General features: G+C 35.8%; 1 protein-coding gene across 4 annotated transcripts; it reads left to right on the top strand.

The window, feature by feature from the left end:
• Positions 1-74,308: 74,308 nt before the first annotated feature.
• LOC117577986 (homeobox protein B-H1) lies at positions 74,309-133,781 on the top strand. Of its 4 annotated transcripts, none has more exons than XM_052008796.1 (3): positions 74,309-74,595; positions 131,378-131,606; positions 132,387-133,781. In XM_052008796.1, the coding sequence occupies exons 2-3, from the start codon at positions 131,428-131,430 to the stop codon at positions 133,042-133,044; spliced, it is 837 nt and encodes a 278-aa protein (XP_051864756.1). In that variant the 5' UTR covers positions 74,309-74,595; positions 131,378-131,427; the 3' UTR covers positions 133,045-133,781. The 4 variants fall into 4 exon arrangements, with proteins under 4 accessions (XP_051864756.1, XP_034118972.2, XP_051864755.1 ...); XM_034263081.2 differs by lacking the exon at positions 74,309-74,595 and adding an exon at positions 126,614-127,781 and having other exon boundaries at positions 132,387-133,780; XM_052008797.1 differs by lacking the exon at positions 74,309-74,595 and adding an exon at positions 127,714-127,786.
• The last annotated feature ends 4,784 nt before the right edge of the window (positions 133,782-138,565 follow it).

Here is a 138,565-nt window from a genome sequence, read left to right as displayed (position 1 = left end):
TTCATCAAAAAAAAAAAACTATTTTTGACAGAATTTAACATAATAGAATATCATTTGCTTTGAAATATTTATATTTTATACTAAATGTTCATTACATGATATATGTATTTAGTATATCGATATACCAAATCTATGTTTTAAATAATTGTAATATTTTTTCAGTATATTTTTTTTGTTCATGTGAGTATTTTTTGATTTTGGTTTTATTTATTTACTATACTAAGTATTCACTTTATATTATATGTATGTATTGATTTTCTATTCTATTATCATTGAAAGGTAATCATATAATTGCTAATCACTTCATTATACCTACAAATTATTGAATTTTCCATTTAATTATTTTCAAATCTATACTTTCCAATTATATTTTAAAGTATTTTCATCCATCACAACTTGCTTTGCTGCCCTCGCAGCATGTTGGCAATTTGAATAGAGGCAGCGTCCTTGGCTCGTGCTGTTGCTTTTGCTGTCCTTTGAGTATGTAAAATGTAATTCCTTTGGCCTTAATTCCTTTTGTGTGTTTGCCAGCTCGTTGGCTCGCCTGCTTAGTCCTGTTTTGGTCCTTTCGCTAATTTGACAGTTGTTGGCCGCAGCAGCAGAACAAAACGTCAGTTGGCCATCGCCCAAATGCATTTCCATTTCTATTTCGATTTTCATTTTCATTTCCATTACAATTTTCATTTCCATTCATCAAAATTGGCTTTGGGTGCGAGGAGAGAGTGAGGGAGCTGAGCTCATAATAATTTGTCATCAATTAGCTGAGGGTGTTGATGTGCGCGGTAAACCAAGTGGAAGAGGGGAGCGGACGGAGCTGAAGAGACGATGTCGACGTCGACAGCACCCCGTCGTCGTGTAGCATACGCTTTGTGACCAGATCAACCCGCCCAGGATATATATGTATTTGTGTTTGTATAGTAGATGGATGGACTCTAATGCCCATTTTAGAGCTTCAAGTGCCGTCTGTCATTGTTGTTGGCTATTGTTTGATTGCGAAATTACTTTTGATTATTTATTTTGATGTACATTTCATTTTGGCTGTAGCTGAACTGAATTCCCACTGCGAGCAACTGTTGGGTGCAAAGTGCTGCGGTGTGTTGCAAGTTACCTCCTCCATTTCTCTCTCTCTCTCTCTCACTCTCTGCGTCTCTTCTGCTCCCGCTGCGAGTGGCGAGTGGAACTTTGTAAGCGTCTCGAATTACCAAAGCTGAAATTGCGGCAATTGTTGCATGCACTTGAATCCTTATACAGATTTGATTACATGGCCTTGATAAAATTGATTTTTTTTTTAAGTGTTTTCTTTTCAGTTTTATTTTTTGAAGAGTGTGGGGGGCAATTGGATGACCTACAAGCGCTTAAATACTCAAGGCATTCCGCATTTTTTATTTTTTATTATTTATTTTTATTTTTTTTTGCTCTTCTTTCGCATAAACATGAACTCACTTCTCTGTGCTCAGTCAATTTGGAGCATAGTAAAAATATCAAACAAATCAATAATCATAATGCGTTTGGCTAACCGCCAAGTCAATAAAAAACTGAAAACAGAACAAAACAGACAATGAAAAAAGGCAACATTGAGATCACAATATAAATTAGATAAAAACCTGCACAAAAGATAATCGACAAGAAATATATTTTAGCGGGCGCATTAACAAATTCCATAAAAATGCATAAAAAATTTACTCAAGATAAAAAAAAATATTGAAAATGTTAAATAAATGTTTTAGAGCGATCATTAAATACACTACAGAGATGAAACTAGAGCTAGAAAAGAGGAAAAATAGAGGAATAGGACAATAAATTGGCATGCAAATGGATCTAGAAATATAATTCAATACAATCTGGTATATTTTTATCCTATGGTATATTTTAAATGTAGTTGTATATAAATATACCATATGTATCTTTTGGGACAGTTGCTTTATTTTGAAATCTGGTATATTTTCTATGGACATATGTAAAATATGCCATATAATGCCTTTGGTATATTAGTTTTATTTTGAGATCTGGTATATTTTCTATACTATTTATGCTAGTATTTCGATGGTAGTAAATCCTTTGATGTATTTGCTTTATTTTGACATCTGGTACATATTATATTCTGGTATATAATTATGTTATATAGCCTTTGGTATATTTGATTTATTTTAAGATCTGATGAATTGTCTATACTCATGTAATATAAAAAAATACCAAACATAGCTCTTGGTATGTTTGCTATATTTTTAATTGCCATAACTCTAAATACCTTGCCTTAAATTTCTTTGATATTAATTTCTAAAGTCTGGTATATTTTCTATTCTATGGTATATTTGAAATGTTGTAGTATATAAACATACCAAATATAGCCTTTGGTATGTTTGTTTTATTACGAAATATTCTAAGTAATGCTTAACCATTGCTATAACTTTAAAACCCTTTCCTTAAATATAATATCTTTGAATAAATTTCTTTGCCCAGCTTTTTGTAATTGAATTAGAGGCTTAAAAGTTCTATTTCCTATTTAGTATTTAAGCAATTGCAATGCCGTGAGTCGAGAGGGTATCGAAATAACAAAGTGTCATTAAAAAACGACAAAGGTGTCAACAAAGTGGAAGTGAAGAGGAAGAGAAGGAGACAAAGAGTATGAAATCTATTTATAAGATATGCGATGCTCTCGCTTACGTATGCAGTATAAAGTCGTATATTGAAATTGAAATTGGTAAATAAATAATTTAGCACTTATCTTTAAGCAAAATGTTAACTTAATTAGATAATTACTTAAATGTCATTTTAAACAAAACAACAAATGCGTTTCACTGACAAAGGCTGTCGTCAAATTTGTTGCCGACCGCACGAGTGTGTGAGTGTTTTATTTTTGGTGAATGAATGAAATGAATGTAAGGCACAAATATAATATATACGCCATATATCTGTGTCTGTAAACTGAAATCGAAACGAATTAAATCGAAGTCGAGTTCGGAATCGAAAACACACACAAAACAAAAAAAAAAACACAAACGTGGAGGGCAACCAAAATTTAATGAATGCACACTCACACTCACTCACACATTCGGAGAGACAATGTGAGTATGTTGTGAATTGACTTAAATTATTTATTAGCGAATAAAATTAAAAACTTAACGCTATAAAAGTGTTAAAACCACTTAGCAAGCCATTTGCCAGACTCATCCACATCCACATCCACAGATACAACAGCCACAGATACAGACACAGATACATTTTGCAGATACAGATACAGAGTGTGAATTGTTGTTGTTGTTGTTGCTGTGGAATCGGGCTAACATGGCTTCATATTAATCTATATCTATATACACATTTATACATTTTTTTGTTTATATATGTATGTATTTATCTTTTCATAAATTAAAATTATAATTAATTAAAATTCACCTGCTCTTTTGGCCACATTTGCCTTTTGGCCACATTTCAACAGCAAATTTCAAACGTTTGTCGTGCGCTTCGATTTTGTCATTTATTTTGCTGCCTGCTCTCGCCACTTTGATACGCTAACTTCAACTTAAAGGGTACATCGGCTTAGTCATGTTGGATATTCCTACAACATTCATTCAATATTTACCTGAATTCACATTAAACATTTTACGTTTCCTTAAAAGAAGTTTAACTTGATTTTCATAAATTTATGCGAATTGAAAATTAATAAATAGATTTGCAATTGTATTCAGAAAATAAATTGTATCGTTAATAAATTTATAATTGCATTTATAGCTTATTTGGTGATAAAACTTTTTTAGCAAATCTATTGCTCATTTTCATTTATGTTTAAAATTCAAATTTCCGACATTTATTAATTTTAAAATAAATATAAATAAAAAATTTGAAAATGCGTTTATAGTTTATTTTTTTTTTATCACATTTTGACACATTTATTTGTTGAATAAAACAAATTAATGAAAAATACATTTCCAGAAAATAATTTGCATAAGAGAAATAAGTAAATTTGCAAATGCAATTCAAAGATTGTTTTTTAATCAAATTTTCAATTTCTTATTTTCAGCATACAATTAAAATTTGTATTGAATAAAAGTGTATATTTAATTCGTGAGTTCCTTGTTAGTATATTTATTTTGTCTTTAGTCTTTTATCACTAGTTTTTTGTTGTTAGTTGGTCTATGTCTAAACATATGCGACGATTAACATAAAAAAGCAGTTAACAATTTGTACAACATTTATCTAGTTTTTCATTTTAGACTCCTCTCTCTCTCTCTCTCTCTCTCGCTATTTTTCTCTCACTCTGACACACACTTGCTCTCTCTCTCTCTCTGTTGTTGTTGTTGCCTCTAACCCCCGTCTGATTTAATAAGTGTGCCTACAATGTGGCGTTCGTATTGCCATCGATTTTAAGTGGTCTTTTGTATGGCAACCAAATCGAGACTGACATAAGTATAGATAAATAGATAAACAGATAAACGGACAGACGGACGGACAGACAGACAGACGGATTATAGAGTAGTGTTTGTATAGTTGTTGGATGAGTAAGTGTTGCGATATTCGCAACAGATTTACATATGACAAAAAATGATCTAATAAATATCCATTCAGTTGAAAATAAATGTTTATTTTCGCATCTGGGTTATTTCCTTGATGTCAGAGCTGCTTGCAGCCCCAAATGTTTGCTGCCAAAATGAAGAATGTGGCCTAAAAAACGGCACCAATCAGTTTCAGTTGTTGTTGCTGTTGTTGCTGTTATTATAACATACAACATTAATTTTTAGCAAGCTGCTTACAAGTTTGTCTCGCCAGAATGTTTGAGATTAAAAATGATCTCACTAAAATACCCATTAAAATAATTAATTTGCTCGGTGTATGATATTTTAATTTCGTACAAAAATAGAGGAGACGCTAAGTTTAAATAATTGCAAGAAATTAAATGGACTCGACTGATTGTTTGAAATTTTTATAGTATAGTGTGTAGCTTAGAATAGGAAATATATCACTGGGTGGCACAGAAATCACTTCCTCTCGAATTTCACTTCAGTTTCCTTTGTGCCACAGACATCTTGTTACAGTGGTTTCGAAAATACCGAAAATGTCATTTAGAACTTTTGCTAAAAACAGTAATGAAATTTTACATTTATGTAAATAATTTCATTGATTCTTTGAAAGAGTGTTCAATTTGTGATTAAACTGTGATTAAATAAATAATATGTTAGGTGGAGTAAATTTATAATTTCCCAAGTGTCTAGCGATTTCTGTGGCACCCCTGAAATATTATTTTTGTACCCGCTACCTATAGGGTAGAAGGGTATTATGACTTTGTGCCGTGTCTGTCCATCTGTCCGTCCGTCCATATGAACACCTACATCTCAGAGGCTATAAGAGATAGAGCTATAATTCTTTTTTCGACAGCATTTGTTATGTTTGCACGCAGATCAAGTTTGTTTCAAATTTTTGTCACGCCCTTTTCCGCCCCCGAAAATCAAAAAAATCGAATTACAAGCGAAATTTTAAAGCTAGAGCTGGTGTATACAATAATGACTATTGTATTTATGATTCCTGAAAATTTGATTTAAATTTTTAAGTATTATTTGTAGTATTTTCGGTATATTTTAAAAATAAGACCGGAATATTTTGCTTTTATTCAAAATGGGTAGCGGGTATCTCACAGTCGAGCATACTCGACTGTAGCTTTCTAACTTGTTCAAGTAACTACAGTTTGGTGTGCTCGACTGTGGTTGCTACTCATTTTGGGAAAATGCAAAACAGTGTGGTATATACCAAATTCTATGTTTGGTATTTTTATATAGTTCTACATTTTAAATGTACCATTTTAATTTTAAAAAGAACCATATTCTAAAATTATAATAAATTAATATACCGTAAAACTTCTAAAAATATACCAAATGCAATATTTGTTATATTGATATAGTTCTACCTCCTAAATGTATCAGATTGTCAGCCAAAACAACTAGTAAGTAGGCGTTTTTCTTATACAACAGCATTTCTTAAATACCTTCCACAATTTTATATGATAGCAACCAAATTTGCAGGTTATTATTGAATATACTCTAGCTTTAAAATTATTCTTCTTATTCGATTGGTGGGGGAGAGCGGGGTTGTGGCAAATTTGAAACATACAAGTGTTGTCGAAAATAATTATATTTCTATCTCTGAGATGTAGGTGTCCATACAGACGGACTGACAGACGGAGATGACTATATAGTCTCGGCTGTTTCCGCTGATCAAGAATGTATTATATATGCCTTCATTTGTCTTCTAATACATTTCCTGCTAATGAATGATATAATTGTTATCTAATAGAGATTGTATTGCAAAACAAATGAAAATGGCTAATCAAATTGCCATAAAAATTCAAAATTACTTCAACGATTTTCCACACAAGAAGTTTTTCATTTTAGTTAAATCAAATAGAATAAAAGTCAGACAACAAAAAAAAAAGCAAAATAAACTGCCGACGAAGACAGTTGAGAGTTCTTTGGACTAGAACATAAATCTCTTAAATGACTTTGAATGGTTTGAGTTCGATTTGAATACAGAGTTTTTTTTTTTTTTTTTTTTTTTTTTTTTGGTTTACACCCCGGCAGGAAAATCTTCAAAAGGATTCCATCTACCTCCTGTAGATGGATATGTGCGATTCTTACGCACTAAAAACCTCCGTATGGTCTCGTCTGTCCAGTACGTGCTCACCGGGACTGTCAATAAAGATACTACGTCGGTGAGCAGGAATGTAATGCTTCTATGCATTCCTTCGTCATATTGCGCGAATTCGCGCTCGCTGGGAACTCGTTTAGTCGCCTTGTACGACAAGCCGAGACGGCTGAGATGGTATTCTTAACCCGCCACCCCACGGGCGTCGAGGATCAGCTATCGCTGCCTGGTCTGTTGGTCGTCTCGTCAGCTCGCACTCGTGTCATTATATTGATGATGATATCGTGGCACGCCTGCCATGTCACAGCGTCTGCCATCATCGCAGCTAATAATCCCGATGGTGATAGTGGAGATCCTATCATTCTCGTCAATTGTTCTCTCTCGTCAGTAAAGCGTGAGCAGTGTAGAAGCACGTGCTCTGCTGACTCCACCTCATTCACGCAGTAAATGCACTGTGGGGTATCTACGTGATGAAACCTTGCTAGGTACCTCCGAAAGCAGCCATGGTCAGTAAGGAACTGAGTTAGGTGATAATCCAGCTCCTTGTGTTTGCAGTTGGTCCATGCTATTAGGTCAGGAATAAGTACATTTGTCCATCGACCTTTTGTTGATGATCGCCATCTGCCCTGCCACTCAACTAACAGATGCTCGTACACTATGGTCGGGTTGGCTCCCGCCCGCATGTCAGCAAGTGCCCTGATCTCCAGGTCAACTGGTGGCGTCCCTGCCAGCACTAGTGCCGCATCCTCCGAGATGGTACGGAAGCCCATTATCAGGCGTAGGGCTACTGTGCGATAGACCGCCCGCATCTCCTTCAGATAGGACAGTTTTCCCGTTACGCAGCTCCATATTGGAGCGGCGTAGAGCAGTGTCGCCCTCGTCACTGAGGCCATCAGCCTCCTAGCAGGCATTCTGGGGCCGCCGACATTCGGCATTAACCTAGCTAGCACAGTAGCTGTCATAGCCGCCTTCCTGCTGGCATATTTTGCATGTTCCTTGAAGCTCAGCCTATGGTCGACCAAGACCCCCAAGTACTTCAATGCCTCCGCTGACTCCAATTGTACACCATTTACACATATTTGCAACTTCTCAACCCCTTTCCTGCTGCTTAGTAGAACCACTTCGGTCTTATGTGCTGCAATTTCGAGCCCTACATTCTGTAACCAGCCAGTAGCTGCTACAATGGTATTATTGCAAAGAGATTGCAGTTCTACCAGTGTCTTGGCTACGGCAGTGATGGCCACGTCGTCCGCAAAGCAGTGTAGCTGCGTATCACGAGGTGTACTGATGGTCAGGATACCATTATACATAATGTTCCACAGAATTGGTCCAAGGACCGACCCCTGCGGAACTCCCGAGGTGACTTGATACTTTTTTGGGGAATCGGTCGTCTCGTACCAAAGTACTCGGTCCCTAAAATAGCTGCCAATTATACCCTTTAGGTAATCTGGGATTCCCATGGAGCTCATGGCACTAAGAATACTGGTCCATCTTGCTGTGTTAAAGGCGTTCTTCACGTCTAAAGTGACGATAGCACAGTATTTCTTTGCTCCTCCTAGCCATCTTTCTCCCGCTAGTGCATTTTGTGCAATATCCCGGACGTTGGCCAATGCGTCAAGAGTGCTCCTTCCCTTTCGGAAGCCATACTGTTGATGGGCCAGCCCATTAGGTCCCTCCGTAAAAGCTTCTATCCTACTGTAGATTATTCGCTCGAATAGCTTTCCCACAATATCCAACAGGCAGAGTGGGCGGTAACCACTGGCGTTGGATGTGTCGCCCTTCCCTTTCGGAATAAGAACAAGTTTTTGCTCTTTCCATGTGCTCGGGAATATCCCTTCCATGAGACATTGTTGGAAGGTGCTGCTAAATATGTCCGGTTTGGCTACTGCAACGGCTTTTACAACTATCCCTGGGATACCGTCAAGTCCAGGGGCCTTACCGGGCTTTATCCTGCTAGCGGCTTGTAGAATTTCCTCAGGAGTGATGCAAGGAAAAAGTGCTCCAGGAGATACCTGCGCCGGCTGCCATAGGGATGTTTGCTTGGGAAACAGCTCCTCTACGATGTTCGCCATGACATCGGGCTCCATATATATTTTCTTCCCTGCTGATTTAATCCTCTTGTAGACGATTTTATATGCCGGGCCCCATGGGTTCTCGTCAACACTTGCGAGCAGGTCCTTGAACGCCTCGGCTTTGGCTTTTGCAATGGCTTTTTTCAACATGGCACGAGCTATTCTATGGCGGTCAACCATGTGCGAGTGGTTTTCGCGCCCCCGTGCCCGCTGTGCCCGTCTCCTCGCTGTGAAGCACTCCGTCCTCAATTCCCTAAGGGAGTCACTCCACCAATATACTGGTGGTTTAGTCTTCTTTCGCGTTCTACGCGGCATTGTTGCATCGCATATCCTTCTGAGTGATTGCGTAAGGTTTGATACCATTGTCTCTGCAGGTCCAATTGGGTTTTCCAGATCGTCAATAACGTAATTTAGCATGTCATTGTCAATTTTGTTGACGTCCCACGCCCGTCCTAACTCACTTATTCGTTGTTTGCTTATCACGCACGTCAGTGTAACATTAAAAACAATCAATGCATGGTCACTCATTGTTACGTCGTCAAGTACCTCCCACTTCGCATTCCCTGCTACAGCCCTACTGGCGAAGGTGACGTCAATGTATGATGAGCCTCTGTCGTTGTCAAATGTTGGTTTGAGTCCGTCGTTCAGCAATATCAGGTCGAGCTGACTCATTGCATTAATGACTGCCCTACCTCGTTGATTTGATGTTCGGCTCCCCCATTCTACTGCCCAGGCGTTGAAGTCGCCCGCTATAACCGCTGGCCCTCTTACTCTCGCATGTTGTACCAGATGCTCCAGCATCTCTTCGAATTGGTCATAACTATCGCTCGGAGGGGCGTAGACGCTGTAGAAATGAACCCCCTTCAATTTTGCATACGCAAAGCCACGATGGGGAGCGGACTGAACTTCCTGTACGTGTATTCCGGTGCAGCATTTTACCGCCGCCTTTCCTCGCTCGTCTAGTATAATGTCTGCGTTCCCCCCACTAGAGATGTAGGGCTCACTCAACAAAAGGACATCTACCTTGCGTTCCACTGCGGTTTGTTGTAGTAGGCTCTGGGCAGCCGCGCAGTGGTTTACGTTCAGCTGGGCAATTCTAAGTTGGCTCTGCATGGTGCTGGCTCCTTACTCCTTCCTGTTTTTTGGCCTTCTTGTATTTTGGACACGCAAAACCACCAGTCGCATGGTTCCTATCCTCGCTGCAGATTAGGCATTTATACTGTTCTACACAGCATTTAGCTTTATGTCCCCTGCCTCCACATCGTAGGCAGCAATCTGAGCGATCTGTATCCCTGCAGTTGCTTGCGCGGTGCCCGAAGCCTAAGCATCTAAAGCATCGCATTGGCCTAGTGTCTTGGGTGATCCGACACCTAGACCATCCCACGGTTACGGTACCCTTCTTTAGTACCGTGATAGCGTCAGCTATATCCAGCATTAACGTGGCTACTTGGGTTCCATCACGCATTTTTCTCATGCCTCGCACATCCGGCTTTGAGATCTCACCAAACTGAGTCTTAAGGCATAGGGCAAGGTCTTCGGCAGTCGTTGCCTCGTCCATACCAGTACACAGTAAGGTGGTCTTCTGTGATCCCGAGCGAACTGAGGCTAGTTCGTTCAGGGAATTCTCTATGCCCTCTCTGATCTTATTAGCTAGTGGACCTGATTTTCGCTCCAATTCCAGGATTAGTTCTCCCTTCTGGGTCCGTCTAATTTTTTGGACTTGTTTTCCTATATCTATCAGACTCGGGTCCCCTTCAATTTCCGTAGTATTTCTACATACGTAGTCTCTCCCGTCTTGGTCACTATAAGCGCCTCTGGTTTCTTGCGCAGCTTTTTAGGCTGCACCTTCTTCCACTCAGAGCTTTTGCTATTGGGGCTCGGCTTCTTGATCACTTCAGCATATGATGTCTTCTTGGTTGTTTCCATCTTTTTGCTATGTTGCCCATTATTATTTTGGGGGATCGCCTTCTTTTCTTCCGGTTCCTTGGCTACTGGCGTCCGTTTTTTATTAAGGCCCTCTGTTTGGGTGCTAACATTCCTGGCGAGAACCTCCTTTGCGTTTCCTTCCTGTAGCTTCAGTGCTCTATTATTGAGAGTGGCGAGTTCAGCTATTGCATCCTTTGATACCTTAGTGACGTGTCGCTGAGTCTCGAATGCTGCCGTGAGTACGCTGATTCTGCTTTGCATTTTATTAAGAATACTAAGCAGATCATCATTTTGCCATGCCGTGGACAGATCCACAGGCCGTAAAGGCGAGACAGGTGGTGATCTGGTTCCAAACCTTTGAGTCGGGACGCTGATGAGATCGGTAATCCCATTGCTAGCACCGTGCACCCCAAGTTCTGAAGATTTCGCCGGGTCCGGTCGTAGTGTCGACGAGCTCTCCTTCATAGGGTTGTCCGATGGTGGGACTGGCTTTGACCTCTGCATCTGCGCAACTTTAAGGTTAAGTTGCGTTGGCGGGGGTCGTTGTTCACCCTGATGTGCTTCCTTACCTGCAACTAATTCGGACGCCCGTTCAGATGGCGCAGATACCGCTGCAATTACAGGCACTCTTATCGGCGAGTGTGAAACCCTTGGCTTCCTTGCGAACGGGTCAGCATTCGCCACTCCTTCCGATCGATCCGCAGACTCCTGTATATCTCTCCTCTCTCTATCCTCTTCTCCCTTCCTTCCTTTGCTTGTTGTCAACATCAGTGTGATTGGGTCCCTACTCTAAGTCGTTATCAATGTTCGTAATACAGTCGTGTCTAATGATCTCATGGTTGTCTATGTAGCAGGGAGGCCATGCGAGGGTTGACATACGCCTTCATGGGGTCGTATGTTCAGAGCCAGATCCACGTAAATCAGGAGCAGTCTCAACTGAGCCTGTACGCCCAACTGAATGGGGACGAAACATTAAGCGTGCTTAGAGGTCAGCCACGATTTTAACGGGACGGGGGCAGTCACAGCATTAGCCTAGTAGTCGTTTCGACAAGATATCACTCTGTCTACTCAGATACTAGAATACTGTGACTGTCAGCCCAACTCTTCAAATCAGAAGTGGTGTTTCCAGTATCCTAATCAAGGCTGTACTGGGCTCGGCCTTGATACCACATTAGTCGCCTTTTACGACAAGCAGTGGTTAGCTGAGGTGGTATTCTCATAACCGCCACCGCCACGGTGGATTTGAATACAGAGTGAATAAATGTGTGTGCGTGTGTGTGTGCGTATCGGTGTGTTTGTGTGTGAGTTATGCTCGTGTGTTTATGTGGCAAGTTTCCGGCTTTTTGGATGTGCTCTGCTTGTGCTGCATTCCGCAGTTTGATTTGGAGCGCTTTTAACAGCACATAAATCAAATAGTTGCCCCACAGATTGATGCATTAGCCACGGCAACACAAATGTGTTCCTGTTGAGTATGTGTGTGTGTGTGTGTGTGAGGCTGCAACACAAGGTTGACAACGTGCAACTTTATGACGCCCCAACTTTGGGGCGAGCGATAAGCCCACGCGCCGAGCGAGCCGCATGCAACGTTTGTCCTGCTGCAACGACGACGACGACGACGACGTGCAACGTGCGTCAAGCTCTGGCCATGAGATGGCACATCAATTAGCACACCTACCTAAAGGCGGAGACAGAGACAGAGAGAGAGAGAGAGAGAGAGGAGGGAGGCCAAAAGGGCTTTCGGGGAGGCAGAGACTGAGAGACTGAGAACTGGTCATTCATTAAAGCGCCTGGCTATCAGTTGCAATGCTGTGTGCTGTGTGCTGTGATGAATATATTTTAGCCGAGACAACAACCCGGCAGAGTAGAAGAAGAGCGTGAGAGGGCGAGAGGAGGGAGAGAGGAAGCCGGTCAACAAGAGCGCAGCTTATCGCACAAGATGTATTCAAAGTGCATAATGTAAAAGTTGTACGCGAGTGCTCCAGATACTCCACAAGATGCCAACAATCCAAGCGAGTGTTCTCGTTGTTGTTGTTGTTGTTGTTATCTCAAGTGCTGCGATGCTTATCGACGAGTTGTAAACGTGAGCTAAAAATACTTTCCTCTCTCTCTCTCTCTCTCTTTCTCGCTCTTTCTCTCTATCTGCCATAAAAGTTGCATCAATTAGCCAGGCTCTAAAAGCAAGGCTTGTTTTCCTTCTCCGTGTTGTTGCTGCCACTAAACTATAACGATAACGAGAAACAATGTTAAACTTAAACATCAACACCTTTTAAGAGCCAGAGTTGCGTCCCAGACTGAATGTCGACTATCCCCCCAAAAAAATACAACAACAAAAAAAAAAAAAAAATAAACTCAAATCAACGAAAAAAAAAAGAAACCTAAACTCAATTCCCAATCCCAAACCTTAGCACATTCCCCTTATTTCTTGTGTGATATATTAAAATGGATGCAGGTTCCAGGTTTGCCAACGAACTGTTTGCTCTGTTTGCTCTGTCTGCGATCCTCATCCTCATCGTCATCCTCGTTTGCGTTCGTCGTTTTTTATGGCACAGTTTAGGAGATAACAAATTTTTGTTACAAGCAAATTAAAAGGTTTTTCTTGACGTTTAATGCAATGGCTTTTAAACTGGCCAACGGAGTCGCATCTGCCTCTCTCTCTCTCTCTCACTCTCTCTGTTGCTTGTGACTAAAAGAATTCACTTTTATCGATTGTTTTTGCTTGCATCGTTTAGTCGATAATTTTGGTAATAAATTTTAAAATAAACAGCGCACGGTTTTTGGGCTCGTTTCGGTTCAGTTCGGTTCAGTTTGTTCTCGTTCTGAAAACCCTTTAAAGATTGAAAGAGAGAGAGAGAGATACTTCGCTCGCGTGGCATTTAATGTGGCAAATGCTGCGTTGCGTTGCGTTGTGGCCTTTTGAATCTGGTTTTGGATTCGATTTCGATTCGATCCGGAATCAGAATCGTTGGTGGAGACGCCGCCTCAGAAAATTCCACGGCCGCACATAAATTCAGAACATCAGATTAAGAAAGTGTTAATGTCGCAGCAATTTCCTTTTATCTCAACATAATTGAGCGATAGAATTTGAATTTAGCTAAAAGCCAAACATAAATTTAACACCCAAAACACAAAACACACTTCAACAAAGACCGATGCCGACCGACGCCAGACTGCTCGACTTAAACTTTAACTTTAGAGTTGGAGTTGAAGACGAAGTCGAAGTTGAGGTTGATGTTGAGGTTGTGGAGTTGCTGCTGCGTCTCCTCTTGAGGACTAGCCTCAACCTCCGATTTCGACTGCTTGCTGTTTTCCCCCCTGCTCCTTGTCCCGCTTGCTAAGTGATCATTCGTGCGGGCTTTTCAATAGCTGCTTCCCTTCCCCTTCTTCTTCTCCATCTCCTTCCCTTTGCCATCCACAAAAAAAAAAAAAAAAAAGATTTCATTGTCACAACACTGACCAAGTGATTTCTGGGATCGCCGTCTCATAAATTTGTCACATTGCCCGTGTGTGTGGAGTCTTCTTTTTTTTTTTTGGTTTTTGTTATTCTTATTTCTCTCACTCTTCGATTATTTCAGTGCTTTTTTTTTGTTGGTCGCGGTTCGCTTTGAGTTTTGAGCTGCGCCTGCGCACATTTTAAATCAAAATTATTGACTTCCCTCGATGCTGTGGCATTTGGCATGAAGCAGGCGACTTGCGACATTTTTAAATGCCTTTTAAGTGACTTTTGATTGCACCGAGTTCTAGGGAATTCTCTGTCGTATAAATTAACTGGCTTATTGAATACGCTTTTAAAATTAACTGTTTTCAGTCTTTGTCATTTTGTAAATTGTTCAATATATTTCAATATTAATATACTATTACCCATTTATATACCTAAATACTATCTTAGCGGAGTTTTGCGTTATGCATTTCACTATTTAATTAAATTCAATTTCAATTTCATTTTTTTTGGTGGTTATATATAGTACTTTTTTTCTTGTTCATATATATTTATATGCTCTAAATGTTTTATTATATATTGTCCGTCTGTCTGTCCGTCCGTCGGTATGAACACCAAGATCTCAGAGACTATAAGAGGTGGAAATATAATTTTTTTCTACAGTTATTTTGATGTTTGCACGAATATCAAGTTTATTTCAAGTTTTTGCCACGCCCCTCAAATCGACAAAAAAACAAATAAGAAGCGTGGTTTTGAAGCTAGCGAGTTCTCGAACATACAATAATAACTACAGTATTTTGGATTACAGAAAATTTTGTTGCCGAAGTTACTATTAAAGAAATACTTTTGTACGGAGAAAATTCGCTCGGGTGTTAGTTGTTTTGTCTGAAAATCTGATATATTTTGCACTCTATGATATATGTATTTTGACCGTATCAATATATCTATAATATCGGTTGGTATATTTTTAGTATTTTTGGTTTTTTTTTTTTGTATGTTTTAAGAATAATGCCACGCTTTTTTGATTTCATTCAAAATAAGAAACGGGTATTTCACAGTCGAGCACACTCGATGTAGCTTTCTTACTTGTTTATAAATTTTACCTGCACTTAATAATTAATTTTATTAAATTCTTTGCTAATCTATTATTCTTAGCCTTCTCCCATGTTTTTTTGTATATCATATTATTTGCAAAATGTTCTTATTAAGTGTTTATTTAAAAGTAAATATATAAAATATTACATATTTTGTTTTGTTTTTTTTCTTTTACCTTTTATTTTGTATTTCGGTTTTTTACATATTTAATGCCTTAAATGGTTTTGATACTTTAAAGCGTATTTAATGCTTCGGTGTGTTGCTCGAAGCAATTCATTATTCTTTGATGGCATAAATAATGTTCAGTGTTTAGGAAGATGATATATGGCAATGTTTAGTTTACGATCTGCCTGCGTGTAATTTGAGCATCTCAGCAGCTTGCCCCCTTTATATATGTGTGTGTGTGGCTGCGTGTGTGTGTGTGTCAAGTGAAAGTCAGCGGCAAAGTATGAATTTAGTATGCTTTATATCGTAGGTATTGATATCCATAAGCTGCGTCATCTCGAGTAACCCTTTTGCGACCTACAGCGGAAGTGTCTAACATGACATGACGCCTCTTCTGAGCCCAATTTACAAGTACTCAAACGGGAAAGAGAGAGAGAGAGGGAGAGCGACGCTTAATGATTAATGAATGAAATCAATTAAGTTTCATTAATGAACAATTTTCGGTAGCTTGCGCACGAAAATGAGTTGAAGACAGGCAGCTGAGTGCGCTCCCTCTCTCTCTCCCTCTCTTTTTCACTCTCTCTTGCTGTCTCTTTCTAGAGATTCCCTTTACTATTTTGCTGCCCTGCCCTTGGGCTCTCGTCTCACCTCAAGTGTCAATAATTTGGATTTGCTTCTCGATTTTATTATTTCATTCGTTGTTTCATTTTTCAGTTTTATAGTTTTTCTTTTTTGTTTTTTTGGCTACTGTGCTACTGCAGCTTTGAACCCTGTCCTGCCCCTGGGGGCAGACCATCCATCCATCCATCGTTCAGTAGTTGAACAGTTGAATGAACTTCTCGCTAGTTAACCCATTCTCCATACACTTTCCTCTCTCTTCTCTCTCTCGCCTCTGGCAATATGCAAAATCATCGCGTTTTATAGCGAAAGCCAGAACAACAAAAGGCCGCTAAATAATATTTATAACAAAATCAAAATATATTTTAAAATGCTCTCATGCCAACCAGTGTGTGGTCCACTTCAGCAGTCAGCCTTATCAGATACCCTGTAGCTAACGTCTAACAACGGGGAGTTTTCACGAATTCAGCGAGAAAAGTAAACATCAAATGTATTATGATATATTCTATAAAGCTAGAACACCGTTCAAAAATATTAGAAACATGAAAAAAAAAGAAATTTTCCACAAAAAATTCTAACAAAATTGAGACGTTGAGACGAAGTGATTGAAAAGTCTTTAAAACTAATAATAACTATAAATTGAATAGTTAATTTATAACTAATTTTAAACCTTTTTTGCTTATCTAGGGATAGGTTTGCTTTAACCAGCAGCCTCTAAAGAGACAAAGCATCGTACTATGTATTATGACTATTAAAGGAAATATTCGTTACATTCCCAAAAATATTTTTTGTATAAAGAAAACAGAAATATAAATACTAGATAAAACGACTGTAGAATTTGTTTTGCAATGTCATAATTTTGTTTAATAATTTAATTGAAAACGATATATGTAGTAATGAGATTAATAGGCATATTAAGTTTATAAGGTTTTTATTTGATTTTCCTCAATAATGTTTGTTTTTAAACTTCACTATTTTATTCAATTCATAACTATAATTTTTATTTTATTTATTTTTATTTACTAGATCAGATAAAAATCGCTTGAAAATGTTTAAAAATATCTTTGAAACATAATATTCTTACTTCTTTTGAATTACATGGTTTGATTATTATAAATGCCAATCAATTTACTTTAGCAATTTTATTCCTGTATTATTCATTATTCATTATCCAGTATTCATTTCCGTTGAAAGTAAACTAATATAAGAATAGATTTTGAGTCTTAAAAAAACTAGATGCATTTCCAGGGTAAATGCAAGTTGATCATTTCAGCGTATTCTTATGTTTCAATATTTCTTTTTTGTAGCAGCAGCAGCAGCAGCAGCAACTCATTCATTCATACGCACATTCACATTAACACTCGCACTCACTAGTTGATGGCGATGTGAACGCACTTGGCTCTGGGCTCTGGGCACTGAGTTGGTAATTTAATAACAATTAAAGGCATTCGGTGCATGGCTTTTGAAGCCAATCTCCGTGTTACGCATTAATGAGCACTTAACTTGGTCAAAAAGGCGCTCCACAAAAGTGAAGTAGGAGTAGAAGCAACAACAACAACAACAACAACAACAGTCCATGGGATTCAGTTACACACATCGAAGGCATCTCTCGCATTGATTACATTTTGAACGTTTGCCAATTTGCATTTAATACAACGTGAGTGTGAGTATCGAGTATGAATACTCACAAAGCACTCACAAAGACTTCGGCCATTCACTTGGCCAGTTGGCCACTTGGCTAGCTGTTGATAACTTGGCTTAAATTGCTTCAAACTATTCAATCGTTAAGCGTGCGAAAGTCATTGATACAGAAAGGCAGAGAGAGGGAGAGAGAGAGAGAGGCGCACTCTGCTGAGGAGGCGTGGCACGCTGCTGTAGGACACTCAAGTTTCCTCGACCTCGACCCCCACGCAATGTGATTGATGATCGTTTGTCACTGCGATGGCCATCAATTTGGTTAAAGGATGCGGCTGCGATTGCCACACTCGACGCCCCAGGACGCAACTTGAGGTGATTTTGCTTGAGTATATTTTGAGGTTATTCAAAAGGTGGACACACACACACACACACACAGAGAGACACTCAAAGGAACTTTATTAAACAGAGCAAAATGTATACGCACTGTGGACAAATTTGCGGGAATGGAGATTAGAATATATTCGTATAAATCATTATTTTTCCAATTAAATAATAAATAATATTTATATTTCAAAACAAACATCAAAAAAAAGTATGCAAACATGTTTAAAAAGAGTTGATAAACACTTTTCCGATATCTTTATTAAGCAATTAAGCAAATTAAAATCATTATTTATTGCGTTCATTATTTTTTGTAAATTCTCTTCTAGCTCTTTAAAATCCCCTTTAATTTATTGAGCAATTAATTCAATTGTCTTACAATATATGGTGAATAAGAATCCTGGTGGTAAATTTTCCAAAACCTAATTTTTTATGCACAATTTAGTATTTCGAAATGTAATAAAGGTTAAAGTGAAAGCTTAAATGCATTTTTTTCGAGTAATTGTATGAAAGTTTTACATTTTATTATGAAACATTTTAATTCAAAATAATGAATATTACAAATATAATCCATATTTCAATCTTGCTTTTCATATATAGTATTTATTGACTATTTTAATGATGAACTTGGCGCATAATAAATAGTTTTAAACGAGCAAAGAAAAAAAAATGAAAAAAAGTGATAAATTAAGAGGCCACTAAATGTTATTTTGAAGACAAAGGAATCATTTAATTATCAATTGCATTTTCAGATCACTTTCTTCTTTCTAGATTCGAGATTAAGGCTAGAAAATAAAGATATATATTTTGTGATGAAGCTGCAGATGAAGTGACATCATTAAGCGGCAATTGCAATTAGTTGTAACTCTTGATTTGACATTTATCGAGAATCGATTGACAATCCCCACTGTGAGGCTGTGAGTTGCCATTTGGCTGGCGGACAGACAGACGGACAGACAGACAGACGGACACGGTCCGGACCGGTCAAGTGTGCATGATTGATGAATTATTTTGTTTTGCGGTGAATCAAAACGACACCATTTTTTTTGTCGTGTGTGTGTGTGTGTGTGTGTGTTGCTCTCCTCTTCATCTCGTTCATTTTTTGATGACATATTTGTGCCCCGTTCCTTGGACATTAACTCGCCCCCGTCTTCAGCTTCAGCTCCCACATCACATCTCTATACATAGAGCGTAAATTGATACGCGGCAAATGCAATGCGACGCAATGCGACGCGACACATTGACGACGACGACGACGATGACGATGACGATGATGAAGATGATGATGATGAGCGAAGGGAGGAGGAGGAGGAGGAGGCAAACAGTTCGTCAACAGTTCGGGGCTCGGTGCGGGGGCTGAAGGCTTCTCTAATTGTTGAAACGCTTGAAAAAGGTTTGGTCAGCGCTCGGTATCATTAAAAAGGATATCAATGAGGCGATAACACGGCCACAACAACAACAACAACAACAACAACGTCAACAATTTGTGAGTGAGCCGCAGTTGATTGAATTGTTTTGTCGCCGTCTCTTGGCTTTGTTTTTGATACCCAGTAAATAGTGTAAACACACTGCGGGTCATGCTTAACGCTATAAGTGAGATAATCAAAATATAACTTATATAATAATAACAAATTTTTAATATTAACATAAATATAACATTTTAATATTAAAAACATAATTAAGTAAAATTGATTTAACACAAATATTAAATTATGTGCATTGAAAAAATATGATGATTATTTGAGTTCTTAAAACAATGATTGAAGGTGATGAAATCTTGTTTCATGATTTATTTTATGATCGACAAGAACTTCAACTCAAGATTTGTATTTTAGTTCTTGTAATATAATTTTTCTCTCAGTGATTATATGTAGAACTCGGTAAATTTTATTAATTTGAAAACAATATTATTCAAAAATATTATAAATAAATATAAGAAATACCTTAATTGAAAAACCAAAAAAAATCGTGCTGAAAAATATCTTGATTTTAGAAAACGATGATTGAAGATGATGAAATCTTGTATACATTTTTTTTTGTAATCGAAAATTCTTAAGCTCAACATTTTAATTCCCGTTTTTGGATGATAATTTGTCCATCGTGTATTTATTCTAGAAATTGTTACTACTTTGAATATTTTCTTAAATATAACATATTTCAAGAGATAAATATAAGAAATACCTTAATTGAAAAACCAAAAAATATCTTGATTTTAGAAAACGATGATTGAAGATGATGAAATCTTGTCTACATTTTTTTTTTGTAATCGAAAATTCTTAAGCTCAACATTTTAATTCCCGTTTTTGGATGATAATTTGTCCCTCGTGTATTTATTCTAGAAATTGTTACTACTTTGAATATTTTCTTAAATATAACATATTTTAAGAGGTACAATATTATTATTTTATTCATATTTTTAATTTAATCCTTTAAGTACTGCATATTTGCTGGCAACTTTTCTTATATTTCTTTTATTCTCAAATTGTTTATTTTCTTCAATTTATTACTCTAAATTTCAAACACCTTTATGTCACGATAGTTTTAAAACTTGTCAAAAAATCCTAAGAATTTCAAAAGATATCTACTAGTCGAGCCAGTTCGATGACGTTCATTAATCGTATGTTGTCGTTTGTCGATTTCCAGCTGTCCAACGAACCAAATTGAATTGTACAACAACGCAGCGAGTAGAAGAAGGGGTCAAGGAGTGGTTGGAGGAGAAGGAGAAGGAGGAGGCAAAGGACACAGTATAACAGCAACGGCAACAGCAACAGCAAAAGCAACAGCCACTCAATAGAGAAAAAGTAATTAAGATAAATAAGCGACGATAAAAGTAAATAAATATAATTGTTTCTTTTTTTTTTTTTCGCTGTCGCTCTCACTCTCAGTTGACAATCGATTGGTCTGGGCTTGGGCTAATGGTATGTGATTAATGAAGTGATGGAACAACTATCGTGGGAGCAACTCATACCCCTTTCCCCTCTCTCTTTCTCTCTGGCAGGGTCACAGGTGTCACATCACATCGTGTCTCTCAATGCCAATGTTTCCCATGTAATTCGCAACTAGTTAAGACGCAATTTGGTCTAATAAGCCACATCATTTGCCACCATTAACAGCTTCACAATTGCCTCCGAATCTCAAAAACATGGCCACAACAACACAATGGCCACCATATTTTATGGCCACTTATATGCTGGGGATTTGGTCAATGGCATTTACGTGCTCACTCGTAATTGCAGCTAGATGCATTTTTAATGCTCCAAACTCAGCTCGAGTTCAAAATAAATACTTCAGTTACTACTTTACAGAGTACTTGGCATTATTATCACTGATTACAACAACTTTGATGGAGACAACAACGTTGAGTGTGTGTGTTAATGATACACCAGTTGAACTCTTAACATTCAACATGCTTTAGCTGACTTTTGGCTACAGCAACATTTTGGTTAACAAGACACGAGGGGAGATTACTGTGGCATTGCCTTGGCAGATAATCTTCGGATCCCTTTTGCAACTAAAGAGCAAAAGTATTTTTTTGATATTTAAACCACTTGAAAAATATATAATCTGCTCGAGATATCCGCTATTCATTTTGAATAAAGCAAAACAGTATTACTCTTAAAATATACCCAACTTAATATACCGAAAAAATACTAAAATATTCCAAAAGGTTATATTTGGTGTAGACATATTTATGAAATAGCTTCGAAAAAGAAATAGCTTATTAGAAAAAAAGAAAAGTCGTAAAACTAAATAAATTTTTGACGTTGTAAGATATCAGTTGTTAAATTATTCTAGATGTATGCATATTTATTATTTTCTTTTAAGTAAATAAAAATTATTAAAGTTAATGATCATCATCATAAAATGTGGTCTATAAATCTATATAAAAATTCAATTATTAGCTATTCGATTGAAATATTTCTAAAATGTTGTAAAGCCTTGTTCAGCATTTTGCTGTTCTATTAATTTGGAAATTATTTTGTTCAAAGTTGTGTGTAGAATATGTGAAACCTTCACCAACATGTTAATACAATTTCATAGTTATGTTATATAAAAACAAAGTTGAATAAAATAAAATTTGCAGAGCTTCCTATTGAAAAATGTCTAGAAAAGCATGGGAAAATCATTTGACTATTCCAAGCAATTGAAAATACTTTTTTCAAAAATATTTTTACACTTTTAATGTAACATGAAAACTCGGAATTAGCATCGCATATCCTAGGCTAATACAATTTGAAATTAAGGGAAAGCTATTTAATTGAAATATACAAAAATTGTGAAAAATTAAACAAAAACTAATTACTTTAAAAATAAAAATATACATAATATAAATATTTCTTTTTTTTTATTCAATTCTTAAACTAAAACATTTCGATAGCAATCATAAAACGTGTCCGTTGATTTTCAAAGTACAATTAAACGTCATGATTAATGATTAAATTGTGTAACTAATGAAAAGCACTTTATTAAAAATGTAACATTGAAAAGCTTTGTTTTTTTTTAGGTGGATTGCACAACTTCCTTTAATAAGTTACGTATATTTGTATTGTTAATACATATTGTTTTTAGTTGATGTTTGAACTAGATATTAATTAGAACAAAAGAGCGATTTTCCCCCAAAGCGAAGTTTTCGTAACGCATTTCCGCTGTTGACGCCATTTTGGCAAATGAAAAGCGATTGTTTGACTCGGCCTGACTGCCAGATGAGTTTTAATAAAGCCAACTAAAATGTAATTAAAGCTAATTTATGCGTTAATGAAGAAATTTTCAAACAGTAAACAGCAAACGAGGCAAAAATTAACAAATAAACACATGAAACCGCAGAGCAAATGAAATGAATGAAAATGAATAATAACGAGCACTCGGATAGATTGTTGGCATAGGTGACATTATGCTGTAGGCTCTAGAAAGAGAGAGAAAGAGAGAGGGAGAGCAAGAGATAGAGAGAGAAAGAGAGAGGGGCGACCTGTTGTGAGCTGCGCATTCATTAGCATTCTTTTTTTTATATTTTTTTTTTCGGGTGACAAAAGTTTCCGGTTCGCCACGGCTATGAACTAATGGTCGACCCGACCACATAAAAATCACATAACAAAAGACATTTTAATTGAAATTTAAGTTAATTAGTGCGCGTTTCTCTCTGACTCTCTTTTTCTCTCTCTCTCTCTCTCTCTCTCTCTCTCTCTCGCGCTCTCTTTTTAGACGTTTGGGTGAAAATTTACGCATGAAAACTCTGAATTCCCTCGCTGTGGTTTCTGTAATTGACGCATAACAAATTATGACCATAGAGAGAGAGAGAGAGATATCACTCTGAAAAGAGATGGAGAGAAACTATCTCTTTGCTAACGGGTCATTGTAATGTCCTCGCCTTTGCTAATGAGACAACATTTTGATCGTGTTCATTATTATAGTGCTGAAAATGATGATTTAAAACCGCAAGAAGACAATTTATGTATCCAACTAACTATATAGCGTACATATAGTGTATATATTATATATATTGTATATATATCTCAATCTTTCCGGTGTCGAGTGCGTTTTGTGTTCTCTGTGCTTTTTGTTTTGTTTCTGTTTTGTGTATTTTTCATTTTCAATGGCATAAATTGTCATTAGATAAAGTTTATGACTCAATTATCGTTAGAGGTTGACAAGTTTTGTTGCCCCGACGCGTTGCTTTTAATGCTGACATTGAGCTCCGATTCCGATTCCCTTTCCCTCACTCCCTCACTGCCCCGCTCTCCCTTTTCAGCTGCTGTCTGTGGACTATCTCAGTGGCTCACTCACTTTATTATTATATATTTGTCGTGCCTTTTGTCTCTGTGTCTCTGGGGCGTGGCAATTTATTGCTCTTGCTATCGTCGTCCATCTATCCATCCATCCATCCATCCATCCAGTCATCCATCCATCTGCTCAATCTCTGGTGTAGGTGTTTTTGGAAAGTTGAATTTTGGACTGACCAACTCGAATCAAGTCGAGGAGAACACAAGAGAGAGGGAGAGGCAGAGGGAGGAGGAGACTTGGTTGTGATTTTAATTAAAATTAATATCGAAATAATGCGCTTAGGTAAGAGTTTGAGCTGCTCAGTTAATGGCCATATTACTTATTGCTTTATGACCTGTTCATTTTTAGTTGTTTTATCTTAGTTTTAATTAACTATTCATTAGCTAGTATATTGAGGGAAGATGATGCCTTGAGCTGAATACGATTTATTGGTTAAGTTGTGCCAAAAATAATTAGCTAACTAAACAAATAATTAATTAATCATTAAATTATGCATTAAAATATGCTTAATTGGGTGGAAGCATAAGTAAATGAATTCACACTGTAAGGGGAATATTTCAATAGGTTTTATTATGTACAACTTAGCGCATGAATATTCAATTAAATCAATTTTGGAAAGAATAATAAAACCAAATCCATCAGATACATACTAGAAACGTTTCCATTTTGCAGTTATTGACCCCCAATTCCTATCGAAATATACATGAAGCTATAATTCATATATCGATATACTACTAAACTGCGGTATTATTTTTAAAATGTACTATTCAATATACCGAATCGGTGTAATACTACATTAAACGATTTTAATAATGCAAAACAGTGAGGTATTTTTTAAATATATACTATATAATATACCGAAAATAATACTAAAATGACAATAAAGCTATAACTGATATATCGATAGTATTTATCGATTAACCCATTTTACGTGTGTTATTATTTCTAAAATATACCATTTAATATACCGAAAAAATAGTCAAATATCCGAAAGCTATAATTGATGTATCGATATAATACTACATTAACACATTAAAAACAAATTAAAACAGTAAGGTATTATTTTAAAAATATACTGTTTAATATACCGAAATATTACTAAAATATACCGAAAGCTATAATTAATATATCGATATACTACTTTATTTACAAGACATTTCGGTATTTTTTAACAATTTGATACATCGAAAAAATACTAAATCATACCTCTATAACTGGCACATCAATATTTAGAGATATTTAAAATATTTTATTTCGAAAAAATACTAAAATATATCGAAAGCTTTAATTGATAAACGTTAAATTAAGAATATACCATAAACCAAAGCAATTAAGGTCTGACTGTTTTTTGCCATATGGAATAAATTCTTTAATAACTTCTAAAATATATGTAGATACATTGATACAAACTTTATTTATGACTATATATGGTATAATTATGTTACTTGAGAATTTTTCAGCAACTCAATTAATCAGACCATTAAAGTTAAGGTTAATAAATTCAAATAGCAAATAATTCAAAAAATATAAATACTATTTTTATTGAATTCTTCTTCTCTGCCTTGAGGCAAATGCAACTGATAGCATGCGGCAGCCACCTTGCTACCTTGCCACACTTGCCACACACTTGCAGGTAACACATATGTACATACATGTGTTGTCAGTGAGTGGAATGACAGTGTGGCTCATTTGTTAAAATTTGTTAAAAGCATCAAAAGCAGACGCGCAATGTGAAATGCGCAAATGGGCAAAACGATGGCAAAAAAAGGCGAGACAAATGCGAAATGACAAATGACGAGAATTTGCGTTGAAATGTGCACGGCAAAAATATGAAACGGAGACAGAAAGACAGAGACAGAGACAGAGAGCGAGGAAGAGAGAACTCGACGACTGCTCGGCATTAACATATTTTAACAGGCAAACGGCATTTGCATAATTTTGTGATATGCTCAACACTCCCCCTTCCCCATTCCCCTCCCCTTCCTTTGGCTGGGCATTTTGGGTTTTCCTTTGCGTGTATTTTTTTGTTGTTGTTGGTCCTGTTGTTGACAGCTTTTTGTAGGTTCCATTAAAAAGTTCAGAAAACGCTGCAAAATGGCGCGCACTTATGGCAAATTAAACTTTTCCAACATGGCGCAGCATCTCAGCGCACAACGAGACCAAAAGAGAGAAAGAGAGAGAGAGGTGTAGAGAGAGAGAGAGAGGGAGAAGTGCGTTGCAAGAGCAAAGCTGGCTGGCTCTCCATTATGTAACAAATTACTTTGGCAAAGTGCTCGTGTATTCGCTTTTTAAATATGCAAAAAGAGCGCAATTTGCATAAATTTGCCCCGGCATTAAAACAATTTTAACTCGCAACACCAACGCGCAACAACAACCACTGCAGCCACTGTGGGTGGCAAGTGCAACACCAACTTCCCCCCAAAAAAAAAAAACTGTTTGTTGCCTGTTGCTGGTGCGTGTTTCTTTTTGTTGTTGTTGCTTGTGGGGTGGTTTGTTGTTGCGACTGTCATCGGTGCCAAATTAACAAATTTACGCCAACATCTCCAACAGCTCGCAGCCCGACAAAAAAAAAACCCGCCCTCAAACCTGTGCGGAGTGGAGTAGTGACGGAGTAGTGACAAAGGGAAGTGGAGCGCGGTATTCGCTTCACATTTGACATGTTTTGCGGTATGCTTTTCGCGTCGCCTGATTCATCCACCTGCTCTTGCTGTTTTTCGCTCTTAATGTGCTTTCGCTTCCCCCTTCCCCCTCTCGCTCTTCTTTTTGGGGGCGAGAACCCAACCCTGGTTCTGGTTCTGCCTCCCTTGCTCCGCCTGCGCTTTTGTGTCGTTGGCCAAATTAAATATTCCGGCACCATTAGTGTTAAAAGTGTTCACATTAAAAACATTTTGCATTTTTTTTTCGTTTTTTTTGTTGTTGCCCTTCTCTCAGTTTTTCGCAGCTTTTCTTTGGCGTCACTTTTTGCCGTCCGTGAAATGCGCAGCAACTTTGTTTTTAAGCACGGTCAAGTTTTGCTCCTGCTTTGTTCACAGGACACACACAACAACTTTGTCATTAGTCAACTGTGGATGGAAGGAGCGAAGAGCCAAAAAGTGGCGGGGGAATTGTGGTGGACCAAAGTGGAGCAGCTTTTTAAAAGTTAAGTCGAGTGGCACTCAGAAGAGGCTAACAACCAATTTAGTTAACCATTAGTCAAAGTGCAAACAATTGCAATGTTTGCTTAGAAAAAGCATTCACTAAATAAACTCAGTTATCGAAAACCGCGCAGTAAATTTAATTATCGATATGCCTAGTAAAGAATCAAAGACAACGTGATAAGTTTGCTAGTAAATTAAAGTCTGAATACAACTAAAATATCATTTCAAAATGGCTGAATTAGTTAAATCTATTTTTGTGTACTATCGATAACCGATTATTGTCTTCTTTTCTATTCAATTCATTACAAATTGCTAATAATTGGTTAAATGAAAATAGTTAACCTATATTATTAATCAATAATAGTTACTAGGACATGGAATGAAAACTATTGATTCATATATGTATTTATGTAATTAAAAGGTGCAGAAATAAAACTATCGATAACTTAACACTAGCAATTGTGCTCATATGTGCAGTAAAAGCCAAGACAATTACAAAATATTAATCAATGTTATACTTATAAAATCTAGCAAGAGCATTTCGTGCAAATTCTAACAAATTTATATGCTATCGATAGTCAAAAAAGAGTGCTCCTTACTATCGATAGATCGCTTAGATAATCCAGTTGTTCTTTAATCGATTTAAATGAGGTATGTTATGAAAATGCTGGCAACTTTATCATACTGCTACACTACTATTGATAGTCAAATGACAGTGCTTCTTACTATCGATAGATGGCTTAAATAATAATGTTGTTTTTTAATATATCTGACAAATTAATAATTTAAATATGTACAAAGAGCAGTTCGTGCAAATGCAGCCAAGTTTATTAAATTTATACTCTAATATCGATAGTCAAATGACAGTTTTCCATACTATCGATAGATCGCTCTTTCATCGTTTTAGATGAAGTATTGGTTTTGAAAATGCTGGCAAATTTATCAATTTGATGTACTACATTCGCTGGTGATAGATTTTTTAGATAGTTAGTTAGTTTTGTTTTGCTATCGATAACTGAAATCGATAGTCTAAGTTTGAGTGATTCATCTGATGGCAAATGTAAACGGCGTAAAATCAACTGTCTGCAGTCTGCAAATTGGTGCAACTGCAGCAAGTGAAGCAGTGGGGGGCGCAACACTTGCTAATGATCAACAGCCACGCCCCGTCGCCTTTCTCCCGTCGCAGCGCCTGTTGGCGCATCTCTCTCTTGCTGCTCTCATTTGCCACGTTGATCGAATGTTAATTTGAAAATAAATGAACGTTAATTATACGCTTTGACTTCCTTTTTGTCGGCGGTGTGAGAACCAGGCTGCACTTGACGACGATGCAGTTGCTGCTGCTGCTGTTGCTGCTGCTGCTGTTGCTGCTGCTGCCCTTTGACCTCTGACAAATCATGTCTAGCCTTTTGATGTTTATCGCTCAGGCACATTAATGATGAGCGAAGGCGTTGGCAGCGAACAGCAGTGGGGAGGGGGGCGTGGCCAGCGACGCCAGCTTAGCTGGCAATTGTTGACAGCTGGTAGCACTTGAGTTGAGCTGAGTTGAGTTGGCCTCTAACAAGGCCAAGACGAGTTGTTTGTCGTCGACGTCGTCGTTGTCGATGTTGTTTTCCTTTCGACTTCGGTTGACAGCTGCCTCGCTGCGTCCTGCCACGCACTTAGCCAGGCCAACACACACACACACACGCTGACACCTTTCACACCTTTCTGAGACGCAGACTGTAGGTGTCTCTCAGCTCTCGGCTCTCGTCTCTCGGCGTCTTATCTAAATTGCTTTTCGAGTATCAATATTTTAGCTCAAGTGTAAATTATAACGCCCCGTCTGCAGCATTGCAGCATGCAGCATGTTGCAAGCGAGTTTTCAGCTTTGCTCTGCTCTGTTTATTTAGTGCTAGGCCATAGATAAATCTAAAAGCCTTGGCCTCAACCGCACTGCCAACAATTAACTGAGCCATTTTTCAATGGCATAAATTACGCACGCCAACCTGCCCCAAGTTGTTGCAACACTCTTTTTTTTTAGTTTAGTTAGTTAGCTAGTTTATGCTGCTGTATTCATAATTCTATTTCCGGCACATTAAGTCAACCCCCGAAAAAAATAAAACCGACAAAACCAAATGAAATTCCCATGCCCATGACCAAGGGGTCAATCAGTTGTCCCCTCTTCTTCAACCCCTCTCCACCGCCCTCACTTCAACTGCTGCAAGATTTGTCGCTGACACGCGATCCAAGCGCTCAACGGGATGTGCTTCATTAATTGGCGTCCAACTCGTAAAATCAGACAAAACAACAAAAAACCCAAGAGAGATACAAAAATTATATTTCTTTTGGCAGCATCCGAAAAAAAGGCGAATCAGGTAAAAGTTGTTAATAAAACGAAAACTAAACTAAATGAAATACAAAATACACCGATAGTCTAAAACAGAGTCAAACTGAGCGCATTATAATCAGATTATGAGCACTAATGATCCTTTAATGATCGGCGTTTAGGCCCCACCAAAAAAAAGAGAGGAAAAAAAACAGAAAAACCAGAAAACCAAAAGATTCGTTTTAAATTGAAAGCCATTCATTGCCCCAACTTCAACTGGAAGCTGCGACTTGGCTTAGCTCAGTTGGTAAAATGAAACGAAATCAAATCCATTCAGATTCGGATTCGGCATCGAAATCGAAATCGATGCGCATCAATTCGATATCAATTTTCGAAAAAAAAGCGGAACGCACTTCCCGTGCTCGCTGCCTTTGGGGCATGCCAAAATACCTGACCCCACAAGTCTTGACTAATTGAAATTAACGCAGCTCTAGTTTAAGCCAAAGGAAATGAGCGCAAGTATATAGCTTGGACTATATTTTATGAGGCAAAAGTATTGCTGCTATAGAAAAAGTAATGAAGGAAAACAACAAGAAAAAAGTTGTCTAAACTAAGAAAGTTAAGCTCAAAATATACCGAAAATATTCTAAAATGTGCATAAAATATTCTGCAATATACCAAAAGCTATATTTGGTAACACTCTATAGTATATGTATATTAAATAATTAAAAGTATATTTTAAACATGCACTACATTCTTCTTTTTTTCTCTGTTGTTAGATAGATAATGTTTAATCTAAAAATATAGCGAATAATTATATAACAAAATCTATATTTGGTATATCGATATACCTCTATTCTCTATTAAATAATTAAAAGGATCTTTTTAAAAATATACTAGAATTGATCTTTGTATGTTGCATCTGGCTGTCTAGTTGCGAATATATGTAAATATTTAACTTAAGGCTTACTTATATTTTTTTTCAATAAGTGTAGTTTTATGTTTAAGAACTAAAGTATGATAATTAAAAATCAATAAAGATAACTCAAATTTTGCAATTTCCACAACACTCTCTGCTAATAATATTCTATAAAAAACCGTTTTGATTAGGGTCGAAATTAAATTGCGATTAAAAGTTGTTCTAAAATTGTATAAAATGATCAACAATTAACAAAATTTATTTCGTAATTTCCCCAACACTCTTTACTAGCTGTAATTTACGATCAATTAATATTTTCAGCTGCATTTACTCCGCTATAATTCAGCTTTAGCTATGCTTGCCACTTCCTTTATCTCAGGTAGCATAATAAACCGCTGATCACAACTCAACACAGAGTTGAGAGCGAGTTTGTGCATTTAAGCCATCACTTTACTCTTTTCTTTGACGTTGCATGCCACAATCTGTCGGACCTCACAGTTTTCATGTTTCATCAATGAAAGAAAATAGCGCAGCGGGGGCATGCAACGCGGTGTTCCAGCGTCATCATCTCGTGGCTACTGTGTAGCAAAACAGTTTGGACTAATTATGAACCACTACAAGTAGGCAAGCTGTAGTCGAGTCTGCTCGACTGTGAGATACCTGATACACGGTCTCAATAAAAGCAAATTCTAAAAATATACCAGAGTCTATATTTATACACTATTACGTTCAAAACATATCAAATCATTATATTTATTTCTCAAATAACATTCTGAAAATATATTAAAGTATAAATTTGGTATAGCAATATACTAGTATGTTCAAAATATACCATAAAGTACAAAATATGTATGAAAATATACCAAAGTCCATATTTGGACACTAATATACTAATGCATTAAAAATATACCATAAAGTACAAAATATACCAAGTATTAAAATATGCCGCAGTTTATATTTTGGAATATCAATATACTTATGTATGTGTTCAAAATATACCATAGAGTACAAAATATACCAAATATGTAAATATACCATAGAGTATATTTGGTATATCAATACACTAGTACGTTCAAAATATACCATAGAGTGCAAAATATGAAAAACATACCAAAGTCTATTTTTGGTATTTTAATATACTAATGCGTTACAAATACACCATAGAGTACAAAATATGCCAAGTATTAAAATATACCGTAGTTTATATTTTTACATCAATTATGATTTTATACTATACATTCAAAATATACCATTGAGTACACAATATACCAAATAGCCTTAAAAAAGTATTTTTCAAATAACATCTACAATTTTTACGCTTTCAATGCATTGTTTTTAAATTTCCTGCCTGCACCAAATTAGAATACCCTTCTATCCTATGAGTAGCGGGTATAACTAGACGAAGACTGAGACTGAGTTTGAGTTTGAGTTCATAGTCCAAAGCCATTTCCGGTAAGCGCTTTTCGAGAGCTGGCGCGCAGGCGCGTTAATGAACTTTTAAGCGTTGCTACTGTGTGGTCAACAAAAGCAGCAACAACAACAACAACAAGAGTAACAGCAGCAGCAGCAAGGACACAAAGCCAAAGCCAAAGAGCGGGGAAAACAGGGACAGGTGTAATTTAATTATGTGCAGCAGGCAGCAGGACGAAGCAAACGAAAACGCAAAAGCAAAAGCAAAAGGCGATTGTCCTGTGGCCGCGTCCAATTTTAATGACACATAAAATTGGTCACTTATGTTCGTCGCAAATGAAAACAAAACTGGCCAGGACATGACAGGACAACACACACACAAACACACACACACACACATGCTTGCATTATGTTTTTAGTATCAGTTGTTGTGCATGGCAGCGTTTTCTCGCTCTCTCGCAGTGTTTCGTTTATTTCTTTTTTCTGTGGCGTCATTGTCCTGAACTAGATAAACACCACAAACGTGTCCGTGTCCTGGTCCGAGGTCCTTAAAAGCCGCTTAGCGCTAGGGTAATGTGAACCTGTTACCGGTCAGCAGCGTCCCTTGCTCTATTCTATTTCATTCTTTCTTTCATTCTGTTTGCCTTTCAGGTGTTTCTCTTGCCGCGCTCGCCGTGTCCTGTGTCCTGTTTATCCTGTGGTGTTGTGCTACGAGCGGCGGCGACAGGCGTTAAAATCATGTATCGCTGACTCGTTTAATTACAGTTACACGTAACAGCGCGCCTGTCGGGTCACCTCAGCGCTTTGTTTGGTTTTGGGTTTCATTTCGTTCATTTCGGTTTTTCGTTTTTTCTCTCTTTTTGGGTTTTTTTTTCTAGGCCACTTCAGGCTGAGGGCCCAAAGTGAATTGTTGACCAACATATTTCCGTTTCCAATTATTAAGTGTAGTGTTTAACTAACTGTTATGGGCAGCTGATTGGCATGAAGCCTCAGCAGAAACCCATAATCCAACCAACCCTTGGCACTTGTTAGAAAAGTATTAGCTTTGATCACTTTGAAAGTTTTCGTGTCATTTCTCATCAGATGCGTCTAACCGCAAGCGATAGAGAACTCATATTTATAATCATCGTGTTGTGTTTGCAGCTTTATCGCTCTACTAGCCTCATTGTTGGAATTGTGCAACCGTTTAATCACGACCAATTGCTCTGAAACTTTGTGGAATTATGGAATATAGTATTTGAAAAGCGACGCCAATGTTTTACGTTGATAATATATCCAGCTTATTATTATATCTCATCTTTCTATACTACTAATATAATTATACTACTTTGTGCGATTGCTCTGAAATTTTCAGGAAATGTATTTGACTTCAATGAAAGAGTGATGGCAGTGTTTTATTTCGATAATGTAAAATGCAAACTTAATATCTTAACTTGTTCTATGAAATAATCTTATAGTAATGTATGATTCTTTGGAAATTTTAAGCAGATTAAGTAAGAAGAGTAAAGAAAATTTCAAATGAATTACAAAACAAATTGCTCTCAAACTTTGTGGAATTATGGAATACAGTATTTAAAGAGCGATGGCAATGTTTTACATTGATAATATGGCCAGTTTATTATTATATCTCATCATATAATACAATTCTTTACGATTACTCTGAAATATTAAGAAAATATATTTGGCTTTATTAAAAAAGTGATGGCTAAGTTTTTCCTTTCGATAGTGTGAAAAGTAGCCTGTTTTATCTTTACTTATTTTATAATATAATCTTACAGTAATGTACGATTGTTCTGAAATAAATAATTGCAGTAAATAAATGGTAAAGCATTGAGCTGTCCATTATATCATAACTAATTCAATGATATAATCTTATAGCAATATATGATTGTTCTGAAATATTTCGGAACTAAAGCAAAAAGCATGGAGAACAATTCCAGATGAGTTTTAAGTGAAAACATGGATTTTTTTTTGTTTAGTTATCACATTATTTGTTTAGTTATCTAACAGTTAACTTGTAATCAAAATATAACAAGAATCAAGTCCTTCTATATTAGCTTTTTATACCTTCTTATTTTATACCTTTCTAGTACTATATCAATATGCTATATAAAGTCATTGGTATATTTAAGTATTTTTTGCGGTATATTAGCTTGGTATATTTAAAGAATCTAGTAGATTATATAATCAATGGTATATTTTAAATGTGCCAAATATATCCAAAATAAAACATTCGGGATATTTTCAGTATTTTTGCGGTATATTAATTGCGTGCATAAACTATTATATCAATTTCATAGTTCGTTCAGCAAAACTTTTCAATACAATTATGTTATAAGCCCATTGCGTTGATAAAGCGGCATAAATAAATCTAAAACCAAACAAACATGAAATGCAATTAAAATAAATAATATTTTGCAGAGTCGTTAGCTGGACGCTATTTGTGGCGATTATAAAAAAATGGAGAATATGGGGAATGAAAATGAAATGAAATTATTAAAGCATTAAAGTATAAAAATTAATTAAAATATAATCAACATTACGTGTGCGGCATGGCGTGACAGCAAATTATATTTAATAATAGCGCCATAATATTTATTTGTCCACTCCCATTCCCATTCGCATTCCCAATCCCATTTACATTCTCATTCCGATTTCTACTCCCGCAATCCGCAATCCACATTGAACGCAGAGAGAACTGGGTGAAAAATCAACAAACAATTTGGCAACAAACAATGGCAACAAGCAAGCGCAGAGCCAAGGCTGCATGTTGCATGTGTTGCATGGCAGACTCGAAAGCAAAACAAATAAACACAACACAGCAACAACTGCAAATTAAATGCACAACAAATGCAACACAAGAATTAATTGCACTTAAATTGTCACTGCCGCCAACAACATTGTTGTTCATATTGTTGTTGTTTGTTTTTATTTTTTATCGACTCTCTGGCCATTTCATTAGTTGTCGTCGTTGTCGTTTTCGTTGTTGCTGTTGGCGTTTTTTTTTAAACGCAACTAATTAATGGTAATGGGTCACTTTGCATGGCCATCGCTTGTTTGTTGATTTTGTAAGCAATTTCATTTTGATTATTATTTTCCATCGTACTCGTCTCTTTCTCTCTCTCTCACTCTCGTTGAATGTTTTAGCTATCGATTTATTTTTTTGTACTCGCTTGCTTGTTGTGCTGTTCTAGCAGTATTATTATTATTGTTGTTGTTGTTGTTGTACTCTGTTATGATGATGATTATTCACACAACACATGACACATTTGTTAGCCAGCAACAATGTTGCAAAGTTCCAACAACGAACATGACAATCTTTATTAAGCACTGAGTACTCCACTGTCACTGACCATCTGCTAAATTCTACACTACAAACTTGTTATGAAACTTCAAATTTATGTTTTACAATTGTTTCAAGATTAATTCATGATTTCGCATCGCATTTATATAAGCAAACTTACATATATTCAGTGCACTATCATTATTATTATTATAGTAGTATTTGAATATACTGTATTGACTCGTAATAAAATACCAAGTATAAATAAAACTATAAATATTATATATGTTGCGAAATTGTTGCAAAATTTTCAAATTTCTTAACGTTTGTCAAATCAAACCAAAAGTATATACTGCTGTGAACTCTGAAATAGCAGTGCTTACAACTTATACGTTTACAATTGAAAAATACTTTTATAAACACAGCTTCGACACCAAATTTTGTTATACACATCTTAATGTATTTAATTATTAATAATTAAACATTTTTATACCCGCTACCCATAGGGTAGAAGGGTATTATAACCTTGTGCCGATAGGAAATGTATGTAACAGGTAACAGGTAGAACGAGGCATCTCCGACCCTATAAAGTATATATATTCTTGATCAGCGTCAACAGCCGAGACGATATAGCCATGTCCGTCTGTCTGTCTGTCCGTCTGTCCGTCTGTCCGTATGAACACCTAGATCTCAGAGACTATAAGAGATAGAGCTATATTTCGACAGCATTTGTTATGTTTGCACGCAGATCAAGTTTGTTTCAAATTATTACCACGCCCACTTCCGCCCCCCGCAAATCAAAACAATCGAATAACAAGCGTAACGTTAAAGCTAAAGCTGCGAATAGAATAGCTGGTGTATAGAATAAATACTACAGTAGTTATGATTCCTGACAATCTGGTATATTTTCAATGTGGTACTATACCGATATACCAATTAAGCCATTTGGCATATTTTTGGTATTTTTGCAGTATATTCGGTATATTAAAAAAAAACCGCAAAATATATTTCTTTTATTCAAAATAGGTAGCGGGTATCTCACAGTCGAGTACACTTGACTGTAGCTTTCTTCCTTGTTTTTCATTTTGGGTAATTAGAACAAATCTAACGGGGTTTTTGCTTGTTTCTTATCTCTATATTCACTACAACAATAAGCTACCATAACAAAAAGTTGTAGGAATACATTATACTCATATCATAAGGACTTTTTAATACTGAGATCTATTTAAATTAATCGCAATATAAAAAAAAAATGTTAAGAAACAATTATCTCCAGCTTTTTCATAATAAGAATAAATAACTTTATTTAACTTTATCGCAAGCTATTAAGCTAGCTTATCTTTTAAATTAACTTAAGGTAAATTTCCACTATACTTCAATAATAAAGTGAAGTACATACATTTTAATTAATCACAGCATAAAAAACTAAATTTCAAGGGACAGCTATATCAACGTTTATTGAACTTTATAGCAAGCTATTAAGCCAGCTTAGCTGTTAACTTAACTTAAGCGTGAGCCATTGAACTCTGCTCAGCTTTAAGCTCGTATTATTTGCAACGATTTAAAACTAACTTACCCACAACAACAAAGAAGAAGAAGAAAAGAGAGAAACAATTCTAGTGAGAGGCAAAAGCATTCCGCTGGCTTTGCGTCTCATGCTTAATCCTTGCCACGTACTCTCATCTAATTGTATAAAAGCGTTTCCGTTACGTACGCCATTTTCACACACACAGACACACACACACACACACAGACACTCACGCACACCTACACAGCATGTTGAAGCACATAAAGCAAGAAAAAGTCCTCAGGCAAAGCGTGCGAAAGAGGGAAACAGACGACGAGACTAAGTAAAGTTCTTCGCTTTATGAACGTGAGCAAGTGTGTGTGTGTGTGTGTGTGTGTGTGTATGTGTGTGTGTGTGTGTGCAAACTTCAAGTCAAAGTATCTAAACGCACAGTTTTTCTGTATCCAAAACTGCATTAAATGCCATAAAATAACTTTTAAAATGCTTTTTACTTAACATCCTGCCAACGTAGCAGCTGAGCAGCGACGTCAGCATCGCAGTCGCCGTCGCCGTCGACGTCGACGTCGCGACGACACGAGGTGTCAAAATTGTAATGGCAAAGTCAGCAGCCACCCACTGTGAAGCGAATTCCTCTGCACACCCACGCAGAGCGAAAGAGAGAGAGAGCAAGCGAGAGAGAGAGAGAGAGCGAGAGTGCGGGCGCCATAAAGATTAATTAACAATTTGTGCTGTAAAAAGCAAGTTGTTCCTGTTGTTGCTTCTACTTTACTTTGTTTTTGTATTCTTACAGTGTTTTTTGTTTTTGCTTGTTTGGTTTTTGGCAGTCGCCGCTGCTTATTGGTGCGAAAGTTCAGCTGGCGATTGATGCGTGTGTTAGAGCGAGACGGCTGGTCTGTCGCCAACAGGCGTCGTCGTCAACGGCGCAGCGTGTGCGTGTGTGCGAGTGCGAGTGCGAGAGCACGACATCAAATTGCCCGAGTGCGAGAGCGATGCTGATGCTGAGACTGAGAAACTGAGAGACTGAGAGACTGAGGCTGAGAGTTTGAGAGTTTCGGAGGCAGCGCTGCTTTGGCTGGACCGAGAATTATCGACAGCGGAAGTTAACACACTTTAAATCAATTAGAAAATAAAAGGCGGAGTTTAAACGCGCCAGCTTAGCGGACAAAGACGCAACCCAAAACCACCACCCAAGTGTCCTCCATCCCCCCTCCATTCCCCTTCTCCGCCTCCTTTTCAGTTAACCCACCACAGCAAAGCTGAGCGCTGCAGCTGCCAAATGTGCCGAGTTAAGTGACATGCGTGCGCAGAGTTTTGTTGTCTTTCGATTTGCCTGACAACTGGTTTAGCCCCCTCCCTCCCCCTGGTCACTCACACACACGCACACACTCTCTCTCTCTCCCCACACCACTCTTAGAGCGTGGTGAGTTTCTTGCGTTGTGATTTTTATGGCATGTCTTTTTCTCTCTCTCTCTCTCTCTCTCTCTCGTTTAATATTTTGTTTGTGACGATGCTTCGATCTTCACTAGCTGCTTGATGGGGAATTAGAGGGGGGAGAGTTAGGCTGTTCAACGGTAGCCAAGTGTCCCCCCCTTCCCCTTCCATTTCCCCTTTCCCATCCCCATTCCACCTCTTGTCTGCCTTTCCTAGGTCAGCTGCGTGACAAAACTGTGGGTCAACAAAAACAATGAGATTGCAGTTTGTGTCAATGAATGAACGCATGAATAGACCGAATGAATGAATGAGTGTGAATCAAGTGAGTACTCAATGTGGCTGGCGACCGACGCATGACTGAATGAAAAGCCAACTTACAAATTTTCTATAATGCTTCTCAATCAAAAGTGCTCGCGTTGAATGCCACCAAAATGTCACATATGGGAATCCCACGCAGTTATCACAACATCACAACAGCAACAGTTACACACACGCACACACACACACATATCTTGTGACATATAGAGACAATGGCAATTGGAACAAACTTCTCCCAACGTAACGCGTTGAAGTGTTGCCTTTTAAACATTATATTCATATTTTTTTGTACAGTAGAAAGTCGGAAATTGAAATTAATTTAATTCAAATTGTGAAACGTTTAAGTAATTGAAATTATTGAATATAATTAATTTGTATAAAATATATGAAAAATCAATTCATTTTTATATGTACAATTTAAATTTAAAGAAATTTCTTCTCAATTTATCATTTTAATGAATCTTCTTAGAGTATAGATTGTATAGAGTATAAATAAAGTTTTGACCCAGCAATTAAAAATTGTTATTTTTAGTTACGTAACAGCATTTAAAAGAAACTATTCTTAGGAAATTTTTTGAATATCTTATTACTATTGGATTGTGAAAAAAACTACGAAAATTTGATTTAAAACAAATCCTATCCTATATAGATTGATTTAAGATTTTATCGTCTTGATGTAATTTTGAGAATTTTCCATTATTAATACAAGATTAAAATCGTGAATTTCAAGATTGGTTAAAAAAATTTGAGAAAACATACATAAATGAGTAAAAAAAAAATATATACATACGTATAAAAAAAAATCGCAAAACAATTTAAATTCAAGATATTTTGATCTCGATTTAAGATTTTGTCTACTTGGTTCAATTTCAATATTGAAGTCTTGAATCTTAAGATTAAGCAATTTAGAATTTTGTAGAATTTTGATCTTGATTTAGAAATAAACCTTCTTGGTTCAATTTTAACATCATATAACCTTGTATTATTTATATAATATAATTATTGATGTAATCTTTATGTGTGAGTTTTGCTTTTTAAAGTACAAATAAACAGCAAAGAAATAAATAAATGGTCTCAATGGTTTTTAGATGGTATTTTTTATAATCTTGAGACCAACTTATAATTTGTGCAAAATTCTTATACCTAAATGAGTAAATTTATTTTGTGAGCTGCAAATACAAATAGCTTAACTTTTGTAAATAAGTAGTAACGAAATTAAAATAAAGTGTTCTTCAACTTTAAGATAAAGAAAAGAAAAAATTAAGAGAATAATTTGGAAATTTGTAGCAATTGTTCTAAGTGAAGGAAATACAACCCCGATTCAGCCCCGACTTCGACTTCGACTTCGATTTGGATTTCGTTTTCAATTTCAATTCCAACTCGATTTCGAGTTGTTTCACCCCGCTTCTGGTACTCAAGCGACTTCCCCCATCCCCCTTCCTGCATCTTGCAACTGCCTCGTCGCGTTGCAATCTGCACATTTTGACAAATTTCTTGTGACATTTGACTGGCGACACGGGCAATGTCAATTCGAATGGGCCGCCAGACAAAAGGGCGTGGCATTATTAACGCTTTGCTGATTTTGCTGATTAAGCGTCAAAACTTTTGCGGTCAGAAGAAGTCGAAGCCGCAGTCAAAGATGAACATGAAGAAGAAGATGATGACGAAGGCGAAGATGAAGTCGAAGAAGAAGAAGAAGAAGAAGAAGCAAAGTAAGGAGTGTGAAAAAGGAAGAAGGAGTTTGAAGAGGTAAAGAACAAAAGTCGCCGCAATGTCTCGTCTCGGCAAACTTCTGACGCAATTCTCGCAATATTTATTTATTTGGCTAACGCATTTCCAACTGCGCTGCCACGCCCATAAGTCGCCAAAAATGGGCAGCGATTTTAATTAGATTGCGTGTTTTTTTTTGTGTATTTTGCTGCTGAGTGAGAAGATCCTACGAAAGGATTTATTTTCCCTATAAATCGTTCTAGCAAGCAAATAAATAGAAATGTATATATGTATCTATGTTTAGTTACTCACTCTCACTTATATCCATTTGAAATTCCATCGCTGAAGTTGCAAAAATTCAATTGCATATGGACACAACGCTTGCCAACTTGTAAACACAAAAAAAAACACACTTATTCTCATATTTATGCACTTATAATCACCAAATATAAAAGCAAAAAAACACAAATGCTCTTTTATAAGACTTATGCTTATATTTCCACACATTGAACCACATAAAAAAAAAACACCCACACGAATATAAGACTGACTCTTATATTTACATTTCACTTCTAAGCACGGATGTGTGGAACACAAAAGGAATTAAAATGCGCGATTCACTAACACCAACACAATCACGAACTTGCAACAACAGCTGCGTGTGAAAAAGAAACGAAAAAAAGCAACGCGCACTTTTTGCACTTTCACAGAAAAAAAAGAAGACTCAAAATGCACTTTGACTTTAGCACATACATATGTAATCGAGGAATATAATCGCAAACTAAACACAATACACAACACTAAAAACAAAAAAAAAGAAAACAATTGACAGTTTTTAACGCGTATTTAAATTGAATTAATTGCAATACTGAAGAAGAGCTGCTTTGTCGGTCGCTTTGCATTCAATACTGAGCCGCGAAAATTGTCCCCTCAGAAAAGTCCCTCATAAGGACTTTTCTAAGGAATTTTTGTTCTCCGTTTTGCAGTGATCGAATGATTGCGTGTATGTGTGTGGGAGAAGAAGGAATTGTAAACGCGCGCCAAATATTCTATGCGACGCACTAACACTAACACAATTCCGACAGCAGACATGCGTATGTATGTGTGAATGCATGTTGCTTGCAAGTGGAGCTCCGCAAGACAAAACTAAATACGTTGCACTAATGTTTTGTTTTGTTGATATTGTAGATGGTTTTTTATTGCACTATATACGATTAATCGATATTTATGTTAATAGCTAAGCACTTTTAGCGAATTTAAATGCAGCTGCTGCGCATCTTATTTGCGCTGTGCGCTTGTTTTTTACTTACTGACTCTTCTTCTTAGTGACAAAGCTGCAAGATAATTTTCCCTAAAAATACACTTTTGGACAGAGTGGGTACAAATTGGGCAATTATGACAGCAATGTCCTAGGAGCAATGAATTTCATTTGAGTGTGGGAGTGCAAGCGAGTGCGCGATAGTCGATTGTGAAAGCGCAAGTTTCCGATGTTCTTGTCTATCACAATGTAGATGTTTGTCAGTATTTGTATATGATTTATTTCCTATTTAAAAACTGAAATTTCAATATTAAGCGCTTTGTTATGTAATCTTAAAATAAGTTAATATTGTGCTATTAATTTTATATAATTGCAATTTATTTCATTATTGATATTTTGTAATCCTTTTGCATACATATAATTATTGGTCTTGCAATTCGTGTGCCTAATATCAAATGATGGGAGTAGCTTAGTATAAATAATAGATTTATCTTTAATACGTAATTTCCTCAACCAAAATAATTTCAAGTCACCAATCGAATATTCGATTTATATAATTGTCCTATTTCAGATATTAGTTTCCATTTCTAATTGTATTCCTTTTTCAATCGCCTCAACATAATCTCTCTGTCTCTTTCTATTTCTCACCTGAACAAACTGCTGTTAAAAATAACAAATATAGCATATCGACAATTATTTAACACATTTTGTAACAACAACAAAAAAAAAACAGAGCAACTTAAGAGTTGACAACGCATCAAAAACTGTGAAGGGAAGCGTTGAGGGGATTGGAGAATGAGGCATGACAAAGCCAAGAGCGAAGAGCAGACAAACAATAAGCGCAGCTAAATAAGCAGAAACAACAACAACAACAACTACTACTATATAGTGGGCAAGTCTATATAGGCATGATAGATATATGTCTCTGCTTATAAAGCGGACTGTGTAACTGTCATAATTAAAGTAATTTGGTAGAAAATTTTTAGCCAATTAACCAAAAAGACGCAGAAAATGTAAGGCGAGAGTGGAAAAAAGTGATGGACAGACGGACAGACGGAGAGACGGTCGGACGGAGAGACTGACAGACGGACAGACAGACAGACGAAACGCTAGACAGAGAGCAAATGCTACTTAGTTTAATACTTTAAAAAGCCATAATAATAGCAACAACAACTGTAACAGCTTTTGGTCGACGATGACGACCCAAAAAAAAAAAAAAAATCAAATGGAAAAATGCCTTAAAAAATAATAAACCAAAAAACGTGGCTAACAAACAAAATAGTCGAATCAAGCAATAAAATTTCCGAAAAAAATAAAAACAACTAAGAAAACTTCAGACACGAGCTGACTTTAAAAGACCTGTTCGGAATTTGTTAAAATATTTATGCAAAAATTTTAATAATTGAATTCAATATCATTTTAAAAATGTCTACAATATTAATTCCCTCATTTTTCCTTTCTAACTCAATTCCCTCGTTTCTTCAGTTACTTCGCCACGAAATTAACGAAGCCACAACAAAACGCATAGAACAACAACAACAACTACCCAACAAATGTCATTACACATACACCGACAAACATTTATTTTAATATGTGATAGACAAAAACAACAAATCTTTGCACTTCGGCAATTGACTATTGCTCACTCGCTTGCACTTACACACTCTTAAATCATGCCTTGCATCTCTAAGTGCACTTGGTCCTCCGCATAGTGGGACATTGCGGTTAAATTACCCAAAATATAAAATTACTTTTCAGTTTAGACATGAAGAAGAAGAGTCAGTAAGTGAAAAACAAGCGCACAGCGCAAATAAGATGCGCAGCAGCTGCATTTAAATTCTCTAAAAGTGCTTAGTTAATAACATAAATATCGATTAATCGTATATAGTGCAATAAAAAACCATCTACAATATCAACAAAACAAAACATTAGTGCAACGTATTTAGTTTTGTCTTGCGGAGCTCCACTTGCAAGCAACATGCATTCACACATACATACGCATGTCTGCAGACGAAATTGTGTTGGTATTAGTGCGCTGCATAGAATATTTGGCGCGCGTTTACAATTCCTTCTTCTCCCACACACATACACGCAATCATTCGATCGCTGCAAAACGGAAAACAAAAATTCCTTGGGAAAGTCCTTATGAGGGACTTTGCTAAGAAGGCAATTTTCGCGGCTCAGTATTGAATGCAAAGTGACCGACAAAGCAGCTCTTCTTCAGTATTGCAATTAATTCAATTTAAATACGCGCTAAAAACTGTCAAATGTTTTTTTTTTTTTTTTTTTTTTTTTTTTAAAGTGTTGTGTATTGTGCTTAGATTGCGATTATATTGCTCGATTACATACATACATATGTGCTAAAGTCAAATTGCATTTTCAGTCTTCTTTTTTTTCTGCGAAAGTGCAAAATGTGCGCGTTGCTTTTTTTCGTTTCTCTTTCACACGCAACTGCTGTGGCAAGTTCGTGATTGTGTTGGTGTTAGTGAATCGCGCATTCTAATTCCTTTTCTGTTCCACACATCCGTGCTTAGAAGTGAAATGTAAATATAAGAGTCAGTCTTATATTCGTGTGGGTGTTTTTATACCCGCTACCCATAGGGTAGAAGGGTATTATAACTTTGTGCCGGCAGGAAATGTATGTAACAGGTAGAAGGAGGCATCTCCGACCCTATAAAGTATATATATTCTTGATCAGCGTCAACAGCCGAGACGATATAGCCATGTCCGTCTGTCCGTCTGTCCGTCTGTCCGTCCGTCCGTCCGTCCGTATGAACACCTAGATCTCAGAGACTATAAGAGATAGAGCTATAATTTTTTTTCGACAGCATTTGTTATGTTTGCACGCAGATCAAGTTTGTTTCAAAATTTTGCCACGCCCACTTCCGCCCCCGCAAATCAAAAAAATCGAATTACAAGTGTAATTTTAAAGCTAGAGCTACGAATTTTGGTATATACAATAACTACTGTAATAGCTATGATGTCTGAAGATTTGGTTGCGATCAGATAAAAATTGTGGAAGTTATTAAGGAAATACTTTTGTATGGGAAAAACGCCTACTTACTAGGGGTCAGAGTTGCTTTGGCCGACAATCTGGCACATTGTGCCGTTTATGGTATATTTTGAATGGTGTACTATATCGATATACCAAATATACCATTTGGTATATTTTTAGTATTTTTTTTTAGTATTTTCGGTATATTTTGAAATTGATACCGCAATATTTTGCCTTTATTAAAAATGGGTAGCGGGTATCTCACAGTCGAGCACACTCGACTGTAACTTTCTTACTTGTTTTTTTATGTGGTTCAATGTGTGGAAATATAAGCATAAGTCTTATAAAAGAGCATTTGTGTTTTTTTGTTTTTATTTTTGGTGATTATATGAGAATAAGTGTTTATTTTTTTTTTGTGTGTTTACAAGTGTGCAAGCATCTTAGTATGCAATTTGATTATTACTTCCATAGCAAAAGTATTTCACATGGATATAAGTATGGGTGAGTAACTAACTACACATACATACTTTTATATTTGTTTGCTTATGTATTTGCGTGCCTTTCAAAGAACAATTATTGTTGGTATATTTTCACGAAGTTTACTCGAGACAAAAGCCGTAGGATCTTCTTAGTCAGCAAGGGAAATTTATCTTAGACAAAACTCCTTAGGCAATTTTAAGCTGTGTTTATGTGTCAATTAATGCATTTCTCTTAAGCTAAAAAAAAACTTTGGCTTTTCCTAAGTTCGTTTTGCATCTCTCATTCTTTTACCATTGACAAAAAGAGTGTAGATCCAAAAATAGTAGTTAATTATAAGAGAATGAAGAAGAGGTCTAAGTTGAACGAAAATTGATTAGTTAAATGCAATTAAATGTGAATTCAATGGAAATGCATTAAAATCGCATTATGAAACAAAGTTTACATATACTAGTAAAATAGCAAGGGCATTTAAAACGTGATTAATCCGCATATGGCAAGATAATTAATTAATTAACTGCAATTAAGTACTTAAATGGTTTAGTGTTTAAGTAACTTAGTCATAGACAAGTTGTCTGTCTCCCCCACACACACACACACTCACACACACACACACACACACACATACAGACAAGAAAGCAGAGTTGCTTAACTCGTATAAACGGCATACTTAAGTGCACTCACACTTTGCTTGCATTTGTGTAAATCGTCGATCGAGCAAGCGTGTTGCATAAGCTGCGGCAATGCTTTAATTGCTGGCTCGCCTGCGCCCCATGTTGCATGCCACACGAACGAGGCACTTCCGTGTTGCCAACAAGAAGCGAAATTGAAACGTTTTTTCGCTTGTTTTTTTGGCAGTCAGTGTGGCACGGGAGCAGCAGCAACATTTACAAATTACGCATACGCCGCTTTGTACCAGCAACATGAAATGAAATCAGAAAAGCAACGAAAAACAACTGCAACAACTCGACGTCGACGCATTGCTGTCTGATTGTCTGGCCATGCTTAGCCGAGCGCAAAACATTAATAAATACCTGCGGTTTAATTCGAAATAATTTGTTTAAACATTTCCTTTTGTTTAACGCTGCCCGTTTGCCAATTATCCAATGCGTCGCCACTGCTGCCACACAACATTCTCAGACTCCGCTCTCGCCCCTTGCCCCTTGTTTTAATTGCCGCCTATAGATACATTTGTATCTGTATCTGTAGTTGCATCTATTTGTGTGTGCTTGCAGTGGGAAGCTGTGAGGCATTGTTTGCAAAAGGGAATGCCATACATAAATTGCAAATTGCATTCACAAATCGCAGAGAGTGTGTGATACACATCGCCAAATCGAATTGCAAATTGCTTAAAACTCACTAAGGGGATAATTGCAAATGAAAAACTAAACAAAAAAAAAAACAATATTCAGTAGACACGTGTCCGCTTCAAGGTCAGCTGACTGATAAATCGACGAAACGCAAAGCTTCATTTTAAAGTATCAGCTATGTTTAAAATTAAACGAGAAATCAGCGGCTGCTTAAGTGAAAGCTCAAAGCGCATAACGATATTTATAATCCATTTCAGAAACTTGGCTTTAGACATAATTCAAAGCTCTTCTTATGTAAATTCACTTTGGGGACACATTTCAAGCAAACGTAAAACTAATCAGCTGCTGCTTACGCCGTTATATATAAAAGCTCTTTCTATTCTTATTTAAAAGCTTTGATTTAGCTCGAGTAAACAAACTTGTCGTTTGACTTTATTGTAATTCAGTTTACAACATTATTAAACACTCTAATCAGCTGCTGCTTAAGTTAAAGCTCAAATGGCATAAGCTTTTGCAAAAGCTTGAGGGGAGTAAGAGTTCAGAAACTTGGTTTTTTACTTTATTGAAAGTTCTTCCTAAAGAAATTCACTTCTGCTGAAGTATAAGAATATGAGTAAGCTTTTTATTTGTAGTGTTTGTGAAAGATCCATTTCAAAAACTTCACTTTAGACATAATTCAAAGCTCTTCTTATTTAAATTTAAATTTACAGCAAGAATCAAGCAAAATTAAAATTGAACTACTCCTTAAGACAAAGCACAAACTTGACTTTTGACTTCATTGAAAGTATATCTTTTATAAATTCACTTTGCATCCACACTTAAGCAAACTTAAAATTAATATGCTAATCAGCTGCTGCTTATGTATAAGCTAAAATATCCTTAAGCTGTGTATTGAAAGCACATCTTATTGAAATTCAAATGTACAGCAACATTCAATCAATCTGAAATTCACATTCTTCTTTTCATCTCGTTTCTAAAACTTCAATCAGTTTTCTTAGCTTTCACATTGATGCATCTCCGTTTGAATTAAGCTAAAGCTCTTTTATAAACACACACACACACACACACACACACACAAACACAGCATCTTACAGCGATTCAGACATTTAGGCTAATCTATTGCGTTGAGTCAGCTGTGGCTGCAACTTGGTTGCATTTAATGTCATTTAGAGTGAAATAATGTTAATCGCATGTCCAATTTAATGACTTTTAGCACACCGCTCACAGATCGCAAGCAATTTGCATGCATTTGGCTCGAGATCAGCAAATCAAACAAACAACAACCGCGACAACAAAACAAATACGCAACCAAAAGCGACTCGATAATGCACTACAAAATATTTTTGGAAGTGATTTAGCTTAAGAGTTGATTAAAATGAAGAAGCTTTTACACGAGATTTAAAAATTACATTAAATATTAAAAATAATATGAATAAAAGTAGGCCTAGGATGGAATTTACAAATTAAACTTGTTTATTCATTTTTTTTAATAATAAGAAAATTTGACACAGAAAAGAATTCATAAGGATTTTACATATTAAGACTATATATAAATATTACCAAACAATTTATACGAATATGAATTTTCAACTTTTATTGTGAGAAAAATAATATTTATATATTTTAAAATTAGAAATGAAAATTGTGCCAGAATTTAAAGTAAATATGTAAAGCAAATATTTAAATTAAATTAAATAAATTTAAAGAATTTGCGTAGAACTTTGCATTTTCTTTATATATAATATTTTATTTGGTATAGAATTTTAAAGGATTTTGCGCAGAGCTTGGAATTTTATTTATACATTAAATTTTATTTTTTAATTTAATATTTAAAATTTTACTTAATCTATTTTTAAAGATTTTGCGCAAAATTTTGAATTTCATTTATATATATTTTTATCTTATATTTAATTTTACATATAATTTTTCAACTAAATGCGATATGAGCTAAACAATTTGATATGCCCGCTGTTAGAGAGTATGAGAAGGGGTCGGAGGGGAGGAGTGGGTAAGAAAAAACTTTAATTAAATTGCCGCGCGCATTGAAATTGAATTGAAAATCGGTTTTGTTGCGCTTTTTTATGTCATGATTACGACAACGAGGCGGGGGCAAAGCGAGGCAGCGGCAGCTGAGGGGCAAAGCTAAAGCCGAAGCCGAAGCTGAAGTTGAAGCTGAAGTTGGAGCTGAAGCTGAAGCTAGAGCGGGGCAACAAGATCTGTTTTGACTTTGGCCAAATAAGCATTAAATCTCACAGTTTTGGGCCAACGATCGCCGCCTTTTTATGTATATTTTTTTTCTTGAGTTGTTTTTTTGTTTTTCGCGACAAGGCGAGACAAAGGCGAAAAGGCGAAAACGTAAACGAAACCGACCCCGAAATGTGACACACAGAAAGCGATACAGAAACCGACAAAAAAAAAAAACAAAAACAAAAACTGAAATTGAAACTGAATCTTTGAAAAACAAAACCCACAAATGGAGATGAAGCTTGGAATTGCAGTTTGGAGTTGCGAGTTGAAGTTGCTTTTCGAATTGGAGTTTGTTGCGCTTTGATGTTCGATGTTGTTGTTGTTGCTGCGACGGGTTCTGATTTGAATTTTTATGCATTTTGACAAGGCTCGAAGCGAAGTCAACAGTTTGAAGCGGCGTGTGGCCAAAATGTTGTTGTTGTTGTTGTCGTTGTTGTCTCTGCTTGATGTCGTTAGTTTTGTTGTTCTTGTTGTTGTTGTTGTTTTGCCAGTTTAAAGAACGTTTCATTTGTCTCAATCAGTAATCAAAATGAATGTTTCTCTGTGTCGCTTTGTGTGTCGCTTTGTGTGTCGCCGTGTGTTTTTTTTTCTTGTGCCTTGTGCCTTTGATCTTTGCTTTAACATGGTTTTTCAATTTTCGAGCATAACTTTTTATGACTCTATTCATTTCACTCCGCCGCCAAACTCTTTTACACTCAACACCGCTTTGCTCTGATTTAGATCGAGTTGAGCTCAATAATTAAGTTGCCAATTGGCATTTGACTGGTTTCAATTGCGAAACGTCGACAACAAATAAATACTGAAGTACATACTGAAGTAAATACTGAAGTAAATACTGAAATAAATATTTAATTAAATAATGAAATCAATATTGAAGGAAATACTAAAAATACGAAAACAAATACTGATTTAAATACTCAACAAATTGTGAATTAAAAACTCAAATATATACAGAAATAAGTACTTGACTAAATATTGAAATAAATATAGAAATAAGTACTGTAGTAAATACTGAAATAAATACTGAAGTACATACTAAAGTAAATGCTGAATTAAATACTGAAATATATTCTGAAAAAAATAGCAAAAAATATTGATAATGAATTAAATAATAAAAAAATACAAGTATATGGTATAAATATCATTTTAAAAATTGAAATAAATACTCAAAAATACTGAAATAAATACTGAAGTACATACTAAAGTAAATGCTAAATTAAATACTGAAATATATACTGAAATAAATAGCAAAAAATATTGATAATGAATTAAATAAAGAAAAAATATATGATATAAATATCATTTTAAAAATTGAAATAAATACTCCAAAATACTGAATTAAATGCTGGAAAAAATACTAAAATATATATTCAAGCTCATAATGAACTAAATACTAAGAAATTAAATACTGAAATATATATTGAAGTAATTACTAAATTTCATACTGCAATTAAATACTGAATACTGATAAATACTCGTAAATAAATAAATTCCGAAATAAATACTGAAAATATATTGAGAAAATACTGAAGTAGTTAACCGAAGTAAATAATGAATTAAATAATTTATAGTATGATGAATTTCTAGCTAAACTCAATATTCTTTTGAGTATTTAACACTTTGTGCATTTCGCAATTTGCGTCTTTCCCACGAATGCGAAACGCGTCCACTTCGCCAATCCAATCAAAATCAAAATGCGAGTGTCACATTTAACTTGAGGCTCAAACATTCAAGATGACAAAAAGCCAACAAGTTCGCTTTGCACTTAAGAAATCTGATAAAGAGCAAACCAACAACAACAGAGACCGAGAGTGAGAGAGAGAGTGGGAGAGAAAGAGAGAGTGAGGGAGACAGAGAGTGAGAAAAGTATAGCATTAAAGGGAGCATCTTTTCATCCGCTTCCCTCCCCCCTCTTACTGCTCCACCAAAGTCGTCGCCTTCATTTGTTTTCGATTCGTCCTTCTCGCTGCACTCGTCACGTGAGTTTTAGCGCAAAACGCTTTGAACGATTGAATGCATCTCCGATCTAAAGCTGCAACAAACACACAACACGAACTAGAGATGACAACGATTATGCGATAGTTCTTTACAAATAATGAGGTTGGACTCAATTCGAAGAGGAATCAAATGGTTTTATTATTCATATAAATAAGATATATTATATGTACATATACATATAATATCAAAGAATTTTTTTAAGGCAAAATAATTTGATTTCTTTTATCCGTATTTAGTTATTTAATTATATTGATACTTGAACTGGAATTCTATACAACACTCATATATTTAGACTCTCAGACTAATATTATTATTGTATAAAGTAAAAAAAAAAAAAAATTTTAATTACATCAAATTAAAAGAATATTTGGAAAAATTATATATAGAAATATGTTCAAAGCAAGTTTTTACAAAATGCATAAGGAAATATACTATACAAATATAATATTCTATTCGAACTGCAATGTAAAACACTTTATAAAAATAATTTATAAAGTTTAAAACAAAATTGGACTAAATTTATTGAATAAATATATATAATAAATATGATATTAGACAAATAAAATGAAAAAATGTAATTAAAACGAAATAAAAATAAATGAATTAGAGAAAAATATATAAATATGTATGTAGTAAATAGAATATTGGCTAAATAAAATACAATTCTTTTATAAAGTTTAAAATAAAATGAGACCAAATAAATTAAAAAATCTGTATAGTTATGTTATTATCAAAATATAACGTAAAAAGTATTATAAATGTGCCTTGGACTATTCAAATTAAACGTGAACTTTAAGATGCACGCGTCGTGTCACGACACGAACTCAACTCCCCTCTATGCAAAAAGCAACAAGGAGCAAGAGTGAAGTTGCGTTAAGTCGCCCCGAGAACGCGCGACTTTTGGTAAAAGAGGAGACGCGGGGCATGTGGCATGAGGCATGAGGCAAGATGTGCTGGGATCCTCCTCAACTGCGACCACTCAAAAGAAGTGTCACACACAATCCGCTTGCATTTTGGCATTTGTCAACTTTCATGCGCTGCACTGCGCATGCGCAGCAGCCACAAGATAGCGAAAGAGAGAGAGAGGGATATCTAGAAAGAGAGAGAGAGAGTGAGGAGTGGCACGAAAACAGTGGCGGCATCGAGTGCATAAGCCGCTTGTGGCTGCCTCTCGCAGCGGGCGCTGCTCACTTTTTTGTGTCCTTTATCTAAAATGCTTTTTGCGTAAATTGCGTATTGAGTTTAAATTAAATTTGCCAAGATTAAGATAAGGAATTGCAGCAACGGTTGCGACTCCAACTTCAACTTCAACTTTGGCTGCCTCGTTTTTCTTTTTCTTTTTTTTTTCTTTTCTTTGCTGCGCATTGGCGCGTAACCAAAAAGGTGTCTTAAACGTTTTCTTCCAACGGTGGCGAGCAGGTGACACAAGGGGCAGGGGCAGGGGCTGGCAGCTAAGTAGCAGCTGAGATAGAGAGACTGAGACTGAGAAGCGAATTCGCTTAGAAAAAGATCGATGGGAATGTTGCATGCATGTTAAATGAGTGTGAATAAGTCGCCAGTGAAGTGAGTGGAGTGAGTGCAACCAGCTCATGGCAGCAAGTGAATTAGCTTAACAGCTTGTTGGCTCTCCATCAATATGTAACTGTAACTCAACGCGACTTTCAATCAAACGTGAATCACTTTTAATGCGCGAGACTCATTAAATTTACACTTTGCAAGTGTGTTTAAAGCGTATCATCCATAAGTAATTGAATAATTTATGATTGTCTTTAACATTGGTTGCTTGTAGTGTATGGTATATTTTGAATTTAGTAGTATATCGATATACCAAATATATCCGGGATATTTTCTGTATTTATTAAGTATATTTTGTAACGCATGGTATATTTTGAACTTACTATATTTTTGTATATTTTGTAGTGTATGGTATATTTTGAATTTAGTAGTATATCGATATAGGAAATATTCATTATATTTATTAAGTATATTTTGTAGCGTGTGGTATATTTTGAACTTACTATGTTTTTGTATATTGATATACGAAATATTCATTATATTTAGTAAGTATATTTTGTAGCGTGTGGTATATTTTGAACTTACTATATTTTAGTATCTCTTAAGTATATTTTGTAGTATATGGTATATTTTGAACTTACTATAGTTTTGTATATTTTGTAGTGCATGGTATATTTTGAATTTAGTAGTCTATCCATATAGCAGTATATCGATATACCAAATATATATATAGTATATTTTGTAGCGTATGGTATATTTTAAATTTAGTAGTATATCCATATACCAAATATAGCAGGTAGATTTTAGTATTTCTGAAGTATATTTTATAGCGTATAGTATATTTTGAATATACTATATTTCAGTATCTTTTAAGTATATTTTTTAAGTACTAGTAAATCAACATACCAAATATAGCAAGTCTATTTAACTATCCTTAAAGTATATTTCGTACTTTTCGATGAATTATAAAATATATAAATAAATATTAAAAGAATTTGAATTTAATTTGATTATTTTATTTAATTTTCTGCACTTTTATTGAATTATTAAATTAAGTATATTATTTAATTATCATTGTTTCACTTATTTCGGTTAAATAATTTTGTTAAATTCGCGAGTACATTAAATAATTAAAGTTGCGTAGCAATTTACGTTATTCACTCATTCTTTGACAATGCATTCGTTTCAACCTGCTGCAGCAGCTACCGCAACTACGCAACATTCAACAATCGAATGCTCACGCACTCACATACAAAAGCAGCTCTAATTGGCGTGTCGCTGTGGCGAGGTTCCACTGTGGCTACTTGAGTTTTGTGCGCATTCATTGGATACATTTTTGATACCCGCTAGCCAAAAGCGTAGAAGTGCATTATAACTTTATGGCGATGAGAAATGTATCAATATACATATTATATATGAGATAAAAGTTGTTGAAATAAGAATTAATTTAATATGGTATATTTTATAATATGAATGTTCTGGAATATGGTCTGTATCTTTTAGTATTTCTTGGCTATATTTTGTACTGTATTGTATATGCTAGTATATTAATATACCACATATGGCAGGTATATTTTAGGATATCTTTAGAATATTTTGTACTGTATGGTATATTTGGAATATAGTAGTATAATAATATACTAAACGCTACAGGAATACTTTAGTGTTTCTTAAATATATTGAAATAAATAATTTTATATGGAATATTTTGTACTCTATGGTATATTTTCAATTCCTGTATGTTTAAGTATTTCTTAAGTATATTTTATATGTGAAATTTAGTAGTATATAAATATATGTATCAAATTTAGATATTATATTTTGTAAAGTTTATTTTGTAGTCTATACAAAATACAGTAAGTATATTTTTAGTATATTTTGTAGTGTATTGTATAATTTTAATGCTTTAGTATATTAATATACCAATTAAATTCTTCGGTATATTTCAGTCGAGCACTCTTCACGGTCGCTTTCTTACTTGCTTTTTCTTAAGCGGCGCAACGCACTTCCTTTCTGTGGCATTCAATAGGGCAGTTGCCACTCGCCTTGTTTACTTGCCTCGCTCTCAGTGTGTGTGTGTGTGTGTGTGTGTGTTTGTTTGTGTGTGTGTGCGTGCAACGCTAACGTGTCAAATGTCTCAAAACACTAATCCCCTAAGCAGCTTAAAGATCGCGATGCGTTGCGTTGCGTTGCGTTGCCTCGAAGAGCCGAAGAGGGGAAGCAGATCAAGATCGACTTGAAGATCGCGACGACGCAAAGAGAGGGGATACAGGGTATTAGATGATAGGCAAGGGAAGCCAGTAAGTGGAGGGAGGAAGGCAGAACTACTGCTGCCTGGCTGTCTGCTTGACCGTGGCACAAAGATCGAGTGCGATCGTCTGATCGTCACTACTTTGGCAGTTTTGAACAACAATTTCTTACACATTCATTCATCAGTCTGGCTTTGCTTTTCGTTCGTTCGAGTATTTTTTTTTTCTTCTCTCTGGGTTGTTGTTGTTGTTGTTGTTGCTTTGCTTTCTCTTAACTGTTTTACACGACGGCTCGTTGATCTCTTTATTGATATCACTTTTGATTTTCTGTCGTTCGATTTGATAAGTTGTCAGAAATCATAACAGGCCATAAGTAAGCCGGGGACAAGTAAGTAGCCCCCGGATTGCGATTTAAGACGGGATGGTGAGCGCGCGGGGGGAAAATATACAGTTTGGTAATTGAAAAATGATTTCTAATATGCACGAAATTAATCACATTTTGGATTTGTTGCCGCGTTGCGTTGCGTCGCCTCGCGCGGCATTGATCGCCACTTTGAGCGACAGCGACAACACAGTAGCTGCCTACCTATGAACGGACAGAGGGGAGTTGAGAGGAGGGGGAGGGCGAGGGGAGCAATTCAAAGTCCGAGTGTCGAGTGCTTTTTTGCAGCCACTGTCGCGCTGTGTGTGGAAAATTAACTCGCTCATTGGTGTCTGTCAATTGAAATGTCAGAAACGATTTATAATTTCTGTTTCTCTGCCCGATGCTCGGCCAACAAGTTTATTAAGATGCACTCCAACCACACCGCGAGGGGGGGAGGGGCACAGCAATTTGCCAGGGGGTGGCTGGTGGTGGTTAAAGCGAGGAGGGGAGGCCGGGGGTGTGCTTGCAACGCAACTTTATCGAAAACATAATGCTGATAATTGCAAAGGAGAAAAAAGCGTCAACTTGATTTCGTGTTTATGATTTATTTACGCTTCGAATACACTCGAAAAAATGTTCAAATGAAAAAACAATAATAATTTAAACAGTTTCAACAAATTGATTCATGACAAAAAGTTTCGTCATGGCCTTCAAAGTTTTTCTGCCGAATTCTAAGAGATTTTAAAGAACACTAAAGAAAAATGCTAAGATGATACGGTATATGTAGTTGAACTATCATTATTTTAGGTTTTTTATTCATTATTTTAAACAATTTTTCCAAATATTAAAGGTTGATATTTATTATTTTATTTTTAAATTCATTTCTATTCTATTTTTGATTAAATAATTATTTTTTTCAAATATGTAAATTGGATATTGGTTATTTTGAATAAATGCGAATTTAATTTTCTATTATTGCCTGTTTAATATTATATAATCAGATGCTCTGTGGTAAATTTTCAATAGAGTAGTACATATGACGATATACCAAAGAGAAACTATATTTTGAATTTACCAAATATAGATTATTTCCTAACATATGGTATATTTTGAATGTATTGGTATATCGATATACCAAACATAAACTTATATTGTAGTAATTGTTAGTATATTTTGAATGTAGTAGTATTTGAAATACCAAAATACAATATATAATATTAATTAGCAGTTAACCTTAAATAAAATCGCAGTGTAGCTGTAACTGCAAAAGCAAAAGCAAGAGCAACAGTGTGTGAGTGAAAGAGATAGCTATATTGCAAGAAAGAGATAAAGAGAGAGATAGAGAGATGCGGAGATCATTAAGCAAAAGTCGCGACTGTTGTCAGGTTTGACACTTTAGCATACAAACGACATATGAAATGGCTTAACGAATATTGACAGCACGCCTAAAAGTGGCCATTTGAAGAGACGCAGTCACAGCTACAGCTACAGATACAAATACAAATATATTCGTACATATATACAAAAAAACAGCATATATACATATATAGCTGGAGATACAAATATGCAGATACAGATGCAAATTGCAGATATCGATGCCTCGGTGTTGGATGCGGATTTCAGATTTGAGATTCAGCTTCGGATTGCGGATGCAGTACGCTGCAAAAACAACGAGAATTACAATCAGGCAGCAGCAGCAAGAGGCACGGCGTGAGGCGCAAAATGTGTTACGGTGTTAATGCCACAGCGCTCAATTATGGCCAGCGATAAAATCGATTGGTTCATTTAAATTTTTGGCTGCTTTCGATGCAAGCAAAACAAAACACGTTGCAACGCGATGCGACGCGAAGTATGCAACATTTTTCAGGCAGCATTTTGAATTGAGGATTAGCGAAATGCAATCCAAAGTTGATAGAGACATAGGGGAGAAAATATAGGAAAACAACAAAGAACTGATTAAGTATTTTAAGCTTAATAAATTATAGAAGAATAAGCTAAGTATTGGAGTTAAAACATAAGTCACAAGAAATTATGGAAACATGAGAAAAAGCTAATTATTTTTCAAACTTAATATCAGCTAATGCTTATTATAATAAGCTTAAATGGAAATGAGCATTCGAAATACGCAGATACGAGATTACAAATGTATTTAAGAGTTACATTAAAATTATAAAAAAAAAATGTAATAAAAGTGCAAATTGATGACAAGTGCAGTGTCTTTGACAAAGAGTGAAAAAAAAGCCTGAAAGAAGGCAAATTAAACTAATTATTGGATTTAAAATAAAAGTCACAAGAAATCAAAGAAAAATAAAGAAAGCTTCAATTAAAGTGGACACTTAATAAAAGCTTAAATAGCGACCAACAAACTTGAAAAATATATAAGAAATACAGAAATTGTGACATCTGATCGACTGTTAGATACCGCAAACTATTTTTAATATAATAATAATAAATAATAATAAAATAAATAATAATACTTAAACTATAGCAAATTTATATACCGAAACCATTCAAAAATATACTGAAGGTATATCTATAGAGATCGACATCAAAAACAAGTCAGAAAGCTACATTCAAATGTGCTGCAATATGAGATACCCACTAAAGATTCTCAATAAAGTCATATTCATATAATTCATATAATGAATTCATAAAATATACCGAAAGAATTAAAAAATATACCGATGTCTATATTTGGTGTATCTATATAGATCAACATACAACTCCACTGTGAGATACCCGCTACTCATTTCAAGTAAAGGCAAATCAGCGCGGTATTATCAAAATATACCGCAAAAATATTGATATACTTACATTCAATTGCAAAATATCCAAAGCAATTAAGACCCGAAATTAGCGTTGACAAATCAGAATAGAAATCGAATTGACAAATACTTTAATATAGAGAATAATAGTAAATTATTATTTTATCGAAAAACTAAAGTATTTTCAAGTGTGTGTAATAAAATGTAAGCTTGTTAATAATTGAATTATCTCGAAGAGATGCGAAGAAACGCAAAGCACTCAACACATCAAATAGATTTATCTAAGCACTGTGTGAGTTATTCGCTTTTGTGGAGGATTGATTACATCAGCGATAGATACAACAGGTACAGTTGGTAACGCATTAAATAAGTAGTAAGTAATACAACAAGTTGAGCTATGCTAACCACAGCAGCAACAACAGCAATAAAAACAGCAGCAAGTGAGTCGTAATTATGAGTTGCGGTGTAAAAAAGTATCTCATAGATGCGCAGCTCCAACTCGGTAAATAAACTGGTGTAAAATGTTATGCAAACAATTTACAAACAATTGCGAGGCATAAGGCAAGAGGGAGGAGGAGAAAAACTGCAAATGCAACTGCAACTGCAACATTTGCATTTTGCATTTTGCTTTTGGATTTGCAGTTCGCGTCAGCGATTGATGCAAAAGCCGCAAAGCTGCAAAATTAACAGCAAATTAAGCGTTTTCCTTTGGGGCCACACCACTCGAAGCTTAATTAGTTACAATAGATTAAATTTCAAAGGAACATTTGCAACCGCAACAAGTTAAGAACAATGCACTCGAGTGTGTTCGACTCTCGAGATACTCATTAGGGATTAGCTCAAATAGGTCAAATGCAGCGAAAGTAAAAGTAGTATAATACCCTTCTACTTATGAGTACCGGGTATAAAAATGACGAAATCTGGAAATGCTTATACACTTAAGTTTAATTACAAATCAAATACATAGAACAAATTGTCAAAATTAAAATGAATATATATATATGATATTAATGCTAGCTAAAGCTATACATAATTAAATTTAACAAGTAAGAAAGCGAGTGTACTCGACTGTGAAATACCCGCTACCTATTTTGAATAAAAGAAGTGTATTTTGCTTTATTTTTCTCAAAATATACCGAATATACTACAAAAATACTAAAAAGATACCAAATAGTATATTTGGTATATCAACATAGTACCACAATCAAAATATACCATAGACGGCACAATGTACCATATTGTCGGCAAAAGCAACTAAGGCCCCTAGCAAGTTGGCGTTTTTGATCGCAACCAAATTTTGAGGAATCATAACTACTATAGTTATTACTATATATACCAAAATTTGTAACTCTAGCTTTAAAATTACGCTTGTTATTCGATTTTTTTTAATTTGCGGGGGCGGAAGGGGGCGTGGAAAAAATTTGAAACAAACTTGATCTACGTGCAAACAACAAAAAATGCTGTCGAAAAAAAATTATAGCTCTATCTCTTATAGTCTCTGAGATCTAGGTGTTCATACGGACAGACGGACAGACGGATAGACACACAGACGGACAGACGGGCATGGCTAGATCGTCTCGGATATTGATGCTGATCAAGAATATATATACTTTATAGTGTCGGAGATGCCTCCTTCAACCTGTTACATACATTTCCTGCCGGCACAAAGTTATAATACCCTTCTACCCTATGGGTAGTGGGTAAAATAAATATAGTAATAAATTTATAAATATAAAATAATACTGAATATAATATAAGACTGATTCTTACAAGAGCAAATATTAATAAATATTGAAATAAATTTGTAATGTAATACATTGCAAAGAGTCCCGCAAAGTGATGTTGCTCGTTTGGGCTTTGTTTGGCGAGTGTAAAGAATTGCAGCAAGGCCGTCTGTCTGTCTTTTGGGCGAGACTCACAAAGTATGACTATGACTAATTAAGAGCGCTCTCGCATTCACTCCAAGGGAAGCAGCGCAGTACACAACACACAACACACTCTTGTCCGCTCATTAGCGGTGCATACAGTTTTGCACCGCTGCAGAGAGACTGACTGACTGACTGAGTGACTAACTGACTGAGTGACTAACTGACCATGGGCCAAACTCGATGTCAGAGTCAGAGTCAGAGTCAGAGTCCGAGTCCGAGTCTCTGGGTCGCAAAGGGTCCACAAGTTGCTGCAGTTGCAAGTGTCTTGAGCTGTGTAGTGTACTGTAATGTGTTGTGTTTGACTGTGTTGTATGTTGTGTTGCGGACTGAATTAAATTGCGGTGGCGTCAGTTCATTACAGGTGGTTGACTTTAATGCCGCGCAGTTGCTGCTGCTTCTTGTTGATCGCCGCTCGCTTCTAGCGAACTCTGTGCAACATCTCAGCAGTTTGCGTTTTGCGCCTTGCTCTTTGCCTTGTTAAATGTCTTGACTCAATTTTTCCTTTCGCCTCGTCTCTTCTCGCCTCTTCTCATCCCCTCTGGTTTTTTGCTCGCTTTTGTTTTTTGTGAAAAATTTACGAAGCGTTAACGAAGCATTAAAGCGCGCATTTAACAAATTTACTTAAAACTGCATAAATTTTCAGTCTAGAGCGGAAGTTGGCGGCGTCGCCAACGTTTCGCGCATGCGCAGCAGCTGAAGCTGAAGCTGAAGCAGTCAAAGAAGAAGAGAAGAAGTAGAAGACGACGATGAAGAAGAAGAAAAAGAAGTTGAACAACAACTCTAGAAGTTGAAAAGTAGCGTGTAGTCAGCTCAACGAGCTCAGCGAGCCGCCCCATCGTCATTTTCACGTTGCGCTAATTTTATTTTCATCGGTTTTGTGGCCTCAGGTGGACTGTGCAAAAAAAAAAAAAAAAAAAAAAAACACATTGCCAACATGCCAACTTTGCAACTTTGCAGATCATTTTGTCATTTAATCGCCAGCAATTTAATAATCTAACGCTCTATTAGCGCTGCCATCAATGCGGTCCCACAATTTCGATAATTTCAAAATAAGTATTCCGCATGTGAATCAACATATTAATCTTAATGTCTATGGCAATGATAATTCTAATGCATTGAATCAATGCAAAAGCATCACATGCTCACAATAAAACTGATATTTTTAATGTGTAAATCAAAGCTGGCTGCATTAAATACGAATTGCGATAGTATAACAGTTGTAAAATAATGTCTATATTGCTGATATTGTGATAAAACAATGAAAATTCTAATGATAAGACTAATATTAATTTAAATTCTTATACTTACTCTCTCTTACATCTTAATTTTTCCCATTACTGTGTAATGCAATGATATGGTGCACATTAAGGCGAATTAATGAAGAAGTAATGAATATTTTAATGATACAAATAATTTTAATTGTCATTCCTTTATTTACTTTGTCAAATCAACTGTTCTTAATGATGTGTAATAATATCAATATTGTTCCAATTATGAAGTAAACTTTAATAGTAATGAAAATGCTAATGATGAAACTAATTTCAATTGCAATTCTTATTCTTACTTTCTTATATCAACAGTTCTTATTAATGTGTAATGCAATAATGTATAATAATTCATTTAATAGTAATGAAAATGCTAATATTAAACATCATTCTAATATTAATTCTAATACTCACTATAGAACTGATAACATTAAAGTCTATGAAAATTGGATCGAAATAAGTAAAAACATGAAGAAATTAGTTATTTAGAATTATTTTGATAAACATAATTTCAGTTCTAATGTTTATTCTTTTGCTTATTCAATTTAAATGTCATAATAATTTCAATACTAAAACTGTTGACCACAGAAATTATTTTGAGACTATTCACAAAAAGAAAGTAATGTATTTAATATACTATTAGTATATGAAATGTACTAAATATACTAAATGTACTATTTAGTACATTTCATAAATCGTTTTAGTGTAATACCTAATGTATGGACAACAACTTTTTTTTCATTTTTCTTTCATTATTCATAATTCGAATACCTGTAATTAACACTCATAACATACATGAACTTATTAGATGCTTTTAATGAAGTGCCAATCATGATCATTTGCTTCTAACGAAGGCGCATCAACACAAAACATTCGGGTTCCTGAATAAATTAGCATAAAACAAGTAGGTTTTACTTCAGCGAGGCAACTTCTCCTGAGCGAAGTTGTGTGCACACAGATCGCTGAGAGATACGCATAATTATGGTCAGCGATCTCAGATTGCGAGCAGAAGCAACTATTAGTTAGCTGCTTAGCTAAGTACAAATGTTAATATGCATACTAAATGAGTGGGAGATTATGTGTGTGTGTGTGTGTGTGTCTTTATAATTTGGCTATGTGATTAATTGTCTTGAAGATAGATCTTCGCTGGCGAGGGAGGAATTGTGTGGAACTGTTCGCTGAGGCGGAAAAAATGAACAGTGAGCAAAAATAGTCGTAAAGTAGAATGGAAATTTTCAAATGCGGTTCGTTAGACGTTAAATGCTTGTTGCTAAAAGTAGAAGAAAACTAATTTATAGGGTCGAAAGTCGAATGAAGGAAGAACAAGTGTTCCAGAAATTCCTCCCCTCCCCATTCCTCTCCGCATCCATCGACTTGCTCATTACATTAACTGAAGCGCGTCTATTATTAGCACATTATTCAAATGCTGCTCACTCTGAAGAATTACTCCCAAAACATATCTTTAGGTAGTAGGTGAAAAGTGGAATGTGTTTTCTGAATGATTTATTGTAATTTGCTTTAAGAGTTATGTTCACACCAACCCTGTTTTTCGTCTTTAATCTAATCTTAAACTTGTCTTGTTGCTGCTCAAAACAGAGACAGAGATAGATAGAGAGACAGAGAGAGAGAAAGAGAAGCCTCATTCCATTGGGGGTGGATCGTCTTTGGGTTTCTTGGTCTTCTCTGACCACTGACCATATGCAAATTAATGACAAATTAAGGTGTGTGTTTTGCAGCGGCCTCCGCGGCGCGTTAATGAGCCAAGCTCAAGCCGGAGAATCCGGAGGAGAGTCTCAGCGAGAGACTCACTCTCCCCCTCTTATCTAGCACGCTCAACTCTCAAATTGGGTGTGAGAATAAATTTCTCAGTTTTTTATGAGTCGCTCTCGAGGCTTTGGCGTTAATAATGGGCACTCAATTGGATTCTTTTTTTTTTTTCTTTTAAAGCCTAGACTCGAGACTTGGCATTGTTGTTGTTGTTGTTGTATGGCTTCGAGTTTGGCCGTTAGATTTTTTATTCGAGATTAATTGTTAATTTTTTATTGCTGGTCTCATTTTCTCGTCTCGTCCCGTTCCAAAAAAACGAAATTAAGTTGAGTTTAAGTAGTTTTTATTCAACGAGGCAAACGAACGGAAATGTTATCGCCCAGTAAAGTACCATAATTTGTAGTCATAAATCTTTTAATCTAAACACCAAATAAAATACTATTTTTGGGCATAATAAACCTGTAGAAAACGTTCACAGATCTTCACGTTCAAACGTGATAGAAAACATGAGAGAGACAGAGAGATAGAGAGAGGGAAAGATAAATCGAGACACGATCAACGTTTTCTAATTGAAATTGCGTGGGCGATCGTTAAGATCAAAAATGTAAGTGGTAAGTCCGATTAAACTCGATTTACAGTTCTCGAAACTGTTCTAACAAATTAGCAAAAGGAATTGGGAATGTCCCAAAGTTCGTTAAGATCAAGGCAAAGATAATAGTGAGGAATGATATATCGATAAAGAGGCTTGAAACTCTTCTAACAGCAAAGATAATGGAGGAGAATAATATATGTATATCGATAAAACCAAATTAGAGAGAGAGAGAGAGAGGGGAAAATAAACATTCGTCTGTCTATAAAAAGGGCTGCATATATGCGATTATATATATACACATGAAATCGCATGCCAATTGAAGCCGGCAAAAAGCCAACAAGCCATCAAATTAAATTCAAGAAAAAACGGCGCGATTATTAAAAAAGTTTTTAATTGTTGTATGTCGTGCCGAGATTGCACCAGCAACAACAGCAATAGCAACAGCAACAGCCACAGCAAAAAAAAAAAAAAAAAAAAAAACAACAAACATGGCAAATGCAATCGCAGCAACAACAACACGCAAAGTTCGGGACTTGCCTTGAAACGGTCCGAACATTTTTGTGTTAAATGCGATTAATTGCGATATTATATTCTTATGTAATCGTAAACGTAATCATAGTATGTAGTAAAAAACGCTACACAAAACGTAATGGAAGCCACCCAGGCCCAGTTGGCAATGGATAGAGTAGGAGTAGGAATAGAAGGAGAAGGAGAAGAAGGGGGAGACGAAAGAGCAAGAGTGTGGGTAAAGTTAAGTAAAGTAGACTCGTAACTAAGCAAAAGGGAAGTGCGGTGCATTGAAGCTCGCCTGTTAACGAGTGCACGAAGCACTGCGATTTCCAGGGTTGCCATCGCTTGCAAAGAGTGATAGGTGAAAATCGGTTTGTAAAGATTTTTCTTACTTATTATAGCAACAAAAATGATTTATTAAATTAACAATAATAATAATAATAATAATAATAATAATAATAATAATAATAATAATAATAATAATAATAATAATAATAATAATAATAATAATAATAATAATAATAATAATAATAATAATAATAATAATAATAATAATAATAATAATAATAATAATAATAATAATAATAATAATAATAATAATAATAATAATAATAATAATAATAATAATAATAATAATAATAATAATAATAATAATAATAATAATAATAATAATAATAATAATAATAATAATAATAATAATAATAATAATAATAATAATAAGTAAAAAATCATATACAAAAGAAATATTAAATTAAAAAATAATATTTTGGAAATAAAATATTACAAATAATATTAAAAAAATAATATATAATTATAATAACATAAAGCTCTATTTTTTTTTATTATTTTGGATCATGTGAGAGAAAAAATAATTTATTAAATTATAAAAAAAATTTATAAACAATTTTAGATAATATAAAAAAATTAATATAAGTATTACAACAAAAAATTATATTTATAACAAGTAATTCATAATATTAAAGAAGAATAAAAAAGAAATAGAATAATAAATCTACTAAAACAAAAAAATGAAATTAATCGTCTTTATTTCAAATATCAATTATAAAAAAAAGATTTTATTTAGGTATCTCAGAAATACACTTTGAAGGGTTGGCTTTGGTAAAATTAATTATAACTCAATTTAAATTTAAATAAAAGTGATATACATTTTTAGAATGTTTCTTTAACGGTTTATTATTTAAATGTTTTAATCAAAATAAGTAAATTTTAAATTGGTTCAGATTATATAATATTAAATATAATGTGTATATTAATAATATTATAAATATAATACAAGAATATTATTATATATCATATAAAATCACGAAACTTGAATGACCCAAAAGAAGAAAGTCATAAAGAACTGTTTTCTTGGCATCTTAGACAACACATAAAATATAATCAGCACATGTGTAAATAAATCGCTTAAGCACCTCGAGATAGTAATCATCATAATTGAATAAAATATACATTAAATGCCAGCTTTAATTGTTATTAATTTATGATTTCCATAATTTATTTGCCCATCGTCGTCGGCCGTTTCCCGTTACAACAATTGTTTGCAGAGCACTCGTGATTCGCTTTTGGCCAGTCGAGCACAAATTTGCACTTCCTTCTCATATATTTTGTTGCTTGCATTTCATTTTTTCAGTTTTTTTTTTCAGTTTTATTTTCTAATTTAATTTTAAGCTGCGACTTTCAATAACAAAAAGAAAACCTTTTGCTGCCGTGTTGTTGCACATGCAACTCTGCTTTATGACTCATGACAACATGCAACATGACGTTTCGTTTCGTTTCGTTTTGTGGCCCGAAGTTTGCACTAACTAACTGACTAACTGACTGACTAACTAACTGACTAAACTCTGCTCTCTCTCTCTCTCTCTCTCGCTCTCTCGCTCTTTCTTTCGGTCTCGTTCTTTCTGTAAGTATGCGATAGATTAAACTCTGCATTTATTTAATGGTCTTCTAATGAAACACAGAAGCAGTCTGACGATCTCTTCCGCTACACAGCGATTGTTACTCTCTCTCTTCTCCCCTTTATCCTCTCTCTCTTTCTCCTACGTATATATCTTTCTCCCTTTTGGTGAGCTGAGGTTCGTTGACTCTTTGCTCGGTTCGCTGTTATAATTGCCACTAAAAATGTCAGGTGCTAAACGCTATCAGCCAAGTAGAACCAGCTACAACCAACACAACACACACACAACTAACGACAAAATTATAATGACAATAAAAACAAATTTACAGATTTCCATTTAAAATGCACGAGGCACAGCTAGACAATATAACATAGTAAAAATTAAATGTTCGTACCAAAAATTAGTATCGCGTTTTTCTATCTCGAAACACAGAATGTGAAACAAAACAAAAGATATATAAAGAGAGACGCATTTTAGTTGCGTTGCTGTTGTTCTTCAGTGTTTTTTTTTTTTTTTTTTTTTTATGGACTCGGGGCGGGTGCGAGGTGCCACAGACCCCATTTGATACACACCACTAACCACAGCAACACCACAGCAACTGCCACAGCAACTAGCAGCACTTCCACACACCGGAAGCGATGCTTATCGCTCTCAGTTTTAGTCCCAGTTTCAGTTTTAGTCCCATTCCCAGTTTCATTCCCTGTCTCTGATCAAAGCTCTCTACAAATACCGAAATGCAAAGCTATTTGGCGATTTGGCAAAACAAATTGCTCAAAACTCAGTAATACACTCGTTTATAGTGTATCAGGGGTAGTCGGATAACTCCGTTCCTAGTTCGATACTTTGAAAACACTCTTAGGAAATACAAAATTTATAGCTTACTTTATTCAATTATTCAGTAATCGAATTTTTGAATAGAGAAAAAAGAATTGTCTTGGAATACTTTGTTTGTTTCCGATATTAAAGAAACTCCCAATTAAGTGTAGTTAAAGGTCCATTAGAAGAGAATTTAATGGATTTATAAGTAGGAAGGAGATAATAGAATAATAAAAGTCTGGAAAAAAACTAAACTTGCTAAGGAAATTTTTTTTATAATTTTACTTATTTTAAAAGTGTATTTATATACATTATTGCAAAAGAATTTAATAGATTTATAACTAAAGAGGATACAATAGAAAATTGAAAGCGACAACGACAACAAAATCTTTGAAATTTAGCTATGATATTTTATGCTCAATCAAAGATGAAATTCCTAATGAGTACTTTAAAAAAAAAAGTGCAAACTTATACTTTTTCATTCTTACATTTGTTATAATTACTACAGTTACATATTTATTTATAACCACACCTATCGACTACCAAAAGTTTGTTATGTTATATACATTATATTAAATTGTGCTTTGTTGAAGATGTCGTAAAAAGCTATTAAAAAGCTATGTCATAAAAAGCTATTAAAATATCATTCTTGATTAGCCCTATTTCTATGTTCTAGAACAACACTTTTCAACTAAAGCGATTACCAATAGATTACTTTGTCACCACCTTCAATAACTGTTAATATACTATAATAATATTACACTTTTCCATCTTCTTAAAACATTATAACGAAAAACCAAATGAGTTGCTTGATGAACAATCTTCTCATAGCCAAAGAATAAATTAGATCGATTACCAAAAGATTACTTTGTCACTTTTACCATATTAAATCTTTTCTTATTTGAAGCTTCGCATTGAATAACCAAAATAACAATAACAATCTTCACTTAGTCTCAGAATTAATTATAACTACTACAGTTTTAAAATGAATGGATTATCAGATGATTGCTCAGTCACAGCCTTGCATTCTTCATTGCTCAAAATCTCGTATCGAAATGAGCTGTTAGAAGAAAATTCTTCGCTTATCTTATCATTAACATATCTATGCAGGGTATTTGGAGTGCGGTGCGAATGAGATTAATTTGAGCTATCTGAACTGTTTTTAGTTGCTTGTTTCAGTTGTTGTTTGGGCTGTTAAACAATGCGATTAAAATATTTAAATTCGCTTTTGGCGAGTGCGAGAAAATTTCTCGAACTGCGCCTGCGCGCCTGATAAATGGGACAGTTCCCATTTGCATATAGAACGAATGCGTTGTGAGTTTGGGAGAAACAGTGGAGAGGAGGGAGGAATGCAGGGAAGGGAATGCGAGGGGGTAGATAAATGTTGCGCTTCGACGCTCGTTTAATTGTTCCTGTCGCGCGAATTGCGGTTCCAAGCACCGTCCGACTGCTCTCCTCTCTTTCTACCATCACATTCACATTCACATTCACCTTCACATCCACTTCCATTTCCATTTTCGAAATTCTATTTCCACGAAGCTCAGTTTGCGTGTCATGCGCCATGAGGCAATGCGACTCTGTATGTGTGTGTGTGTGTGTGTGTGTGTGTGACAGTTGCAGTTGAGGCTAAAAAACTGAAACTGAAAACAGAAAATTGAAGTTGAAGCTGTCGACGGACGTCGAGCAATTATTTAAATCACTAAACAAAACTTAACCAACTGTTAAAATATGAACTAAAATGCATTTAACTGTTTTGGCTGTTTTGTCAACAAAGTGCTGTCATCATCATCGCCATCGTCATCATCATTGTGACCATCATCATTATCAACGTTGTGCTTCCCGCCTCACAAAGTACATATATAGTAGTATACTTACACATATACCTTCCTGTCTCTGTTCTCCCACTTCGACTCTGTTGTTTCAGTTGTGTGTAGTTGTCGTGTTGTTGAGTCTGTCAGCACTTTTAACGCAATTACCTCGACAAACACACACACACACACACACACGTTCTCATAATTGTCATAATGATATTTTGAGTGTCATTTCTTGAGTCAGTCGCGATTATCCAATTTGCCAGATCACGTATACGATAAATTCGCGTCCATATCGAAGCAACGCATCTATCTAACATATAAGCGCATGTATGATATAAAAGTTCTAATGGCGTTTATATGCCACATGCTAAACTCATGGAAATGATTGCACTTAAGCAGGAAACTCAAAGTAATTGTGCGAGTTTCAAGCAACAACAAAAAAAAAACTATTGCGTATTTATCATTATTTTAGAGTGAACATAATAAATCGATGCACGATAATTGCATTTAAAATTATGATAATGGGTAACAATTTTAAATAATTGTGCTGCAATGCTGTGCACAATAATTACTTTAATATTAATGCCACAGAGATTAATAATAATATGAAGATAAAATATTTTGATTAATAAATTAGCAAAGCAAGTTCTAATGAAGATTGCAATGGTATACTGTATATCAAAATGTTACGGAAGAAAAAGCAGATAATACAATTTGTATATTTACACAAATTAATATAGAAAACAATAAAAATTTTAATGAACTGATTAATACCAGATTTTGTGAAAATGTTTGCGAAATATGTTTAAAGAAAAATGGAAAATGAAAAAGTCTTGAAAAATTTAAAAATAACGTGCGAAAATGAATACTTAATGAAAATTCTAATGAGTATTATAATAAATAAATTTGGAAATGCAATTGCAATTTTAAGCATAGCATATTCAATTGTATGATTCCGCTTTGGATTACATTTCATAATGAATCAATGAAAACTGTAATGAACAGATTAATGCGGTCTTAGAGTATCTTATTAAAAAAATTCATATCAAAATAATGTACGAAACAATTGCAATGAAAATTTTTAAGAGAATAGTGTCAGTAAATAAATGTGAAAAATAATTAAATGATTACAATTTGAATTAATGCAAATTCGAATGACAGTGATTACAATAAATAAGTGTGGAACATAACGAAATGATAAAAATTTGAATTAACGCAAATCCTAATCCAAGAATTGGAGTACAAAATTGCTCAAATTTCATAACGTTTAAATGCATTTACAACTCACAATCGTATATGTGGATCCTTCTTTGGATTATAGCTAATTATGAGGAAAATTAAGTGTGTATTATGTGCGCATAATTGAAATGGGGGAGTTTGATGTATATAGCTCCAAGTAAAGATTTATCGGGGGCAGCATTCGTTGAGTCTGTGATTATAAATCTCTTTTGCAGAGCGTTTCCTTAACGATAGCCCCATTAAGAGCTCTTTATGAATGGCCCTCAACAATTTTCGGTCACTTTTCATTTGCTCGTCGAGAGTGGACAGAGCGCCCAAGCAGGGGGCGTGGCAAACAAGAAGGTAGAGTGGTAGAGGGGGAAGGGGATGGGGGAGCTCTTTAATAAACTAGCCTATAAATAATTGAACACAAAAGCAGCAGCAATTTCACGTAATTATTCTTGCACAGCTTTTGTACAGATTCGCTCTCTCTCTCTCTCTCTCTCTCTCTCTCTCTCTCTCTCTTTCTCGCTTGCTTGCTCTTCGTAGAGCGTGTTGCTTGAGGTTCTGTTTGGTTATTGGGATTTTTGTCGGTGGCGTTTAATGCGTTTTAAATGGTTTCAAAATTTGATATAATTATAATTATAATTATGCTACTTTGAGTTTGGCGTCGCATTGTTCCAGCTGCTGTGGTCGCGTTTTGGGATTTTGGCTTTTGGCTTTTTGGTTAGATGCCAAAAAGCGATAAAAGTTTAGACGCAATAATAGACACAGTGTGCATAACAAGCAACAAAACACGAAATACAGTTTTAATGAGACACCCGAGACGCAATTATTTAACAGAGAGAGAGAGAGAGAGACGGAGTGATCTATAGAAAGAGACAACAAATGGCCGCACATAAATTAACGCTAATGCAACAATTGACAATTGTTGTTGCTGTCATCGTCGTTGTTGTTGTTGTTGCTGTTTCTTGTTACTTCAATTAATTGCCAACAAATGTTGCACGCGTGTAAAAACCAGGAGACAACTTCAGACAGAGAAAAGTCAAGTGAGAAATGCGCGACTGAGAAATGTCTGTGAGAAATGTCAAAGCTTCCAGTTGAGCGCTCAATTAGCCAAGTCAATTGCCACACGCACTTTATGCGTTTTTTATGCAAATGCAACAGAAGTCAGCTAAGAATCGAAAGGGATGGAGACAAAGTGAGAGAGTGAGAGAGAGATGGAGAGATGAAGAGAGAGATCTACTCGTGTCCTGTGCATCATTAACACGCCACCAAGCAGCTCTCTAATTGTTCTCACGAGCTGCGAAAAATTAAAAAAAAACGAAACGAAACGAAATGATCGTAAAATATAAAATACGAAATCAAATGATAAATTATCATGCGGTCGACGTCGCTCACTCAGCCAATGTCAAATGTAAATGATTATTATTATAATTGTGTCTGTCTCTCTCCCTTTCTCTCCCTCTCTCTCGCTCTCTTTCCTTTTCTCTGTCGCTTTCGCCTGTCGCTGTCTGTTTGGCTTAACCAAGCGTGAAATTTATTTAAATTCATTTTTAAGTGTGCGCAAGTTGAGAGAAAAAAAATACAAAATAAAATATGAATACAAAAAAATGAATATACAAATGAAACTACATATCTATATACAACAGCAAGAACAACAACAACAACAACAGCTATAATGATAATAATAATAAGTGGCTGAGCGCACAAATCGTGACAGCACACATACATTCTCATTCAAGAACTCAAAATTATTTAAATGCAAATGGTAGTAATTTAACAAATTCATTTGATTTATGCACAGCAAATGCACAACGCGCGTGCGAGCGAGATGGCGATACTGTTCCACAATTTAACGGTAATCCCAGCAGTTTTTGAGTAATTTAAGGGCGAAACAACTTGTATCGAAAATGGGTCTCGAGTTAGCTCTAGGTAAAATTTACCTTTTCTGGGGGAGGATTTTGACATTATAGCACCTGTATGAGAAATTTCTGAACGTTGCTTTAAATACTTGCTGAGTTCAGTAAGATAGTCACAGATTTTTCATTTAAAATTTAGTTTAAATCGTAATAATAGAGATGACGTTACTGTGCTACAATTTAACGGTAATCCCAGCATTTTGGTTAAATAACTTGTGTCAAAAATAGATCTAGAGTAAGTTCTACTTGAAAGATATCTATCAAGAGGGAGGATTCTGACATTATAGCACCTGTATGTGAAATTTCTGAACGTTGCTTTAAATACTTGCTGAGTTCAGTGGGATAGTGATTGATTTTCAACTTAAAAGTCATATTCAACTAAGCTATACATAAAGAATGTCAAATTTCCTTTATTAATGATCTGCATGAGAAATTTCATGATACTGCTCTAAATACTTGTCGAGTTAAGTGAGATAGTATTTGATTATTAACTTGAAAGTCATATTCACCTAAGCTATATATGAAGAATGTCAAATTTCCTTTGTTAATGAACTGCATGAGAAATACTAAGTGGGATTGTGTGTTGAGCTTTAATTAAAAGTTTAGTTTAAATAGTCTTAAACATCGTATTGAACTAATCTTTTTATAAAGAATGACAAATTTCCAGTATTAATAACCTGCATAAAGTATTTCAGAACCCTTCTTAATTTTAAGTTTAGTGTAAATGTCTAAAAATCGTATTCAATTAAGCTAAATAAGGAGAATGTAGTATTTCCATTATTAGTGACCTGCATATGAAATTTCAGAACGCTTCTCTAAATACTTGCCGATTAAAGTGGAATAGTGTTTTGAGTATTCATTTCAAGTTTTGTGTAAATAGACTTTACAATCAGTTTCAACTAAGTTATATATGAAAGTAGAATTTGCTTTACTTATAATTAGTCGATAAGAGATTGTCTCTGTTGTCGATTAGCAAACTATCTTTGAAACAATTACATTTTTTAGCATTGTAATTTCTTAAATTTCTTACTATTACTATTTTGTTACCATTACTAAATTTCTTACTATTTTCCTTTAAATTACTATTATTCAAAAATATAATCTAGTTCAATTCGTTTTAACGCAACAAATACCTAAGTTCAAGGTCAACGGAACTGCGTATTCTTCAGTCGTCAACTCTGTCGATGGGATCAGTGATCTCAGAGTAATAAGTAACAAGATCGTTGCTTACAGTCCGATCTTTTTACGCCTCAGCTTGATGCGTTTAAGCATCCAGCTGATCTTGGCCTCAAGCGTCCAAATAAGTCCAACAATACCTCCAGCTTTATGCCACGATCACTGATCGTTCTCCTGCTCTTGCTTCTATCTTTCTTTCTCTCTCTCGCGCTGTCTCTGTCTGGCTTTGTCTGTTGAGCCGCGGCGCAGAGTAATTACGGCAGCTCTCGAAGACATGGAATCATTTAAGCCGGAAATGTTAAAGCCTTCGACTCACATTGTCTCATTGTAGGGCAGCCAAATTGTCATTGACCGAGAGCGTTAAGCTTTGTCGGAAGTTTTTTTTGTTCAAGATTGGATTGAGACGAATGAAATCGAATGATGCGAAAATGGTTCATTAAAAGGCAGCAAAAAACAAAAAGGAAAAACAAAAAAAAAACAAGGCATGAATCTCTTGCTTATGAAAAGCCTTAAAACGTTTTCGTTTACGAGAGGAGTTGATCGAAATGCTCATAAAAAACAGAGGCCTTCATTAGGGCCATACATACTATATATCGTATATCGTAGTAGTATATCGTAGCAGACTTGCTGTAGCCGCCATGATGGGCCAATTACAATAACAATTGCAAAATAGTATGCAAAAATAAAAGCAGCAGCAGCAGCAGCTATGGCCATATAATTAGGCTAACAACAAGTTGTTGTTGCAAGTAAATGCAGCTGCGTGATTGGATTAAAAGCTGGCAGCAAACAACAAATACAACACAACACACAAAAGGCAAAAATCCGTGCCGAGCAACCATTTCGATCGCTAATTTTTCGCGTTTATCTCATTATTCCACAGTTTTCGATCATTTATCTGTGGGGGCCGAGAGAGCACACCCACTCCACCTCTCACTCGCACCCACTATCTCTCTCGCTCTGTCACTCTCTCACTCTGAATCTGAATCTGGACAAAAGGATGCTGCATTCAATGCATCCAATTAGAGTGGCTCAACGTTCGTTCTTCAAGCCAAAACTCTTAGGGGAATGATCGTGCTAAACTTCATTAAATCTTTTTTTTCTTGAAATCGTTGCTCCCCCTCTCTTTCTATCTCTCCCTTGCTCTCGTTCTCTTTCTCTGTCTGACTGGTTGGCAATCAACGTGACTTGATTATTGGTTGTGAAAACGTCTTTTTCGAAAAATTTATGCAAAATTGTTGAAAAATGGTTGCTACTGAAATGGTAAATGGCCCCCTCTTCCTCTTCCATCTCCGATCTGTCGATCTGTCGATCTCAGCAGTCGATCTTGACGTGCCTTATGTCTGCCGTTTTCTATGGCAATCTTTGGCTCAATTAACTGCAGAACTTGAAGCGAAGACGCCTCGTGAAGCCATTTCGCTTAGTTAAATATTGGCTACTGGTTTTATTATTATTTTTTTTACGTTTTTTGGGGGGATTTGGAATTCCAGTTCCAAGCTAACGTCTTAGGCTAATTACTTTGTCATGCGATCGCTTGGGTCATCTCTGCATCTGCATATATGAAGATATATAATATTATGCAGATGAGCGAACGATCTGCGATGCTGAAACGATCGATCCATCAAATCGCTGACGACTCGTTTGAAGAATTATTATGGAAGTATTACTTGATTGTGAAAAGTGAAAACAAATATAGAAAGAGTGAGAGCAAATATTTATGATATATACTATTGAAAAATAAATCAAGTTAATGATTAAAATGTGTTCTATGTGTAGATAACCAAATATAAATGCATAGCATTACGGATATGTTCATTAAAATAGCAGTCCGATAGAAACAGAATAATTTGTTTTTGTAAAACTAGAAAAAGCCCGTTTTGTTCATATTTTTGCACACGTGCATTGAAATAGCAGTTTTTAATTTTGTTCTACAAAAAGTGCCCAAAATGTTGGTAAATTTTATGAAAAACTGGCTTTGTTTGTTGGTAACTAAATTTGGTCTTAATATAATATAATGTGTAAAGTATTTTTGTCAATTTCAATAAAGATAATAGGTTGTAAGGACTGCTATTTCAATGAACACAGCTTTATACAAATTGGGGGTACAAAATAAAGAAAGAATTAATATTGGGTATTCATTAGAATTACTTTTATATTCAATTCGTGGCCTTATTAAATTAAAGAGTCTAATAAGTACATATGTATATATTAAGTCAATATCATAAGATCTTAAAGTATATTCTTTATATCATATTTTTCTACAAGCATATATTATTTTTACACAAGTTCAGGTAAAACAGTTTTATGTGTAATTTTGCTTTGTTATAAGTTTGTAAATATATGGTTTAGTATTGCACAGTAACCTTAGAGACTAGTTACAGATCATAAAGATATTAAATAATTTAAGAAATTTGTTTCAAGATACATAGTAACTAAATATTTTTCAAAGGTGTGGACAAAAATGCTATTAAACATTATTATTATTTTTAAAAAATATGACTATCATAAGCTAGTTAATAAAGCTGTTGATCAGAGAGCGGAGACTATGAGCAATTAATGCCATATGCTTAATTAGAAGGCAAACAATTGGAATTCTTCGAAGAGCCACATTAACCACAAAATGATCCACAATCCACAAACGAGGCGATCAATCAATGAAACTTTTTTGAAGCAAGCAAAAACATAAAGAAAAAAAAGAAGTGCTTCCCGTTCAACTGTAAGTGAGTAAATGTTTGATTGTGTGTGTGTGTGTGTGTGTGTGTGTGAGCCTAAATGCTTCAACAAAGAATAACTAACGAGGTGTTATAATTATAAAGAGAGAGACACCTAAACGTGTCCATATCGCTGCTGCTGCTGTTTGCGTTAATCTGATCGAAGTGGTAGCTGCGATTGAGGCGCTTGTCATTAGAATATATTGTTCAGTTGTAATGAGAACTGATAGAGGGATAGAGATAGATAGATTGAAGGAGAGAGAGAGAAAGGAGCTAAAGAGATACTCTTGCGAGTGCGATTCGATTTCGATTGTTGTTGATTTTATTACTCGTGTATCTGTTAGATACTCAAGTCTGGCTTTTGCCATTTCATTGATGATGCCCCCGCTTATGAATGGGAATATATCTCAACTGGGAACTCAACTCGCAACTCCAAACTGTGGCTGCCACACGGCATTTTCATTGATCGTTTTCAACGTTTCAATTCGTCTCGACATTTTGCTGCGTAATTTGTGTTAAGTGGTTCCAACCCACTTCAGATACATATATTTTTTTTTTTTTGGTTTTTGTTGCGCTGCGATTTTACTTGGCTTCCGCGCTGTCTCTCTCTCTCTTTCCCTCTCGCTTACTGAGATTCCTCGTATATGTTTAACTTTGTTTTATGGCTAGAAAACAAACAGCATAAAACAGAAATCGAAGACTTGAAGGAAATTAAAATGCGGCAAACTGTGCATTTATCTCATCATGACACGCCCTTCTTCATCCCTCATCCCACACATTCCACTCCTCTCCCCACCTTGAGCGATCCCTAAAACAACAACAACAACTTAAAGCTAAGCTTGATCAACGCTTTGATCTGCGCCGAGTGAATTTTGTTTATTTTTGTTCATAATCGAGCAACTCGACTGCCGCCTCCAATCGTCAGCAAACTGTTCTCCACCTTCCTTCGTTGCCTCTCCTTGTCTGTGTGATCTCAGCTGCCAGCATGATCGCTGCCTTTTGATCAGGCGCGAAAATTGTGCGCCTACCGCCTTGGCGACGACCTCGATCGATTCTCTCTCCATCTCTCTCACTCTCTGGAGTTCGGTTGGGGGGCAAAGCGTCAGCCGGTAGTTGCTACCGACAATGACGAGGGCGTTTGCCGAAGCGATCTTCAGCAGCAGATCATGATGATCTTGAGGATGACGCGGCATTGCCTCAAAAATCTTCCTTGGCCTTTTGCTCTGACACAATGGCCAATCGGTTCGCTTTGCTTATGATCGCTCAAGATCAGCCTCATCATCATCATCATCATCAGCAACTGGAAGATGATGAGTTGCCACTAGAGAGATTCGCCAGCTTGGCAGTTCATTAGCTTAAATGGTAGCCCTGGAATGTGTGAAACTACTTACTACTGCTAATAGATCACTTATCGATCGCTCGACTACGAATACAAGTACTCACACTTACACTCACACTCACACTCACGCATTTCCTATTCAATTATCGAACTCTTTCTGACAGATTTCCAATTGCACAATATATCGTTAGGCTTTTTTGTATTGTCCATCAAATTGCCGGGCTATAATCAAGTTGAATACAATTTGTGTTGCCAGACAAGCAGAAGTTATTGGAAAGTTGTTAACGTGTTCAGCAAAAGCTCAGCAAAATTGTACTTTAATATTCTTAGCAGAAATTTTATTGTAACACTTAAGAGGTTTAAGTTTACAACTTCGATATTGCAACATTAGTTTTATCTGTCTGTCTATGTGCTTAAATACCAAGTTTTCTTTGAGCTTTTAAACAATCTTGCCGAAATTTTGCATAGTTGCTTAATTTTCTTATAGGTATAACACATATTGAAAGGAGTTCGATTGGGTAATGTTTGGAATACTTATTTTATTTTATTTCTGTCCGTCCGCATGTTTAAGTGCCAAGTAATCTTTAAGTATTAAAACGATTTTGACGAAACATCGCAGATTAGCTTAATTTTTTTTTATAGGTATAGAACATATATTAGGTGGTTGGATTGGATAATGTTTTTCTGTCCATCTGACCGTCTGTCCGTGTGGTTAAGTGACAAGTAATTTAAGTGTAAGTAATATTACAACGATTTTGCTGAAACTTGACATTGCAGCTTAATTCTTTTATTATTATTATTTGTGTTAAATATTTTTTTTAATAACCTTTACTTTACCACTTAAGCTTAAATTGAGATGTGATTCGCATAGTAATTCTATTAAGAAGTTGTCAACTAAGCTTGGGAAATATGAGAGCCAAGTGCGTGTTACTTTCTCTCATCTGGGCTGAAGATACTTTTCAGCGAATCCAATCTAGTATCTAAATGAAGCATGCAATCATCTCAAAGATGTGCACTAAATAATTTGCAATTGAGCCAAAGTCAAGTCCGACCTAAACTGGACTTTGACTTGAACTACAAACTACAAATTGCAACTGCAACACTGACTTCGACTTCGACTTCGACTCCAACTGCGATTGTGATTGCGATTGTTGGTCTAGGTGGGCCTTCTTTACGCTTCACTGTGCTCATAAATTGCCCATTTATATGAATATAGAAATAAAAAAATAAATGAAAAATAGTTGTAAGCATTTTTCCAGTGAATTTTGTTGTGCTTTTCTCTCTCTCTCACTCTCTCTCTCTCTCTAGGAGTGTGTCTCTAATGAAGTTTCTATCGACTGAGTATAGCGTACATTTTCTCCCCCATTTGGTCGTCGACTTTACGAACGGAAACTGGCAATTTGCTAAAAAAAATGACAACTGTCTAAATGCGTGTGTGTGTGAGTATAGCAAAAACAGAAAAAAAAAACATGGAAAATGGAATATATATTGAGGAGAAGAAAATAATAGTTATAACGAGCCCACAAACAGCTTTGCTACTCACGCACACCCCGATCATATTTAGCTTGATGAGGGGGCGGGCGGACGGTGCATTGACATTATGCGTTTAGTTACGCACTCATTTGGCTTGGCATTCCCCCTCGCACATTCACATCCACATTCACATCCACATTCACATCCACATTCACATCCACATTCACATGCATTCACTGCACTGCAAAAAATAGAAAAACGCGCACGCAATGCACAATTTTGATGCCCAAAGCGCACAATTTAGTGGTCCGCTTACTGAAGCCTCCCTCTCTCCCCTGCCAACTCTCTCTCCTCTGCCTGCTCTCTCCCCTTACCACTTTCAAGTGCCATTTGAGCAAAAAACTAGTAAGAAAGCTACAGTCGAGCGTATTCGACTGTGAGATACCCGCAATAAAAGCAAAACAATGCGAAAGTTGTATTATAGTTATACCAAATATACTAAATAAAAATGTTAAACAAACATTCAAAAATATACCAAATGGTATATAGCTATACATACTAAATATTTCAAATATTATATTAAGTATATTGATATACAAAACGTACCAAGGGCAATATTTAGTATATCAATATGAAAAATATAACAAATGCTACATTTAGTAAGTCGACGTACAAAATAAACCAAGAGTATATCGATGTCATTCAGTTTACCAGATTGTCATTCAGAAAACTTTTTTGTGGGTCAAAGACACCTCCTTCTATGATCCCCTAAGCACAGCATTGTAATACCCTTTTACCTTTTGGCTAGCGGGTATAAAAACAACCGTTCAGCCCGTTGTCTGCGATCCCAAACGATCTCAAGCACTTTGCTTTTGCTAAATAAGCACTTAGGGTCGCCCTCTCTTTCTCTCTCACTCTCTGTCTCTCTCTCGAACTCATTTTGTGCGTGCAATGCGTGAGTGCGTCAATAGATTACTGCATCGTCTAACCGTCTGGGCAGGCACTGTGCCACATTTACGACACTTTGCCCAAGCGATCAACTTATAATTACGTAGGCAACTACAGCTGCAAAAGTTTTACTGCAGATTGATTCCACTTGCATTGCATTATTATTAAAAACGCTTTAATTACTAGCTAATTATTGCTTGATTGTTAATCGAATCATGACAGTAAAAAAGCGATTGCTACTATTTAAGTTTTAATACTTTTGCAGCGCATTTCCAGAGATTATTTCTATGCAGCTAGCTATTTAGCTTATAGGCCAAAGGGCAGAAGGGTGCCTACAATAATAACTATAAGCTTGATAATTCCTGAAAATTTGGTTGCTCAGATACAAAATGTAAAAGTTATTCAAGAATTTTTTTTAGTTTTGGCCAACAATTTTGTATATTTCAGTACTCTATGATATATTTTGAATTTACTATATGAATATACCAATTATCGTGTTGTATATTTTAGTAGATACTATGAGGTATATTTTAAGAAAAATACCGAACTGTTTCGTTCAAAAGACTCGACTGTACCTTTCTTAGTTTTTTAGTATTTTTGTGGTATATTAATTTGGTATTCGGTATATTTTAAGAATAATACAGCAGTTTTGCTTCTATTCAAAGTATCTTTCTTACTTATTTCCCAAAATTAAAAACAAAAAGTTGAATACCTAAATAAGCTACACTTCATGAAACGAAATTTCTTGCATTGATCGAAAAGCAATAAAAGTTGCATATTATATTTTTTGTTACCAGCATTCAAGCGAATGACTTTTTAAACTGTTTTCTCTCCCTCCTGATCGATCTGTTGGCTATTTATAAACTGATTAATAATGTAAAAGGGCTTCCTGTCTTGAGCAAATATTTCAACTTTTCTATTGTCTATGCGGAGTTTCTTTGTTTGCATTTTGTGTATTTCTAGCTTCTGGCATTGATATCGCATCGAATAACTGAGCTATCGATATTTGTTTTTTTTTTGCCGACAGTCATGTCACGACAGAGAGCGAGAGCAAGAGCTAGAGCTAGAGGGAGGTATGGGAGGTAGGACAATGGGGCCGTTCGATCTCAGTTGATCGGTCGATCAGTCGCTATTATAAGATCGTTAATAAGCGCTTGTCAATTTCCAGTAAAGTGTACAAAAAACGTTTATAATCATTAATAATAGCAATTTTATAATTTTGTATAGAAAACCCGACGCCAACTTTGAATTCAAGTCTCGGGCCTGAGGCCGAAACGTCGACAACGACAACGACGGCTTCGGTTTAGGTTTCGGTTTGTTGGCTTTTTTCTTTTCGGGCTTCTCGAGTGCGTCAAACAGTAGCTAACAATTTTTTAAAAGCTCATTTAAATATTTCAAACCCAAAACTCTGAAAAAACTATAGATAATGAACGAGAGAGATAGGAGAAGGAAAGAAAAAATATACACACAACATGAAAAATTATCATTAAAGAAATCAAAATGAGCTGCGAAAAGAGGTCAAAGTGGTCAAACACGGCATATTTGGAAAGAGAGAGAGACCTTGCCTCTTAAAGGGACAAATTGCGGGGATCCGCTCTCGATCAAAGTTGATCAAACAAAAAAAAAGAACAACCTAAAACAAAGGTTGGGCCAAAGTTGAATGAATTCCAACTACACACACGTGAAGTCATCAATGGGGAGAGAGATCTGTGAATGGGCAAGAAGAAAGTCTTCTGTGTGTGTGCGTGTGTGTGTGTATGTGTGTCAACATTAATTATTTCTTAGCAGAATATCCCACAAATTTCACAAAAGACAGCTCCATAGTCAGTCTCACTTCTGGCTAATTATGAAAAACATAATCTGACATCTCCGCTTGCAGTTTCAGTTACTAGTCAGAGAATGAGACGAATAGCTGTTCTCATTGATGGAATTACTATTTAATAAGTTACAATAATAAGCTAATGAAGTATTTTTTATATTCTCTTGAAAGTTGAGCACATTTCTTGAAATAAGAATTTCAGATTGAAAAATTCATTAAACCTGATTTAATTCCTCAAACATCGTTCCAAGATTAAACAAATAAGAAAGCTGCAGTCGAGAGTGATCGACATAGAGATACTCATTACCCAACCTGAATACCTCAAAAATACTAAAATATACCGAAGGCTATATTTAGTATATCGATATAAGAGTACAAAATATGTTATGTCACATTGTCAGGTAAAGCATCTAAGACCCGATTGTAATAAGCGTTTATTGGCATACAAAAATATTTCTTGAATAACTATATTTCTAGAATCTTGAAAACTTCAAAATTACGTTTACGTTGATTTTTGTTAATTAACAGGGGCGGAAGTTAACTTCACAGAGTCGGAGATGCCTTCTTTTGTCTCTTCCGTACATTTCCTGCAGAAACAAAGTTAGAATATCCTTCTACCCTAAGGGTACCGGGTATAAAAAGTTCTTAGAGGAGATTAATATTCTATTAATAAAATGAGAATGGTAAACTCCAATTACTCAATAACTAATTGAGTTTAGTAATACTAGTAAATTTCAGAAATATTTATGAGGAATTCGAAATGAAAAAAAAAAAATGAAACTAGCCTAAAGATACAAGCCTAAAGATTATTAACTATCTGATAAAATAAAGTACTTAGAGGAAGTCCCATTAATAAAATGAGAATGCTAACCTCAAATAACTTATCAACTAATTAGCATTAGTAATACTTACGATTGATTTGTGTTTATTGAAAATACTTGTGAATTTGAACTATTTCCCAATGACATGTTAATAACTCTGTGGTAACTAGTTGAGCTATCAAAACAGCTAGAACAAATCGCAGGGAATCAGTTTCATTCCATTGAAGAAGCAAAGTTGACAATTAGGAAGCCATAGAAAAGATTATGACTCTGTGTTTTAATTGGATAGAGAGTGAAAGAGATGGAGATGGAGATGAATGCATGGAAAACGTTTAACACAGCGTCGATTCATAATTGCCGGAGAGCAACAAAAGGTTGCCACAGCAGCAAAGGGAAACATATGGATCAATGAACCTGGTCAGCAAAAGGTGCTTGAGGCGTTGCTGTCGGCAAAGAGCAAAGTCAAATAACCAAAACCGAAAAACCAAAACCAAAATCGAAAACGAAAAAAAAAAAACAAAGACTACAAACGGAGGCCAGTAGCAAAAGTTGCAGCAGCAGCAGCAAGAGAGAGAGAGAGCGTTGTCCATTTAAAAACCTTTTAAGTCATCAGGCACGCCCACTTTTAAATGCTGTGCGCAGGCGCCACCCTGACGCCAGCCGGAAATGGCCAAAGACGAAGACGAAGCCGATGAAGGTAAAGGTGAAGGCGAAGGTGAAGGAGATGGAGATGGAGATGCAGAGATGGTGAATAGAACTTGTGCGTTTTTCTTTTAGGCTGCTTTCCATTTTCTCAGTTCCATTTCCATCGAGTTTGCTGAGCTCCTTGACTAATTCGATTGCAATTAGTTGCAGGCCGAGCACAGCTCGAGCCGTGTTCTCTCTCACTCTCTCTTGCTCTTGCTCTATCTCTCTCTTTCTCTTTGTGTGGGTGCGTCAGTGAAATAGTTGTGCTGTGACAGGATTTACCGCATAATCCAATTAAATGCTTTGCAGTTTGTGGCTCGTTTCCTGCTCGCACCTGTGCGGCATCTCTTCCTCTTGCTCTCCCCCAACAATCGTTGCTTTTCATATTTCAATACGAAATTTCAATTTTGGTTTCGGTTTTTGGTTCTGCCTGTTTTTAGTAGCTTTTGGCAAGCGAACGAACACGGCGGGCGGGAGCCAATTCCATTGATCGATCGGCCAATGATTTTGCATAAATTATGAAGCACAAAACAGAAACGTTAACTTCTGGACTACAAAAGCCAAACGCCGCCAAATGAATACATTAAATGAATTATGCAGGAAATACAAAAAAAAGCTGCTCAAGTACAAAGTCGAAGCTGCAATACTCTAGGCAAATTACGTATATAGAAAAGTTCTAGTTGAAGAAAGTTCCGAATCACATGTGAGAAGTATCTTTTTGATCATTTTCAGACTTACACAATAAGTAAAACAAAAGATTTATGCTTGGCAAAAGTATCTCAGAGATCAATTATAAATAAAACAAAAGATTTAGGTAGGCATAAATATATTAAATAGATACTTCTAAGCTTATAGCATAACTACAAAAATGAATGCAAGTATATTATGATAAGTAAATAAATCAATAAATATGTGAACTGTATCTTATCGAACATTTTCAGATGGAACAAAAAGTTTATGTTTTTAACTGGTTGACAAAAGTATCCTAGAGATAAATGACTTAGAGATAAATGACTGACGCATAAAATATTAAATGCATCTTATAGATACTACTTCTAAGTGTAACTACAAACTAAACGCAAGTATTTTATGTTTTGCATTAATATGCTATCATCTAATTAAAAAATTTATATGTGAATTGTATCTTTTCGATCATTTTTAACTAATGAAAGTATCTCAAAGATGAAGTATCTATAAACGTAATCTCAAAGCAAAGATGCACCACATAGGAGAGCGACTCTATCAAAGAGAAAGATAGAAAAAAAAGGAGAGCAAAGCATCATTCGGTTTACTAGAGCAACGGCGGCAGCTTTACGCTTTATGGATGCCACCCAGGCTGGCATGAATAGATACAGATACACAAATACACAGATACGGTTACAGTTAGAGAGGCACAGCTTCGATACAGATACAGATACGCAGCATCGATTTGGTTTGCGTTACTAATTTTTTGGCGTTTTGCATGCGACAAAGGGCATTTTGAGGCAGAGTCAAAGAGTCAAAGAGTCAATTGTGCGTCAGCATGAGTCAGCAGACGCTGTAAACTGGCGACTAACAAACATGAAAAGGGAATGCAGTCAGTCATTCATACAGTCAGTCAGTCAGTCAGTCATTCTGTCATTCATTCGGTCAGTCAGTCAGTCAATTCGCTGGCCATTGGCCGTTAACAAGCGGCTATCAGCCGTTGCAGATCTGCAGCTTTTGTGGCCTTAATTACAATCTTTTGAATACATTTGGCGCTTAATCACGAAGCCATGATCTGCGGCCCAGCCCCAAAAAGATCTCTCCCGCTCGCTCTCGACCAGCACCTGCAATTTCATATATACAATATATTTATGCCTGTTTTTTTTTTTGGTTCTTTAAGTTATATTTTTCTTTTTTGGTCAATGCGCAGTTGAAAGGCATCCCGAGTTGAGTCCGAACTGCAATCATCAATCAAAGAGTGTGTGTGTCGGGGCTGTGTGCGGCTTTCAACACGTTTAGCTGCGCTTCAGCGGTTTGAAATTTCAACTCTGTGTGTGCAAATTGGCAAACAGCAGAGCAGAGCAGAGCAGCAGATACGACGATGCCTCTTTTTAAACACACTCTAAATGCTTGACCACTGGCCATAATAGTCGCAAGTTGTTTGCCGCACAGCTCTCGCTATGATTGTCCAGAGTCTCCAGAGCTCTCCGATGACATCGTCCAGCTGAAGAAGAAGAAGAAGAAGTAGGCAGAACTTTGAGTGCGACTTCGTCTTCGTTTTCGTCTTCGTCTTCGACTTGGGCGAAGCCTCTTTTGTGGCTTCTTCGTTCGCGTTGTCAAGTGGAAAATGTTGTAGAAATTGTGTGGTACTTAAGTCCGGCACCACCGCAAAAACCGCACAATTTAATACCGAATACCGAAAAAAAAAACAGAAAAAAGTGATACAATAAATATGAAACCTAACTAACTACAAGTTATTGTAGCTGCCAGATACATTTTGAGCGACACGTTGCCGATGATCTATCGATGCTGTGGCACCGCTTTTGTAAAACGCTGCTTAACGCATGAGCAACGATTGAAGGCATCTCGCATCTGCGAGACCGTAGTGAGCCATTTACATTTAACTTATAAATTTGTCCTCTTCAATCAATCAATCAGCAGTCAAACAAATTGTCTACTGCTTTATAATAACTATAATTCTAATTTTGCGCTGATTTAATCCTAAATAACTAGTTTTTTAGTGTCAATCAGAATCTAATTTCTTGTAATTTCATCGTCATCAATCAGACAATCAGCAGTCAATCAAATACATAGTTTATTACTTTACATTAATTCTACTTCTAATTGTTTACTGATGTCACTGAAAACAATGTGATTTTTAATGTGTCTTAACATGCCATCAATCTTATCCAACAATCAGTCAATCATCAGCCAATAAAGTAGTCTATTACTTTAAATTATTTGTAATTATAATTTGAATTATAATTTTCGTTGCAGTAATCCGAAACTAGTGCTTTCTAGTGTCGTTCAACTGTCAATCAACTTGTCAATCATCCAATTATATGCGGTTTAAGTTACCTATCAATCAATCGATCAAATATGCGAAATTTAAGACGTGTTAAATTGTTTTTACTATTTCAAGATACATTTAATTTATTTGCGATAATTTCCCAGCTGCTCTGTTACAATCAATCGACTATCAATCGCCCTCAATCACGCTGCTACGTATTATTAGCATGCATTACTAAACAAGTACTCAGATAGCTTTTACCGTTGACAAACTGCCAAACACTCTTGCTCTTCCCTCCATGCCCCCACCCCCCGTGCATTTGCAGCTCTCTCACTCGTTGTGGTCACCGCAAACCGCATTTATGTATGTGTGTACGAACACATCAACAGACCCCCAAGACTGATATATGCACATACTATACATACATATAGCATTCACAATCCTCGGTGCCTTCATCTTCATTTCACTTGTCAATTGCCCTGCACCGCTCCCACTAAATTGGTAACTAAATACTTAAACTAATTTTAAGGTTTAACAAAGTCCAAGACGTTGTTGCGTTGACAAGCGGACCGTTCGCTTCAAGGGATACAGGGAAGAGAGTGTGCGGGCGGCGGGCGGAGGGGAACGGAGCCGCATTGACCGCAAGCAATGAAGTGTGTGCGAAGCCAAAGCTGCAACAGAGAGAGATAGAGAGAGGGAGAGAGAGAGAGAGGCAAGACAACACAACTCACTGTTAAAGTGAGGGGAGCACTCTGAACATGCCTGTGGTTAGCTACAGCGACAAGGAACGAACTGACTGACTGACTGACTGATTGACTCAACGACTGACTGACTGAGTGATTCGACTTGGAATTGGAATTGGAACTGTTCGAGGCGGGGGTGCTGCCACTTAAGTAGCTACTAACTGTTATTTACATTGTTTGCTAATTTCCCTCGGCGCACGATGAAAATTTCTACGGTTTCCCAAAAACAGAGCACGACAAAAACAAAAACAACAAAAAAAAAAATGTTTAAATCCAAATATGAAACACAATAGGGCGGCCAAAAAAGCGCAGAGCTGCATGAAAGTTGCACAAATTAGAGGGCAGAATGTAAATTGACTCGTGAACCCAAAAAGAACAGATTCCATTTATTGCTTTATTGCGTCTTATGATACTCTGTAAAAGGAGAAGCTTGCATCGAGTATAGATTACAATCACAACTATCGAAATACTAGTTTTTAAAGTAAGCAAATAAATAAGATATTTTCTTATTGAAATTAATAACGAAAGGTTTAAATTACAGGGTTAAAAACACAATTTTGTTCAAGTTAAATTGAGTAATTGTTATTCATTCCGCAACTGATTTCCTCTTACTACAAAATTAAATGATTTTTTATTGTCTCTATCCATAGAAGGGTGTTATAGATTGGTGTCAACGGAAAATACATGTAACTGGCAGAAAGAGACATATCCGACCCCATAAAGAATATATATTCTTGTTCATCATCAACAATTGAGACCAAATATGTTAGTCATGTCCGACTGTCTGTCTGTCAGGTGTATTTTGTGCTCTATGGTATATTTTGTTACATTCAAAATGGTAGTACATCGATATACCAAATGTAGCTTTAGGTATATTTTAGTATTTGTTTCGGTATATCAATTTGGTATGTTTTTAGAATAAAATGCCAATGTTTTACTTTTGGTAAATCTTTAGGTTTCATATTCACTTTTTATATGGTATATAAATATACCAAATATATACATATATATATATATATATATACATATATATTTTAGTATTTGTTTTGCTTTTTACCTTTTTGGCTATATTTTATGAATAATACCGCATTGTTTCAATTTTGTTTAATGGATAGCTTTCTTATTTGCAAAGTCATCATTTTTATGTACAGATCATAATTTAAAGTGTCTTGGGGCAATAGACAAAAGTAGTATAAAATAAGTATGGTATATTTTAAATACAATAATATTATTTGTAGATATACCAAATATTGATTTTAGTATATTGTAGTATATTTTGGTATATAAATTCGGTATATTTTGATATTTTGGTATTTTTGATTTTAGTATATTGTAGTATATTTCGGTATATTAATTTGGTATATTTTGCGTTTATTCAATTTGTTTACTGTTCCTCTAGCTAATGGAAGCTGACCCAGTTTTCAGGGATAAACTCTGAACTGTAAAGAAGCATCATAAATTTGGACTCAAACTTAATGTATCTATGCATGTGCAACTAAGTGACTGCCACATATGTCCCTCTCTCTCTATCTCTCTCTCTCTGTCTCTTTCTCTCAGCTTGCAGTTGGCAGTAATTATTTAGACGAAGCTCGTGTGAACTCGGTTTGTAGGTTTGTTAGCTGTTCGTTGATTTTTTTACCGCAAATGTCTAATGAAGTTGCCCCGCTTTGATTGAGTGGGCGCAATTAAACAAGCAAAGGAGGAGGCAGGGCTGTGACTGCAGAGGTGTGGGATGAAGGAGGGAAGGAGGGCAGAAGGTGGAAGGTGCTCGGTATCTCGTACACGTTACTGACAGTTAAATACAGTTGAGATTCGCGACGTTGCCGCGCATATTTCTCACTCATAATTAAGTCGTTTTGAGCGCGTTTAGAAATTGTTTTCGCTGCGTGTTTACGTTACGTTTTTTTTTCTGCTTTTTGTTATAATCATTTTTCTTTTATATTTTTTTGCTTCTAAAGGCGAGCAGCTAATTGCAACAGATTTTCCCATGAATTTCCAACCCGCAACAGTTGGGGGCGAAAGTCGGCACAGCATCTTTGCTTTGCTTTTGGTTTGCTTTGACTTGGTTTTGGTTTTGGTGTCTCAAATTGGGTTATTATGTGCATAGTTAAGGCCCATCGCATGCGACACTTAATTGCAATGGAATCAGCATCGGGCACCCCGTTGTTGCCTGAGATTTGGGTCAGCAGCAAAGTGCTTCATGTGGCACAGATCTTGGCACGAAAATAGACAGACAAGTTGCTCGGGTTGCTCTGGCAGCAGGCAAGCCGGCAAGCAGGCACGGGCTCTCAAATCTGATTCGATTTGGATAGCATTTGTGGCGCAAATGTGCGCATAATTAATAATTACGTATACGACGCGTATGCGGTGCATAATTATGCACGGCTTTTGTGGCTTTGTCGTTCGGCATAAACTTAACACGCAAAAGTAACAGATACAGCCGATACACCAACATCAACAGATACAGATACATTTACAGCAACAGCTATAGATACACAGAGAGCGAGAGATACAGATACAGATACAGACAATAACAAAATACATATTCGCATCTGGTTTGTCGGAGCTGCTTGTCTCTATTATTATTTGATTTGCCGGCCATTTTGGTGGCCATTGAAAAGAAGAAAAAGAAACACACACAGTAAAGCGGAAATATGTTGAAACTTCAATTTAATTTGCTAATTTACGGTTAATGGCCGAGCAGCAAAAGAGGTAACAAGATGGCGAGGGCAGAAAGTAGCGCAAAGACTGCTTAAAATTATCAGAACAAAGTCTAAATTCAACGTACTTAACAGTTAATAGATAAAACTTTGGTTAGAAAAAATGGAAAATTGTATCGAATTGAAAATTTAATTTTTTATAAAATCGTAAAGTATTCTTAAATGTCCAGTGTAATAACTATTTTAAATTGCAGTCATATTATAATTATGTAATGAATAATAAAATAACAGAAAAATAGAATAGAATAACAGAATAATAGAAAAATAAATTAATAGTATAAAAGAATAATAGAATAATAGTGTAATAGAAATAAATAATTTTTTAACAATAATATAGTAGAATTCCAAAATAATAAAAAAGGAAGATAATAATATAGCAATAATAATAGAGTAATATAATAATAAAATAATAGTATAAAGGAATAAAAGAATAATAGAATAATATAATAAAGGAATAATTAAATAATATAATAATAGAGTAATAGAATAATAAAATAATAGAATAATAGAGTAATAGAAATAATTTTTTTTTTAATAATAATATAGTAGAATACCAATATAATAAAAAAGTAAGATAATAATATAGCAATAATAATAGAGTAATATAATAATAAAATAATAAAATAATAGTATAAAGGAATTAAAGAAAATTAGAATAATAGAGTAATAGAATAGTAGAATAATAGAATAATAGAATAATAGAGTAATAGAATAATAGAATAATAAAATAATAGTATAAAAGAATAATAGAATACTAGAGTAAAATAAATAAATAATTGTTTAACAATAATAATATAGTAAAATACCAAAATAATAAAAAAAATTAAGATGATAATATATGTAGCAAAATATTGAAATATACAAAAATAATGAAATAATATAATCGTAAACTAATAAAAACAAAATACCATAGAAAAATCTGTACAATTTTATGTCATTTAAATAGCAATCTTACGTTTCTTTTGGAGATTAGAGTGACAAAAATATAAATATAATAATTAATTATAATTATAAATCGATAACTAACAGCTTACATGCGCTCACTTTGTATATTAAATTCTTTCTTTAAACTCACTCACTAACTGAACTAGTATTAATGCATAAGTTTGTCGAAAGTTTTCCAAAACTTCGATTTTATTGAAACTCAATGTTAATTTACTAAATAACGAATTTCTTTAAATGAGTTTATATAGTAAATTTTCTTTACCCTCGTAACTTTTTTGCAGTGTAGACTTTGTTAATTGTTGTGCTTCGTTTTTGGTACTTTCAAAAGTCTTGTCAGCTTACAGTTATAGTCAGAAACAGACTGTGTGCATTTGTTCTTTTGCGAATTAAGTAGAAGTAGAAGTAGAAGCAGCCGAAGAGCACGCATCAGTTCCTGCGGCATTTCACAAAAACAAATAACAAAAATAGAGCTGGAACGCATAAATTGTTATGGCTCATAAAAAATACAAAATACGAAAAACAAAAAAGCCAAATAGTAGACGTCAGAGAGAGAGAGATAGAGAGAGAGAAATAACAAATAAAATACGGCAGCAACAACAACAGCGACAGCAACAAAAGGCGTAACGTAAAGTAAATTGAAGCGTTTCGTGACCAAATATGCTAAACAGTGACAATTTCACAAATGTCTATTGTGCGCTACGATATAATTACGCGTCAGATACGGGCAACAGCAGATACTTTAGTATGCACATAGATACATTTGTATCTACACACACAAACAAACACACTCAGCTCTTGCCTGTGACTTTGCCAATTAATTTGTGAAAATGCGCTAAACAAAAGACGGGGCAAAAGACAGAGAGAGATAGAGAGAGAGGGAGAGGGAGAGCGAAAGAGTGAGGTGGAGATATGGCAGATCGGTATCACTTAGGAAAAACTTTGCGCACATGAATCTAATTGAGTTCGTCGCTCAAACTCAATTCAAATTATGCATGCAACCACCTGAGTGTGGCTGCTGCTGTTGCCTTTGCTGCTGCTGCTGCTGCTGTTGCCGCTGTCCGGGGCATTGTTGTAATGCGCCACTTTATACGCTTTAATTAGTTTTCGCCACTTGAATTCCTTTATTTTATTTGCACCCATTGTCATGCAGATGCGACGTGTAGATGCTGCAAACGCTTCCCCTTCCCGCTTTTTGTGTCCGCATTTGTATCTTTCTCGTTCTCTCCCTCTCTCTCTCTCTATCCCTATCGCTTCGATACACATTTAAATATCATAATGCTGCTGCATATATGTACACAGAAAGAAAAAGCGTACTGAAATCAAGAATAAAATATTGAATAAGGTTATAAGATGTCAACATTAAACCAAGAAAACGAATAATAAAATCTTGAATAACGATTATATTATTTTAATTTATAATAAAACATTCTTGAAACATGATTTAATCTTAAAATATGATGTTTTTAATCTTAAATCGCATATAAGAGCTTCTTTTCATTTTAGAATAAAACAATCTTGAAACAAGATTTTAATCTTAAAATGAAATGTTTTTAATCTTAGAAAGCAGATTTAGCATAAAAATGTTGTTATCTTACAAAAAGATGTTTTTCTTAAATCAAGATTTGCAATCTACTTTTCAATTACAATTTTGTTCTTTCAGTGTATATACTTCATACATGTAGCCCATAAGTACGGCGTCATCATTTTTGGATTTCGAAAGCAATTTACATTATACCAAAATTATTTTATTATACACGGATAGAAAATGACTTCCGTTTAGGCCACAACAACGACTTTTGTTTTAATTTACCAATTCTCACAACTCCCTCTCTCCATCTATGTATCTTTCTATCTATCTATCTTCCTCTCTTTTGCTTTACGGAAATCTGAAATGTTTGTAATAATCATAGATCGGAAATAGAGACAGACGAGAGTGAAAAAAAGGGTTAATTGCATTTTGATGGCTTTATAAAGTCCGTTCGCTTTATTCGTTGACGTTTGCTCAACAATTTTTCTCAACTTTGTAAGCCAAACAAACTGCTTACAAAGTAACCATGTGTGTGGCACATGTGTGTGTGCGTGTACGTGTGTGTGCATGTGTGTGTGTGCGTGTGTGTAGTGTTCACCCCAATGGACGTTTGAAAATCCCACATGAATTGCTGATAAAATGCTCTGCTTTGCCAAGCACTTAACCAAAAATTTTATTTTGAATGTTACTCTAATGTTCGATAAATCACTGCCAATTCAGGCGCACACACACACACTCACGAATACACACACACACATACACTGTAGATTGCGACAGATAGTTGGCTAGCACATCCGCCAAACTGTGCCCATTCCCCACTCCTCACTCACTCTTTCTCTCTCTCTCTCTCTCGCTGTGTATCTATGGCACATCAATTGAATTTTAATGGAAATCGACGAGGAATAAAAGAGACTAAAACGCTGCAAAAAGGAATGGAAATAATCAAAAAAAAAAAATAGAAAGGAAAACAAACTTAAAAAGAAAATCGACAAAAAAGCAAACCTTAGATAAAAAAAAAACTGGTAAACTGGCAAACAGTTGGAAAAAGGGAAAATTGTACGTGAAATTAAAATGAAAATGGGCAATGAGCAAACGATTTTCAAAAGTGCAACGGGTCGTGAACTGCCAAATGATGCGCTACCACAATCGGCTCTCTGCATTTTGGAAAGAACTTTGTCGCCGTGCAGAAAATTAAAATCTTTGTTTAATGTATAACAGTTTTTTGGATTATGCAATTGCTCTAGCTATAACATTTTCAATCACACCGGTCTGTATAACACGTTCGAGTGTATAACAGTTTATTTTAATGTCTCAAAAACAGACTGGTAAGACGCTTGCAATCACAGCATTGTGTATAACACTATTTATAACACTTTGTATAACGCTTTCGAGTGTATAACAGTTTGCTTCAATATCACAAATACTCAATTGCGTTAATAGTATAATTTTTAAGACGTTAGCAATCACAAAATTGCGTATAACACTTTGTATAACACTTTTGAAAAATTTTACTAATGAAAATAATACCCAAAATCTTTTTGTGCGTGTTCCTTTCGGCATTTTGCATATTTGGATTGATTTTACTTAAATCCCATGGAGTATAACAGTTTGATTTGTCTACTGAAATGAATACTGAGAGATCAACTTACGTATGGAAACAATACCGATAATCTCTATGTCCTTTTTGACATTTTGCATATTAAAAAATAATTTATTATAATTCTAAAGAGTATAACAGTTGGAGTTATCTGCTAAAATCAATGTACCCGAATGATAGCTGCTCCTTGCAGAATCCAATCATTCATTGTAGCGCATTTACATAGAAACATGCGACAGCGTTTTATTTATTTGCTCTCTCTCTCTATATATATAAAAAAAAACATTTTTTTTTGTGTTTGGTATTTGTTCTTTTGCCACGCCGACCGGCGGCTGCGTTCTGCTTCAATGCAGCCAAATTCTGTTATACAGTGGAGCACCAAACGGTCCACGAGCATGACCAAAGCCCAACCCCAAACACAATCTCCCAACCTTATGCCCTTTTCAATTGGCAATCGCAAACCAAACACAAAAAAAAAAAAAATAAAAAAAAAACGCTTCAGCGTAACCAGAAAGCTAAAATGGCCAATTTTACAATTTCGAAATTGTTGTTGCTGGCCATTTTATTCTTGTTCGATGTTGTTGCTATCGTTGCGCGACAATTTTTCTACACAATTTTGGTCCTTTTTATTTTGTCGGGACTGAGGCTCAATTCGCGCCGCTTCGCCTGTTTTTGCCATCGCTTCGCTTCGGTTTTCTTTTTTTTTTTCTTTTTTTTTGGGCATTTTTAAATGGGCTTTTTATGCGCGGCAGATCAATAATACATACTTTATATAAAATAGAGACAAGGGGAGCAGACTGTTCGACTGACTGGCTATTCCCTCCTCCCCCTCCTCCTCCTCCTGCTCCTTCCCCTTCTCTCTATCAGCCTTTTCGCTGTTGGTTTTTGGGTAGGAAGTGCGGACAGGATATGCGCTCCAAACGGAAATGTGCACATTTATTTATCCTGTTTCGATTTTCGCTTTGATTTTTTCAAATTTTTTGCTACTCCTGTTGTTGTTGTTTTTATATTTTATCTCTCTCTCTCTCTCTCGTGTTAAACGAAATTTTCAAATGGTTTGCCAGGACAGTGCAGCAAAAGGACGACGCGACTCGCAGTTTAGTGGCTTGTGACTGTTGCCCAAAAAGGATGCTAGACACACACACACACACAGTCCACACATTTCCATAGGCTCGTTGCCTATGTTTAGAAAACAACAACAAAAAATTCAGTTGAGAAAAATGTTGTAAAATATTTGAACACGAGATTTTTCACGGATGGTAGTTTGGATGTTCAGGGCAGTTACAGTTGTCGGTCGCCTGCCTGCCTGCCTGGTCGGTGCTTTGCCCTCTCCTTCCCTCGCCATTCCTTTTTCCCCCACTTTGGGGAAGGATAATTTACATAAAGGAATATCTAGGCGCCACGATTCGTAACGACTCGATGCGACTCGATTTGAATGTGAGACCCAGTCACTCATGCATTTATGCAATCAAAATGCCCCAAAATCGCCAGTTGAGCTGTTAATTTCATTTTAAAGTTCAATAGGACCTACGGAGAGGCGCTATGAGTGTTTGGATAGTTTAGATGACTTGTTTAAATACTAAAGTTCCACACTGAGAAATTCAGACCTGACTTGAGTTTATTTATTTAAATCATTTTAGTAATGATAATAAAATTAAAGGATTTCAGATGAAGACACATTTTATATTAATCCAATAACATGAGAAATTGTTGCTTTATTTTACTTTATTGAATGAATGTTTAGATAGTTTAGATGACTTGTTTAAATACTAAAGTTCCACACTGAGAAATTCAGACTTGACTTGAGTAGTTTATTTATTTAAAGCTGTTTCAGCAATGAAGAAAATAATCGATTTAAATAGAGAGTCCCTTTTTGTGTTAATCCAATTACATTAGAAATTTGTGACCTTTTTTTTAAATATTTAGAAATGAAGTCTACTAAAATGTATAGAAATTTCTTCACTGAAAATTTTGTGTTGATCTTTGTATATGTGACTAAATATATATTGAGTTAGGTTTCAACATTTCTCTAGTTTGTGCTAAGGTTACTCCAAAGTTTTGTTTGTTTTTAAACCATTTTCTGCGAATAAAGAAGAATAGATTTAAAAAATAAATGAACTATTTCTTGACTTTAGTACAAATTAGAGAAATGTGAAAATCTAGGTTTAACTATTTAAAAGTCGCTTAAGTAAAATATAAAATTCGCTAAAATTTATTCACAAATAATAGAAATTTGTTACAGACTTGAAGAAAAATATTTTCAAATACTTCAATGTAATTTTATTTTACAGCAATAAATAATTTCTAATATTTGACAAATGTTGCTAATAGAGCCGAGCCGGAAATATTAAGCTTAGTCTAAAGAAGGTTCATCCTAGAATTCAGTTGATTCATTAATTAACATATAGAAGAGTCAAATGTTTATTCTAGATTTCTACGCTGGCCACCCACAAGGCCGCAAAAGTGATAAGTGAACTAATTGAATTTTGGCTTTTGGAATTGATCATAGAACCAAAGTGGTTTCATGGTGGCTTCGAAGCGATAGTTGCGACTCTTATACATACGAGTATGTGCTGCATACAACATTTTTCATGGATGCGATGCTATCGTGCAACGAATGCTTGCAACAAGGCAGCGGCAAGAGAACAAACAGTCAACAGCGGGCAAACAAAGGCGGCTAAATTGGATGCACAGTAGCCACATTGGGCTAAAAGATTTCGATAACAAGCGGCACGAGAGTCGACACCGCGATGAAGATGAAGTTGGCAGTTGCCAGTTGAATGTTGCACGTTGCACGTTGCAAGTTGGAAGATGCCACCAGTTGTGGCTGTGCCTCGAAGGCACAACAAGTCACATTCATTAATAACCAACGCATTGATCATTAATTTTTCAACGGCAGCGCGCAGTTAGACTCCATTTCATTAATCCTCCTCCAGATGCACCGAGTGTGAGCGAGCATATGGCCGAACGGATCATCGACGATCACCGACGACGATCAGGCCAGTCAGAAAAGCCAGTAGCAGCCGCGGGACAAAATGCAATTGCCGCCGCCGGAGCCAACAAATAAAAAAATGAGTAAAAAAGTTAATAAAACATGGACACGGATCTTATGCACGACATCCTGCAACCCACATCGCACAGTTGTCGGTGCACTCAATTAGCCAACAAGCAGCCAGCTCTTGGCCAGGTCAAGACTCTACGTACTTTCCTTGTTTTATTCATTATTGGTGATGTGTAAGTGACTACACAGAAAGAAAAAAACGTACTAAAATCAGAAATATAATCTTGGATTAAGATTGTTTGTATGTCAAAATTGAATCAAGAAGGTTTATTCTGAAATCAAGATCGAAAATCTACAAGAAATCTAGATTGCTCAATCTTGAAATTCAAGATTATAAGCTTGTTTCAAGAATGCAAAAATCTTAAGCTAATAAACTATGACAATGTTTTCGGGAATTAAGAATTTTGATTAGTATTGATTATATTTTTTTGTTATTATTTATTTGCATTTATTTATTAATACCTGTGACTTAATTTTGGAAATGTTTCGGCTGACGTTTTTTTGGGATATACAAATTTTGATTATATTTTTTAGTATTACATATTTATTTATGAATTAGTAAAATTGATAAAAAGATAATGTTATGGCATAGATATATTATTATTTCACAAACCGTTTGAGAAACTGTTATTAATATACAAAAATTAACTATGTAAATGTTTTGCAAGGATTTTTGTTCCAATTAAGCATTTGATTTCACTTTGATTTGCTATAAAATCCATCTTTTTTGTTTTGGGGGGTATTTGGACTCAGTATATTCATAGTTTTTATACCCGCTACTCATAAGGGGGAAATTTTGTGCCTTCATGATATGTAATGTTACAGGCAGTAACCCTATAAAGTATATATTTTCTTCATCACCATCAACACACGAGACGATATGCCTGTCTGTCTATCCATCTGTATGAACACCTACATCTAAGAGACTATAAGAGATACGAGATATAATTTTGTTCGATACCATTTGTTATGTTTTCTCGCAGATCAAATTTGTTTCAAATTTGTGCCACGCTCGCACAATAACAACTGTATTCTTTATGACTTCTTCAAATTTGGTTGCAATCGGATAAAAATTATTAAAGGTATTTAAGAAATTACTTTTGTAAGGGATAAAAAGACTACTTATAACAGGTCTTAGTAGCTTTGGCAGACAAAATCTTGTATATTTTGCACTATATAGAGTCTTTGGTATATTTTCAGAATAATACTGCACTGCTTTTATTTAAAATGGGTAGACGGTAAAGTATTCCCTTTACAGCAATATTTGTTAAGCAGTTTATAGGCTTGGTTTTTTTTTGGGATACTTGGTAAATTAGCATCAGTTTGTGATTATCTCTCTGGTGTGCCAGTTGCTTGTTGTTTGGTAAATTTGCAACGTAAACGTTTGCATTTGCGCATATCTGATCGCATAAATCGCATCTCGTCGTTGTCCGTGAATGATGCTGATGTTGAGAGTACAATGAGTACCCGGAACGTAAATGTAAACGTAAATGTGAATCAAATTGCCACTTGAAATGAGTTGTAAATTTTGGCAACTGTCAAAAGTGCAAGCGACGTGCTCACAATTGCCATTGTTGCAACAGGATGGTGCAGGGTGGCTACGTTTGCCACAACTACAGCTACAGCTAACTAGCTGAGTTCTACCCCTGACTGGTTGAATTCACCCCGATGATTGAAGATGGCAACCCAATGATAAGAGCCGAAAAACCAAATGTAAATTACCACAAAAAGTGCAACGCGTTGTGGAAAGGGTGAAGGGTGAAGGGTAAGGAGCAGAGGAAGAGGAAGGGGTAGACACGATTCTTCGATGGGAATATGAATATATTGCAACTGACTTTAAAAACTGAATAACTGAAAACTGGCTGACTGGGTGGCAGAATGCAGCTGGTTTATGCAGACGCTGCCAAAATGTTGACAGACGACACCGTGTGGCAAGGAAGGGAAGGGAAGGAGAGATGCAACCTGGCTAGGCAATTGCGATGCTTATCACACTTTGGCTGGCTGGCTGTTACAATTTACAAGATGCGCTTAGCTCGATTCAGTTCAGCTCAGCTCAGCTCAGCTGGAGTTGCAACTCTGTTTCAATATCATCTGTTCTTAGAAAGAGACGCGAAGAGCGAGAACTCCAACAGCGTGCCACATGTTTGGGAACGTGTGCCCCCCGTCTGATTAGCGCTGCATTTTAATTTCACACTTTTGAATCGCATTCACAGCGTCCTCGCCTCATCTCGGCTCGCCTTTAATTTAATTTCAATTTAATTCCTCGCGCCGCAATCTTCGCAGTCGCAGCAGCAGCAGCAGCAAGCGAGCAAGCAAGCAAGTCCATCAATCACCATCAGTCGGTTTCATTAACAGCAACTGTTGCAAACCCAACACAGCTCTTGCAGCTCGTCAACTGTTGCATTTTGTCCTACAGCCGATGCCGTCGGCCATCAAAGGCATTCCACAAGTTCACAAAAGCTTGAGGCTTCAGGTCTTTATCTGCATTCATCAGTCGCCAAACAAAACCAAGTCAACTGCCCTTCATTTGTAATGGACTCCAGCTTCGGTTTCTCGGTTTCTCAATTTCTCGGACTCTCCGATGGATGCGTGGAGGCGGCCAACGCAGTAGTCAAACCAAAAGTCAAAGGCTCTGATTGCCTAACATTAATCATTCGCACCGTCTTCGGCTACAGCTTCCTCCGCAGTTTAGGCCGCAAAATTGTTTCGGGCTACTTACAACAAGCCAACTTTTTTTTGTTGCCCCCGTCCTCCTTCACTTCTCAGCTACTGCTACAGCTGTTCATTGTTGTAATTGTTGTTGTGGCTTATTAATAATGCCGCGACTTGAGTCTTTGGCCATATAATGATCGCTGGCACTGTAAATCGATAGCAGCTCATTACTGGAGTCTAGTTTTGTGGTGGAGGAGATGGAAGAGATGGAAGAGGAGACGTCTTCACTCTAAGGGCATTATCGTTATCGTTATTGTTATTGTTATTATTTATTATTATTATTATTAGTTACGTCTCACTTTGAGTTGAGGCAACACTTTTTTTTCTCTCTTTGTGGTCTACTCAAGTCAGCGACAAATTGCAATTTTATGTAATCAAGCGCTTAAACATTTATTATTAACAAACTTGCAATAATAATTTACACCATTTGTGGCAAACAATCTTTGATAGCGTGTTGTATGCGTAATCCGTAATCCGAGCTACGACGAGTATCGTTCATTTCTTTAGTGTTAGGTGGGTGACTTACCCCCCTCCTCCTCCTCCTCGTCCTCCTTCTCGTCCCCCTCCTGTTCGCTGTGGCTTCAGCTTTAAATGCCTTGGCTGGGCAACGCAGCTCGCGTTATTGACAATGGATCCAATTACAAAACGTTCGATCGATCAGTCAAAAGGCCATTATCATTATCGTGTGAGTATACTATATACATATATGTTATTCGACGAACGATCTATACAAAAAGATCTGAAACTGAAACTCAGGCAGGAAATGCCACATCAAATGCAACCGCATTACAAAAAGATTTCTTTTGAGCTTCGACTCGTTCGCTTATTACACAATATTGCGCAAAGAAATAAAGCAAAATTCTTCTTCGATTTTTTTGGTATTCAGTTTGCAAATATTAAGTGGAAAATTGACTTTGAATTCTAGGAAATTGTATTTACCTTTTTAACTATGGGACAATTCAAACACAAGTACGAAAGCTGTAGACGAATGTGCTCGACTGTAAGATACTCGCATAATAATCAGAATTTGGTCAAAATATATATCGAAAAATATACCAAAAATACTTGAAATATGCCAAAAATATAACAACAACAACTTAAACATACAAGATAAACATTACCAAAAGATTTGAATGTATAAAATAAATATACCTACTTTCACTTTAATATAAAATAAATATACCGAATAAATAGTTGAATATAAACTCCAAATATACCTTAAATATACTTAAATATGCAAAAATATATGAAAATGTTGTATATTTTGTACTCTTCGGTATATTTTAAATGTCGTACTATATCAATATACCAAAAATAGCCTTCAGTATATTTTTGTGGTATAGTAATGTGTACTATGTTAATAAACCAAATATAGCATTAGGTATATTTTGAATTTTTGTGGTATATTAATTTCAAGTGTATCAATATAACAAAAATATAATTTGGTATATTTTGGTTTATTTTGTTGTATATTATTTTGGTATATTTTATGAATAGTACCGCGCTGCTTTGCTTTTTCTTATTTGCTTCTACATACGATTAACTAAAGCATATATTAAATAATTCAACTATGAAGTATGTTTGTTTACTATATATTGTAATTAATGCACATAAATTGCATTGCATAGGCACAACGTTAATCATTGTTATTAACATAATTAAATTGATTATAATACCACAACGGAGCTGTTTCGATATCGACACTTTCTGGTGTTTATCTACGCTTGAGTGGAGTCTATAGATTTATGGAACTGGGAAATAATCGTATCAAATCTATTCGAAGTTAGAATTCGCAGAGCAAAAACTGTAAACAATACGATAAACATATTGTAGGGAAATTGCAGCCAGAGATGAGAGCTATTATTAAATCTGCATATCACATAATGGATAATATATTGTTAGTTGTGGGTAGGTAGGTATTAATTTCGGATTCACTTCCCGATTCGCTATTCATACGAGTGCAAAACTCACATTCATTCAAATGCCTAATCATTGCGCTTGCACTCATTTTGCTGGGCATTGTTTGCAAACGTCTGAATGGCTCTATCAATATGTGTATGTGGCGATGGAGATGGGGAAGAAGCGAGGGCTGTTTCAGCGCTTTCTCACAATTAAATTCATTTAAGTGCTTCATTATGAGCATATTTCTTGATGCTCCACTAAGTAAATCTCGTTGCCACTGAGTCTGCTAATTGCCACAACGAGTTTCACCCAACAACAATTGCCACAATTTCAACTACACACACAGGTTTACTTTTAAGTTTTAGTTTTAGGTTTCTGCGCGTTGTTTGCATTTTCAATTACATTGCCAACGAAGTCGCCGATCTCCGACATCAACTTGCAGCTCGTCTCCATTCATAATTAATTTTTATCACAGCCACAGATCTGGCCGCGATTATTTAGACTGCTGAGAACGATGTCAGCAACAGCAACAGCAACAGCAAACTGCCATAGAAGCAGCAATAGGATCAGAGTCAAGTCTCGCAGTCGCAGTCAACAATCTTTTGCTTTTGCTGCAGCCCATTAATTTTGGATCCATTTAATTTTCACATAAATTCCTTGTCGTATCGCTGCGTAATCGCTAACTTCGACTTCGACTTCTACTGCGACTGCGACTTTGGACTTCAACTCGAGTTGGTCTTCGATTCGCGGAGTCTTCCAAACAACATGTTCGAGCAATTTAATTTTTGCTAAATTTTCTCATAAAAATGCTCGAAAAATCCAAAATTACAGGCTGCAACAACAACAGCAACAACTATGACCGGTTGAGGTCTCTGGCTCTGGGTTGATAGATTGATGGCCAGTTGCGTTTGATTGTTTGATTGATTGTTGGCTGACTTCAATGCGAATGAATGCTGCTGCTCGAACTGTGGCACTGCCATTTAATTTGCAACATTACAACCGATAATCAATACAATGAAGAAATATTCCGAGTTCCCCCTCTTTTCCTCTCTCTCTGTCTATCTTTCCAAATTGTTGCATTTGCGTCGTTGATGGCTGAAACGTGATTTCTATGTTTCCCACTCAGTAACGAACTGCCTCGACAACAACAACAACAACCACATTGAAGACAGCGACGCCGCCGATCTGGCTTATAGCAGATCAGCTTTCATAGGGGCTGCGACAAGGAGATTGCGGCTAGACAGGCTCACTAAAGGCGCTACATTTGTAGTATTTAGTATTTAGTATATAGTATATAGTATATAGTATATAGTATATAGTATATAGTATATAGTATATAGTATATAGTATATAGTATATAGTATATAGTATATAGTATATAGTATATAGTATATAGTATATAGTATATAGTATATAGTATATAGTATATAGTATATAGTATATAGTATATAGTATATAGTATATAGTATATAGTATATAGTATATAGTATATAGTATATAGTATATAGTATATAGTATATAGTATATAGTATATAGTATATAGTATATAGTATTTAGTATTTAGTATTTAGTATTTAGTATTTAGTATTTAGTATTTAGTATTTAATATTTAATATTTAATATTTAATATTTAATATTTAATATTTAATATTTAATATTTAATATTTAATATTTAATATTTAATATTTAATATTTAATATTTAATATTTAATATTTAATATTTAATATTTAATATTTAATATTTAATATTTAATATTTAATATTTAATATTTAATATTTAATATTTAATATTTAGTATTTAGTATTTAGTATTTAGTATTTAGTATTTAGTATTTAGTATTTAGTATTTAGTATTTAATATTTAATATTTAATATTTAATATTTAATATTTAATATTTAATATTTAATATTTAATATTTAATATTTAATATTTAATATTTAATATTTAATATTTAATATTTAGTATTTAGTATTTAGTATTTAATATTTAATATTTAATATTTAGTATTTAGTATTTAGTATTTAGTATTTAGTATTTAGTATTTAGTATTTAGTATTTAGTATTTAGTATTTAGTATTTAGTATTTAGTATTTAGTATTTAGTATTTAATATTTAGTATTCAGTATTTAGTATAATATTTAGTATTGAGGATACTCGAAATTGCTAAAATAGTTTATCGCGTCTAATTTACTCATGCTTTAATAAATGTTTTTTAATTGTAGCCGATTTAATTGCATTATTTATTTGATTGCCATTTTGCTGTAATTGATTGCTATATCAGGCAATTCACAAACACTTTGTAGCAAATGAAATGCCCATAAAACGTAGCGTAGCATAACCAAAAAAAAAAATAACAAAAACAAAATACAGAAAAAGAAATTATGAAAAATAAAAAATAATTTTTCGAATTTGTTGTTGTCTCTGTTGCTGTGTTCGTTTTTGCTGTATTTTGCAGCATTTGTGCTTTTCCTTTATTTCTCTAAATTGCAATTTGTGCAAATTATATGGCAGACAAAGAGCCACAAATGCTGTTGCATGCCCCTATGCCCCTTGCCCCCGTACTGTCCACGACTTGAGTGCTCCCGCAGGATACGAGGACGTGCAAAGAAAATGCATTTTATTTAGACGTCGACGTGGAGTCGCAATCGAGAGAGAGACCCCAAACACAAAATTACTATAAGTAGTCCGTAGCAAAATGTCTGCAAAACGTGGGCCAAACTGCCTCAGGGAAGAAGGGGAAGAGGGAGGGAGGGAGGAGAACCTGCATCGATCCCAGCAAACGAACGAACGATCGATCAATCGGCCATCATGTCGAAGACGGAGACAGAGACGATGGCAATTGCAATTGGCAATTGGCAATTGGCAATTTTGAGAAGGCCAAAACGTTGGACGTTGGCCACATAATGCGATTGGTGCATTTAGTTGCCAGTTGGCCACGAGGCGGCCATTTTGGAAATGCCACAGGCCACAAGCTTGACTCTTCCTCTTCTTCTACTTCTTCTTCTTCTCGCAGTTGCACGCGTTGCAGCTGCTGCGAATTGAATTGACTTGGGTCACTGCGATTTATCCAACGGATATAGCCGGCCATAAAATTAACAATTTCCGTGCATTTAAAAATGAATACAAAGCACACAATGCCCCCAAAAGACTGCGCTCCCTTTCTCCTACTCTCCTCTGACCTCTCTCTCTATCTCTCTCTCTCTCTCTCTCCCACTCCACAATACATTTCATTCAGTTTCGCACTTGGGGGTTGAGTTGACTCCACAACAAAAGAAATCTCTCTCAACCCTTGCGCTGCATTTTGAACTCTGCCAAAAGCCCAATTTACACACACAGTAAACATTCGCTAAAGATGGCATTTCAAAAAGAAAGCATAACGCATATATATTCTTGATCAGTGTCAACAGTAATGTCCGTCTGTCTGTCTGTCCGTCTGAATGAACACGAAGATCTCTAAGTCTATAAGAGATAGAGATATAATTCTTTTTCGAGAGCACTTCATTTCGAATGTAGTATTTTATCGCTATACCAATTATAATCTTTGGTAAATTTGAAATGTGTATCGAGTATCTCACAGTCAAGTACACTAGATTACAGCCTTTTTTCTTAACTAAAATGCAATAAGCAACACAATTTGATATATTTTTGAAACCTTACAAAATGTATTTAACAAAAATTTGAATTCTTTATTCCTAGAATATTCTGTGCTTTATTGATTTGTTGGATTTTACAAACAATAGTTAAAAATTTGTTATTTATTTCATTTGATATTCACTTAAGTTTACTTACAATATGCAGAATTTATAATAAATGTCTTCGCCCTAAGCTTCTTGCCTATTGCCATTATAAATATTTCCATATATTTTAAAATGATTATTTTTATACATTTCTCACAGCTCTTGTAATTATTATTGTTTTTTCTTTACACTAAATTCTTAAGTAAGCTAAGGACAGAAAACTAAATTTTCTATATATTTGTCATATTGACAATTCACAAATTGAGAGTCGCGTAAATCGAAGCTCTACTGTAGCTCGTTTTTTTGGCTTATTGAATCGTTTGTCCGCCTTGCGGCAGCTTTCTCATATGTGTGCCAAAGTCTTTTACAAACTTTTCCTCCACAAATATCAATTTCCGCTGGCGACGTTTTGCCCATAAAAATCGAGCCAAGAAAACTGAAAAAAAGGACTAAAGACGAGCATAAATTGTTGCCATTGAGAAGATAGTAAATTGTATGTGAAAGCAGCTAAAAGCGTTACATTATGCGCAGCGCAAACGAGAGAGATGGCAACAGTAAGAAAGAGAGAGATAGAGAGAGGGAGGGGGAAAAAGGGATAAGCGTTAGACAGAAGAAGAAGCAGCTGACAGCAAAGACAGCGGAAATGTGCGCTAAAGCGAGATGGCGCTGCTCCCAGGAGGATGCAAGGGGTGAAGGGTGGCGGAGGGGGTGGCAATTGTGGGTGGTGTCTTGGCCCAAGAGGGTGGTAGAAGAAGAAGAAGACGAAGTAGTCGAAGACGAAGACGATTCTGACGTCAGCTGCGAGTGGCACAACAAACTAAGCAAAACTTTCATCAAACTTTTGTCAACACACACACACACACACACACAAACGCTTATGTGTATGAATGTGTGTGTGTGTGTGTGTGTGTATATGTTCATATGTATGTGTGTGTGTGCACATAAGCGTTATTTTTCTGCGCTAGAAAATCGGCATAATAAACGTAAATGTTTGCCGAAAGACGTAAAAACAAACTGCTAAAAGGCGCTGAGTGTAAGAGTGTGTGTATGTGTGTGTGTGAGAGTGTATGTGTGTGTTTGCTTGTGTGTATGTGTGTGTCTGCCTTGCCAAGCAAATAAAACTAAATCAGTGGCACTTTGTGCAATTTATATGTTAATATCATTTGCCTTTGTAGTCAATTTGCCTCGACAGTCGCTTGTAATTGGCCAAGGGGATGAAACCCGCGGGGGGATAGTGGTGAGGGGAAAGGCGGGAGAGCAGACCAAAGGGGTATGCAAGCATGTGTGTGTGTGTGTCTGCTTTATGCAAACTTGCTGAGCTAGAAGATTATGAGGCGACTGCGACAAAGTTGCGTCATAAAGAACAAAGGCGAATAAAGAAGATGAAAATGAATACCCAAAAGCACATACGAGTACTCACTCACAAAACTCACATTCAAAGTCGCAAATTTGTTGGCTCACAATTAAATTAAAAGCTGACAGAGTCTCCAAAAAGAAATGGTGGCAAGTGATGGCGCTGCAAATGGCCAGTGAATACACTCACAAGTGTATTCAAAAACGACAAAAACTTTATTTTTATAAAAAACAAACATCAGGAGCAGAGATTGTTTTCTTAGTACACTTTGAGTACATTGAATATATAATAATAGTAAACTATGAAATTAATATACAATTTGATGAAAAGTTCTAAAGTAAATGCTATCATTATAATGATATACTAATACTAATAATAATACTATTTGGTGTATTCAGATTTGGTAATTAATATAAAATATGAAAAGTTCTGATACAAATACTATCACAATAAAGCAAATATTTTAGTATACAGTGTATTGAGATTTGGTATGTACTCTATGGAGGCATCTCTGATCCCATATAGAATAGATATTCTTGATCTTCGTCTGTCAATCTAGTATATTTTGAACTCTCACTTAAATATACCAAAGTAACATACCGAAAAATACTGAAACATACCTAATGAGATATTAGGTATATATGTACATATACTACTACATTCATAATATACCATAAATTTAATGGTATATTTCGGTATATTTTAGTATTTTTTGGTATATTAATTACATCTGCCAATCAAGCCAATTTAGTACATTAATATATCGGTATGCTAAATATAGCATTCGGTATATTTAAATTTTGATTACGTCTCTCGATCTAGTATATTTTCTACTCATAGTAAATTTTAATTTTAGTGGTATGTGAATGTACCAATCGGTATATTTTTAGTATTTTTAATGATAATACCACTCTGTTTTTCTATGTAGCTTTCCCACTTAGATTCTGAACTAAGTAAATAAAAGGAAACAAAGAAATATGAATCAAATAATACTGCACAAGATATTTATACAAATAAGTGTAATGCTAATCAAATTTTGCTACAAATTAATAAATATATATATTCATATTTTCCGATGTGTATAATGAATGTATCTAAAATAGTGTGTAAGCTAACAACGAAATAAATTCGTGGTACTCACAGCTCATGAACGCTGATTTAATACATTCTCAATGCAATTAGGAGCCCAAAACTATAATAATAACTCGGCCTTTTCGTGTCCATGCGTGTGTGAATCAGTTGTGAATGGAAGTGAATAAAAGTTGAGTTGACGCTAATTGCCCAACAGGGGGGTTTGGTGGTTGGTGTCAATGGGGAAGAGGGAGGAATGGGGAATAGCAAACAAATCAAAGGCAAACAACCAAACAAGGCGAAAAGTCAAACGGATGTTGCGTATGCGCCGTGTGGCCAATTGAAGCAACGCCCACGATGACGACGACGCGTCGTCGAGAAGTGAAAAGCGAGAACAATGGCATGAGAATAAGGACGAAGGACTAAGGTCTATGTGAAACGTGTGGGGCATAAAATGTCACACACACACACAGACACACACACACACACACGTGGCAGGAAGTCAAGTGGTTGGTCATAATACGGCTGACACTCATAAATCTAAACAAATGCCAAGGCAAATAAACACGAGTTAGGATCAGAGAAGAGGAGAGCAGAAAAGAGAAGCCGAGCCGAGCCTTTTGGCTACTGGTTGAGGCTTTTGCATATGCGTTGGCCATGACTAATTTGCGTTATGTGTGATATGGCAAAGAAGAGAACGAGAGACGAGGACGAGGAGACGCGTCGCCGGTTGCCATAATCTGCCTCAAATCGTTTTTATTGTTCGCACTTAAGTTGCGTAAAATAAAAATCATGTTCCTAACGCCACAGCAACCACCTCAGAGGAGAATGTTGGGTGGCGAAAACGGTTGGGGGAGGGGGGGAAAGCAGCTTAAGAAAAAGCCATGTGAGAGCACTAAGCTCCATTTGCCCTGAATGCCATAATTTTTATGTGAAAGCATCACGCATGAGGTTTTCCTTCTTTTTTTTTTTTTTTTTTGTTTCGTCCTTGCGGGTAGCTTTATCAGACTTAGTCTCGAAAGAAAAGCGGCAAAAATCTGCGCCACAAAATCTGGGGAGGTCACATTTTTATGACTGTGTTTGCTTTTCTTTCCATACATATATTTTTTTTGGTTTTCGGTTGTGGGGTTCACAAAGTATTTTTATAGCTCAATTAGCATATGCAAAGCGGGTGGCAACTCTGCAGAGTCAAAAATAAGCAAAGGGTACGAATGGCGATTGCGACTTTGTGTCGCATAATTAATCAAAATCAAAGTTTGTACAAAAGTTGTTGACGATTTTGTGGCGAAATCGATTTGTGGCACAATCACACTCACACACACACACATATGACTCAGAGACGTCTGTGTGTGTGTGTGTGTGTTGTTGCCTAGTTTTGTGCGCAATTAGAAATTAATTTTAGCGCTGTTTTTCGACCGCGTGTTCAGAGTGGGTTAAATGACTTTAATCACTTCCCATGGCAGCAGGCAGCAGGCAACACACTCAACCACCCGAAAACAACAACAACAACAACAACAATAAAGCTACCACCAACAACCACTGAGAACCGCAACTCAACTCAACTCAAGTCGAAGTCAAAGTCAAGTGCTGTGCTGTGTGCTTTGGGTGTGGGGACTGACTGACGTGTGTGCCCACTAAAAAGCGTTGCTCTAGACGAGGTCCAAGCATGATTTATGCTCGCAAAAGGCAACAATAACAAATCAACAGCAAGCGGCATAGAAAGAGAGAGAGAGAGAGAGAGAGAGCGAAAGCGTGTGAGAGGGAAAGCAACTACAAACGGAAACAAAATACCGTTGGAAAGCACTTAAGGACCTTTTCATTAAGTGCGCAGCGAGTGGTGAAGGAGTAGCGAAAAGGGTGGTACATTTGGGTGGGGTGCTAGGGGTGGCAAAGCGGGTCGCTGCTGGCAGCGTAAAATTCAGTCTTTTGGGCTGATTTGACATGTTCACAGGCAAATTAGTGTCGCCCTCGCTGGCGCTACATTAATTTCAACGCCCTTCCACCTCTCTCGCTCTCTCTGCCTCCCCCTTGCGTCCTTAGAACCTGCACTGCGTGTTGAGCTTACAAATTTTCGTCGACTGGCAGCTAAAATGTTATTTAGCGCATGTTTTAGCGTTATTTATTAAAGCGAAATTATTGTTAATGAGGCGGTCCGAAAAAAAAAACAGAAACAGAATGGGAAACCCAAAGTCTCCTTCCCCCCTTTTGGCAGGCAAACGAATTCCGACGCCTTTTCGACATTAACGTCCTGTGCGTATTAAGAGGGAATTCTTAGCCGTGAGCTAGGGAGGGAGGGAGGTAGCAAAGGGGGAGTTAGAAAACTAATTGCGTGAATTTCGTCGAGCAGTCCGGGAAACTGTTTCGCCTTTCGCTATCGCACATTTAAACGAAGGCATTTGATGTTTGTGCCGATAGTGCCACAATATGATTTAAGGTACGTGCCACAACACGACACACGACAACAACACTGACTGCCACAAGGCAACCCACGGCTTGGGGAAAGAAAAACAATAATCATAACTGTCGTTAGCCTCCTGCTGCAAAATGGCGTAAATATTTGACTCGTTCGCATATATTTGATACTCGTATATACAAAAGTACGTCAGTGTATGCGAACCTCTATAAAATGTGGAACAAAAGGAAACTCATTTAAGATATTTATGAAGTACTTTGCCCAAAAAGATTTGTAACGACCCCCAAACGACTTGTTTGTTTCACTTTTTTCATAACCCAAATTGTCGTCGATTTTTGTTTTGGGTAGCGCTTAATGAGCTCGAAATTGTGTCTACCATATATGTATATATTTGATTCAAATGGTAATAATAATAATGTGTATCAATTGAATTCGTGTTATGCAGTAAGTTAGAGTCAATCATATGCTCAATTTATTGTTTACTCTAAGCAAATGAGAGAGGTTTGATTAGATGATTTCATGTGTACAAACTTATATACAATATTATTATCATTACTATTGATATTATTAGATGATTCTTATACAGCTAAGTTTTGACAAATGGTTTCCTGAAACAATTCAAATTTTTGTAATATTTGTGTTCTGATTTTCATAATAACTTTATTAAAACAACATAAACTTTTGCAAAAGTGCTCAAGTTGCCACAGCAAAGTAACTTAAGATCAACATACCAAATTTTAGCACTAAACCTTCTATATTAGCTGAGTTCAAAAAGACTGTGCCAAGCGAACTCAGGTCTTAGCACACCCAAAAGTATAGAAACTGTTGCATATGATTGTATATAATTTTTTGTTGTAAATTTACAGAGAATTCCTAGTTTAAATTTGTACAAAAAATATATACATTTTATAATATTAAATTATTTTCTTTTTATTAATAAATAGTACATGACTAATGTATACTATTTGTATTTAGATGGATAACTAATCCAAACGTGAGCACACATACCAAATCTCAGAACTATAGCTACTATATTAGCTGAGTTTATAAAGACTGCGCCCAGTGAACTCAGTTGTTATCACATCTAGAATTACAGAATCGTTTGCAAAAGCTGCTAAATCATTTTGTTCATTAAATCTAATAAGTAAATAAAACAAATTCTAAATGCAAATATGTAGTAAATGAAATATAGTACAAAAATAGTTTACTTTTTTCATAATTTTAAGTTTAATTCATAACAAATTTTCATCATTCGAATATATTTGGAGTACTATATCAATGAAGAACACACATGCCAAATTTCAGAAGTCCAGCGCTGTAGACAATTGAGATTGAACACTAAAAGTGCTTAAATGTATCGAATAACTGACAGTTACAATATTATTTCGATTGGTTTGTAATCAATCAATCCAAGTGGCAAAGTTATTAAAGACATATAGAGAATAGACAGATGATGGACTACAAACTGTAAAAAAACGCATAGCTATTAATGGTATTTCCTGTTGTAGTTGTAGTTGTTGTTGGTGTTGGTGTTGAGAGACTCGCAAGTCGCAAGTTTGTGGGCCTTTTGTTTGGGCCGAAGTTGCGTGCTTGTTACGCGCAGTTTCCCACAAAACTTAACCCGCCTCTTGCAATCATATTGAAGCGCATTTCCGCGCGTCCCAAAGACAATGGACAACACACAAACACACACACATAGACACACACACACTCTGCCACACACGGCGCCAAAGTGTAACAGAAAATTGTTTTGGCAATTAAAAAACGGCCGACGAACAAGCAGGAAAATGTGAGCTAAAAGATGATGGCAAAAAATATAACAACAACAACAACAAGAGTGAGAGAAATTAAAAGAGTAGAGTGGAAGAGAAGGAAAAAAAATTATGAAAAAATTGCCGCATCATTTGAAATTCATTAGGTCTCGAGGTAGCAGATCTAACAGATACGGGGAGTGCGGCAAGAATAGAAGAGGAGAGGAGTGAAGAGGCGATTCGCTTCCTTTCTAGAGCTCTACTCCGAAGGGGCATAAATAAATCAACAGCCTCGCGTGCTTGACAGTTGGCCCCTCACTAATAGAGAGAGCTGATGAGCGATGAAGAGAGTAAGAGAGAGATAGAGAGACAGAGAGAGAGATTCAGAATCATCGTCAATCATGACAGCGAAATGTGTCAACAAACGTCAAAGAACAACGGTCACACTGCGGTCACAAAACCAGTGAAAGAAATGGAGAATGTGAGACAACACACACACACACACACACAGCTTCATCAGCTGTCAGTCAAACACTGTGCGAAAGAGAGAGGGAGAGAGCGGCCAGGATGATGAGTACAGTTCCGCAGGATAAGCGCGCCTCTACATCAAATTGAGTGATGATCCAGCAATGATTTGTCACAAAAAAAGGCCATGAAAGCGACATAAATATCAAGTACTCAACACAACACAATACAATAAAGACATCAAACCAACAAAAAAAAAAAAAAAAACTATAACTGAAACAATTTCACTGCACTTTTAAATAAAGCAACACATAAAAAAAAACGAACGCCTAAAAATAAACCCCTAACTCGGGTATTAATGATTTTCTAATGGACTTTGACACGAAAATATCTTGTATTCGTTACATATTTCGTATTTCATCAACTTTATTCATCTAAATACCAGATAATGCGTGTCATATCCTTTAAGCCTAGTTTTGGGGAGAGTATTTGACTATACTTGACTAGAATCCCATAACACAACTGTATAATAAAATATTATTTATTGTTTGGTTGTTTCATTATTGAATAAATTACTTTGATTTTTCATATTTCTAAATAAGTATGTCGAGCAAAACTATAATATTGTTATAATCATACCTTTCTTGTCGAATTCTTGTTGCTCTCTGTAGCCTACACTGAAATTTCTTAGTACTAAGAACTTTTATCTAAAAAGCGTCTCAAGAACAGGAAAATCTTATTATTAAGAAATCCGTCTTGATTTGAAAAACAGAACCTTTTCTCTTAGACTGTATTGAAGAATGATTCGTGATAACTCAACTAACTGAGCTATGAACGAAAACACTCAAAGTTAGATAAAAACTTTACGCAAATTTGGATAAAATTTTGGATTTGGAATTTAAGTACAGTATTTTTGGTTTTATTTTGAGAATTTAGCTTCTCTTAGTTTTAATAATATGTTCTCAAAGGGGTCTATCTTTAAGGACGCAATTTTAAAGACGAGTGTTTATAATTTTAAAAACTGGTCTTTCTTCAGTGTAAAGGTTAATCTTATACCTCTGAATTAGCGCTAATTTTAGAGCGAAAGTTTATTTTAGGAGGAAAGAATGAAAAAACAAAAAAAAATGATTCTGCAAATATCATTTATATTTTTTAAATTTCCAAATATGTTGAGAGTTATTATATCTCATTGACTTTCAACTATATCATTATTATAATATTTCCCATAGTGTAAAGTTGCATTTGCTCTTTCTTGTCTACATTCATTTTCACCCTTTTAGCTAAGTTCTATAAAATGTAACTTATTAATAATTCAGTTTGTATTTGCGTCTCTTAACTATATCCTGCTACTACTTATCTCTCCCTCTCTCTCTCTCTCTCTCTCTCTCTCTCTCTCTCATGTCGACTTGCTTCTCTTTCTCTCTGTTTGGTAATTAGCTTATCGCACCTTTAACAATTAACAAGTTTCATTTCGTCACCGTTAACGCAAGAGAGCTCTCTACATAGTTCGTGTCCTTACCCTTGACTAACGAGAACAATTCTCCCTTCGCTTATCTCTGGGCTTGTCTCCATTGCTTTTCTCTTCCCCCTTGGCTCAATGTGTGTGGCTTGTTGTGTCGTGTACACAACAACAACAACAACAACAACATTTTCCAGCATATTTCATCTCGATTTATTTATAGCTTTTATGCATTTTGTGAGAACGAAGTAGAAGAAGAAAAAAAATGGTAACAGGAAAAGAGAAAAAAAGAGAAAAACTCGCTTGTTGTTTTTAATGCGTTTTATGCGTGCGCGCATTTTAAGTAAGTGACTAAAAATGCTAATCAGACAAATTAAATGCCCTTTGTCTAAAGCTATCTCGCTCTCTCTCTCTGTCTCTGTTGCTCTGTCTCTGTCGCTGTGGGGCAGCGTCCACTAAACGACGGTTTGTTTGGCTAACAACAAATGGCTCTCGCCTTGCTTTGGCTTTTGCTTTTGCTTTTGGTTGTTGTAATTTTACGCGTCAATGTGAAAGCAAACGAGCAAATGTTGCCGAAGAGCTCAAGAGAGGGAAAGGGGAAGGGGTGGGGTGGGGTGGCAGCTTTACTTTTGCATGACCAACAAACAGTTTGTTGTTGTTGCGTGAATTATTTTATGTGAATTTGATTGCGAGCGTTTATGCCGGAAAACACGCGGCCCATTCCTGAAGTCCACTTTGGACTGACCCAAGCGAACTCCAGACGGGAAACGGACTTGGCATTAAGTCGCAGACCAAAAAATATATATATATAGTTTGTATATATATGGTAGAGTCCAGCCTGACCAGACCGCGCAGTTTCCGAATGCATTTAAAAGTCCATGGCTAACTCGCCTACTTTGCTCCCCCAACTTTAGCTCTCTCTCTCTCGCTTCGTATCTCCCTCTCAGTCTCGGTATTAATCATAATTATGCAAATTTTTTGTTGCCACTGTGCGCCGTGCTTTTGTAGCTGGCCGGGGCCTCTCTTTGTAGGTTGTTTGCACAATTTTCCACCTTTTATAGTACAGTTAATTTTCGTGCTTGTTGCGGGTTCGCGTTTTTCCCCCTTTTCCCTTTTTCCTTTTTTTTTTGCATAATGGTGGCACTTACATGAGAGCATGTAATAAAAAGAACAGCACAGCAAAAGCAAAGCAAAAATATTAATATTATTATAGAGCAAGAGCAGAGTGTGGGGGGGAGAGCGAAAAAGGGAAATGTGACTAAAATGCTGCAAAGAATTTCCCTTTGCCAGTTCGTTTTGGAAAACGTTTTTATGCAATTTATTTAAGTTGCGATTAGCGTTAACGTTGCCACAGCTTTTCACATTTGGTTTGGCCTAATTCAGTCGCATGCAGACCACCAACAACACCACCAACAACACCACCAACAACAGCACTTAATTATTCCTATAATCGCATTATGATTTTCATTATTTTCGCATTCGCATTGTATTATTATTTCCATTTATGCTGATTATTGGGGGCATTAGTATTTCTTTGACTAGACTATTATTGTCATTATTCTGTTAATATTATTAAATATTCATTAATTTTTTTAGTCTAAGTTTTATATTTGGAATTTACATTAAAGGGCTTATTATAAATTCGTATTATATTTGCCATTAATATTTTCCTAGTGTTATGTAACATATCTTCTTCATTATCTTTAAGCATAATTGTTTCAAAAAGCAAAATCACCAAATACTTCAATTATTACAGGATTAATTATTATTATTAATAATTTGAACATCATTAAATTTTTCATTGGAATTGATTACCCACTGAAACCATCTCATTATCATTGGAGCTTGCATTAGATTTGTCATTAATATGTGCATTAATAACACTAATATTAATAAACTTTTGCAAATGAAAACATTATATTATCATTTGAGAATTTATTATAATTTATGTATTCAGATATGCAATGTAAATGTTCAATGTTCAATGTAAATCTTATTGATATTGTTGCTATTCACTTAAAACAATTTTATGTATAATAATTGGAACTTTCATTGAAATTGTCATTAACATATTCATAAATAATTACATTATTATTAGACATTTCATTGCAATTCTTTTTGATATTTTGATATTTGGAACTCATTACATTGCAATAATCATCATATAATCATTAATATTAATATTATATAATCATTATTATAATTCATAACTAATTACATTATTATTAGACATTTCATTGCAATTCTTATTGATATTTTGATATTTGGAACTCATTACATTGCAATTATCATTGATATAATCATTAATACACAACCTATGAGTCTTTTCATTGCAATTATCATTGATATAATCATTAACCACATAACCATTTGTATTCACAATCGATTGTTTACAAAAGTTTAGCTCTTGTTCCCATCACAGCGCCATATCTCGAGAGTTCAGCCAAGTTATGACTCTGAGCCACCTGTTGGACCTTCTGCGATGTGTTTGTGCACATTCACTTTCATAAAATGTGCACTGCAGGGAAGTAAATGTAGTATAAGCAACCTGTGGGAAGCTGCAGATGGGGCGAAAATGAAGCGAACCTCTTGGAAAAGCATTTGGAAATTTTGAGGTCTTTTTCGTATTGTTTGGCATTGTGTGGTTTTTTTTTGTTGTTGTTGTTGTTGCTTTGTTTAACTATGCCACAAGCTACTTAACGAGCTTAGTTAAAGCCCATCTAACTGCACCGGTAATAACAAATAATAATTAACTAATTAAAATCCAAAGCAGCAGCTACACCAACAACCGGCAGTAATCGCAAATTATGAGCGCGCGCGCTTTCCCGGGGTTGAAATTGGAAAACTTTACAGAGTTAACAAACATTGAAGTGGGTTGGGTTGGGTTGGGGAAGGAGAGGTGTGGCAATAGGTGTAGGCGGAAAACATTTGGCAAAAACAAAAACAACTACAACAACAAAGCAGAAAAATGAAAAGCAAAAAGCGAGCAACGCCTGTGAAAAACCGCAACAAGCTCAGCGAACAATTTTCACACAATTTGCAATGCGATGGAAACCCGATGGAAACGTTGCAAACGATGGAAACAAATACCGCAAAGCCAAGCCAAAGCCAAAGCTTAACTCACACACAGTCAAGTTACAACAACAACAACAATAACTATTTTTAACTAGTTCAGTTTTAAAGTTGTTGTTGCAGCTGCTGTAATTAAAACAGTTAACTCGACTTGGTCTTTCTTTAGTTGTCTTTGTTGTCGCTGCAGAAGGCGCCAAAAGTCAGAACAACAAAGAGCTAATTAAATATTTTAGGAAATAAGTTCAATTTAAGAATAACTAATGCAGATATATTCTAAAGATATACATAATAAAGTTTATCTTCGATGATTTCAATATCAATCATACGGATCCTCGACAGCAGCGATTTATTTTGTCTCACATTACATTCATCACCAAATGTAATCATTTAATCATTATTTTTTATTTATTATTAATATTTGTCTTATGAATCTATAATAAACTTACTCGGTTTACTTTTTCATATTGCTTATAATCCGTATAAAATTTATGCAATTTTAAATTTCAATTAAAATAATATTCAAAATCAATAGTTTAAAATTAAATTTGTAAAATACTAGAAATAGTGTTTAAGAATGCTATTTAAAAATTCCATTTCTAATATCATATTTTTTTCTTGTATTATTCTTTGTATATTTAAAATACAAAATACTCGGGAATTCTATTTAAAAAAAAAACTATTTCTAGTAATTTAATGCTATTTCTGATGTATAATAGTAATTAAAAATACTATAAATAGTATTAATAGGAAATTGTATTTTTAGTATAGTATTTAGAAATCATTTTCCTATATACCATTTCAAAAATACAATTTCGTATACACTGTCCAATAATTAATAATTAAATTAATAATTAAAAAATTACAAATACTTTTTAAAATACTAGAAGTAATATTTTAAATAGTATTTTTAAACCCTGTTTCCAGTATTTTTAAATACAATTTCTAGTGTTTGAAATATACAATTTCGTGTACACTACGAATAATTAATGTATAAAAACATTGTGAATGTAAACAAAATAGTGAGAGTGAAAAAGGATTTCTGTGAGTAAACAGCTTAAACAAATACGCATGAAAGTCAGACGCATTTTACATTAATCATACGCCACGTGTGACGCAATTGAAATGGTCAGCAACGCATTTCAGCGATTGATTGATGGAATTGATTGAGTGACTAAAGTGAAATGCGTCATTTGTCACCGATAATGTCCACCATAACAGTTTATTTCTTTTTTGAGAGAGGGTGACAACCCTGACCCTTGGCTTCAGTTGAGTTGAGTTGAGTTGAGAGTTGTTGGCATATGCAAAGCGCAACTAAACAGCGCTAAAGAGTACAAAGTTGTAAAAGTGTGGCGAGTGGAGCCGTAAAGCTCCTTGAATTTTGCACGCGTTCACGTTAAACGCTGCAAATTAAAAGCCTCAAGTTGTTCGCCTGTTCCCCCAGTTCCCCCAGTTCCCCTCCTCTTTACTCCTTTGCCTTCTCCACTGTTGTTGCTGTTGCAGTTTTCGTGACTCGTTCGTCTTTGACACCAAATGGCTGTGACCCGTACTTAGACTAACAATAACCCCCAATCCAATTGTGTTGTGTTGTTGCTGTTCAGGCTCTAAAAGGCTCTTTTGTAATGTCAACCCTAGCAGCAAAAACTAAACCTTCTCCCTCCCTCTGGCCCCCCGTCACATTGCATGCTAACATTATAATTGATTGCCTAAGCTCGAGTTGAGTGCGAATCGAGAGAGAGAGAGAGAGAGACGTGAAATGTGTTCGTTGGTAATTTGATTGCGCAATTTGCGCGCATTGTGTTGCATAGTTTTTGGCGCGCTGCCCAGTCGAAGGTACCCTCAGCTCCCCTCTCCTCTCCTCACCTCTCCTCTCCATGCTGCTGCATCTCGGTTTGGTTTGGGGCAATCAACAGCAAAAAAAAACAGAGCAAGAAAAACGCACGAAACAGCCAACGAACATGACATGCATTTATGTCACGTCACATGTGGAACACGCACGGCCAACACCAGCAACTGACACACACACACACACACACTCGAACACACACACATAGGGAAAGAGCGAACCGAGGCGAGTGCAACTATTTTAATTGGCGACATTCCGCAATTTTATGACTTTTAAAATTCTACATATATTTCATGCCTTTGCATGCCAATGCCAGCCGCGTTGCATGCAACGTTGCCACACTTCAATTGGCTTTTGAAGGACACACACACACACACACACACAAGGATATGCCTAACTGGCAGAGAGAGGAGAGCGAGGGAAGCTTGTCGTGGCCCTGTTTGTTCTTGTTGTTGTAATTAGTGAGCTGCATTTCTTTGGCACTTTTGGCCGTGGCAATTAAGCAAACTGCCAGTGGACAAACGCCTCCAACCCCGCTCCCCTTTCCACACTCCACACTCCTGCCACTCGTAGGCGCCAGTCTAGGGGGCTGCTCCAAAAGGCTTTGCAAAAACCGAATATGAAATTATGCAATTAGCCAGCAAGGGCGTTAGAGAGAAAGAGAGGGAGTGTAAGAGAGAGAGAGAGGATGAGGCCAAATTGGCTGGATTTTGTGCATGTGGAACGAGAAGTGGAACAGAAGTGAGCAACGGGAGGTCGAGGAGTGTAATGAATAGCACTGGAACTAGGCCTGGAAGCTGACTTACGGTTGGCTCAAGGGCAAGGCGAGGAGTTGCTTAATGACTTAGCTGAAGGTCAGCAGAAGTTGCACTTCAACAAGAAAGTATGAAAATCATTCGATAACACTTACCAAAATGGTTGTATAGTTGTAGCAAGTATTTGTTGTTTAATTTTGTAATCGATAAACAGGCGATCATTGCTGCACATATTCGATAAATCATTAAAAACCGATACAAATGGTAAAATCGAATATTATGTAAACTGTGCTTATGTTCGTTATGTAGCTATTGTTCTTAGATTCTTATTCGATAAATGATCGATCATTCTCACAAATATTCGATAAATCATTGAAAACCGTTTACTAAACATTTTTTCGAATATTCGATAGAAATCATAGAATTGAATATTATGAAAACCACGGTGACATTCATTACAGTAATTGCTGTTGAATTTTTATTCGATAAACAGTCGATCATTGCATATTCGATAAATCATTAGAAACCGTAGACTATGAATTTTCGTATATTCTATAGAAATGTGGTAATCGAATATTATGTAGTTTTATAGGTTGTTGTGAACTTCATATTCGATAAGTAACCGATCATTCACATATATGTATGTATATTTGATATCCCATTAGTAGACTACGCATTTTCAATATATTCTATAGAAATGTTATAGTGAAATATTAGGTAAACCAACAACAATTCAATATCGATATTATGCCACATTCGATAACTTATCGAATATTTATTTTCTATTTTGACATTTGAAGCAAGCGACAACTATTAACACAGTACTCAAAACTTTAAGCCATTAACTAGATATATTCGATAATTTATCGATAGCAGATAAATCTCTTTTGGCTTTATTTATCGATATCAGTTTAGTCTTGTTTATTAAACGACTATCGATAACTCAGCTTTCATCGCGGCTTGCTGTTCAAAGAAGGCCTCTGACTGCCCAGTGCCCAACAGTTTATCGGCTTAAGCGCTGCTCAGCGGGACGCAACTCAAGCCCAAAAAAAAAAAAAGATGAAAAAAGAAAACAAATCAACAGCATAAAACCTCAATCCTCAATCCCTTTTTTTTGTGTCTGTGGCGCTGACAATGAGCGATCTGCAGCTGCCTCAGTTGCTGTTGCAGCTTCAGCTTTGAGCCGGACACACAAACACCTTGCCCACTTTTATGGGCCATCATTAAATTGTGGCCAACGAGAAGAGGAGGAGGAGCAGGAGGAGGAGGAGGAGAAGTCGAGAACGGAACGGAACACAATGTTGCCAGACATTTTATGGCGGCTGCTTTTTGCATTTCACTTTAATTCAAAACGACTTAATTTCTTTTGCTTCCCGCTGCGACCTTTCTTGAGAGAAGAAGACAGAGAGAGGGAGAGAGCGAGAGATGTGCGAGAAATGCTTATAAATGCTCAATGCGCGTAGCCGATTAATTGCACATAAAAATTAACAACAATCAGCTGAAGAAGTAGCACCAAAGCACCTGACAATGCCACAGCAACGATGCAACGGTGCAACATCAACGTTACCAGCAACCACATAGTTATCACACCTTTTGGGGGCAACACACACATAACGTGGGCGCAACAATGTTGCACTTTGTTGTATCGCGCCGAGCCACAAATTTATGTTTTTTTATGTGCACCAAATTGAGTCATAAAATGCATTTTCAACTCGCCAAACTGCAACTCCAACTCCAACTTCACAACTGCAACTGCAACACGAGCGGCAAACGTCTTAAGTGATGCATTTGAAATGCGTTAAGCATATTTATATACCCTACAAAACAATCGGAAAGCGTATAAATTTTGAAAGTGACAGCTGAAAATTCGGAAGGTGATTTTGTGTCTTTTATTTTCAACATCAATTACCGGGTATACTGCAATTGAACATACTCCGTTTTAGTGGCTTGTCTACACATCTAATTAAGAAACAGAAATCAAGTTAGGGTATATCAAGCAATATAGACAGGGTATTACACTTTCATAATATCAATATTTATAGCAACTCCAACAGCAAGTGGAACAACGAGCAACGCGAACGGGAGGGAAAAACATTTTTGAAATGTTTTATGGGCAGAGTGAGTAAAAAATTTGCCTGGCTGGCGATAAGCAGAGAGTCAAGCAGACTTAATGACTAACGATGTCCAGTGGAAAGAGCAGAGTTGCTGCCAATGCGTTGAACTACGACTAGCTAATACACTAAAATGTTGAAAATCATTTGCTAAACTTGCAAATAAACAACAATAAATGGAGTTCTCTTACTACAGTAGTTGATGAAGATTGTTACTCAAAATATACTCAAGACTATTTAGTATATTGTTGTAGAACTACATTCCAAAACAAGTTATAAAGCTACAGTCGAGTGTGTTTGACTGTGAGATACCCGCTACCCATTTTAAATAAAAGCAAAATATTGCGGTATTATTTTCAAAATATATCGTAAATACTACAAAAAATACTACAAATATATCAAATGGTATATTTGGTATATCGATATAGTACCCCATTCAAAATATACCATAGACGGCACAATGTACCAGATTGTCGGCCAAAGCAACTCAGACCCCTAGTAAGTAGGCATTTTTGCCCATACAAAAGTATTTCTTTAATAACTTCCACGATTTTTATCCGATCGCAAATTTTCAGGAATCATAACTACTATAGTTATTATTATATATACCAAAATTCACAACTCTAGCTTTAAAATTACGCTTGTTATTCGATTTTTTTGATTTGCGGGGGCGGAAGTGGGCGTGGCAAAAATTTGAAACAAACTTGATCTGCGTGCAAACATAACAAATGCTGTCGAAAAAAGTTATAGCTCTATCTCTTATAGTCTCTGGGATCTAGGTGTTCATACGGACGGACGGACAGACGGACATGGCTAGATCGTCTCGGCTGTTGACGCTCATCAAGAATATATATGTATACTTCATAGGGTCGGAGATGCCCTCTTCTGCCTGTTACATACATTTCCTGCAGGCACAAACTTATAATACCCTTCTACCCTATGGGTAGCGGGTATAAAAACGTATCATTCAATGTATTTAAATAACAGATTGGCATTGTTTTTTTTAACAATATATATATTTATTTTAAATATGTTGATTCAATAAAATAATAATAATAAATAAGCAAAATTATTGAAATTAAATTGAATTCCTCAAGTTTTATTTCTCTTTTACATTTTTATTAAATAAAATTCATTGAGTGTGATTTTAGTTCCATTCGTTATTAAATTGTCATAAGATATTCATTTCACAGATTTATTTTAACAACTTAAGGAATTCTTTTTACAAATTAAATTAAATAGAATACTCTTTACTATTCAAATAAAATATTGAATGAAGCACATAATTAGCTATTATTAACATATTTAGCAGCAGGCAGCGAATGTTTCTGATTATGCAAGTTGCATGTGCATTCGCCTATGGCCATCGAAGCAAGCTCGTGTTGCACGCTGCAAAGAACGCAACGAGGTGTTGATTGTGGCCTTTTGTGAACCTCTCAGCAACTGGACAATTGGACAACTGGGCGCCCCAAGCGGTCTCCTGGCGGCTATAAAAAAAATCAAAAAAAAAAAAACAATGAAAAGCAGAGAGAAGCGAGTGAGAGCGAAAAGTTTGCACAGGTGCCAAAAAAAAAAAAAAATAAAGAAGTAAGGAAAAAAAGGTGAAGAAGGTGTGCGCAGCTTCTTAAGCTAGAGATGCGTAGAATTTATAGGCTTAAGCTGGCACTAAAAATTTAAATTGCGGTCATTTAGTCGACAACAACAAGAACAACAACAACAAGAAGAAGAACGAGTCAAAGTTGCCGCAAAAGTCAAAGCATCAAACGACATCAATTTAAACGAGCGCCGTTCTACGAGGCATCGCATCGCATCCTTTATTTATTTATTTATTTATGTAGTTTCTTCTTGATTCTTTTTTTAATCAGACTTTTGTTGTTGTTGTTGTTGGTGTGTTGGCTGATCTGGAGCAGCGATAAATTGCAGTCACCTTTGTTGGCCCGTTCTTGTTGACAAATCAGTCGACGCTCGGCACACGCGCTGCCCAATCTTCCCCTCTCTCTTTATATACTCTTTTTTTGTGGATCGCAATCCCTTTGTCACCTACAAAGCCATTTACCCCCACGTTGTTTGCCTGAGAGACAGAGAGAGAGAGAGAGAGAGAGAGAGAGAGAGAGAGAGAGAGAGAGAGAGAGGACATCATTGGGATCGTCGTCGTCGAAGTCGAAGTCGTTGTGAAGGGCAACACATTAAAAGTAAATTAACTTATCAGCGACAACGATCAGTTATTTTATTACGTTTGTCCACGCAGTAACACGAACATTATAATATCAAAGATGCCGATTAAGATTCTCCACACCGAACGCAACTGAGATAGCTAGATGCAAAGACAGACAGAGAGAGAAAACACTCTGATGCCAGGTTGTTAACTTGCGGGATACGAATTTTTAAGATGCTTTATGTGGGCAGCAATCACACAACATTTGCATACATAGAGTGAGTGAGAGAGAGAGAGAGAGAGAGAGAGAGAGAGAGAGAGAGAGAGAGATTTCAGGAACTAACAAGAATTAGAGCACATCGATAATAGTTTGAGATTCAACTGTGATTTATTAGCGAATTTTGATTCATGTTTGAAAATGTTTAATTTAGGGTTGAAGTCAACGATTTTTTTTTGTAATTTATCGTGTTGTAACAAGAAAGGAACAGTCGAGTGTGATGGACTTTTAGATACTCGCTACCTATTTTTAATAAATGTAAAACTAATCAGTAGTATTCTTGAAATATACTAAATATCAATATACCGACTTATATACTGAAATTAAAAGTGCGATCAACTCATACTCAATAATTCTTAAAATATACCACCAGTATACAAATATACCGAAAAAAATAATGAAATATACCGACAACTATATTTGGTATATCGATATACTACAAAAGAAATATACCATAGAGTATATGTTTGGTACATCAATATACTACTACGTATGTACATAATATACCAGACTAGACTACAAAATATACTGGATTGACTGGAGATGCCTCCATATATAAATTATAAACATACGTTTCCTGTAAATACAAAGTTACAAAACATTGCTACTCTGGTATAAATAACTACAGACACTTTATATAGAGTGAAATTTACAACAAACTATCTTAAAGTGAAGTTTAGCTTGACTGGAGCTGTTTAACAAATTATTAATTACTATTTTAATGTAACATATTTTTAATAACATTTTTTATTATTCTAAAAGTACGATATGATACTGAGAACCTAGAAAAATTATGATTGATTTCATTACAAAATTGTTCACTTAAGAAATGAAACAATAATTTATATCATTTTTAATTTTTATAATGCTAATTTAACACAAGTAATTTTCGTAATTTTAGCTAAGTTATACTTTTCTTGTTAAATAATTTAACTATTGTACGAATGTTCATTTATTAAGTACAAGAATTTTATAATAAAAAAGTTGTACCTAATGAAGATAGCAATAGATCAACGAATTAGCTGAAAACTCAGCAAAGTCTTCAAAAGAAAAGATGCGTTTTTCTAACTAAAAATCAAACGCATTTCCGATGCCCAAACAAGACTCGGCGTCAATGTGGATTTAATATCTTGAGGTGCTTTGGTTGCCTGTTTGCTTATGATAAATTGGCAAAGGCAACGCTGAGGTAAGGTGAGGGGGAAAGGCTGTGTGACTGTATGTGTGTTGCGGATGTTGTTAACAGCAGAGCAAATACATTGATAAGGCAGCTCGAGTCAATAAATTAGTGAACATTAACCGGCAAACAAACACGCTAATTAGATAGTTAGATAGCCAAGCAGCAGTCAAGTTAGTCCGGCAGTCAGGCAAAATTCGCAGAATGTGGAGAAGGTGGCGCAACTTTGTTGGTGGAAAGTCTTTTGCACAATGCGACCGGAAAAACTGGCCAGCTAAGAGAGACAGGGGGGAAGAGAGAGGGAGAGAGAGAGAGAGAGAGGGAGAGGTGGGGTAGAAGAGGGTGCAACTGTCAGACTGGCAATGCGGCAACTGCGCATTGCGGTTGGCGACTTTTGTACAATTATTTTAAGCATTCAATTGGAATTCGACCGCAAAAAGAGAGCGCGTCGCAACCGCAAGGATACGACTTCGACTTCGAGTCGCATTCGTATTCTATATATCCGCAATTATATGCATTTAAATGCAATAACCGTCATCAGAGAACGAAAGAGAGAGACAAAGTCAGTCATCGGTTCGGATCCTGGCACACAAAACACTAATTATTTTAAATGTTCGTGCCCGCAATTGAAGCGCGCGCATGCGTCTCGTCCTTCCTCTCATCATCGTCATCCTCATCGTCATCGTCCTGACTGACGTCCTGTTGTTATTTCTCTGTCAGTTGCTGCTCTAATTTTCGTTGCGCCTAACCGCACTAACAAAACAACTAATGACCTGACCTGCAACTCCACAATTTCACAATTCCTCAATTCACATTCACATCACTCCAATTTCATGTCCGAATCAATATCAATCAAACGTTTGCCGCTCGACAAATTGCATTTTCAAGTCTCTCTCTCTCTTTCTCTCTGTCTCTCTTTGGTCTCGACTTGTGTCTACGCACTTCCGCTGTGAGAAGTAATTAGTCCTGGGTTAATGCTCTACTCGGGGGCAACATGTGGCCACTTTAATGCTTAGGCCTGAGCTATTGGCGTGAAATTTTAATTGGCGCTCGCTCACACAAATTGCCCAAAGAAAAACCAAACAGCACAGAAGCTGCTCTGACCTGCCCTGCCCTGCCCTGCCCTGCCAACTCTGGCTAGAATGGCGCTGACCACTTGCTGGCATTAAGCGTAAAAAAGGAGAGCATGGAGTTGTCTGGGAACATAGATAATATAATATATATAATACATTACTGACAAATTAAAAGCAAATTATTAAAAAGCAAATAATGAATATAAATATATGAATAATAATAATAATAATAATATATGAATAATAATAATACTAAACATCAATCGAAATACGAAACAATGACAACTTATTGTATGGACCCAGAACTCAGGACATCCTATCTTAGACTGTAATGAAAAATGGGTCGCGACAGTTCAACTAAATTAAGTTATGAACGAAAAGACTCAAAGCTAAATTAAAAGTGTATTGAAACTTTGATAAATTTTAGAATTTTGTAATCGAAATCTAGTAATTTTGTTCTAAATGTTAAGAATTTGTTCTTAAAGTGGTCTAATTTTAAGAACACACTTTTTATGGACGAATGTTCTTGAATTAATAATGAGAAATATATTAAATTATTATTATTAAGTATTATTACGTACAGTAAAGTAATGTTTTTGTATTTATTGCTCATTTAGGGTTCCAAATATGAAACTAACTATGTGTATTCATATTTCATTTATATTTATAAAATAATTCAAGTGTAATTGGTTAAAAAAAAAAAAAGAAAAGCTTATTCTTATGCAGCAATAATTTTGAAATTTGCATTTTATTTTAAAATTTTTATTATTAATAATTAAAACATACAAGATATATAATGTAATGTAAATGTATTGACTTAAACAATTTTACCTATGTAGGAATGTTTAGTATCGTACAGAACTTATTTAGGAATATATATAAAAAAAAATTAAATATTTGTATAAGAAATTTTGCTTGAAATATCATACTATGTACATTTTATATTAGTATTATATTTTAAATAAGTGTAGAATTGCTTTTAATAAAAACGCGTTGCTCCTAAATGGGTTATTTGTAAGCAATATATTTTGATAAAAAAAAAAGAAGATCTCCTTCTAATAAAAATACGAATTTTCGCTCCATATTTGTTGCCAAGTAATTTTATTTTAGTATTAAATATAAATTAAGTGCAGAATTACTTTTAATAAAAACGCGTTGCTCTGTTTTTGTTTTTTTTTTTTCATAATCAATATATTTTGATTAATTAAAATTCTCCACAAAATTGAACTTTTTTTTGACAATATATTTTAGTGTATTGCAGCTTGAACTTGATTAATTCGCGTCTTTTTGTTAATTTGTTAACAATCGATTGGCGTATTTCAATTTATGGCGAGCAAATAATAAAAAGTAAATTGCTTGATTTGCATAAAATGCCAGTAAATTGAACGCGTCTTGTTTTTTTTTTTTGGCAAAGCAATTGTCAAAGTTCAAATAGGATGAGATGCAACTTTTTGTTTTTGTCTACGAGTGGTAGCCATTTTGTTTGCTGGCGCTGCCAACTGCAGCGATCGCGCGCGCTGTCCACTTGCCAAAAAAGCAAAGAATGAAAGAAAGAAATAAAAAACGCACAAAAATTGTTGCCAAATCGTTTCGCCGCCGTTTGACCGACATTTGCCACAGTGTGTGTGTGTGTGTGTACGAGGGTATGTGTGTGTTCAGTTGTTCGCTCTCCGAGTTGCTATAAAAACTGGTCAACACTGGTTGAAGAAACTCACCACAGCAGAGCGCAGCTAACAACATGGCGCTGTGCCAAAGCGAGACAGCAAATTGCTTTGTGTGTGAGAGGCGAACGAACAAGAGAGAATGCAAGAGAGAGAAGGATAGTGTTGTGTTCAAGCAGCGTGCTCGCTCAGACGCAGCGCAAGCTAAGCCACCACCAAAAAAGCAACATCAAAGTCAGCAGCAGCCACCACCGCCTATGACAAAGTGGCAAAATTGTTGCCGACGACGTCGTCGCTGTTGACGTTGCCGTTGCCGTTGCCGTTGTCGGAGTTTTGTGCCGCTGCCGTGTTGCAGGTGCGTTTAGTCTCGTTTTGGCAGCCACAGCGCGACGTTCTCCTCAGCGCAGGCGACGCACACACACACACAGACAAATTGCAAAAGCGAAAAACCAATTGACGAACAAATTTCTACAAAACAAATTTACATTTCTACATTTTTTGTTTAGTGCTCGAAAGTGTTTTTGTGTATATCAGTGAGTGTGATAAAAAAAAAAAAAAAACAAAGTAAATAACAACCAAAAAAAGTGCTACGGCAATGAAAGACTCAATGAGCATTTTAACCCAAACGCTGCCAACAACAACTGCGAACAGCATCGAGCCGTCGCCACTTGCGCATCATCATCACCAGCTGTTGAGCCAACATCATCATCATCATCAGCAGCAGCAGTATCTTCAGCTTCAGCAGCAGCATCAGCATCAGCAATCACATTACACACAGTTGCCACAGCCGCCGGCGGTCAACATGTCCACATCGAACTTAAAGCCAAATCGATCGCGTTTCATGATCAACGACATTCTAGCGGGCAGTGCAGCTGCCGCCAGTGCTGCTGCCTTCTACAAGCAGCAGCAGCAACATCACAATAACAACAACAACAACACTACAACGAACAACAACAACACTCTAAGCAACAACAACAACACAAACAGCGGGAGCAGCGAACATTTGGACACGGATTCAGCGGCCGCTTCATCGCCGCCGCCTTCGTTGGGTTTGGCACCGCCACCGCCGCCACAGCATCAGTCACCGCATAGTCACGCCCACGCCCACGCCCATTTGCATGGCCACGCCCACGCCCATCAGCATCCACATCCGCATCCGCATCCATTGGCATCACATCCGCATCATGCACAGCATTCGCATCCGTCGCATGTCGCGAAACTTTCGCACTTTGGTGGCGCCACCACGCAAATGGGTTCGAACGGTCTCAATGTGGCACAATATGCGGCGGCCATGCAACAGCATTATGCCGCTGCCGCCGCCGCTGCCGCTGCACGCAACAATGCTGCAGTCGCCGCTGCTGCTGCGGCAGCTGCTGCCGCTGGAGTCGGAGTTGGAGGTGGAAGTGAAGGTGCAACGCCATCGGCTGCAGAGCTGGATGATAGCAGCGATTATCATGAGGAGAACGAGGATTGCGACAGCGATGAGGCGGGGGGCAGCGCCGGCGGCGGCGGCAGCGGACACATGGATAATCACAGCGTTTGTAGTAATGGTGAGGTGAGCTTCTGTATACTTTTCGGGCGGGATCTCGCGTTCAGGGCAGTCAAAAAGAACAAAATGAACACAAGGGTAAACCAAGCACTCGAGTCGCAAAATTAGCATATCAATATAATAACTGAATAATGAGATACTTTGCTTAGCAGCTCATAACTATTTGCATAAATAATTATTGAGATAACTTGCACTTTTACACTTAGTGCCGAGTGCTCTGAGAAAGCTGTGAACAAATTTACATCAGCTTGGGTTTCAAAATCGAATCTAGAGATATCTAGATTTCGATTTGAAAACTTAAACTGAACTTTCGTAGTACTTAGAATAATCTAACAATCCATAAATATCAAGATTTTGATTTGAGATTATATAGTATATTGAATGCTGAAACTGAACTTTCGTAATACCCACAATAATAATAAATATCTAGATCTCGATTTGAGATTGCATATTTTTATTGCTTAAACTGAACTTAGAACAATTTAATGATCCATAAATATCTAGAATTTGATTTGACTTTGCGTATGCCAATATTAATATAATCCGATAACATTCTTATTATTATATTAGTACTCGAAGAAAGAACTAATACTTAAAGTCCTCAACATAAGAATGGGAATGATATAAAAATATATCGTCAAAGCAACTAACGTTTTTCTCTACTCGAGTTGAAGGCCCCAGCAGCCAGCACTCTTTGTTCTATAAATTCAATTTAGTATTCAATACTAGATTGATTATATTAAATAAATAATTATATTTACTTTGCCTCTTAATGAAAATGAATTAATATGCCTCAAGCAGTTAGTTACTTTGTCTTATAATATAGCATATTATATGTAAAAGCATCTGTCTCAAATAAAGAAATTTCAGGCATATTTTAGTTCAATATCAAAACTGTATTTACGGTCGATAGAAATGAAGATCTAATGTCAGCAATATCTATTGCTCAGTATGCTATTTAGCATATTATTAATACTATAGTATTCTTAGTATGTATTGGGTTATACTTAATACTATGACATTAATAATATTCTGAGTATATTTGTTAATACTACAGTATATTATTATACTAAAATATTCTCAGTATTTCGAAATTTATGTATTATACTGAAGTATTCGTAGTTTTTAGAAGTATATTCTAAATAGTATCATACTCTTGATATATTTTTAGTATATTCTTAATACTAAGAAATTGTATTACCTTTTAGCAAATACTTAATACTGTAGAATTCTTTTTCTTTTTTTTTTGTATATTCTTAAAAGTATAGTATTTAGTATTTTTTCAGTATATTCCTAATACTATAGTATTCTTTTTTTGCTACACCCACATGAAAATAGAAAGCAGCTCTTATAAATTGCAAACAAACAAAATTGCAGCAAAACGATTTAATCATATGCTTTGCTTTCCTCCATAAAAACGCTGACAACATTTAAGCACATGTTGCCATTAATAATATTGCATTCGATAGTTTAACTTTGTGACTTTTGAGCTTTGCACTTTCGGTTGGCATTGTTGCCAATTTCAAATAGAATGTCAACCGTTGGCAAAATGCTGTAATTGAAATGCTCGCTAATAACAGCAAATATAATATTTTATTGATTGACTAATTTATCGCATTCTCTGGCTCTGGCTCTGGCTCTGGCAATGTCTATATTTTGTCTGTCTGTCTGTCTGTCCGTCTGTGTATCTCGTGATAACCAATCGGAATGCAAATCCATTTGTTACTCTAACCGTCCATCAGAGCCGCTGTCTGTCTGTCTGTCTGTTTGTTTTGTCTGAGTGAATGCGAGGGCAAGTTCGTTGCCTGAGTCTTTTGTTTTTTTCTTTTTTTTGCCTTGTGTCAGGGGGGGCGAAGTCGCTTTGCAAAACAAACTGTAAAAATTGCACGAACATGCCATGTTCTAGTTGCTTGTGCTGCCGCTGTTGAAAAATTGCATTTTCACGCTTTGTTTGTTTAACTCCCCCTCCTTCGCCTCCTCCTTCTCCTCTCCCTAAATCTCCATCTCTTTCGCTCTCTTAGTCACTTTTTGTGCGCCATTCCTAAATGTGCAGCAAAATTGTTTTAAACAGCGAACACAGCAAACGAATGATAATGGCAGCGCTTCTATTAGTATTTTATTATTGTTTTTGTTGGGCGTGGCAGCAAGCGAGGGAGCGGTTAGGGGGGAGGGGGATGTAGAATGTAGAGTGCAATTTTCAGTTAGGCATGCTACAAAATATAATTATATATGTTTAGGGCTGCACAATCGTTGTCTCTGCCATCCAGATATGCCTCTCTCTCTCTCTCCCCTTCTCACATTCCCTTTCTCTTTCGCTCTTGGTCTTTGCTTGGCACTCATTAAACTGTGCAAATTGTTATGAACAGCAAAATCTAGCTACAACAAAAAAAAATGCATTTAAAGCCATTTAATAGACGCTTCAGAGCTTCAACTTTGTTGTGGCAGTTACAGCTAAAAGTGTGTGTGTGTGTGAGTGTTTGTGCAAGTGTGTATGTGTGTTGTGCGTGTGTCACTGGACAGATGAAGCTGCCATTTATTACAGCAATTTCCTGTGCGCAATTGGAACTTTTATAAACGGTAGTCGCCGCTTGTTGCCCTGCAGACTAAGCTACACAAAAGGAGCGAGTGAGAGAGAGGGAGAGAGCAAGAGAGAGATGGCAAGAGGGAGAGAGAGGGAGAGGCAAGTCAATTGCTGCACTGTGATTTGCCCTTAGGAATGCCACTTGATTTCACTACTTGCATTTATACTCTTCCCTTCTTTTTTTTTTGGGTGCGTTTTTTCATAATTGGCCAATACAATTTTTGGGGCAGCGTTTTTTACTTTGCGTTACCTTAGGCAAAACGGTTCAGACCAATGGCCGAAAAGTCGTAGACTTAACAATGAGCTGCGCACTTGGCAAGTTCTCGCTTTAACCAATTTAACGGTTGTGTGCGTTGGCCCAGAAGACAAAGCCAAAGCCACAGCCACTTGGCCATGGCCATGACCATGGCCGTGTAAGCCTGCAGGCCTCAGCGTCTTATCGCACAACCGCAATCAGTTAAATTTGCATACAATTAATGTACTAAATGGAGAGCAACAAAGAGAGAGATAGAGAAAGGGAGAAAAAAGAGAGAGAAATAGTACTTAACTGCACAAAATACTAAAAATATTAGAGTACTAAGAATATTCTAAAATATACTAGTAATACTACAGTATTAGGAATATACTAAGAATACTAAAATATACTACGAATACTATAGTATTAAGAATAAAATTCTACGAAAATATTAAAAATATTATAGTATATATAAGCATACTTTAGTATCTAGTATTAAGAATATACTAAAATATTCTAAGAATACTATAGTATGAAAAATATACTAAGAATATTCTAGTATTTAGAATATACTTAAATGTACTAAGAATATTATAGTATTAAGAATATAAGAATATAATATTAAGTATATATTAACATATACTTAACTCTACCTATGTCTCTCTCTCTCTCTCTCTCTCTCTCTCTCTCTCTCTCTCCACTTCCTATATGTCTATCTGTTCTCTGTCTCTTTATCGACTGCCACTTAATGCGTTTTGCTTCTCGTTCTGCTCGCTTCCAGGTGCCAAAGACGATGATGGCAACAGCATCAAGAGCGGTTCAACCAGCGACATGAGCGGTCTCAGCAAGAAGCAACGCAAGGCGCGCACCGCTTTCACCGATCATCAGCTGCAGACGCTGGAGAAATCCTTTGAGCGGCAGAAATATCTCAGCGTTCAGGAGCGTCAAGAGTTAGCGCATAAGCTGGACTTGAGCGACTGCCAAGTGAAGACCTGGTATCAAAATCGCAGGTAATTCAAAACAGAAAATACAAATAAAACTAAAAACTTATAGTTGAAAGAAAATGACTTTATATTTATAAATAGGAAAGAAATAGGAATCCAAATAATAGAAAAAAGCTTGAATTGAAATAAATACAAAATACAAAATAAAAAGAACAGTAAAAAATAAAATAAGTGAAGAAAAATGGTAAAGAAAACAAAAAATGAGTTTCTATTCAGTTTCTACTTAAACAGTTTAAGTTCCACCACTAGTATTAATGTAGATAAATAATAATGCTAATTAGAACAATTTGCTAGAATAGAAAAAACAGTAAAATGAAGTGTAAAGAGTGTAAATAAAAGGAACGTAATGTTGAACTTTTAATTCATATAGAGAAATAAATAAACAAGTGAGAAAGCTACCGGCTCACCATTTTGAATAAAAGCAAAACAGTGCGGTATTAGTTCCAACAAAAAAATATACCAAATTAATATACTACAAAAATACCGAAACATACCGAAAGCTGTCGTTTTGGTATATTGGTATAACATAATCCAAAATTTTGTATATTTTATGAATAAAACCCCACTGTTTTGCACTTATTCAGTCGAACACACTTTCTTGTTATACTCGTATTTAACTTAACAAGAACTCTTCCATCTGCTCTCTAAAATTGAATTCAATTCAAATAGTTAATATCTAACTAAAACTCTTTCTCGCTTCTAAGCAATTAAAAGCATATGTATATTTGAATATACTAAACTAAAACTCTCTCTTTCTCTGTTCTCTCTCGCTTCTCTCCCTCACAGAACCAAGTGGAAGCGTCAGACTGCCGTTGGCTTGGAGCTGCTCGCCGAGGCCGGCAACTTTGCAGCGTTTCAGCGTTTGTACGGCGGCTCGCCGTACCTGGGCGCCTGGCCATATGCGGCAGCAGCGGGCGCTGGAGCCGCCGCTGCAGCAGCGCATGGAGCGCCGCCGCACTCGAGCATTGATATTTATTATCGTCAGGCGGCAGCAGCGGCTGCGATGCAAAAGCCGCTGCCCTACAATCTGTATGCGGGCGTGCCCAGTGTGGGCGTTGGACCGCTGGGCGCAGCAGCCACGCCCTTCTCGCATCTATCCGCCTCCAGTTCGTTGTCGTCCCTCAGCAGCTACTATCAAAGTGCAGCAGCCGCCGCAGCTGCAGCAAATGGTGGCGCATCAGCGGCTGGTGGAGCCGCTTCAGCACCGCCAACATCAGCAGCAGCTGGAGGCGCAGGAGGAGGAGGGGGACACATACACAAGCCGCTGGCATTGGCTGGCGGATCGCCAGGACAGGCGTTGGGCTGCAGCGCCTCAGCGGGCGCATCGCCAGCGCATCCGCCGTCGACGCCGAGTCCGACGCTGAATCCGGGAAGTCCGCCCGGGCGATCGGTGGACAGTGGTTCACAGGCGCAGTCCGACGATGAGGATCAGCTGCAGGTTTGAGACGTAGGAAAACTCAGCGGAAAATTACACAGCAAATTCAGCAGCGTAGGAAAACATAGCGGAAAATAGCACAGCGAATTCAGCAACGTTGTTAAACAAATGAAATGAAGTGGGCAGAAAAGTTGGTGTAAGAGAGAGAGAAATAGAGAGAGAGAGAGTTTATAAGTGAGTCTATGAGTAAGTGCGTGAGTGTGTGTGTGAGTGAGTATGAGTGTATGTGTGCGTGTGTGTGTGTTCTAGTGTTGTATTATATTGGATTTGCGTGCGTGTTGCTATTTATTTCGTTTTGCTTTTAGTAATTTATTAAAACAAAGAAATTCAATAAATTTAACCACAACAACAATTATTAAACGCGTAAATAGAATAAGACATATAAATACATATTTTTTTTTTTGCCCCCAGGTTAGGTTGTAGGCTATAAAAATACAATTAATTCGTATATATTATGCATACAAAAATAATTTATTTAAATGTTGTAAAGAAACAAAAGAGATGCGCAGCCAAAACAAATAAATTTAAACGATACTAAGAAAACAAAAACAAAAAAAAAAAACATGTGCATAAGTTAAGACACACACAGAATACACTTAACAATTAAATTGATATTGCATTTTAATTTTTTTTTTTATTATTATTTAAAGAGTTTTTTTTTTGTAATATTAGTGTAAACAAAAATGTGCTCGTTGTATATGTAAAATGTAAATGTAATCCAAAAAGAATACAAAACAAAAAAAGAAAAAAACGAATATCAAAAAAAAAAAAACAAAATTTTTTTTGTCTAAATAAAATTAATAGAAATATCTAGGAGAAGTGCGTTCAATTTGTCGAGAATAATAAATATAAACATTGGAGTTTGGTGAGTGTAATTAAAAACAAAAATGAATAAGAAAGCAGTGAGGAATTTAATTTAAAAATATACCAATTTAATATACCACAAAAATACTAAAACACAAAAGTTTTATATTTGGTATATTGATATAGTACTACATTCAAAGTATACTGTGGAGTACAAAATATACTAATTGGCTTGATTGTCGAAACATACTGGATATACTGCAAAAGTACTAAAAATATACTGATATATTTGGTATAGTACTAAATTCGAAATAAACCATAGAGTTCAAAACATGCCAGATATACCGCAAAAATACTAAAATATATTTGGTATATTGATATAGTACAAAGTTCGCAATATACCATATACTATAAAATATACCAGACTGTCAACCAAGGCAAACTCGAAGGTAAGGAGTGAGGTTAAAATTAATAGAAATATCTAGGAGAAGAGTATTCAATTTGTCGATAAGCATAATACTATACACACAACAAAAAACGAGAGTTGCATTTAAAATTAATAATCAACATGGGTAAAGGAGGACTGCAAATGGATGTGGAAGGTAAGGAGTTCGAGGCGGGTTGTTGAGCAAGAGCGCCAACCCCTAATGATAATAATTGCATGCAAAATGCATTTAACCGCAATTAGTGCATTTATTAGGCCAAAAGCTGATGCCAAGTGCCTCGCTATATGCCAGTTGGTCAAAGTTGTTTTGGGCAGTAAAAACCGACTGCTTACTGTGTTTACATTCGGCTTCTCTCTCTCTCGACTCTCGACTCTTGACTGACGACTGTCGACTGCACAGTTATGACCATGTCCATGTCTACAGCGTTTAATGTTCGTTGTTCGTTGTTCTCTGTTCTGTTCTGTTTTGTTTTCTTTTTTTTCTCTTTCTCTTGAGTGCATTGCGTGCAACGTTGCCACATGCAAGCAGCGCTTCAGGCAACGGCAACTTGCAACGTGCAACGTTCAAGTTAAGCTAAGGACACACAACTGAGCAGCTGACCAGCAGGCAATTTTTGCAAATTTTAACTCAAGTTCGTTGTTTGAATGAAATTTACAATAAATTCTAATAATTTATATGCCTAATATTTCCTCATTTGTAGAGCGAATTCAACAATAGCCAGACTTTGAAATACCTGTACTTGAGTCAACCAAACTTCAGCCTTAAGTAGCTTTCTTACTTTTTAGAATCGACAAGGTAAAACCATTGAAATTGATTTGCGATTAAAAGCAATTCAACAATATTTAATGCTTCTCATGTTTATATTTTAATTAAAATTTTAGTATTATTTTTTATAATTTATTTATTAAGTGAAGAATCCGTACACATTGTAATTAAATTAAAAAACTTTATGATTTGTATATTTTTCATTGCAATTCTTATGAACTGTCGAGTACTAAAAGTTTGCTATGTTTGGCTGCATCGTGTGGCGATTTTGTTGTCAGTCACCCCAAGTAAACATTTTGGTGCACACTTCTCCCTACAAACAGAGCTAGAGGGAAACCAAGAGGGAGAGAGTAAGAGAGAAAGAGAGGTAGGGCGAGACACGCGCGTTTCTCTGGTTTGCGCCTTCGCCGCCGACAAATTGGCAGCGATGTTAATGTTTGTTGGCTTAAAACAAAAGCGACGCTTGGTAGGACAATAAATGCAACGGCCGAGAACAATATTCTAGAAAGGGTGACGAGGAGTGAAGGGTGGAGGAAGAGAAAGAGAGAGAGAGAGAAATAGAAATAGGGGGAGAAAGAGACAAGAGAAGGCAACCGTTCATTAAAGGCAAATGACACAAAGCTGCCACATTCAAGTTGCCCTCCACAAGTCATCTCTCTCTCTCTCTCTCTCTGGCCAGAATTCTCCTCCTCTCTCTATCTCTCTCTTCCCAATTTGTCTACCTCTCTTGAGCTCTCTCAGTCACTTGTGTGTGGGCACGGTCAATTAAACTCGATCGTTGTCGGTAGCCAAATGTTGCTAATTACTGCAATATTGCTGGCCAAATTGGCCCGAAAGCAACGCAGACCACAAAACGCTACCAAGTGTTGACCAGCGAGGAGCCAGTGTTGGACAACAGCTCAACAGATCTTTTGTGGCTAAAAAAAATATAAATTGTGCAATGAATTTGGCAATTTTTGAATAAGATTTGTATTAAAAGTTAACATTTTAATATACCAAAAAATATACTAAAATATAATAAATATGATATATAGGAATACTATTACTTTCAAAATATACTATTTCTTTCAAAATATACTGTAAAGTACAAAATATACCGAATACTTTATAAGGCATATCAATTTCAAAATATACCATAGAATACAAAATATACCGCATTATATATATGGTGCTTTCAATATACCATAAAGAAGAAAATATACTAGATTGTCAAGCAAATCCACCAAAAACCCTATAACAGCTGTTTTTTTGCCATATAAAATAGTTTTTTAAGCAACTTCCATAATTTTTAGCGGATTTACTGAACTTTATTAGAAATAATGCTAAAAAGAGAAAAAACATAGCAATATTTTTGAATTTTAATTCAACTTAGTTAACCTGTTTATTTAACCAACTTTATTAAAGATAGTACTGCAGAAACTAAATGTATAATTTTCCCGTTTATTATTTTTATTCACACCAACAAACAATGTTTAGAGTTATATTAAAAATCAGATAAAAGATAAATTTCGAATTTAATGCTTTGAATGTAAATTTCGTAATTTATAATTTGAGTTTATTATTATTGAAGACTTATATGAAATTATCAACTAGTTTATTTTGATTTATACCAATTGTAGCTTAACATTCAATTCCATAAAACAATATCTTAACAAGTTGATCAAGTAGTAAACACTTTGAAATTATTATCTTACATAATTCTAGGCACATTCGACTCTCGACGCTGTGGCGCAAAATGATGTCAGAGTAAATAATTGAGTAATTTCCATGCATACATTAAAGGTGTGAATAATAAAAAGGACGCACACCAAAAAAAAAAAAAAAAAAACGAGAAAGGGAGATAAAAATCTGTCAAGAGGCTTGTCATGTGGCACGTCGTTATCGATATCGGGGCATCCATAAACTTTGATATGCAAACTTTGGCAACTGATGGATGGATGGATGGATGACTGACTGGTTGGTTGCCTGGTTGGTTGGTTTGTTGGTTTGTTGCCTGGTTGGATGGTTGGATAGCTGGATAGCTGGTGACGAGCGCCGTCGGGGATTGGATTGGATGCGATTGGGGAATTCGCTGGGCGCATTTATGAAATGAAGCTGAAATATTGGCTGCTTACTGTGCTGTAACATCAATTTGCATGGAAATCAGCAGCAAACCGCCGTCGCCTGTCAATGTACACCAGTAATCCTCCACACCTCCGCTTCCACTCTAGACACACACTGCGGGGGAGCTCCACAAAACATACGAAAACATAAACTTCAATTAGTCGCATATTTTTGTGTGTGCATGGGAGCCAACACACACACACACACACACACACACACGTACACAGCTTCCCCCCATCCATTCCCTGACCGAGTCGCCTCCCACTGGGGCAGGCACCGCAATTCGCTTAAGCAATCAACTTGGGTACAAAGCAAGCGACACCAAAAGCAGGAGCAAAAGCAACAGAGACTTGGGTGAGGGGATTGATGGATGGATTGCGAGGAGTCGAGTCGAGTTGAGTTGAGGCAGCATGAGATGGAGGCGTGACAGTCTGTCAGCACAGCGTCCGCGCGCGCCGCAACAGCGTGTGAGATTTGTCATCAAAGCAGCAGCAGCAACAGCAGCAACAGCAGCAAAGCAACAAAGTGCCGGGCAAAGCGATGCGACGACTCAAATTAATGTTAAAGTGTCGAAATTGCAACTGGTTTGAGAGTGGATTAGCTCACAAAAAGAACGGGTTCGTTACATAATTTCAGTTTCTTAAAGTTATCGATAGCTTAGTTACTATCGGTATCGATAAAATGCAGAAAACGATTAATACTAAAGGGGGAGAATGAACAAGCTCCAAATGAAAAAGTTAACGATGCTTCTATATGCTATCGATATATCAGTTGAGCATTTCTAAAAATTTTCGATATACATACATAAGGTTGTTATCGTTATCGATTAAATGCAGACAATGATTTATACTAACTTAAAGAATGAAGAAGCTCAAAGTAAAAAGTACATGCAGGCTTGTTTTTAAAAGTTATCGATATACACACATATCGGTAGTTATCGTTATCGATAACATGCAGAATGCAACTTACACTAACGTGAAGAATGAACATGCATTAAATGAAAAGTACCTTAAATACTGCATGTTTTAAGAGTTATCGATTTAGTTATATACTGGTAGTTATCGCTATCGATAGAATGCAGAACATTATACTAGCTTTGAGAGCGCACTTAAATAGTACATTAAAATACTGAATATTTCAACAAGTTCTCGATTTATTTATTGATTCTCATCTTTATCGATAACATGCACTTAGCGATTTATACTTACTTAAAATGACACATTAGCTAAAAAAGCCTAGATGGCGTTCATAAAAGTTTAGAAAATTATCGATGGTTATCGCTATCGATACAAAACAATGTATACAAACTTATAGAGTGAACTAGCTTAACAAGAATAGTCTGTAAAATGGTGCAACCTTTATCGACGTGTATAACGATTTCTTTCCAAACAATTTGTACTAACTTAGTCTAG

The sequence above is a fragment of the Drosophila albomicans genome, chromosome X (genome assembly GCF_009650485.2).
Source record: "Drosophila albomicans strain 15112-1751.03 chromosome X, ASM965048v2, whole genome shotgun sequence".
Classification (NCBI taxonomy): domain Eukaryota; kingdom Metazoa; phylum Arthropoda; class Insecta; order Diptera; family Drosophilidae; genus Drosophila; species Drosophila albomicans.
Note: the sequence above shows the minus strand (reverse complement) of the source record. Positions and strands in the feature narration are given on the sequence as shown.

Excerpts from the sequence above, each read along its gene's own strand:
- LOC117577986 (XM_034263081.2), top strand. The coding sequence starts at position 126,827 with ATGAAAGACTCAATGAGCATTTTAACCCAAACGCTGCCAACAACAACT. Across the intron at positions 127,782-131,377 it reads TCACAGCGTTTGTAGTAATG|GTGCCAAAGACGATGATGGC; the intron begins GTGAGGTGAGCT and ends GCTCGCTTCCAG. Across the intron at positions 131,607-132,386 it reads ACCTGGTATCAAAATCGCAG|AACCAAGTGGAAGCGTCAGA; the intron begins GTAATTCAAAAC and ends TCTCCCTCACAG.